Source organism: Squalius cephalus (assembly GCF_949319135.1).
Source record: "Squalius cephalus genome assembly, chromosome: 1".
NCBI lineage: Eukaryota > Metazoa > Chordata > Actinopteri > Cypriniformes > Leuciscidae > Squalius > Squalius cephalus.
Genome location: NC_137122.1, coordinates 23,529,643 through 23,673,821, shown reverse-complemented (window position 1 = coordinate 23,673,821; position 144,179 = coordinate 23,529,643). Strand labels below are relative to the sequence as shown.

Sequence of the window (144,179 nt, the reverse complement as noted above, 5' to 3'; positions counted from 1 at the left end):
CATGGTCCTGCCCCACCCAGTAAGTTTTATTTATTTAGGGAGCAATATTTTTGTTAGACTAATAAAATGAAAAGTAAAATTCTTGTGTTTCTGAATAAATAAAGCAGCAATTTGATGTTATAAAATCACAAGTCTGATTTCATTTATTGATTAGAAGCTATAGCCTACATGATGAATACAAATCACAAACATGACACTTCATGTCATAATAAATATATTAGTGGTGTAGCGATATTCAAACCTAACCGAAAATAAAAAGCGGTAATCTCATTGCATACCGAACGTGCCCCACCCATCCCTAGCCCATTGTTGAATAATCCTCCTCTGCCTTGGAAAAAAAACTTTCTTCTTTTCTCTTCAGGTGATTTCATCTAAGGCTTTGTCAGTTGTAGTTCTTGTGTTTCTGCTCGTCTCTTTTTCTGTTCTTTTCTTCAGTGATTCTGCATGTTAACAGGCTTATTAAGGATGAGATGACTCCATATTTAACACAGGTTTTGTGGCTCAGATAAGGTCCAGTTCTGGTTTATTTCATTGCTCTTGGCTGACATGTGGCATTGCTATGGCCTGCTTGTGGCCCAGATCTGGCAAACAGGAGCGGTCCAGTCAATTGCCATTATTCCACGCTGCATGTGGGCCAGATCAGTGTTCCACATGTGCCAGATGTGGGCCGGATCTGGACCGAAACAATGTTGCTATCTGCCTATAACGCTGAGTTTAATTTCATTTGTGACACGCTCCAGTTCTTCTTGCAGTCGAAGACGGAGCAACTTTTTGAGCTCAATCGGATCGATTATGGTGTTTACATGAAGGCTTTTCAGTCCGATTGAGCCATCAATCCGATTATTTGTTTGCATGTAAACGTAGCCAATGTCTTGAACGTGACCTGAGCAGCAACTGGTAACCAGTGCAAGAGATGAACAGAGGTGTGACATGGGCTCTTTTGGGCTTGTTGAAGAACAGTCATGCTGCTTGCATTCTGGATCAATTGTAGAGGTTCATTTGCACCTATGAGTTGGAAGTGCAGCAATGTTGGAATCACTGCAATATTTCAGTCTATAGAAGTTAGCTATAAAAAGAACGTACACGAACATTATAACGAAGATTTTCGAACCCGGTACCATTCTTAAATTTTGTGTGTATATTGTGTTCACGTTAATTTAGATTTTTCATTAAGTTGATGTCAAACACATTGTTCTCAGAAACTGAAAGTTTTGTGCAATAGGTCTTAACAAATGACACATGGCACAGGAACGTTCTTTTACAGATACATGTAGTAGCCTACATCCATTTTCAATGTTTGAGCTCCAGAAATCTAAACTTTACTTTCACTTTCTGAGTGATGGTTTCAGAAATAAATAGCCATGAAAATCAAGATTGTCTGTCTGTTAAGAATCCATGTATCATTCGTTTCGTCGTTTTTGGATTTAATATTGAAAGTAGAAAAATTAGATTTTTTTTTCTTCAAAAAAACAAAACAAAAAAATCAGCTCGATTTTTCGTTTTTCGTTCTGAGGTAGAAAAATGAATAAACAACATCATATAGGCCTAAGTCACTCAAATAGCAAATTATTTCACGGACCCCCTGGCACTTGAGAACTGCATGGTCTACAAAGAAGAAAGCCCTGTCTACCCAGCAGGCACAGGATATAGACTACAACGTCGGTCAGACGTTGGATTTTGGTTGAAAATGAAAGTCGGGTTGATGTCTAAATCCAATGTTTGTTTGACGTCAAGCTCCAACGTTGGGTAGTCATTGAATTTTGGTTAGAATAAACCAAACAAAAGGGTGAAATGCATGGCTGTACACAGGGCCGGCTCTGTAAATTTGGGGGCCCTAAGTAGGATAATTTTGGGGCCCTGCCTTGCAGTGAATAATGGAGTATTGCCACCCGCAAACCAGCAACTGTATACAATCTAACCCTTACACATTTCATCTGTACCTCTTTTAACATGATTGCCCACAATTATTTTACTGCTTATTAAAGTACACTCACTGAAACAGTAAAAGTAAAGATTACAGAGTTGCAAGATTTCTACATCTACTTTATTACTGTCTGAATGCTTTGTCAATTTTAAAACAGCACTAACTGTTTGTGTCCACTAGGCGGCTTAAAACTGTTAGTATTAAAAAATCTTAAATAAAGTTGTTGCATATACTACAGGTGTTGCTGCAGTCTCGATCTTTGAACTTCTTTTCCCTTTTCCACACTTTAAAAAGAGGGAGAAGTTGGACCAGTAATTTCTTTGCTTCCTTCTAAAGTGATTTAAACATATTCTTCTATATTGGTGTATCAAAGAGATTAAAAATTCTACAAAAGATTCTAGTTTGAGTTGGTATTTATTTTTTATACAGTATATTCCAACTACAAAAACACTACTTCAGCGAACAATCATTAGCCAGATGTGTATATAAAATGTTTAGTTATAAAATACATAAATCTAATAAAAACAGGTAACACTTTTTGACGTTACAGTAAAAAAAAAAAAAAAACATTTTACAGTGTCATTGTTACACGTTACATGCAGTTCATACAAAAAGAATTCTACAGTAAAAACTGCTTAAAATGTGGATTTCGTTTGAGTAGTGCCTCTACTATGATGGGATAATGTCCACTTTAACGCACCCTCTGAGGTTGCAGAGAAACAGCGCCGCGAATTGTGCATTGTGTAATGTCAAGTTAAAAAATTCATAATAAAATAATTCTACAGTAAAAACTTCTTAAAATTTGAATTTAATTAGAGAAGCAGCTCTACTATAATGGGCTTATGTCCACTTTAACTCACCCTCCGAGGCTGCCGTGAAATAGCTCCTGAACTGGGCTGAAGGCGCAATAAGCGGTTATTTTGTGCATTGTGTAATGTCAAGTTAAAATATTCATGCAAAAATAATTCTACAGTAAAAACTGCTTAAAATTTGGATTTCGTTAGAGTAGTAGCTCTACTATAATGGAATAATGTCCACTTTAACGCACAATCTGAGGCTGCCGTGAAATAGCACCGCAAATTGATGAGATGAGATGACATCAGAAAGTACAGTTTCTTTTTTCTGTTCTTGTTGTTTCTCTTTCCTTCAATAATTCTTATTAACATCAGGTGTCACCACTAATGGCTAATCATCACTTAATTAATCACTTAATTAATCACTTAATTATCTCATTAACTTCAACACTGCTTCAGTGTTAATTTTAACACCCTGTAGCTGGACCTATATGTACACCGAGGAGTGTTAATTTAACACGGGGGAGTTTGCTGTGAGTCCTTGAAGGGGTAGGTTTCATCTATTCAAAGGTGCTGGGTCATCTGAAGTCTTCATACAGTATGAGGCCGGATCCAAGCTGGAGCATAATCTCTAGTTACCTCGTGAAATTGAAATCTGTAATAATTTTTTTTATTATTATTCAATTTATTTATAAATGCATTCAAGTGATGTTATTTGCAAAAATTAAAGAAAAATGTAGGTCTCATTATATTTTTACAGTCATTTTATGTGTTATTATTATTTGTTATTTACCTTTCAAAATAGTTTATTATTCATTTCTGAAAACATAAACAATACAAACAGGGTTTCTACAAAGCGTGAACAATAATTAAAGAATACTGTGTAGCCTATATTTGCCTTTATATTTTTACAGTCCATTTTCGCTAATATATCAGTGTTATTTGCATTTTAAAAATATATATATATTCTTTTATTCTGAAAATAGACACAAAAGTAACACAATTCCTTTAAAAACGTGAAAAAGAGAAAAACCGTTGAGCGTCCTTTGCAGAAGCCAGCAAACGCGGAAGTTTGCGTCATTTAATGTGGAACGGATAGCATTTTCAATAAAGCTGCGAATAAGAAGCTGGCTTCAGCCTTGTCAATAATTAAACTATTTTTTATTGTAATAAGTGTCTATTGAGACAAAGATTTTTATTTTTTTTCTTTCCCAGAACTAGTGTAAGCAATGTTGATTCAGCATAATTTACGTCAGCTGCACCAAGTTCTAACTACCGACTTTTTTCATAGTTACTCTCTATTAATGACTAAACATCAACTTGCAAATTAAATAAGATAAAGTAATAATAACTAACAGTTAAATTAAGGACGTGTTCATTAATATTAGGCCTGAGTCGCCTGGCGTAACGTTACCACGCCTTAACTTAAATTACGTTATTAAAAATTAACTTACCTTGCACTTGTCTCTTCTCATCGTCATCCTCCTTCTTTTTACTTTCTTCTGCACCCAATGGATAGACATTGACTCGTTTCATTTCTGCGGCCAAATTTCCAAGTCCAGGGAAGCAGTGCCGTCGCCAGACCTCAGTCTTAAGGGGGGCATATGAAATGCATGGAAGGGCACAATTATTATTAGCCTACAGTAACCTACGTATATTTATAATAATCGTATACTCTTTTCGCGCAGCACGTAATCATCACGTTAAACATAACCAACAGCAATATGACCAGGTACCCTACTATATAGCCTACACCACATTACATAAAAGCAATGTTATGAATATCCATAAAACACTTGACTATACAACATATTAGATGTAACACCAGAAGCATCTCTCAAACATTCCATTTTAAAGCAGTCAACATGGGATATGCATTGCCATGAGACACACACACACACACACACACACACACACACACACACACACACACACACACACTGTTCTATTTCACTGCGCGATTCTTTTGAATATATTTCGATCTATGATTTTCTGACAATGAAATAAACTACATCGCCAAATTCCTTAGAACGAGAGCTTTCTTGTGATATACTGTATGACTTGACTGTTTTGTGAAATATATAAAAAATAAATATTTGTATAATTATTTCTTCACAATCATAAAGCGAAAATTTTTGCCTGGGGCCAATGCATATTTAAGCTAATATTTGATTTGATATGTATCATAAAAACTAAAGTGATGGTATTCTTTGTAAAGTTTAGATTCTAGATAGCTTTCAAATGATACCATGAATTGGGTGATACCATATAGCAGGGGTATTCAACAAAAATTTAAAGAGGTCAGTTAGAGAAAATTTCTTGAAGCAAAGGTCCGGAAGATCATAATGTCTAACTATTTAGTGTGATATATATTCAAGTAGCCTAGTAGTTGTATCATCATTTGCATGTAATCAACCTGACTGACAAATCAAATGAATTCAGTAAAATTCTAAAACTTTTTGACAATATTTATTGTCACATAACATAGAACTGAACATATATGAATGACTGTAGATATGTATAATGTTCTCTCATTTAACTAAGAAAATAAATAAAATGTGAAAATTGTGCATGTTCAAAAAAAAGTGCTTAACTTCAGAAAAATAAAATAAAGGGAGGAAAAATGTCCCCTTTTCTGTTTCACATCTTGACTCAACATGCAGTCTCAACCAATTTTACAGATAATAAATCTCAACACATCTTAACAATTGAACAGTTTTAGAGTATCACTTTCTTCCCATCTTATATCCCACTCCCCCACTTTTTTGCTCAGTGAGAGAATTGAGCTCTAGCTTGTCTTGCCAGGATTTTAAACCTGGGCTTGAATGGAGTCAGGGCCATTCTCATACACATGTGAAGGTGCTCATTTGTGAGCCTGGAACGATATTTAGTTTTGATAATGTTCATTGTGGAGAAAGCTGCCTCGCAGTTGTAGTGCAGCCAAACGTGGTCAAGATGTATAGGTCTACTTTCCTCAGACCTGGGAAAGCTGTCTCAGGGACCATTTGGTGCCAGAAAATGCAAGGGTCAGTTCTTACAAACTGCTCTTTCAGGGCCACATCTGCTTGGAGATCAACCAATTGCATCTGGAGAGGCCCAGCATTTACCCATTTAAAGTGCCGTGTGACTTCCTTTGAGGACCCCCTGACATCTGTGATCACAAATGGGTTCTGATTCTGAATGAACATGGTGAGCTGCTCTCCAAAGCTGAAGCTGTCAAAACGGTTGCTGAAGTTTACAATCAGCTTATCAATAAAGTTAACAAAAGAAGACAAATCTCTCTGTCCCTGAACCTGTTCCTGCACTGCTGGGAAGTGTGCACAGTCTCCTTGCAGGTCTTCCTTGAACACCTCAAGTTTCCTCTGAAAGGAGCGGACAGCTGTCATCAGTTCACAAATTGAATTGTCCTTGCCCTGTAACCTCAAATTCAGTTCATTCAGATGTGAAGTGATATCAACCAAAAAGGCCACATTATCAATCTGATGCCTGGTAAAGTCTTTCCTCAGTGGAATCGGCCATGGGGTTGTTTCCAGCAGCTGTAACAGCTCTGGGTACTAAAACTGGGTTCTCCAGAGGGGGCTATTAACAGCACTGCACATCTGCACTCCCTGATCCTTTCGATGACCTGTGGTAGCATAGGGCTGCAACAAACGATTATTTTGATAATCGATTAATCTAACGATTATTAGAACGATTAATCGACTAATCGTCGATTATTTCTCTGACTAATCAGTAAGTTTGGAACGATTATTCAGCTTTTTCAATTAGTTAAAACTCTGAGTTATACATATTCTAACTATAATATAAAACAAGAAAATCACTTCAGCTTTTGAAATGGTTGTTTTAATGAACTTTGAGCCAACTAAACAGGTCATTCTCTTTAAGTTTTCAGATTTCTGTCCAACTCAAATCACGCACAAATGCTCTCTAAGCATTGGTTAAATATTTTTCTGTTCTCTTTCAATAGAAAAAAATAACAAAAAAAATATCAGCTGCATTACAGAAAAACTTAATCTGCAAACAATTATTATAAGAATAATTTTTTTTTTAAATTGACATGACAATTGAGCTGAGCTGACAGACATTCTCATACACCTTTTAATTTACAGTATAAAAAACAACCATGGAACAAAATACAGGCAAGTGATAAGACCGTAATACCTAATAGAGTTACAATAATAAAAACAGCCCTGACTCCTAAGCTCGATCAAGCTTTATTCTATGCAAAAATAAATCATTACATTACTGTAATTATATTATTATTGTTAATATAATTGCTATTATTAGTAGTATTGCATTATCTAATAAAGAGATCTACTGATAGCTCCAGCTGGAGAACATTCACCTCTCACCGGCTCGTCTTGTGCTTTAATATGCATGTTGTGCTCCCGTGAAAAGCAAGTTCCGCCTTGCATGTATTGCACACGACAGTATTCTTGGTTTGAAGTTTTGTGAAACTTTCACACACCTTGCTAGTTCGGATCATAGGTTCGGATTCGTTTTCACTCCGTCACAGTGTTGCCAACTATTTTCAAAGGAAAGTAGCTAACGCCTCCCCTAAAAGTCGCTAAATGTCGCTAGATGACGTCATACGTTAATTAGCATATTCATGACGTCATCGCGGCGTACTTGCGTTCTGCCTGCCTAATGTTTTTTCTCATTAAAATCATGCTCACATACTGTATTTTAATATAATATAATATAATATAATAATATAATATAATATAATATAACATAATATAATATAATATAACCGAATGTCCAATAAAGCTGTTCTCATTTAGCCTACTATATATTTTTTTGTCAGACAATAGAACGAGTAGAGCTTGAATGACTATTTTTTATATGTGCTAAATTATCTGAATTGAGAGAGTTCGGCAACTGGGTGAACTAAAGCACTGTGGTAGTGAGTATATAGTGATGATAAGCACAAGTAATAAAATAAAATGGTCAAACTAAATTCTTTAAATATAAAACAAAAGATAAGTGATAAGTCCGTGGAAACAACACTGCTCATTCACGTCTGTTTCATGCTGCTGCTCCTCTCTCAGCCATTCACTGAACAGGGTAGACGCAGAGAGAGGTGTGTGACGGCAAGGAGAAAGCAAACCTCGCGCTCGCAGGACTGTGCTGGCGACATTTGGAGGTTACTGAGGTTTGTCAAAAAAGTAGCTAGATTTGTCGCTAGTCGCTTTTTTTTAGCGACAAAGGCGCTAAGTTGGCAACACTGCTCCGTCATAATTCGCGCTGTTTTCTTCTACCGCAATGCATTTGTAACGGCTGCATTACACTCTAGCGCTACAGCGCCGTAGCGGTCAAATCGCGATATTGCAGGCTCTTACATTAGGTCACGTGAGATTAAACGACTACTCGACAACACAGATATTTGTCGACAATTTTTTATTGTCGACGTTGTCGACAATGTCGACTAATCGTTTCAGCCCTACGTGACAGAAGTGAATGTGTACAGAGGGCGGCTCGGCCAGTCGCGGGTGAGCACGTTCTTTTGTAAAAAATCTCTGTTCTTTTGTAAAAAATATTTGGCAGTGAGCGTTGTCTTCTGAGGCGAAGAGGTTGACCTCCGCCCTACCGAAAACATCCTACAGCAGCCGAACCGTTTGTGGGTGAAGAGACCATTCCCCTGGGAGAACATCGTGTCTGGAATCTGGATAGCATATCCGCACCCTGGTCAGAACGCCTGGCACATGCGCCGCCCTCAGCGAGCGTAGGTTGTGCTGGGACCAGAGAAAGAGATTCTCGGCCATGCTGTGCAGGTTGTGTGACCTGAGACCACCCTGGCGGTTTATGTACTACACCACTGCCCTGTTGTCCGTCCGGACCAGGACGTGGTGGTCTTTTAAGTTTGGAAGAAAGGCTTTTAAGGCTAAGGCTACCGCCTTCATCTCTAGACAGTTTATGTGTAGGCGTTTCTCTGGGTCTGACCACAGACCAGAGACGGGCCTGTCCTCGTAAAGGGCCACCCAGCCTAAGCTTGAGGTATTTGTCGAGATTGTTTTTCTCCTCGAGATCACACCCAACCTCACGCCAGACCGATACCAGTCGATCGCTTTCCAGGGGGTCAGGGCTCTGATGCAGCCGTGACTCGCTCTGATTTGTAAGTGACCAGATCGCCACGCGTGAGCTGGGACCCGTGGTTTTAGCCAGCGCTGAAGAGGACACATTCGCAGCTGCCCTAGTTGGAGTACTGGTGAGGCCGAAGCCATGATACCCAGCATCTTCTGGAATTTCTTGAGGGGAACGCAAGCGCTCGCCCTGCGCACCGAGTCTATTTCTATACCCAGGGAGGAGATATTCCGGCTGGGGGATAGTGTGCTTTTGGAGAAATTGATCCTGAGGCCCAGGCATTCTAAGTGGTTGAGGAGCGTGAATATTGTGCCAGGATTTTATTTTTATTGTGTGAATATTGCCAACTTCACTGAACTCCTTGAGTTAAGCACTGACCGCATTTCTTTTTGAGTCCAAGTTCAAACACTATGACATGCTCCATTAACGTAAGGAGCTCTGAAACACTGCCAGCGGGTGCTCAAAACAGCTCAAAACAGGTTTTGCGTGGGAACGCAAAGTTTCTCGGGGGAACGCAAAAGCCTTTAGGGGCTCCGTAGAAATGGGAGTCTTTTCAATTTATGTAGGCGAATTCAGGTGGAAATCCCCAAAAATGGTCCAGAAGCTTAACAGGTTAAACACTTTGGTAAATACAGTCATAAAATTAATTTACTGTGTTCACTACATTAAAAACATATTCAAATTAAAATACACTTTATACTTCATTCATTCGTCAGTAATGGATTTTTGTGAGTAATGGATATATATATATATATATATATATTTTTTTTTTTTATCCTCAGGGTCACTAGAAATCTGGGAGTCTACGTTTATTTATCATTCACATTTACTTGTAATTTTGCAGGTTTCATACTTGTCAGCTGCCTGTATTGATCAGATTACACATTACTGGAAGCATTTATATACCAGTTCCACAGCCTATTGATAGTGTTAAATTGATCATTTAAATAAACCAAATGAACCACTAAACATAGGCTACATTAAACTAATTTTGAATAATACAAATATTGAACATATAGCCTAAAACAGAACCTAAAAAATATGTGTTTATCACTTTCACAAATGTGTACTTAAAGGGACACTCCACCCATTTGCATTAAGAGGTCCATTGTTAGAAAACCAGTCATACTATTGAATAGTCGTGCAACATTCTCTCATTTTTCCCTGAGACGAGAGAAATCCACTATTTATTGTTGGAGGAAGTGTAAAAAGGGTGGATTTCTGTAAAGACTACAAGCACTAGTTCCTCATCTTTCCCAGGGGGCGGGACCCGCTCACGCTACAGACCTATTATACAGATCAGTGGGTGGGACTTTACTCTCTGAAACTGAAAGCAATATCCTCCATCTTGTTTGAAGCTAAGCTAACAGGCGCTGTGGAGACAGATGTAAAGTTATGACAATAGCGGAGGAGAGTGCTCAATATGATATAGAAGAAGAGGATTTCGGAAGTCTGATGCTTGAATCAGGTGTTTGTGGCTACCTTTACAAGCCGCATTATAGCGAAGAGCAGCCGAGGCAGAAGACCTGCCTGCCGCGGACGAGGAACCCGGACTGACTCGAGTTAGGGCGGACTGGTGGCGCCGGTGATCTCACTATGCAACTCATAGACTGTAAGATGCAACTACGAACACAGAGAAAGAGTCCATCTGCGGCAAAGAATACATAATGAGGACACAGACGTTTGTGTTGAGAACTATCCTAGTTTCGCACCGCATATGTTCTGACTGAACATCCAGGTACCATGCAATAATTCACCTTTTCGAAAGAAATACAAACGAGGAGTAATGCACTAATGAGTTCGCCAAGACATTTTGTGTGAATGTGAAATGAATTTCAAGCTCTGGTGGTAGCTAGCCTTGTAGACGGAAGAGTGATTTCTCTTATAGGCAGATATGCGCTTTCTGGATTAGTGGGAGTGGCTTGCGGAGCTGTGCAATGTGGTGCATTGTGGGAGTTGTTGTCTTTCATACAAATGCGTCCTGAAGTTATTTTTTGTCTTTCCTCGGTCACGAAGGCACCAAATTCAAAATTTATTTTACATTTCGACTACATATATGACCCACTTTAAATAAAAAACAATGTTCAAATGGGTGGAATGCCCCTTTAATACACATAATTATATACTATATAGTAGCCTACATTAAAAATTCAGGTGATCTACATTTTTAATAAAATCCTTAAAATGGTCACGAATAAATTTTTTCAACTAGATGTGAAAATTGTGATGTGATTTTATTTTTTAATTAATAAATCTTAAATCTTTTAGATTTTACAAAGAGACCTTTATTGTCACCTCGGGAAGGTGGGAATCATGTTTGTTAATGATTTCACTTACAGTTTTTTTCAATTGCTAAAGCACAATTTCTGAAACCTTGCTCCTTTTTCTGAAAACATTAAACACAAAACCTCATCTTCAAGCGCTATTCACATAACCTCTGACTCCTCTTGCAAAATGAAACTTTAGCCTCAAAAGTTTTACCTGTGTTCAAAATCAAACACTGCTCTCAAATCATAAACAAAGTGATCAAAATGATATATGCTATCAATCAGTCAGTAAACAATACACCAAAAAATAGAAAACACATTGTTCAAAACATATAGTTCTCGAAAGAGATCTATAAACTGCTATTCTGTTTGTAGACTTGCCTGTGACATATTTCATATTTCATATTTTTCCGTCATTGTCTTTTGATGAACGAAAACTATCATAGTAGCTCAAAATTGATCAGAAATTACTACTCTGCTTTGCTCTTTGCAAATTTTTTTTGTTCTTCCTCCTCCTTGTACCCCTACTTGTCCTTTGTCTCTCTCTGTGAACAGACTGCACAATTAGCTAAATGAGTTCAGGCAACTGAACTTTGTTCAGCCAATGTGTTTTAGTGTTTTAGCAATTGAGAAAAACTGTAATCACATTTTTAACTGGCTAACACTAATTGTGATGAAGTCAAATTTGACTAACCTGAAGGTTCTCTGCTGAATATCATACAACAGTAATGTCTTGAATCCTTAAATCACATGAGTGATGTAAGCCATTGTAACTGCATGTGTTATTCTGCTACAGTCTATGGTAAACTGTGTAAGTCTGTCTCTTAAATACTTGTATTGAATTTATGCAAATCTACATGTCAGCCAATCAGAGGTGATCTGTAGGCTACTGATTTCCAGTACATCACATGACATTAAGGAAACTTCATGTTATGAAACTGAATGTTTTTGTCTGCGTTCCAGTCCACTTTTAGACACACACTCGACAAAGGTGGTCTTGACTACAGCCCTACACACTTGTAAACATCTCTGTGTTTATATAAGGACCAGTGGCGTGCACAGGCCTCCTCAGGGGCGGAAGGACCAAAAAGGACACTTTTTTTTTTTTTTTTTACATTTATTTATTAAATAAATCACCTGTATTTAAAGCAGTACCCGTCTGTCTCTAGTGTTTTTAAATATTTTAATGACTTCCTCACAATTATTTGGAATATCTCGCTCGATGGAGAGCAGCAGTCGGTCAGAGAGCCTCTCTTCATTACCAATGAAAAGATGTTGATACAATTAGAATGCATAACACATCAAACAAAAATAGGGAAATGATGATAATATTACTAAATATTATTTACTTTACCAAACAAAACAGAGAATCAAGTAGGTAATTATAAGGAATTCATGTTTAGTTATGTTGATGTTATAAATTTTATGTATTGTTAGCAATCATGAAATCAGTAACGCTTTACAATAAGGTTTCATTAGTTAAATTTGTTAACATGAACTAATAATGAACTGCACTTCTACAGCATTTATTAATTTCAGCATTTACTAAAACATTATTAAAATTAGTTACATTAGACAAAAACATTAGTTAATCCACTGACTGTGACATAACATGAACAATTAAAAGTATTTTAGCTAGCCTGAAGTTTAAAATCATTGGTTACCCGTAAGCCAATCACATAACGTTTGGTTATGACGTGTTTTATGCGCCGGCTCAGCCGCATTGAACTTCCACTGTAAACACCAGGGGGGCAGGGTTTGATATTTTCTTGAAGCTTCCTCGGGCACCGCCATTGATTAGCGGACCCCCACCTGCTGTTAGCATTCCATTCACTCCAATTCATTTTGGTGTCACTTTGACAGCGAATAACTTTACATCTGAGACGTTTAAAGACTCAATTTGTCCATTATTTATTTCTAAAGAAACACGAAAATGTATAAAAGGCCTTGTAGCTTACGTTATGGCCCCGTAGAAGCAATTTTTGTACAAATAGGCTAACGATTGCGTCATAACACGCGACTCTCTGTCGCACAGTAGAGAGATTACCGTATGGACAGGAGGAGAAGCTCGCGGGCAATCGGGGGGACGTGGAGGCAAAATGACAGAATAATTAATCAGAATACTTAGCAAAAGTTTCTCCTGCTCCAGCTCATGGACAGCTCCTACTCACACTCTCCGTCTCTGCAAGTTTCGGAAGGGAATGATTCAGATTTCGCTTGGCACAGCTACTAGAAGACAGACGGGTTGCTCACGTCACATCTACGTCGTCAACCTCAGTTTGAGTCTGCGCAGTACGCTCGACCCCCAGGAAGCGAGTGCTTCTAACTGACTTCACTCGTCTCCGTTGAAACATATGAGGTCGCTGTGTCCAGTTTATATACTGTCTATGGTAAACACATGTATGATGCGAAAACAAAACCATCAAGCGAAATACCGGAGTGAACATGGCTGTGAACGACTTTTGCAGATTATGTGAAATAAATCTACGCATCCACGGTACAATCAGCGCCTCTAAACTAATATTTGACAGTAGAGAGAAACAAGAAAATATTTGCAGCCACCTGTCAAAGTTAGAATTAGTTCTGTTAAACACAGCTCTTTGTTCCTCTCGAATAGTTGATAAATTAAACTTTTCCCAAAACCTGTCGGGAGTAGGGCCACAACATCACCTCCATTCAAAATGTTTAACAAACACTCTTCTTGTTCGGGCTTCAGTTTGCAAATGCCGGGAATATTCTCCACAACAGAGCGAATTGCATCCCATGTCTCCATATCCGCGGTCGTTTTCGATTTCCCTAACCTAAACTACAATCTTAAACTCGGCGCTTAGCATCTACAGTACGTCTCGGCTCCTCTGTTCGTTGATTGGCCGGCTGTTTTGAGGCCGGAGGGAGATAACTGGGAGATAGGTCGCTATCTCAGACTGAGTACAGAAGCGAACTGAAATTGAGCGGAAGTACAAGCCCCATTCTGTCCTATGTCAAAAACTTCTTCCTCGCTGTCACAGTGGTCCATTTCCTCAGCGATGGACCTAGCATAATCTTTCTTTCTTTCTTTCTTTCTTTCTTTCTTTCTTTCTTTCCAACTAATATTTCTTTCCAACTAATATATCTTTCTTTCTTTCTAACTAATCTTTCTTTCTTTCCAACTAGGGCTGTCACGATGTTAGATTTTTCACACCACGGTTATTGTGGCCAAAAGAATTCACGATATCGATATATCGCGATATCTATAGAATCTATGGGGGGGGGGGGGATACTCAATCTATGGCAAATTTTTGTGAAGGAAGACAAGCATGTGAAGTTTATCTGGTTTCAAACTGAAGCCAAACACTGTCTGAAGGTTTCCTGAAGAACTGAAAAGCTCTTAAACCTGTTGTTGCACTGGCGCCAATAAAGTCATGCAGATAGCAGATTTGAATAAAAAAATCAAGTGCAAATACAAATACAAAAATAAGATGAGTAAAGAAAACGGGGTTCTTAATTTTAATAATCACCCTTTATTAAATATATGAACACAGAATCCCCTGTTAACAGTTAATGTCACGTTTCCCATTCCATGATGACTAGTAAAATAATAGCCGCGTCTATGACAACTCGAGGTATTGCACACCAGACACGCACTTTCTCAGTTTATGGCCAGCAATATCATTATGTTTAAGGACATTATGGAATTGAGATAATGTCTGTACTATGTTATGATTATACTGTACAATGAACACTTTTTTCTGCGCTCTGTGTCGCGGCAGGATTTTGAACAAGGTCTTGAGCCGTTGCTGGGCGACGCGGACAGACGCCGAATAGAACCGCGCTGTGCTTCTCGTCCGGTGTGTGTACACTCATACAGAATGTGTTCGAATTTTAAAGACGTGTCTGAAGTAGTCAGGCTAAATGTTACCTGCTGCTCGTTTAGTTTGAAGACTCGTCGCGAACTGCTGCGTGTGAAGCGCTGCAAAGGAAACTCCGCCTACTACCACTTCACCTCTGCCAAATGCTTCCACCAAAAAAACTTTTTACATAATATTTTTTTGCATTATTATTGTTAGTGGCAATGGTGTATAAGTGTATTGTTATTTATTATAATATTTTAATAATTATTATTATTATTTACATTTATCAGAGAGGGGCACAATACATTTTGAGACAAAAGGGGCAGGGGCTTGAGCCACTTCCTGTGTTTTGTGTTTCTTCCTGTCTACTTCCTGTGTTTCCTGAGTGTTTGGATGAACACTGAAATGTATTGTTAACTTGTTTTCAGTGATGTTTAATTTTGTTTGTTGGAACATTTTATTACCTGGATGTTTTAGACAGCATGAAGAAGAGTGCGGTGAAAGCAGCATTTGAAAAAGACATTGAGAAAAAGCAGCATGATGTGATTGGCTGTCAAAAAACACCCGTTAATCTTTGTTTTTATGAATTAAGATTTTATTTATTTATTTTAATGTATTGTTTTATTTATTTTATAGCTTTTTATGGCATACCATATAAAATATACCTATAATTTTTTTCATAAACACAAACTGCCCTCCACCCAGTTCTATATCCAGAGTTACATTTTAACACACATTGTGTTTTAAAAATCTACACAACATGTGTCAAAATACCATCAACACATGCTGTGTGTTGTTTTTTTAACACTCTTTTTAGAGTGAGGAAATTAAAATATTGAGATGAAGCAAATATACTTGGTTTATTCTAATTTCAGGATTAGTTAGAAAGAAAGAAAGAAAGAAAGAGAAAGAAAGAAAGAAAGATTAGTTAGAAAGAAAGGGAAATAAAGAAAGATAGATAAGTTAGAAAGAAAGAAAGAAAGAAAGAAAGAAAGAAAGAAAGAGAGATTAGTTAGAAAGAAAAAGAAAGATTAGTTAGAAAGAAAGATAGAAAGATTAGTTAGAAAGAAAGATAGATAGATTAGTTATAAAGAAAGATTAGTTAGAAAGAAAGAAAGTTAATTAGAAAGAAAGATAGATTAGTTAGACAGAAAGATTAGTTAGAAAGAAAAAGAAAGAAAGAAAGAAAGAAAGATTATTTTGAAAGAAAGAAATGAAAGATTAGTTAGAAAGGAAGAAAGAAAGAAAGAAAGATTAGTTAGAAAGAAAGAAAGAAAGAAAGAAAGAAAGAAAAACATATTAGAAAGAAAGATTAGTTAGAAAGAAAGAAAGATTAGTTGGAAAGAAAGAAAGATTAGTTGGAAATAGGGGTGTCGCAATATACCGGTATTGACGATAATCGTGATATTCAAAGCATGAAATATCGACATCGTGTTAATTTAGAGCAATACAATATACCGGTATTGGCGATATTGGCGTTTTCTAGACGCAGCGCTCGTCCGCGCCCGCGCAGCTAGAGTGAAACACTCTGTCCACACCCGAAAAAAGTAAGCTGAGCTCGCCAGCATTAACAACAGAGTTCTTCGGCTTCAAAGAAAACAGCACCTTAGAGGTGGTCGCACACCGGACGAGAAGCGCAGCCCCAGATAGCAACATTGTTTCGGCCCGGATCCGGCCCACATCTGGCACTTCTGGAATACGGATCTGGCCCACATGCAGCGTGGAATGACGGCCCTTGTGTGGCCCACTACTGTTTGCCAGATCTGGGCCAGAAGCAGGCCATAGCAATGCCACATGTCAGCCAAAAGCAAAGAAATAAACCAGAACTGGACCTTATCTGAGCCACAAAGTCTGTGTATATTAAATATGGAGTCATCTCAGCCTTAATAAGCCTGTTAACAAGCAGAATCACTGAAGGAAAGAAGAGAACAGAAAAAGAGACGGGCAGAAACACAAGAACTACAACTGACTTCAGACACAGCCTTAGATGAAATCAACTGAAGAGAAAAGAAGACATTAAATCTGTGAAGATCTCAGCAGAGGAGGATTAAACAACTCCACAAACAGCATTACCAGCTTCACTTATTAATAACCAGACTGACTTTATTTCTGTCAGACATCTACAGAAGTTTTTTATTGAGAATTAACAGGTTGTTTAACTCTAATGTGTTTCATTTAAAGTCACCATAAGAGTGATTAGTGTTTCCATTAGTTGGGCTCTTAACTCTTAGTATAACTTATGTCTTTTTCTGGCTGCTGCAACAGTGTGTTTGTCAAACACATTTACAGCAGCAAAGAAAGCTAAAGTGAAATGAGATCAGGTGATAATGGTTATTTGTTGATGGTTTTGTAATCGTCATGAAATAACCTGATTCACTGATGTTTTTAGAATCTAACATTTGTGTTGATCCATTAATATTGTCACAACACAAACCCTGTGTTACTGCAGTATGAGATCCAGCAATATAATAACAATCAGTTAGAAGACTTTATCAAACATGAGCTCAAAAAGTCTGTTTAATATGACACACACAGACATCAACAATCAGCGTATGAATCTCAACAATGGTGACAATCAAAAGTACTTTGCTGCAATGCATGCTGGGTACCATCACAGTACAAAACTCCCAGCATGCATTGCAACATGAATAAATTATGCAGCTGAATTGTCCTATAATTTTGTTTGATTCTAAATATTTGCTTTTATTTTTTGCTGTTGTTTTTGTTGTGAATTAGTAGCTTTTCAGTGATGTTCTGAATTAATCTATTTATCTAAATATGTGTGATTGTCACCATTGTTGAGATTCATACGCTGATTATTGATATCTGTGTGTGTCAGCATAAACTAATCTTCTGATCTCATGTTTGTCAAAGCTTTAAACTGATTGTTATAATATTGCTAGAGCTCATGCTGCAGTAACACAGGTTTTGTGATGTGAAAGTATTAATGGATCAACACAATTGTTAGATTCCTAAAAGGTTATTTCATGACGAATATGAAATCATCAACAGGTAACCATCATCACCTGATCTCATTTCAGTTTAGCTTTCTTTGCTGCTGTAAATGTGTTTGAAAAACACACTGTCACAGCAGCCAAAAAGACATAAGTTATACTAAGAGTTAAGAGCCCAACTAATGGAAACACTAATCACTCTTATGGTGACTTTAAATGAAACACATTAGAGTTAAACAACCTGTTAATTCTCAATAAAAAAAACTTCTGTAGACGTCTGATAGAAATAAAGTCAGTCTGGTTAGTAATAAGTGAAGCTGGTAATGCTGTTTGTGGAGTTGTTTAATCCTCCTCTGCTGAGATCTTCACAGATTTAATGTCTTCTTTTCTCTTCAGTTGATTTCCTCTAAGACTGTGTCTGAAGTCAGTTGTAGTTCTTGTGTTTCTGCTCGTCTCTTTTTCTGTTCTCTTCTTTCCTTCAGTGATTCTGCTTGTTAACAGGCTTATTAAGGCTGAGATGACTCTATATTTAATATACACAGACTTTGTCCAGACAGCGGTCCAGTCAAGTGCCGTCATTCCACGCTGCATGTGGGCCAGATCAGCATTCCACAAGTGCCAGATGTGGGCCGGATCTGGGCCGAAACAATGTTGCTATGTTATTATGACTGGGGGCCCCTTCAGTCGTGATGGCGAGATGGGGGCGGGGCTGAAGCAAACTGGCTCAGCGTCTGGTCCAACATATAAAACTCCAGTGTGCAGCGTTGCTGGCTCATGGGATGCTCCAAAGTGCATAAACTGTTCTCTTCTTTCCTTCATTGATTCTGCTTGTTATTAAGGCTGAGGTGACTCCATATTAACACAGATTTTGTGGCTCAGATAAGGTCCAGTTCTGGTTTATTTCTTTGCTCTTGGCTGACATGTGGCATTGCTATGACCTGATTGTGGCCCAGATCTGGCAAACAGGAGCGGTCCGCCCAAGTGCCGTCATTCCACGCTGCATGTGGGCCAGATCATCTTTCCACCTGCCAGATGTGGGCCGGATCTGGGCCAACACAATGTTACTATCTAGGAATTGAACCAGTACATAAATAATACAATTAATAATAACAACAACATAAAAATTGCTTTGTAGCTGTGGATTAAAGTGTATGCATTATGAACCATGCAAATAAAATTACATTCTCTTCACCTCAGCTGAAGGGGGCAAAATTAGTGACTCGGTGGCTCTACCCCTTTTCACATTCCTGTTATTGTCTTACATCTTTACAGTTTCTCCAAAGTCATGTGACTTTCACAAAGCCATTGTCAAAAAGGCCCAGAGGAAGTTGTATTTCCTCAGCCACATCCTTAGATGAAATCAACTGAAGAGAAAAGAAGACATTAAATCTGTGAAGATCTCAGCAGAGGAGGTTTAAACAACTCCACAAACAGCATTACCAGCTTCACTTATTACTAACCAGACTGACTTTATTTCTGTCAGACGTCTACAGAAGTTTTATTGAGAATTAACAGAGGCCAGAGTTGTATAGTCCAGGGGTCAGAAAGTAGAAGTCCTGCCATATGTTTATTCCACCCATGACCTCAGTCAGCTGATTTCTATCTCCTGGCTGAAAAACTGCTAATTAGCAAATCCAGGTGACTGGAACAAAATTCTGAGCAGGACTTTTACTTTCTGAACCTGGACTTTACACCTCTGAAGAGAACAGAAAAAGAGACGAGCAGAAACACAAGAACTACAACTGACTTCGGCCACAGCCTCAGATGAAATCAACTGAAGAGAAAAGAAGACATTAAATCTGTGAAGATCTCAGCAGAGGAGGATTAAACAACTCCACAAACAGCATTACCAGCTTCACTTATTACTAACCAGACTGACTTCTGTTAGAACTCCTTATTGAGATGTTTAATTTGGAGTTACCATAACAGTGATTAGCATTTCCATTAGTTGGGCTCTTAACTCTTATTTTGTTTATTGTCTTTTTGGTTGCTGTGACAGTGTGTTTGTCAAACACATTTGCAGCAGCAAAGAAAGCTAAATTTAATCAAGGCAGGTGATGATTGTAACCTGTTGATGGTTATGTAATCATGATGCTATTGCCTGAATTACTGATGAAATTTGTATAATAACATTTTTTTTGTACAATTAATATATTAATATCATAAACCCTGTGTTACTGCTGCATGAGATTAAGCAAAATTATACCTATCAGTTGAAATATTTTGACAAACTTGTTTTTTACCTATCATGTGACACACACTTATCAACAATCAGCGTGTGTCTCAACAATGGTGACAATCAAAAATATTCAGATAAACTGATCAATTCTGAACATTACAAAAAAGCTACTAAATGTCACTAAAAAAAACAACAGCAAAAAATAAAAGCAAATATTTAGAATTAAACAAAATAATAGGACAATTCAGCTGCATAATTTATTCATGTTGCAATGCATGCTGGGAGTTTTGTACTATGCTGGTACCCAGGATGCATTGCAGCAAGGTACTTTTGATTGTCACCATTGTTGAGATTAATACGCTGATTATTGATGTTTGTCATAGTAGATTAGCGTTTAGTGCTTAAGTTTATAAAATTCTTCTCACTGATTCTTATAGTACTGCTGTATTTCATTCTTTAGTACTACAGGGTTTGTGTTTTGAAAAAAATATGGATAATATAATATTTCTGGATCTCATTCTGCAGTACCACAGGGTTTGTAATGTGAAAATATTAATGGAACATAATTGTTAGATTTGAAAAGCGGCAGTGGAGCAGCATACTTCATGATGATTATAAAACCATCTTCAGGTAACCATCATCACCTGATATCATTTTACTTTAGCTTTCTTTGCTGCTGCAAATGTGTTTAACAAACACACTGTCACAACTGCCAGAAAAGACAAAAGATATAATCAGAGTTAAGAACCCAACTAATGGAAACACTAATCACTGTTATGGTGACTTCAAATTAAACACATTAGAGTTAAACCTCTGTTAATTCTCAATAAAAACTTCTGTAGACGTCTGACAGAAATAAAGTCAGTCTGGTTATTAATAAGTGAAGCTGGTAATGCTGTTTGTGGAGTTGTTTAATCCTCCTCTGCTTAGATCTTCACAGATTTAATGTCTTCTTTTCTCTTCAGTTGATTTTATCTAAGGCTGTGGCTGAAGTCATTTGTAGTTCTTGTGTTTCTGCTCGTTCTCTTCTTTCCTTCAGTGATTCTGCTTGTTAACAGCACTGTTAGACCTTACCGGGTTTTTTTTACAGTAAAATACTGGCAACACTGTTGCCAGTAAAATACTGTTAATTGTACAGTTCTTTACTGTAGTCTAGTTTGTTTCTGTAAAAATGCACTAAATTCTAATTCAAATGAACTAATTACACTTGCAGAAACCGACTGCCTTAAATTGACCAACTGTCATTTAAATGTATTAACTAAAATGTATAATGCATTAATAATGTGAGCAAAGTAAAACTGTGAACTTCTTTCATTTAAGACCACTAAAAAACTATTGTACATAAAAAGATTTCCACTGGACCAGCAACTACACAGTCACTAAATAAAGCAACATGCAGCATATCATCAATGTTTGTAGATCTTCTCCTGGACTGAAGCACAGGCTCTACTCTTCTGCACAATGGTGACCCAAAACAAATATTTTACAGTAAACTACTGGCAACAGTATAAACCTGTTTTATAACTTACAGTTTATTACTGTTAAAATACATTTTGTGGGTGTGTCTTTTTATCTTACACTGTTAACCCTTTCAACTCCACAGGGAAATCCACACTACAAAGAGTAAAAAGTAACATTGAGACAGTGTTGCAGTGAGATAATTAAGAGAATATGTAAGTGATTGTTGAGCATTAGTGATGAACACCTGCTGTTAACAAGCAGAATCACTGAAGAAAAGAGAAACACAAGAACAGAAAATAGAGAAACACAATAACTACGACTGACTTCCAGCCATTACACATTATTACACTTATTATTAACCAGTATGACTTTATTTCTGTCATACAGAAGTTGTTATTGAAAATGTTTGTTTGAAGTTACCATTATAGAGATCAGTGCTTGCTTTAGTTGGGATGTTGATGCTAAAACATTAGTTTTTCCGTTTCTGCTTGAGCTGTGTTTTTGCAAGTCACACTTGTGCGCACACTCAGTTTATGAATGTTTGTGGTTGTAATGCTTATGGTGACAAAATCATCATATTGCCTGTTCATTCACTAAGGAATTCATTCTTATTCATTCATTATTTGTGTTACATTAGCACCACTGTGAAACTACAGCAATAAATTATATGACTCTTTTTTTTTTAACACATCATGCATAAACCAAAAAAAAAACAGAGCTACACTATGTTTTAGAAACACAGAGATATCACAATTTAGCACATTAATCTCAACAATGGTGGCAATATTTCTTTTTTTTTATTATTCATGCAGCAGTGCATGCTGGGAGTTTTATATTATCCTGGAACCCAGCATGCATTGCGACATGAAACTTTTCACCATTGTTGAGATTCATATGCTGATTGTTGATATCTGTGTGTGTCTGAGTCACGCAGGAGTTAAATAAAATTTAATGCACTATATGATTGTTATTTTTCAGAAGACCTGATAACAGAAATGTTGATTTCACTTTGTAGACACACAGATTTATGCTAAATATGACAGACCCATAATTTCAATGAATATATACAGGAATAATCCGAAAATTAGACATGTCCAGGATGATTGTGACATCATCACAAAAGATTAAAAACACCTTATAAACTACTTCTTGACTTTTTCTTGCCATAACAAATGTGTTTTATTAACTCACTGTTATAGCAGCCAGAGAGAGATGAATGATAAGAAGTCAAGGGACAAGAGACCAACTAAAGCAAATACTGATCTCCATTATGGTGACAACAAATTTTATTATTAACTAAATCTTTGTTAATTCTCAACAAGAACTTTTGTACATGTATGAAAGAAATAATCATAAACTGGTTTGTAAACTGGTTTCACACTCATTATTGCTGGAAGTCAGTTGTAGTTTTTGTGTTTCTCTTTTTTCTGTTCTTGTTTCTCTGTCCTTCAGTGATTCAGCTTATCAGGTGTTCATTAGTTTCTCAATTCACTCACTTCTTTTCATTCACTCTGTCAAGTGGACTATATTAGTGAACTAATGTAGGGAATAGTGAATGAGGGTATAGGGTGTGATTGGGAAAACAGCCTCTGAGTGTCGATTTCACACACACACACACACACACACACACACACACACACACACACACACACACACACACACACACACACACACCTCTGAAGCGATAGAAAAGTACTCAGGACCGCATCACTCGCAAGACGAAACTTGCATTGGTGTACAAGGCCGAAGTCCACCATTCTCCAGTTGAGTGGTTGCTACACACACATTGTTTAGATGTGTCTGTGATTGATGGCCGAAGTCTAGTCCTGGCAGCATCGTGAGGAAAGTTGCACTGGAACTTTTGCACCACGAAAACAAACGCGCGTCCCATCATTTCCTCTCTCATCTATCTACTACGCGATATCATAGTTTGACATGTCTGTCATTGGAAAGATCCACGTGGTGTCATGAATAATTAAGAGAAAGTGTCTCATTGGATAAAAAACTCAGTCTCATTAATAATTATGAGACACCGATGAATCATCAAAGTACTATCGTGCTCTGCCACGTCACAGCCTGTGACGTGGACACGATGAAGATTTTAAACCCGGAAGACGAAAATAGCGTATAAAAACTAAAATTTAACCATTTTCCCCCTACTATTAAATCTAACAGATGCTAACATTGTCTTCAGTGGTGTTCAACACACATACCTCTGTTAAAATCTCAGAAATTTTGGTTTAGGGTGTCATGACCCTTTAATTGTGAACATCCTGTGATTCCTGTATTCTATATGTTACCAAAGATCCACAAGAGTCTTATAGAGCCAAAAGGTCGACCCATTGTGGCTTCTAATGATTCCCTTTTGGAACCCTTGTCTAACTATGTGGATTACTATATTAAGCCGTATGTTTCTAAACTTCCATCCTACATCAAGGACTCAACTGATGTCATTAATAAAATCTCAGAAATTAATGATCTACCTGGTGATATTTTTCTGGTTACATTAGATGTAGAAAGCCTCTATACAAATATACCCCATGAACGAGGATTAGATGACTTAGGTTTTTACCTCCAAGAACGCACTGATTTCCCCTCCAGTGAATTTATTTGCGAATTGGCCTCTCTAGTCCTTAAGTTAAATTATTTTTCCTTTGTAGGGGAGTTTTATTTACAGCTAAAAGGCACATCCATGGGTTCTACCTTCGCTCCAGACTTTGCCAATTTATATATGGGTATGTTCAAGTGTAACTTTGTCTTCAATCCTGACAGGAACCCTTTTTGTCAAAAAATCCTTAAGTGGTATGTCTTGATGATATATTCTTTTTCAAGGGAAAAGTGAAGAACTCTTAGAGTTTTTGTCATTTTTGAATGGTGTCTACACTGATTTAAAATTCTCTATTGATTATGATCTACAACGTGTATCTTTCCTTGATATGTGGATTGAGTTAAAGGATGGAGGCCTCACCACATTATACAGGAAACCCACTGACTGTAACACCTTCCTTTTGGCTAGCAGCGCCTATCCTAAAGCCTTGAAAAATGGCTTACCTAAGAGTCAGTTTTATAGACTGAGGCGCACATGCCATTCTGATGAAGATTATACAGAAAAATCTTTGGAAATGAAACAAAGGTTTCTAGAAAGGGGTTATTCGGCTCCATGGCCGTGGGAAGTAGGGGTGCTGCATGTGCTGCAGCACCCCCGTTGGAAAATGCAGACATTACAGCACTCTCTGACAGATGCAAATAAATAAACAAACGTATTAAAACATTTTTTTATTTTTTCCTGTTTGTTATTAACCTAAGAAGTTTATGCACGAGGAGGTTTTGAGTACAACTAAATAATTATTGACCCTTTCGCACGTACGTACGATCACGGTGTTATTAGAGGCTGGTCCCAGACAGTGCATGACGTGATCAACTGCTAAATTCAAATGTGCTTTCGCTTGTTGGCTGGCGCTGAGCCAGAGACAGGCGCGTTCAGAGCTGTCATATATCACAACTTTTCAGTGTTTTCAACCACATAATGTTTATTTTAGGTTTCAGACATATAAGTACTAAAAAAACACAATACATTTAGAGTTTGTAAAATACACACTGATGTCAAAGGAAGAGGCAATAATAATCCTTTCCATTATAATTAGACACGTTGTTTTATTCATATCAGATACACATTGTGAAAGTAACTTTAAAGTTTACTCTATTCTTCTCCCAGTTCACCAGCCACTTAGTTTTATGTATTTCGGGAGAAGTGGATGAATTCACATGTGGTAAATCCAACAGATCCGATTCTCTGAACTGCGTCTGCGGCACAAACTAAGATGCCGTCGCCCATCGCGCATTCAGCTCAACTAACGCGATCGTTATAAAGGTGTTTAAACAACAAAACACTTCCACTTGCATATATTTGACAATCGGAATATCAGATATTTAATGCCATATCTAACAAATTTGTGAATATTTTGAATAAAAAGGAAAAATGACATAAAAGCATATCATCATTCATTCAGCTCTGTTGTTGTTGCGGTGTCACGTGACAAGCAATGACGCGTCACCATGGAAACCATAAAGTGACACATTCTAAATAATGGTTTCCTTGAAAAACTCGCCCTGGGGGGTCAGCCAGAATGCATCATTGTCAACTGACCTCACGTTGAACGTCAAGGCGAAGACATTGCAACAGTGAAGGTATAAAAATAATAATTAAAAAAACATGAAGGTATCTAGATATCAAAATGGCACAGAAAAGAATTTTGGATTTTTTTGGTACACCAGCTTCTAAAAAGAGCACGACGGAAGTCCAGAGAATACAGGAAAGCATCCCGACACCGACCAGCTCTTCGCCAGAGCCTAGTAGGCCTGCTAGTTTTGCCTCAGAGACCGCCAAGACCTGCGGTAACAACCCTCACGAGCCTGCCGCTCCTCCATGCAATGCTGCTAGCACTGGTGGTGGATTTAGCATGCTAGCTGCATTTGAGGAGCCTTTCCAGCCATCTAACTTTGTTTTTCCTAGTAGACATTTTGGAACAGAAACTTTCAATCGTGCATTCACACCAGCTTGGTTTAACAAATGGAAGTGGCTGCATTACGTGACTGAGACCAATCGAGTTTTGTGTTTTGCTTGTCTGAAAGCAATAGAAAAAAAACTTATCAATGCAGACAGTTTTAGGGTAGACAACCCATTCGTGTCAGGCGGCTTTGGAAACTGGCGTAAAGCCACTGCAAAATTCAAGGAACATGTACGATCAAAGTTACACATGGATTCAGTTCAAAGACATGCTGCTTTGGGTAATGTGCCTATCAATGCCCTCCTGTCTAATGCTCTTGCCGAACAGCAGGGGACCGCTCGACATGTTTTGGAACTACTGTTTAGATCCATCAGATTCCTGGGCAGCAAGGGGATGCCGTTCAGGGGTGACACCACACGTGATGGAATCCTTTACGAACTGATGTTGGAACGCATATGATCTCCCTAAAGAACGAGAGTGGGTGATGAGAAGAGACAACTGGATGTCCAACACCATACAAAGTGAAATTATCCAACAGTTTGCCCATGCTATTCAGAGGGATATTGTCGCCCGTTCATCGGAATCCAGATTTTATGGATTAACAGCTGATGGGACTACTGACGTGAGCACAAGAGAGCAGTTCTCGTGTAATTTGCAATTTGTTGACGGCAGCCTGGAGTCTCACTGTTTATTTTTGGGATTTTATAATGCACAGGACAGCACTGGAAAAACTCTTTTCTCCTGCATCAAGGATGTGTTTTTGAGACTGAACATTCCAATCGAACGCCTTGTAGCATACTGCTTTGATGGAGCCAGTAATATGTCCGGGTGCTTTTCAGGAGTGCAGGCTCGCCTCAAAGAATTGTGCCCTCAGTCAATGTATGTACACTGTAACAACCACGCGCTGGACTTGGTGCTCCAAGAAGTTGCTTGTGAAGTGAGCCTTGTGGCCGACACTTTGAATTTTGTACGGGGTGTTGCTACTGTAATTGGAGAATCGTCAAAGCGCAAACAGCTTTTTGAGTCGCTTTTCGGTTGCGATGAGGTTGCGGTTAACATCCTAGGCCTTTGCCCGACGAGATGGTGCGTCCGCGCCACAGCCATCAAACGCGTCTGTTTCTCTTACAGTACTCCTCTGGCTACACTCAATTTGCTGAAAGAGGACAAGAAGCTGCTCAGAGGGGACAGCAGATCAAAGATTGGGGGACTGTGGAACCAAGCCCGAAAAGGGAGAACATTTTTCGGTCTTCTCTGTTGCCAAGCACTGTTCGAACCCTGCGAGGCAGTGGCCCGGGGCCTGCAGAGCTCCAAAGCAAGTGCCCTTGGTGCACTTGAATGCGCAAATGTGCTCAAAGATCGCATAGCGGCACTTCGTGATGATGACATTGTGGAGGAGATGGTCCACAAGGTTGAAGCATGTGCCTCAGAGATGGACCTGAAAATGCCAGACACCACCGCAAGAGTGAGCAGAACCCCGGGCCGCTTTCGCCAAACCACGGAACCAGAGGCAGTGGCGCACAACGCAGCAACAGTGATTTGGCGACATCAGTTTTACCAGGCTGTTGACTTGGTGTCAGCGGAGCTGAAGAGACGGTTTGACCAAGAGAGTATGACTATAGCAGCGAGCCGAGAGAGGGCAGTAATAGTGGCAGCAGGAGGAGGAACTGTTGATTTGGAGCCCCTTCAGCTTCCCAAGGAGCTGGACATAGACCGCCTTAATCTCCAGCTCAAAATGCTTTGCGATGTCACCAGAGAATCTCAATGTAGCACAGTGAGAGATGTAGCATCATGCCTATCTAAGCTCCATCCTCAAACGAGAGCTCTGTTTACTGAGGCTGAAAAACTCATACAATTGTGTCTGTGTTTACCTATATCAGTGGCCTCATCCGAGCGATCATTCTCCAACTTGCGCCGATTAAAAACATGGTTACGGTCCACCATGACACAGAAGAGACTCACACACTTGTCCCTGATGAATGTCCACACAGACATTTTGAATGCTTTGGACATCCATTCCCTCATGAGAGACTTTATCTACTCAGCTCCTGAGCGCCAAGCCACATTTGGAGTAATTTAACAGGAGCACCCTGCTCAAGGTAAAACGTTTGGTTTATTATGAGCTGCAGTTGAGCTGTTTAACATAACATACGCATTAATTTCACACTGATAAATTTGCTGCAGAAATGTATTTGGTTATATTATTGTGTGCTGTGCAAATTGGGCTTTTGAAACGGCGAAAATGTGCCTATATTTGGATATGTTCGTTTGCGCTGTCAGCCTGTGGACCGTTTTAATTATTTGTAGTAGGCTATTTTTATGTTCTTATTAGCTGTGTTCTGTGAGTGTTTGTCTGCGCCCTGACAGAGCCATAAGTTTAAATAACGTAGGCTTATATGTGCTGTTAAAAATATTTGCTTTTGTGGATGTTCTTGTTCGCTGTGCGCGACAACCTTTTGGAGCTGTTTAACTATCTTGGCTATTTGTACGTGTCTGCTGTGTTCAACGGAGTCTGGTTACAAGATTGGTATAAATATGTTTCATTCTTATTAGTGTGTGTTTACTTTGTTAATTATTAACACTTAGACATTAGACATTATTAAGAGGTGTCCACCTGACGCGCAAAAAATGCACCTCCCACTACAGCACCCCCAACTTAAAACCTCTTCCCACGGCCCTGTTCGGCTCAGTGTATTGAGGACTCCTATCAGGCTGCCCTGTCGAAGCCAAGACAGATCTTATTGACAAAGAGTATCCAGGAAGAAAATAATTTTTCAGTAACCTGTATTACCACCTATACCCCTCAGGCTCACATGTTTAAGAGTACCATCCTTAAATATTGGCACATCTTGACCTCAGACCCAGCTCTCATCCAACATTTTAAAGATCCACCCCTTTTTGTTTACAAAAGAGGGCCAAACCTACGAAATAAATTCGTTAGAGCAAATATATTACCAAGTCCCAGACAGACAGTTTTAGCTCCCCTCAAGCATGGAAATTACCCTTGTGGTAACTGTGCACAGTGCCACAATACGGGGAAAACAAACACTTTCACACATCCTAGAACAGGGAACTTTTTTCCAGTAAGAGGGGTTATCACATGCAATACTATAAAAATGTTGTATATATGCTTAAATGCACGTGTGATATGATCTATATTGGCAAAACTACTCGCCCTCTGAAGCAAAGAATTAGCGAACATAAAAGTTCAATAAGACGAAATGATATGAATTACCCTGTTGCCCGCCACTTTAATAACCACTCGCATCCTCTATCCTCTCTCAGGTTCCAGGGAATAGAACAAGTTACTTTGCAGAGAGGGGGTGATGTTGACAGGCGACTATGTCAGAGAGAGCTGTATTGGATCTATATGTTAGAAGCTCTACAACCACTGGGTCTTAATGAGGAGTTTGATATGAGCGTTTCTTTATGAGCGTCTCTTATTTCATCACAGGCTACTCTATGCTCTATGATGGTCATTACCTGATGTTTGCATAGAATAGTGGTTTCTTTCTATCTGTGTCGATGCAATGTAATTTTGTATTGTATTTATTAATTTGAAGTTTTGATGTAATTTATGTTTCTTGTTTTCAGTAGACCCTGTGCCTAAGGCTATATACTTGATATGTTGAACTACATTTCCCATGTTCCCTATCCCTGTAGCCTTAGCCCTATTAACACAGGTGTCTGGCATTATGCAATCAGGAGAGGTGATTGACAAGAGCCCTTATGCATGGCCAAATTCACTTAGTTTGTATGCCTGAAGAAGGTCGTAAGACTGAAAGCTTGCAAATAAAATTGATCTTGCACAGTGTCTGAGTGTGCGGCTGCTGTATTTTTACCATTTTCAATGAATACTTTCATTTTTTGAAATGAAAAAGTAATCTGCTGAGTGTTAGTTTTACTCAACAGTAATCTGCTGAGTGTCTTTTGTAAGACAAGACCAAACTTAGGTCTATATTCCAAAGCATTCTTGAATTACAACCATTTAAGTTTAGATTGTCAAAAAGGGTGGTTAGGTTAACCACGGTTAAGTGGTTAAGAAAGTGTGATGTTGTCATTGCTCATTATCACACTAAAATATAAGAATGCTTGCAAAATAAATAAATGGACATGAAACATTTGAGTTAACATTTATTTTATTAGCTTGTAGAAACTGCTGTGATACATGCAGACATGATTAATCAAAATACCCAGATACTGCTACACTTGTTATTCAGAAATATCAGACCGATAGATTGCACAATTAACCAAGCATAATTAAATATTTCAGAGAGCCATGTAATAACAGTGTACAGTAAATTCAGTTTGGTCACCATTACGGTGATCGGTGTTTCCTCTAGTTGGGTGGTTTGACACATTTTTTTTAATATTAGTTGTTGTCTTTGTAACGGTGTTTACTAAAACACATAATTTGTTGCAAAAGAAACCTAAACAAAGATATGATGTATATTTAATCAAAAAAATGTTTGACAAATGTCATAACTGACCAAAAGAGCTTACTTGTTATTAACAGTTATTTACCATTAATACTTATTTTTTGCCAAAGATCAAGCAATCTGAATCTTAACTTATAAAAACATCGTGAGAAATTTAACCATAAGACACACACTAACATCAAGAATCAGCTTATGAATCACAACAATAGTGACATGCTTCATGCTGCAATGCATGCTGGGAGCCATTAGTTTTATAATATGGTGGTACCCATCATGCATTGCTGCACGAAGCATGTCACCATTGTTGAGATTCATATGCTAATTCTTAATGTCTGTGTGTGTCTTAAATAAATCGCTTCACAATGTTCAAAAAAATTAAATAAAAATATTCTTAATTCAGAATGTCTGATCTGTGGCAAGAATTATTATTTTTTTTGGTGAAAAATAATCTATTAATAACAAACAACCATTTTTGCTACTTTATGAGATTAGTGAATCATTCTACTTCATGATGGTTAAAACTACATCACCTGATCATCTTTGCTTCTGGCTTCCTTTGTAACAAAATCATGTCTTTTGGTAAACACTGTTAAAAAAGACCGCAAACTTGCATAACAAAACCAAGAGACAAACTGCCCAACTAAAGCAAACACTGATCACCATAATGGTGAATTTACAAAAACATATTATTTCCAATAAAACATCAACATCTACACTTCTATTAATTCTCAATAACTAGTTAGTAATAACTGAAGCTGTGGAGTTGTTAAATACTCCTCTGCTGAGATCTTCAGAGATTTAATTTAGTCTTTTATCTTCAGTTGATTTCATTTCCGGAAGTCAGTTGTAGTTCTTGTGTTTCTCTTTTCTTCAGCGATTCTGCTTGTTATCATCAGGTGTCTTCAATAATCGAACAATCATCACTCAATTAATCCCTTAATTATCTCATTAACTCTAACACTGCTTCAGTGTTACTTTTAACAGCCTGCTAGTATATGAACACCGAGCGGTGTTAAATTTAACACCAGGGAATTTACTGTGTGCATGTTGATGTTATGTTTATTATAGATATAGATAAAAGCTCTATGGTTTAATGTTTAATAGTTTTGCTAAATCAATAAAATGCTTTGCAATTTTTTTGTTTTATATAGTGTAAATAAACATGCACAAGTTAAGTATACTACAGATTTTGACCATTACTTAAAATCCCTGTGAAATGGCTAGGTAAGCAGTTTTACTCAATTTATTTGACATTTACAGTATTTTGATTGAAACAGGTGTTCGGAACAGGACATATCATCCATTTTTTTAAGTAGCCAGAAGCATTTGTTTTACGTCACAGCTTAACAAATTAATTAGCACACATTTGTGCTGACTTGCACATATGTCTTTGAACTGGAAAACACTCTCATGCTCTCTTGAATAGGTACTTATCCCACTGTTTTTCGCCTAAAATATAGTTTTCGGACACTGTGGTGCTTCACGTGACCATGACGTAAACACAAATTTAATTCAACCCAATGGAAAGCATATTTACTCGGAGTCTGAGTGCACTATGTCCCATCCACCATAAAGAAAATAATAAATGATTCAACAAGTGACAGATTTAGAGATTATATAATTGAGTTTGTAAATGTATTGTGGTGGAGGGGGCATGGTCGAGCAAAGTCAGCAATGAGGAGAACGCAACTCCAGGACAAGCTGTAAGGAGAGAGTCAACTGATAAATAGTTGATAAAAACAGCTGTTTTGACTTTCAGTAGGCAGAGAGAGAGAGTGCACAGCAAAATCCCCAGTGTTAAATTAACACTCCTCAGTGTACATATGTGTCCACACTACAGGGTGTTAAAAATGAACACTGAAGCAGTGTTGAAGTTAATGAGATAATTAAGTTAACACTGAAGCAGTGTTGAAGTTAATGAGATAATTAAATTAACACTGAAGCGGTGTTGAAGTTAATGAGATAATTAAGTGAGTAATTAAGTGATGATTGGCCATTAGTGGTGACACCTGATGTTAATAAGCAGAATCATTGACGGAAAGAGAAAAAACAATAACAGAAAAAAGAGAAACACAAGAACTACTGACTTCGAGTCATTACACATTGTTGCATTTATTATTACCAGTTTGACTTTATTTCTGTCATACATCGACAAAAGTTCTTGAGAGTCAACAGAAGTTTAGACGGTAATGTTTTATGGAATTTTTCTTTTCAAGTTACCATTGTGGTGGTCAGTGTTTGCTTTAGTTGGGCTCTTGACACTTTTCATTTTTTAATATTAGTTATTCTCTGGTTGCTACAACTCTGTGTTTATAAAGCACATTTGTTACTGCAAGAGAAAATTTGATCTGCTCACAATATGTTTTGATGATAAAAACATTATCATCATATAGTGACCTGATTCACTGATGTGAGAGTCTAAATTTTTGACTATATGCTTGATGTCTTGTTTTAGTATTGGTGATTATAGCTCTGAGATTCTACAGTTTGAGATCCAACAGCAATATCAAAAATTTTGAAAATACTTTGAGCAGAGAAGTTATTGTGTTTAAACACACAGACATCAAGAATCAGCATATGAATCTCAACAATGGTGACAAAAAACAAACTAGTGACGAACAGATCAACTCTGAACATCACAAAACAAGCTACTAAAGTCAGAACAAAACAATAGCAAAATAAAAGCCAACAGAAAAAACAATGAAAATTACAGGACAATTCAGCTGCATAATTTATTCATGCTGCAATGCATGATGTCAGCCATTGATGCGTTCTGATTGGTGGATCCCATCATGCACTGCAACATTAAGCATTTGTTTGATTGTCACCATTGTTGAGATTCATATGTAGATTCTTGATGTCAGTGTGTGATTTTAAATCCTTCAGATCTTTAAAACATTGCTGGAAGTAACTACTGTAGTGAAACATTAATAAAACAATTAGATAATCAGTTTATAATGCTGGGTGACATCATCGAATCAGGTCACTAGTAATTTCATCATTGAAACATAACCAGGAGTGCATTTCCAAAAGCATAGTTAAACTTAACTTGATTGCAGACCAACTGCAACATATGGTCTGTACGATCAAATTAGGTTTGCGATGTTTTCAGGAAACACAACCCAAATCATAGTTTCTCTTGCCACAACACATATGCTCTATAAGCACAGAGTTGTAGCAGCCAGAGAAATACTAATGTTAAATAGTAAAGGGTCAAGAGCCCAACTAAAGCAACCACTGACCACCATAATGGTGACATGAAACGAAACATTCCATAAAACATTACCATCTAAACGTCTGTTAAATCTAAATAAGACCGTGTGTAGATGTATGACAGAAATAAAGTCAAACTGGTAAAATAATAAGTGCAATAATGGCTCGAAGTCAGTTGTAGTTCTTGTGTTTCTCTTTTTTCTGTTCTTGTTTCTCTTTCCTTCAGTGAGTCTTCTTGTTATCATCAGGTGTCACCACTAATGGCCAATCATCACTTAATTAATCACTTAATTATCACATTAACTTCAACACTGCTTCAGTGTTAACTTAATTATCTCATTAACTTCACCACTGTTTCAGTGTTAACTTAATTAACTCATTAACTTCAACACTGCTTCAGTGTTAATTTTTAACACCCTGTAGTGTGGACACATATAAACACTGAGGAGTGTTAATTTAACACTGGGGATTTTGCTGTGTGTGATTGAGTGGAAAACTGGAATTGATTTTGAACTTAAAGTAGAGAATACTGCTGAAAAGCTGGATTTTGTGTTGAGTTTGATCAAATCAAAAAAGTTTGGATCAATCAAATCATTGATCCAAACTCTGAATCGCATCTTGTTCTGTGAGCGCTTTCCATTTAGCTGGAATCTCACCATGACCCTGGAATGTTTTCTTATAATACCCTTCCAGATTTGTCTGGAATTTGTACACAAACCATTTCCAGTAGGACAGTTCAGAGAGATCAGGAGTGATGCTCCACTTCGCATAAACTCCTCCTGCTCTTCTGTATTCTTTATATGGATACCTCACATCAGATAAAATAAAGCTTTGATCACTTGCTACTACAGTTGTGCAAAAGGTAGCACTGAGATTCTCTGTTTGATGGTAAGAGATTCCATTAATTCCATCCACTCTGTGGAAAGGTACATTGTGATCTTCGTCATGGTTTGGTACGGTGTTGGTGCAGGTGGCTGCACAGAATGGACACTGAACCCAACAGCACTGACAAAAGTGATTAATCAGAAGCTCATCTAGCCTGAACTTACCGTCCAGCTTTACTTGAAAAGTCTTTGCGTTAAATCTCCTGCTGATGTCCAATATGATAGCAGGAAGTTCTTGTCTTATCACATCTTCTATGAGTTTCACATCAACATCATCATGATTCACTCCAGTGAAGTCTTTTTCAGAAATGATCAGCACATCTGAGAGCTTCTGAGTGAAACTCTTCAACCACAAATCAACATCTCCTGTGTTCACTTGAACATGTTCAGTAGATTCTTGAGCTGCTTTCATGATCTTCTGCTGTAGGAGTTTATTGTTCTCCTTCATCTTGGGTAAAACACTGACACTGAACTTATCAGTGATATACCGACTGACTTCATCTCTGATGAAACTCTTGAAGTGATCTCTGGGGTTTTTAATGTAGTTTATGTATTTGTCAAAATCCTTCTCTTCTGCCAGTGTCTTCAGGATGTGTTTTTCCAGTTTTGATCTGTTTCCATTCAGCGATTGACAGTTTGTTGTCATTTCATCTGACAAATCTCTGACAGTCTTCTTGAAGACACTCTGCTCAATGGGCTCTTTAAGTTTCCGACAGATGATCTCACCAAAAATGGCAGCCGATGTTGATCCATGACAGTATTTCTGGAATATACTATAGTACTCTCCTCTCTTCTTCTCAACATATATTACAGGATCATTGGCCTCCCTGAACATCCTGTGTTGGTCAGTGATCATATTGTTTGCTCTCTTAAAGATGGAAAAAACCAAATCCATGAAGAATTCATTCTTGAACACGTATGTCTCTGTTCCTAACTCATGTTGTACTATGCTTGCCTTGATGTAATCTGTGAGTTGTTGAATGCAGCTGATGTTGTAGCCCTTCTTTGGAATGTTAAATGACTGAATCTCTTTGTATGTATGCTGAGCAACGTCTGTGACTAATGCTCTTATTTGAGCTTCATCGTCTTTTGATGCAAAACCAAACTTCTCTTTAGCTGATCTGATGACATTTCTGATAATTCCACTTGATTTTTTTACCATTACATAATCTAAAAAACTAGGCATAGTGAAAATATCTCTGCTCTCCTTCCAGTGGTCTACAGAAACACTTGTATAGGTGCTACTGAGAATCTCTCTCACATCTCTCATTATGTCAATGCCTTTGATTTCAGGAGTACCTTTGATGATCGTCTTCATCCACTTTCCCCAAAACAAATCAAACTCTTTCTTCAGTGTTTCTTCATCATTTGCTTTATCTTTTAGTTCTAAAGCAAGTTCTTTGCTCTTTTCAAAGAGAGTATTTTCATGATGTGTCCTCTGAGCATCAATCTTTTTCTTCAGGTCTCGCTGCTGAAGAACCTCATTTAATTTCCTCTTGGTTTCTTTCACAATGTTTTTCTGAAGCTCCATAATTTTGATTTCAAATGATGTTTTCCACTGAATCAGTATATCTTTATCTTTGTCTTTCTCAAAGAATTCAGACATTGATTTTTTCACATCTTCACTTGTCTTCTTCAGTTCTCTTTGAAGATCAGTTTCCTCAACTTCATGAATTGCTTCGTTTTCTATTTGGATGTGTAGTTTGTCCTCAGTTTCCGTCATGGAACTGCGAAGACTCCAGGTCCATTTGCAGTATTCAGTCTCCAGTTTCTTGTAGGTGGAAATCTCCAGAGAATTTCTGAAGCTGAAGACGAATTGTTCATTCAGTAAAGCCTCCCAGAGATCTTTAATACGACCTTTTAGATGTGTTAGCATAATTCCATCAGATTTTGAGGCATGAGACATTATAGTTTTCTTAAGTTCTTGAATGTTCTCGCAGTAATTTGGGTTTGGTGGTGCCATGGGTGGGCTGCCCTCCCAGAGCTGAGCAAAATACTTCACATCATTCTCTATATCAAATCTAATGACATCACTGAAACATTCTGCATCATAGACTTCATCTTTAGCAGCAAGTTTTGTCATCACATCCAGTTTCTCCTGCAGTCGTCTCTTTCCCTCCATGTTTTTCTCTCCAGCTGTGATGTCTGAAACGTTCTGATGCACAAACACACAGCTGGGATTCAGTCTGACCTTGTTCATCCTCATGAAGGCCTGGACAACAATCTGAAGAACGTCCTGCATCTCAGATGGGTTTTCTCCAAAGATGTTGATCAATGTCAGATTTCCAAGACCAACAACAAACGTGGCCAGTTCATTGTCATGATGTCTTGTTGATCTTCCAGCCAGTTCTAGAGCACGAAGACCCTCAGTATCAACAACCAGAATATAGTCAAAGTTCATCTGTGTTTTCATCTCATCTGACAATCTGAGCAGCTGCATGAAAGCTCCTCTGGTGCACCTGCCAGCACTGACGGCAAACTGGAGTCCAAACATGGCATTCAGCATGGTGGATTTCCCAGAGCTCTGAATCCCTAAAACTGACAACACAAAGACTCTCTGGTCTCCCAGTTTCTGAATGAGTCCATCTATAACAGCAGAGATCCAGACCAGAGGAACATGAGCAGCATCTCCATCCATCAGCTCCAGTGGAAATCCAGAGATCATCATCTCTGCTGCAAGACTCGGGAGAGAAGAGAAGTGAAACTGCAGATCTTTCTTGTTCTTCTTCAGAGATGAACATGACTCATAGATCTGTCCGATCTCCCTCATGATGTGCTCCAGACCAAAACCTGCAGCTTGAAGATCCTCAGATATTCTCTCAAGTTCAATTTGTTCAGCCTTGAGTTGATCAGGTTTATCATGATTCTCTTTCAGTTTTACAACTATTGACCATTTTTCATTGTACCTGTTGTGTAGAGCAGAAAGGTCAGCTGAGATATATTCATCTAGAAGGATTCCAAGATATTTAAGGAAAAATTTCTTCTCATGCTCATCATCAGAGTTCATTTCATAAATAAAGGACTTTATAAATCCGGCAAAGTCAGATTCATGCTGCTGTAGACGAATTTCCTCCATTTCTTTTTTTTTTCTACTTATTTCCATTTCTAGTTCATCTCCTTGAGGTCTACGTAGTTCTTTGTTTTTCTGACTCCACTGATGCCACAGTTTCCCTTGATGAGGCAGAAATGATTCTTTGATTTCTGTCAGAACTTTCTTCTCCAGTAAACTCATCATCTGCTGTGCTGCTTCTCTTCCTCTCCTGCAGTCATCATCATCTTCCTCATCTACTCTGATATCTGAGTGTTTGGACACATCTTCAAGTCTGAAAGTGGAAGATGATTCCTTGAGACAATCATTGATAGTTCTTCTGAGTTCTTCAGATACATCTGAATGATTTCTGTCCTTCAGACCGATTTTGAATTTCCCTTTCTTCATCTGAATTACAGTAGATCCATCCTCCGTAAAGAGACAAATTAGTGGCTTTATGTTTGTGAACAGGTTTTGGATTATTGTTGCACTTCTGTCATCCCTCTGAAGTTGTGGGAGAATAACAACATTAACTGAGGCCATTTCAGTGAGAATTTTTAGCTGTTTCTCATGATCTCCTGCATCACCGTGTAGATTACAGAACGCAACACAGTCGGCGAATTTATCCGTGTTTTTCCCAGAGGGGCAGAACCAGGCGATCTCCACCACTCCATCCATCAGGACTCTGGTTCTGCTGCTGCCTGGGCAGTTCCTGTGGAAGAATGTGTTGTGTTTCTCATTGATCAGACTGTTCATCAGCTGAGACTTGGATGAGGACACAGAGCCAAACCTGAAGAAAGACACCATTGGAGTTGCTGCCTTGTAGACCGTCTGGGTTTGACTTGAGGTTTCATTGTTGGTGTTTCTCGTCTTCCAGCTCTTGTTGATTTGTCTGAATGTCCAGAGAGGAAACTCAATCTGTTGTGTGAATGGATCAGGAACAAAAAGAGGTAGAGCATACTGACACTGGGACAGTTTAGACACCAGCATCTGCTTCAGGAAACCATCAGCACAATGAAACACGGCCATTTGAACATCCATTGGGTGAATTTGCTCATATTTACTTGTTCCTTTGTAAGACAAAGATAATGCTGTAAATATATCACCACTATCTTCGTCATTGTCTCTTTGTTGTGTATTACCCTGTTCATTGGCCTCGTTAATGTTAATGTATCTTGCTCTGTAGTCCATCATCAGTAGTTTTCGTAGGAAAGTCTGAATCAGTTCCTCTTCAGCACAGGACTCATGAGACTGTAATGAATGTTCAGTTATCTGAAGAACATCTGCAGCTCTCAATTTATTGTTCCTGTGAAGATGAAGTCTGTGAAACAGGTGCTGTATTTCTTCACTTTCAGTCTTTTCCTGCAGTAGGTCTTCATCTGAACTGAAATTTTCTCTCTGTTTAAAAGACACAATAATAATAGATTTATTTAATTTCAGTATTGATAATGAGAAAGGCCAAGTGATTGTGTCTTTTACTTTTTAAAGTTATTTTAAACTTAAAGGTGAAGTAAGATTAATAAGTAAAATACATTCTATTAAACCAAGTTTATTGTTCATTGAGTACAATTAATATGACATTCATGGGTTTATCTCTCCCATTAATTCTCCCAGGCACAATAAAACATTAAGAGATCTCCTCTCAGATCTGTCCCAAAAAAGTTATTGTGCTCCCCTTCCCCCCCTCCTCTGTTACAGAAGTGCATGTCTAAATTCATTGCAATTTGACCTTAAGTTAGGTTACATTATTTATGATCAAACACTACTTAGCCTACTCAATTTCTTACTCAACACATAGCTAAAATATGTCTAATATGGCTGACCTTTTACTGTTCACTTTTAACTGTTGAGACAATATGCTTTGTTTTTGTAGTTACCACTGGCATCAGGTTTGTTTATTTGTTTTACTTTTAACCCTCTATGGTACGCAATATGATATCAGTGAGGAAATAATTGTTTGTTTTTCCTGCTTAAAAATGGACACTATAACAATATCAATAAACATTATCATTTTTTTTATTTTTTTATTTATTAATTAAAAGTTTGTTGCCTCAAGGCAACATTGTACTACAATGGACAAATTTAAACATTTGACATTTTCATGAAGAAAAAATTTATATATTTATTGAAAACATCAATTTCTTTAACTAAACACTTGAACAAACATATTTATCAAGTTTTTAATGAATTACACATTTCATATTTAATAAAAAGTAACATTTATTATCCAGCTGTTGCCCTCAGGCAACATTGTACCATCGTGGAACGCAAGTACTACAAACCATCATATCAAGTTATCATATCAAAACATTACAATCGGTGTTGTTTCAAGGTAAAACATTAACAATCACCATAACCTTATCCTAATATGAACCTCATCCTAACTCTGCTGTCTCTCCGGTAGAGGAGCCAAGCCTCAACAACAGAAAGATCAAACATGTGGAAGACCTCCCTGGCCAACCTAATGACCCGTGGGGGGTCAGGGGGGCCTGACCCCCCCAGGGGCCTGATGGGAGCCCCCCGATTATCTGAGACCCCCAAAAGTAGCGCTGCCTTCATCCTCAGTTTGGCGCCACTCGCCCCCGTCCCATTAACCCACTATTTGTCCGATTGCCTACTATAGTGGCCAAATGTCCCGTCGACCCCCGCTGACCAATCACAAGCCACGGCCCGTCCCACTAACCCACTATAGTGTCCAAATGTCCCGACGACCCCCGCTGACCACTTACAAGCCACGCCCCCGTCCCTCGGACCCACTATTTGTCTGATTACCCACTATAGTGGCCAAATGTCCCGTCGACCCCCTCTGACCACTTACAAGCCACACCCCGTCCCATGAACCCACTATTTGTCCGATTACCCACTATAGTGGCCAAATGTCCCATTGACCCCCTGACCAGTCCCAAGCCACGCCCCCGTCCCACGAACCCACTATTTGTCCGATTGCCCACTATAGTGGTCAAATGTCCCGTTGACCCCCCTGACCGGTCCCAAGCCACGCCCCCGTCCCACAAACCCACTATTTGTCCGATTACCCACTATAGTGGCCAAATGTCCCATTGACCCCCCTGACCGGTCCCAAGCCACGCCCCGTCCCACGAACCCACTATTTGTCCGATTGCCCACTATAGTGGTCAAATGTCCCGTTGACCCCCCTGACCGGTCCCAAGCCATGGCCCTGTCCCACAAACCCACTATTTGTTCGATTGCCCACTATAGTGACCAAATGTCCCGTTGACCCCCCTGACCGGTCCCAAGCCACGCCCCCTGTCCCACGAACCCATTATTTGTCCGATTGCCCACTATAGTGGCCAAATGTCCCGTTGACCCCCCTGACCGGTCCCAAGCCATGCCCTCATCCCACGAACCCACTATTTGTCCGATTACCCACTTTAGTTTCCATTGTTATGCTGATGACACTCAAATATATATTTCATCACGGCCAGATGAAAACGCTAAATTATCCAAATTGACAGAGTGTGTTAAAGATATAAAAGATTGGATGACGCGTAATTTTCTTTTATTAAATCCAGACAAAACAGAGGTACTACTTATCGGTTCAAAAAACCGCCCACAAAACCTCTCGCAATACAACTTTAATATAGTAGGATGTCCTGTTACTTTATCCTCTACAGCAGCCTTTCTCAAACTTTTTTCAGTCAGGGCACCTTTCAAAAGTGCATAAAATCTCAAGGCACCCCGGTGTAAAATATAATTTAAAAACACTGCATAACCCAAATGTAAATGCAAATTATATATATATATATATATATATATATATATATATATTTATTTATCTAAAATGAATTTACAATTTTATTAATCCGTTCATATGTTTAACCCTTTCACACGTAAATTAAAAATATTCTGGCTGACCCCCCAGCGTGAGTTTTTCAAGGTGACCGTTATTTAGAATGTGTCACTTTATGGTTTCCATGGTGACGCGTCATTGCGTGTCACGTGACACACCGCAGCAACAACAGAGCTGAATGAATGATGATCTGCTTTTATGTCATTTTTCCTTTTTTATTCAAAATATTCACAAATTTGTTAGATATGGCATGACATATCTGATATTCCGATTGTCAAATATATGCAAGTGGAAGTGTTTTGTTTTTTGAACACCATTATAACGATCGCGTTAGTTGAGCTGTATGCGCCGCCATGTTAGTTTGTGCCGCAGACGCAGTTCAGAGAATCGGATCTGTTGGATTTACAACAAGTGAATTCATCCACTTCTCCCGAAATACATAAAAGTAAGTGGCAGGTGAACTGGGAGAAGAATAGAGTAAACTTTAAAGTTACTTACACAATGTGTATCTGATATGAATAAAACTAATTGTAATGGAAAGGATTATTATTGCCTCTTCCTTTGACATCGGTGTGTATTTTACAAACTCTAAATGTATTGTTTTTTTAGTACTTATGTCTGAAACCTAAAACAAACATTATGTGGATGAAAACACTGAAAAGTTGTGATATATGACAGCTGAGCGCGCCTGTCTCTGGCTCAGCGCCAGCCAACGAGCGAAAGCACATTTGAATTTAGCAGTTGATCACGTCATGCACTTACCGTTCTAATCACACCGGTGCTCCGGTGTGTGCGAAAGGGTTAAAAAGAAGAAGAATGTATTTATGTAAATTCAAATATATTTATATATGAAATGTCAGATTTTTTTTTTTATTATTATTTTTTTTTTTTTGCCTGCGTAATTTTTTGGCGGCACCCCTGACACAGTCAGGGGGCACCCCAGTGTGCTGCGGCACCCACTTTGAGAAAGGCTGCTCTACAGTAAAAGACCTGGGTGTTATACTCGATTGCAACCTGTCTTTCGAAAATCATATTTCATATGTTACAAAAACCGCCTTTTTCCACCTTAGAAACATTGCTAAGCTACGTAATATGCTATCAGTTTCTGATGCAGAAAAGTTAGTTCATGCATTCATGACCTCGAGACTAGATTACTGTAATGCTTTATTAGCTGGTTGTCCTGCATCCTCAATTAACAAGCTACAGTTAGTCCAGAATACCGCCGCTAGAGTTCTTACTAGATCAAGAAAATATGATCATATAACACCGATTTTATCATCACTGCATTGGTTACCTATAAAGTTCCGTATTAATTACAAGGTATTGCTACTGACTTATAAAGCCCTAAACGGCTTAGCTCCAGTCTATTTAACGGATCTTCTATCGCCCTATAATCCATTGCGCTCTTTAAGATCACTTAATTCAAGGCTTTTGGTCATACCTAGGATATCCAGAACCACCAAAGGAGGGAGAGCATTTTAACATTTAGCTCCAAAACTCTGGAATAGCCTTCCTGATAGTGTTCGTTGCTCAGACTCGCTCTCCCAGTTTAAAACTAGATTAAAGTCGCATCTCTTCAGCCAGGCATTCATATAATATTTTTAATCTTACAGTTCAAATTACAATCCGGCCTCTAGTTAATAAACGCCAGAGGAGAACTGGCCCCCGACTGAGCCTGGGTTCTCCCAAGTTTTTTTTTCTCCATTGGGTCACCTGATGGAGTTTTAGGACACCATTAGGTCACTAGATGAAGTTTTTCGTTTCCTTGCCACTGTTTCCTTGCCTTTGGTTTGCTCAGTTGGGGATATTCTGGGGATATTTAATCTGATTTTATCAATCAATAAATTCCACTAGAAACAAACCTTGTTGTATTATTTTAATTTAATACTGTGAAGCTGCTTTGATACAATCTGTATTGTGAAAAGCGCTATACAAATATACTTGACTTGACTTGACTATAGTGGCCAACTGACCAGTCGGCCCCCACTGACCACTCACAAGCCACGCCTAGTCCCATGAACCCACTATTTGTCCGATTTCCCACTATAGTGGCCAAATGTCCCGTCGAACCATGCTGAGTATTCAGTTTACAAAAATGCAAATACATTTAGATAATTCAAACTTCTTTCCTTACAAATAAAATAAACTTTCAAGTATTCAAACCTAGTATGCCTGGTATGGCCTTATGTGATTCCATTATGGTACAATGTTGCCTTAGCTAAGGCAACATGCAGTTTTATGTAATTTCTTATGAAACATTTGATGATATATAATGTAAAGTTTTTGAAAATACTTCTTTACTTACCAATGAAGGTGACTCTGATTTTGTTTGTAACTGATTATCTGGACAGAAATTAGTGAAAAATGCCCTTTTCATGGAGAAAATATGGAGCCATGTGACGTGCACGTGTGCTGAAAGAGGGACCAAAATGGACCCCTGTGGGTCATGTGGCCACTCTTTTGCATTTTCATTGGTTAGTATTTGAGTTCCCCTCCCCTTAGAGAGCATTGACCAATTAAATTTTGTTACGTTTTTATTATACAAAAGCTCAAATAGACTATGTTGCCTGGAGGCATCACCGTACCATAGAGGGTTAAAAACCCTGAAGCTTTTCTCTTTGAAAATACATATGTACAAGACTTCACAGAACATCAGTATGCGTGATGTCTACATACAGTGACACAGATAATTGAAGAAGATAATGGCAGCATTAATATAAAACAAGACTAAAACTTTATTTAAAGATTTTCTGTGAATGTTCACCTTTATTGGATCATTTGATTCAATACCGTCAGTCGACTGCTCACAGAGGCTGTTTCCTGTTACACAGTTCTCTGTGTTTTCAGGTGAATCTGAAAGAGAGAAAACAGAACTAGTTTGTACAATATTACCACTGAAGATTTTAGGGTTCAACTAAAGACAAAAACTCACCCTTGTTACAAACTTATAATATTTACTTTCATTTGTGGAACACAAAAGGCCGAATTTCGTAAAAATGAATACATAGATTTTATTGATATCTAATCAATAAAATTGAGGCAACAGATTACAAGCAATATTATTAATTCAATTTAACAAATTAGAATTGAGTAATAATTAATCCAATTAATTCCTTAGAAGTTTACCATTTAAAATGAGTAAAATTTACAAAATATCTTTTATTGCCAACATTGAAGACACCTGATGTTAACAAGCAGAATCACTGAAGGAGAAAACCATAATTAAAGTCACCATTATGGAGATCAGTGTGTGTTTTAGTTGGGCTCTTGACCCTTAAATTATTAACTTTAAAGTCCCTCTAAAGGCAATTCTAAAAAAAAAATCTAAAAACATTATAAATGTTAGAAATGCATTGCTAAAACATATTACAAAGAGTGTGAACTGTGAAGTACTGAATTGTGGAGTTAGACCGTTAAACAGTTTTTCTCCATTGCTGTGTTCCGGATTTTTTGGGCGGGGCTAAAACGGGGGCTCGATGACGCACTGGAGCCCCTGAGCTCCTGGACACGCCTCTACTTGATGACGTACTGGAGCCTCTGAGGCTGCACCCTCCCCTATCAGTTTGCCGCTCAATCGTGAGTTACTGTCAGTATTATTTACTACAGCCTACAGTTTGCTAGCTAGCTATGTCTTTGTCACGGAAATGAGTATTACCTGGATGCGATCACTTACAAAACAGATCGGTGTCCTTATTTAAATTTTCAAACAACGATCATATCAACAAGAGGTGGATTAATTTTGTGAAGAGCCACCTTGATGGAGAGCTGAGGATCACCACCAACACCCGCCTCTGTAGTGATCATTTTACACAGGATAGTTTTATAAACTTTCGTCGGAGACAACTGGAATTCACTGATAATCCGCTGTTACTGGTCTGGTGAATGGGGCCGTGCCGACTATCTCCCGCCTCGGCGTTCATCCTCCCGTCGCGCCGACAACTGGTGGCGTCATCGGCAGTGTGTGTCCGCGAGTCAACTTTCCTGCGAGTGGGCGTGGTTTCAGCGCAGCCAGCGGACACGCCCCCAGCGTTTGAGAGCAGAGACGACTGCTAATTTTTTCAAGATTTTGATCGGTTATTTTATTTACTTGGCTGCTTTTTTTTATCATTCAAAGTTGGCTGGGTGACTAATAACACATTATTCTGTGGTGTGACAAACTCAGAACACATACTTAATTTTGACTTTACAGGGACTTTAAGTTTTGTTTGGCTGCTGTATATGAGTTATAACAGCCAGATGAACAAATAGAAAAGGTGATCTGATGGTGTTGGTTATGTTTTAACATAATCATTATTTCACAATCATTTGACCTGAATCGCTGAACTCATATAAAGTCCAATTTATGAGTTACTTTTACGTTATTAATTATAGCTGCATAATATTTTTTGCCTTTTCAATGAAATCCAAATGATCGAATGAATAATAATAAAAAAATATATATACACATTATTTTTTCCTGTTTTGGCACACACAGGCATCAAGATTTAGCGTATGAATCTCAGCAATGGTGATAAACAGATCACCTCTGATCATAAGCTCATTATTTATTCATGCAGCAATGCATGATGGGAGCCATGAATGAGTTTTGATTGGTGGAACCCAGAATGCACTGCAACATGCTTTATAAATGTCATCATTGTTGGGATTCACAGGCTGATTATTGATGTCTGTGTGTCTCTTTTTTTGTATAAGAGAAACTTTTTAAAAATTATTTGGATTACATTGTAAAAGTTAAAAATATTATGCCGTACAAGGACAGTGCTGATATAATTAATAAAGTAAATCTAACTCATAAATTGGACTCTATATGAGTTCAGTGATTCAGGTCAAATGATTGTGAAATAATGATTATGTTAAAACATAACCAACATTTTCTCTTTGTTCATCTGGCTGTTATAATTCAGGTACAGCAGCCAAACAAAATCTAAAGTAAATGATTTAAGGTCAAGAGCCCAACTAAAACAAACACTGATCACCATAATGGTGACTTAAAATTATGTTTTTCTCCTTCAGTGATTCTGCTTGTTAACATCAGGTGTCTTCACTGTTGGCAATAAAAAAAATTTGTTTTAAATTTTTTTTTACTCATTTTAAATGGTTACCTTTTAAGGAATTAATTTGATTTATTATTACTCAATTCTAATTTGTTAAATTTAATTAAAAATATTGCTTGTAATCTGTTGCCACAATTTTATTGATTAGATATAGCGTATTCATTTTTACAGTGAATCAGAGTCATGAGGGTTGCACATGCTCACTGACTAAATTCTTAATCTGAGCTCATGCAAATTCTCTTTTATCATCACAAACAACAAAATGCAGAAAAGATGCAAGTAAGAGGTTTATTTTGCAGTATAGACATTTTTAGATATTATATCGGGAGATTTTGCGAAAGTGCATAACTCACATTAAACTGAAGTCATGGACTGCTTTGGTGTTCTTTAGTCAATTTCTCAATAATTTAGACTAATAGCTATTGTAGCAAAGGTATGTTGTTATGGAAAGAAGGAGGTGAGAACTGACGAATGTTCAACATACTTTAATTATCATAAAATAAATAAACACAACGAAAGTAAAGGCGGCAGCCCCTCACGGATGACTGCCGCACACTCATAAATTAATAAAACAAAAACACAACACAACGTAAAGTCCGGGGCCCATTCTTCGTACGTCGCTAACTCAATTAGCTGGATTTGATTGTTGGCGATTTGGCATGATCTTGGATTGTTTGGTTCTTCAACGCTCATCCTGGACTTGCTGTTATAGCAAAAGGTGCGCAATATTAAACCTGCTCGGAAGCAGGCTTATTTCATGTTATTTCAACATAATTGTTAGATTAAAATACCTCAGTGAATCAGTCTATTTCATGATGATTACAAATCCTTCAACAAGAAACCATCATCACCTGATCTCATTTCACTTTAGCTTTCTTTGTTGCTGCAAATGTGTTTGACAAACACACTGTCATGACAACTAAAAAACAGTAGATATAATAATAAGAGTTAGGAGCCCAACTAATGGAAATACTAATCACTGTTATGGTGACTTCAAATGAAACAGAGTTAAACCTCTGTTAAAGGGTCATGACACCCCCCTCTTTCAGCTCAAGTCTAGCTCACAATCTTTTTGAAAAATGCGACTTAATTGGGTGTGGTGGCTGTGAGAAGAAGGGAGGGGAGTGGGTGTGGTATGGCACGGCAGGGGAGAGGGGAGGGTGGAAACTAGGGCTGGGCGATTTAAATCGCGATATTGTTATGCGCATCTCGTCAGTAAAGCCGGTTCCTTGATTAGTAGTAAATCTCCATCACCTGCTTTCAGATGGAGCGGCATTTAGGGCTGAGGAGATAATTAAGTGATTCATTTAGTGATGATTAAGTGATTAATTAAGTGATGATTGAACATTATTGAAGACACCTGATGTTAACAAGCAGAATCACTGAAGAAGAAAATCACAAATTGTAAGTTACCATTAAGGTGATGGGTGTTTGCTTTAGTTGGACTCTAGACCATTATATGTTTACTTCAATATTTACTGTTGTTTGTCTGCTGTTATTGATTTATAACAGTTAAATGAACAAAGTAAAATGTTATCTTATAGTGTTGGTTATGTTATGACATAATCATGCTGTGATCTGAAAAAGGAAACTTATTGAGATCAAACTTATTCTGATCAAAAGACATTCAGATAAATTCATTTAAAACAAAGACATCAATAATCAGCCTGTGAATCTCAACAATGATGACAATAATAAAGCATGTTGCAGTGGCTGCCACCAATCACAACTCATTAATGGCTCCCATCATGCATTGCGGTATGAATAAATTATGATCTGAATTGTCTATGTAATTTACTTTTCCTAATTGAATATTCTGCTCCTCACCATTGTTGAGATGTATAGACTGAATCTTGACATCTGTGTGTGCCTAAAAGAATGATTTTTTTTTAACAACTTTTACGAAATCCTTTATGTTATATGAAAAATTCTGGGCATTTATGCAGATTCACTAACCAACAACATAAATCGAAGTCAGAAAGAAGGATTTTAATGAGTTCAGTGATCAAGTTCAAATGATAATTGTCATAATATAACCAACACCATCAGTTCACTTTTTTCTTTGTTCAACTGGTGATTATAATTCAGAAACAACAGACAAACAATATCTAAAGTTAATAATATATGGGTCAAGAGCCCAACTAAAGCAACCAATGATCGTCATAACGGTAACTTTCAATTTGTGATTTTCTCCTTCAGTGATTCTGCTTGTTAACATCAGGTGTCTTCAATAATGTTCAATCATCACTAAATTAATCACTTAATTATCTCATTAACTTAAACACTCTTGAGTGTGGACTCATACACTCCCAGGAGTGTTAATTTAACACTGGAGTTTTTGCTGTGTACAAAGAGCCGTAGTTAACTGACAAGCTGAGCCATATCGCATTAATTATCGCTGGCGATACGTCCGCGATATTAATGCGATATGGCTCAGCTTGTCAGTTAACTACGGCTCTTTGTAGTAAATGCCGCTTCATCTGAAAGCAGGTGAAGGCGATTTACTACTAATCAAGGAACCGGCTTTACTGACGAGATGCGCATAACAATATCGCGATTTAAATCGCACAGCCCTAGTGGAAACTGTCATCGCCAGTGGCCCATGTATGCATATCGACTGTCACTAAAAATCAGTGGTAAAACGTGAGGAAATGCTAGATTTTTTTATAGCTGGCAAACTTATAGTCTAATGAATAGGGGTGTCACGATTTCGATTTTAAATCGAAATCGATCGAAATTAATGTTCAGTCTCGATGATCGAATCAAAAAATGGAATCGTCGATGCTGCCACGCCCCCATATCACGTCAGCTCGGCTTGTCAAGCGAAAAAAAAAAAAAAAAACACACGTGTTGAAGTGCCGCGAGTCAACCTAACAGCTACAACAACCAGCCAAAAGATAGCATGGCAACTGCAGACGCAGGAGACCCGTCAACAGAACTTGAAACCCCTCCTCTTTCACTGAAGTCGCCGGTGTGGAAGTATTTTGGATTTCCAGTAAGTTATGTTGACAACGTTCGTGTTGTCGACAAAAAAATCACAGTTTGCAAGCTCTGCAATGTACGTGTACCACATTATTCCACCGGCAGCACGACTAACATGGCAGGGCATCTCCGCAGGCACCACAAAAACATAGATTTATCTGTTAAACAGACAACTGTAACACAAACTACTCTCCCGTCTTCATTTGGAATAAAACTTCCAAGTAACTCAACACGTGCAATGGCAATTACAAGCGCGCTAGGAGTATTTATAGCCGCGGACATGCGACCTTATTCAGTGGTGGAAAACTCCGGTTTTAGGCATTTAATTAGCGTGCTAGAACCGCGCTACGAAATCCCAAGTAGAACGCATCTCACAGCTACGGTGATACCCTCCATGTACAATAATGTAAAGGAGAAAGTTATTGAAGGTCTGAGCAGTGCACATTTAGTGGCTTTGACTACAGATTGCTGGACCTCCAGAGCAACACAGAGCTTCATGACTGTCACAGCGCATTACATTAATGATGACTGGGAAATTCAAAATCCAGTCCTTCAAACTCGCCCCATATATGAAGCTCACACAAGTGAACATTTAGCAGAAGTGCTGAGGGAAGTGGTACTGGAATGGAAGTTGAACAGACAAAATGCAACAATTCCTGTGACAACTGATAATGCAAAGAACATTGTCAATGCCTCACATGCAGCTGGATTGTCTCCACACATTGGATGTTTTGCCCACACTGTAAATCTGGCCTCCCAGAAGGGGTTGGGAGTAAACCAGGTTTCCCGTCTTTTGGGCAGAGTCAGGAGGGTGGTCACTTTTTTCCACAGAAGCACCACTGCAGCAGCCGTCTTCAAGTCAAAACAAGACATGCTTCAGCTTCCTCCTCACAAGCTGGTTCAAGATGTCATTACAAGGTGGAACTCCAGCTATGACATGATCACACGCTATTTAGAGCAACAAGCTGCTATCTATTCTGCACTTGCAGAAAAAGACATTAAAAAAAATGCTAAAGACCTCATCACCCTCTCTGATCAAGATGTGACTGTTCTGGAAGATCTATGTCAGGTCCTGAAGCCCCTGAAAACAGTTACAACCTTGATGAGTTCCGAACAGGAGCCTACTGTGTCTATGGTCATGCCCCTACAACACACCATCCTGACATCTTTGAAACACAGTGACACAGATTCAACAATTGTAAAGGATGTTAAATCTGCTATAGAGGCAAATTTTGAAGAGAGGTATTCAGACCCAAGACTTCAACAGTTCCTGAATGAGAGCACTGCCTTGGATCCTAGGTTTAAAACTTTACCCCACCTGGATGACATATCTCGGAATGAGATCTTCAATTGTCTGGAGGAGAAAATCTTGCAAGAGCACTCCACACAGGTATGTGATGCTAATAGGCTAATGTGATGAAATAACCATGTTATTCTGTAAAGTTAAAGTAGTTTTTTTTGTATTTACATAATTTCACATTCATAATATTTCATGAATAGGACTAATCACAATATCCTTTCTGTTTGTTGTTGTCACACTTAAATATAATTTATGCCTGTTTATTACCTTAAACAACAGTGTTTTGTGTGTGACTATTTCAGTGTCATGCCTCAGGAGAAGGGTCCAGCCAAAACCTTGCAGAGGATACAGACACTGTAGCAACCAGCGGAGGCAGCCCCCCAACAAAGAGAACAGCACTCAGTGAACTGTTTGGTGATTTTTTCAGCACAGCCTCCACTGCATCATCATCAGAAACCAAACCATGGCCTGATGTTGTGAAAGACGAGATTCAGCTATACAAAATGGTTAAAGTAATTTCTGTGGATTCAAATCCACTGAAATGGTGGAAAGATAATGAGCACCAGTACCCAAATTTGTCCAAGCTTGCCAAACGTTATCTTGCTGTACAAGCAACAAGTGTGGCAAGTGAAAGAGTGTTCTCAACAGCTGGGGACATTGTGACATCTCAAAGAGCAGCCCTCTCCACAGAGAATGTGGACATTCTCATTTTCTTAAAGAAGAACATGAAACTATAAAAATAAAATATCTGCCCATAGAAATGTAAATAGTTAATATTTTTGACAGTATTTTTGCAATATTTTTAAGCAGTTATTTTTTCATATTCCTCTTCAATAACTTGAAACTGCAAAATTTTTGTTTGTTTTTTTGTGAACTTGAATGTCATCATCTGTGAAGACTGCAGTTACAAAAGAGAAATTAGATGGCAGGTTATTTTGTTTAAGTTTCCAATTTTGACTGAAGTTATTGTTACACTATGTTGTTAATAAACGTTTTAAATTTGACAATGTAGTGTGTGGTACATTGCGAGCAAAGGTCAGATATTATTATATTGCATAAAAGTCTAAAAATGGCACAGGTTGTGCTTTCAATTATTATTATTTTTTTTAATCGAGAATCGAATCGAATCGTGACTTTAGAATCGAAAATGTAATCGAATCGAGGATTTGGAGAATCGTGACACCCTTACTAATGAAATACACTGACACCTTATAATTGTATTTAAAACATATAAATGCACATGTATATGTATAATTATGTCCAGAGTTGTATAGTCCAGGGGTCAGAAAGTAGAAGTCCTGCCATATGTTTATTCCACCCATGAACTCAGTCAGCTGATTTCTATCTCCTGACTAGGGATGGGCGATATATCGCACGATATTGTTATGCGCATCTCATCAGTAAAGCCGGTTTCTTGATAAGTAGTAAATCGCCTTCACCTGCTTTCAGATGGAGCGGCATTTACTACAAAGAGCCGTAGTTAACTGACAAGCTGAGCCATATCGCATTAATATCGCGGATGTATCGGCAGCAATAATTAATGCGATATGGCTCAGCTTGTCAGTTAACTACGGCTCTTTGTACACAGCAAAAACTCCAGTAAATTAACACTGCTGGGAGTGTATGAGTCCACACTCAAGAGTGTTTAAGTTAATGAGATAATTAAGTGATTAATTTAGTGATGATTGAACATTATTGAAGACACCTGATGTTAACAAGCAGAATCACTGAAGGAGAAAATCACAAATTGTAAGTTACCATTGTGGTGATGGGTGTTTGCTTTAGTTGGGCTCTAGACCATTATATGTTTACTTTAAATTTTGTTTGGCTGTTGTGTCTGAGTTGGAACTGCCAGTTGAACAAAGATAAAAGTGATCTGATGGGGTTGGTTATATTATAACATTCATCATTTGAACTTGATCACTGAACTCATTAAGATCCTTCATTCTGACTTCGATTTATGTTGTTGGTTAGTGAATCTGCATAAATGACCAGAATTTTTTATATAATATAAAGGATTTCTTAAAAGTTGTTTTTAAAAAAAAATCTTTCTTATAGGCACACACAGATGTCAAGATTCAGTCTATGCATCTCAACAATGGTGACGAGCAGAATATTCAATTAGGAAAAGTAAATTACATAGACAATTCAGATCATAATTTATTCATACCGCAATGCATGATGGGAGCCATTAATGAGTTGTGATTTGTGGCAGCCACTGCAACATGCTTTATTATTGTCACCATTGTTGAGATTCACAGGCTGATTATTGATGTCTGTGTTTTAAAAGAATTTATCTGAATGTCTTTTGATCAGAACAATGTTTATTATATATTTTGAATAATAAGTAAAGTACTGATAATCGTAGGCTGAAGAATCACTAAACTGCTGCTAACAAGTTAAACCAAACTATTTCAATAAGTTTCATTTTTCAGATCACAGCATGACTATGTTAAAACATAATCAACACTATAAGATAACATTTTACTTTGTTCATTTAACTGTTATAAATCAATAACAGCAGACAAACAACAGTAAATATTAAAGTAAACATATAATGGTCTAGAGCCCAACTAAAGCAAACACCCATCACCTTAATGGTAACTTACAATTTGTGATTTTCTCCTTCAGTGATTCTGCTTGTTAACATCAGGTGTCTTCAATAATGCTCAATAGTCACTTAATTAATCACTTAATTATCTCATTAACTTTAACACTCTTGAGTGTGGACTCATATACACTCCCAGCCCCAGGAGTGTTAATTTAACACCGCTCCATCTGAAAGCAGGTGATGGAGATTTACTACTAATCAAGGGAACCGGCTTTACTGATGAGATGCGCATAACAATATCGTGCGATATATCGCCCATCCCTACTCCTGACTGAAAAACTGTTAATTAGCAAATCCAGGTGATTGGAACAAAATTCTGAGCAGGACTTTTACTTTCTGAACCTGGACTTTACACCTCTGAAGAGAACAGAAAAAGAGACGAGCAGAAACACAAGAACTACAACTGACTTCAGCCACAGCCTCAGATGAAATCAACTGAAGAGAAAAGAAGACATTAAATCTGTGAAGATCTCAGCAGAGGAGGATTAAACAACTCCACAAACAGCATTACCAGCTTCACTTATTACTAACCAGACTGACTTCTGTTAGAACTCCTTATTGAGATGTTTAATTTGGAGTTACCATAACAGTGATTAGCGTTTCCATTAGTTGGGCTCTTAACTCTTATTTTGTTTATTGTCTTTTTGGTTGCTGTGACAGTGTGTTTGTCAAACACATTTGCAGCAGCAAAGAAAGCTAAATTTAATCAAGGCAGGTGATGATTGTAACCTGTTGATGGTTATGTAATCATGATGCTATTGCCTGAATTACTGATGAAATTTGTATAATAAAATTATTTTGTACAATTAATATATCAATATCATAAACCCTGTGTTACTGCTGCATGAGATCAAGCAGAATTATACCTATCAGTTGAAATATTTTAACAAACTTGTTTTTTACCTATCATGTGACACACACTTATCAACAATCAGCGTATGTCTCAACAATGGTGACAATCAAAAATATTCAGATAAACTGATCAATTCTGAACATTACAAAAAAGCTACTAAATGTCACTAAAAAAACAACAGCAAAAAATAAAAGCAAATATTTAGAATTAAACAAAAAAAAATTAAAGAAATTAAAAGTCCTCCTCAGTATTTTGTTCCAATCACCTGAATTTGCTAATTCAGACAGGAGAGAGAACTAATTAGTGAAATCAGCTGACTGAGTTCATGGGTGGAATAAACTATGGCAGGACTTCTACTTTCTGACCCCTGGACTATACAACTCTGATTATGTTATTATAAAATATATATTTGTTTATATACACACTATAAATGCATATATATATAAAAAAAAAATCGCTAAAAAAAAAAACCTTCCGTACATAGCCTAGATCTACGCGCCCCCTAAACCCACATAATAAAGATGGACAGTGACATATGAATTTGCACAAATTAAGCATACGTTCCATACAATTGAGGTATTATTGAAATATCTAAATTTTTTTATATATACTGTATATATATATATACTGTATATATATATATATATATATATATATACATATATTAAAATAGAGTTGTATGTCTTATTTATATTTGCATGTGATGGTGAAGAGACACTTTTCCACAAAGTGGGTAATAAAGTAAAATCAAGTCCTATTGACTTCTTTCAATCAGAGGCCTGAAGGGTTGAAATCAACGATGAAATGGCAAAAAAATAAACTCCAAAACTGTTGATTAAACAAATCCAAAAACAGTGTTGCCATCTTCACTTATTACAAACCAGTTTGACTTTACTTCTGTCAATTCTCATTATGTCTTATAGAAAATATTTAGTTTGAAGTCAACATTTTTTTCAACATTAACTTTTCTCCGGCTGCTGTAACTGTGTTAATAAGGCACATTTGGGTAACACTTTATTTTGATGGTCCACTTTAGAATAAGTACTTTTGTAACTACATGTCAACTAACTCTTTTTAGAGTATTAGCAGACTGCCTGCTTACAATCTACACTGTCTACAGAAGCATGTATTGCGGCATGAATAAATTATGCAGCTGAATGGTCTTGCTATTTTCTTTATTTGCTTTTGTTGTGATTTTTAGTAGCCTGTTTTGGGGTGTTGATCTGTTTATCTGAATATTTTATTTTGTTGTCACGATTGTTGAGATTCATATGCTGATTTTTTTTTATGTCTGAGTTATGATGTAATACTTTTTATTGGGCATCATTCAAATCATTCATAACTGTTTGCTATTATATGTATTAATAATGTAACACACATTCTATATGGAATTAAACTGTATGAGATCAGTGAGTCAGGCTTATTTCCAATCTATAATCATAATTGTTATCATTAGTATATAAAGCCAGCAACTCATGATCATATTTTCTCTTGTTTCTTCTTGCTATAACAAATGTGTGACACAGTTAAAGCAGCCAAAAAAAAAAAAAAAAAAAAAAAAAGTTTTAAAGTGAGGGGTCAAGAGCCCAACTAAAGCAAACACTGGTCACCATAATGGTAACTTCAAACGAAACAATAAAACATCAACATCTAAACTTTTGTTAATTCTCAGTAAGAGGTTTTGTAGTCTATGGGATCAAATTCCTGCCAAATATATAGCGGTCACGTATCAAAAAATAATAAGCGTGAATCAAAAATTTAAAAACACATGTAAAAATATATTGCACAAACTGAAAAAAATAATGCAAAATGATCAGAATAGCAAACAACGTGGTCACGGATCAAAATATGATAAGTGTGAATCAAGAAATAACAAGCATGAATAAACACTTTAAACGCATTAAAAGTTATTTTGCACAAAACTTAAACTCATGGTCATGCCTTCTTAAAAAGTATGTTTTCCTTGGTTATATTACTCTGTGCTTTGTGCTCTCTTGCATTTTCTGCTCATATTTTACTCTTTTGTACGCTTGTGCTGTTTTTCTCTTCACTCGTCTTTCTATGTTCTGCGCTTGCTTTTCCAAATGTTGCAGTTCCAGTTTCATGTAAATTAGGGCGGGCTTAAGTGTCACCATTGGTCCACTAGTTCTAGATTGACAGCTACTCCTCTAGCCAATCAGTCGAAGAGGGGAGTTGACGTCACACCAATGCGACTCGTGGCTACTGATGCTTATTTAATATAGTGAGTAAATGCTGTTTATGTTTGTACAATTTCTTCAATTCCATTCTAATATACTAAAATGTTACTTTTATATACTGTTCAATTTCTTATTTGTGCTTTGTTATGTGCATTTATTAAATTAATTATTTTCGCTTGGCATACCAGCGTGATTACGTCACGCACACTTCAGTGGGTGGTGCGCGCCCGTGACGCACTTCATTCTGAGTAAATAATATAACAACAAAGAAGCACTGCTGCGCTCTCTTTTATTTCATTTTTCTTTAATCCTTATACTCCTTTTCAGGAGTGCTACACTTACTTATACAGGGTAAGATGGCAGTTCAATTTAACTTTACAAAGACTTTCAAGCAGTAAAGCTATCTGAACTCTGGACATAAATAATTAAATTGATCTTTTTTGAGATACATGAGAATGTTAATGTGCACACTGGCAATCGGTGTTAAACAATATTACTTGGCTCATGATGTCCAATATGCTAAGGCTGCTGTAGGGTAGACAGGGTACAGTTGAGACACTTTTTGCGTTTTGATTTTTCACACAAAAATAGATACTGAAAAGAAGTGAATTTCCACATGACATGCCACATGACATTTCATTAGCTTATCGACTAAGATATTATCAATCAATAATACCCAGAATTAGTTTATATTTTCCACAATTAGCTCATGAAAATAAGGTGCTTTTTGTCTCAACCTTGTCTCAACTGTACCCATATGTGGTACAGTTGAGACAGTGCATGGTACAGTTGAGACACCCATTTCTAATGATGTAAATGTAACTAACCATTCATTATAAATATGAAAAATAAAGACAAATAAAGAAAATAACAATTGGGCAACTTTTACGTTTATTCAACCATTTATATTCATTCATTTTATTTAAATTAGCACTGGTTAAAATGTATAAAGCAGGAACAAGATATGAAACAATATTTATTAATAATACACAGTTTAAATATCACAAATGTCAAATTTTATTTTCATTTGCGTCCTATGTTGGCTAATTACGACGTTTAACCTGTTATCATAACACTGCACAACTAAGCAGTGTGTTTCCTAATAGAATTCTGTCGGGGGTACAGTTGATACACATGTGTCTCAACTATCCCCCGCTGGCCACCTCGCATATTTCTCTAGATTTTGCAATTACCTTGCATGACACAATACCATGAAATATGCCAGTTTTTAGGGTACAGAATAACGTTTGTGGTGATACCAGTTACGTTTAACAGTCATATAGGGATAGTAAGCTATTCATTGTGGAGAGTGCATGGTGAAGTGAACGTCCTACTTTAGAAAAAAAACTTTTCCCGATATCTTCGGATCGGAGATGCGTCCATTGTTCAAATTTCCCACGATCAAAGAGGACACTAATACGCATGTGCACAGCAAAAATCACAACTTGTGCTTGCTGCGAACGCAAGTTATTTAAGGTGTCTCAACTGTACCTATGTCTCAACTGTACCCAGTCTACCCAGTGAAACATCCTGCAATTATGAAACGCTACAATTCGTTGCAAAAACTAAGTTAAAAACGGCCATTGTCTGAAGACTTTAGGACTTTGACCTGTCACCGCTATGCATTGCCTACCTTTTTTATTAACTATGCCAAATTTGACAAAAGATTATTTAAAATGATTGTGTTACAGAGAAGATATACAGAAACAAGTTGAATTTAATACAGTGATTTATTACAAACTTATTGTGTTTACTTACATAGCTACATAATTGCATATTACCTTAGGATTAATGTTTTAAATATAGCTTCAAATTTGAATACAGCAACATCTCCATCAGCGATAGATAACGTTGTTTCTGGAGTGCCGCTGTCTTGCAGAGTTTAGCGTCAACTCCAATTAAAAACCTCACCTGTCTTAAATATCCTAAAGACGATGATTAGCTGGTTCAGGTGTGTTTGTTTAGGGTTGGAGGAGCTAAACTCTGCACCCAGGACCGACATTACCCATCCTTGTTATTGATTAAATATGAAAGCAAAACGGGCAGTAGGTGGTGGCAAGTTACTGTTTTTACGAGCGATTTATTTGTTCAAACTTCTCATTTAAATCGGCAATTCTCTGATGAAACACTGTTGTGTTGCTCGGAGAAGATCGACGCTCGCGGTGCCAGGTCCAGAGGTAAGTGCATTAGAGGTGAATGATGGATCATCAGACAGGCACAACTGTAACAGGTCGTCGTTAGGATGACGAATTTAACAATAACATATTGCCAGGTATACGTTATATACCGGCAACAGGTTGAGTTGCAGGCACACATGCATGCAGTTTAAAGGTGTCCTGCCACGGAAAGATTTTTGCCAACTGAGTCAATAGGGTCTCGTCTTCCCCTGTATAAGCATAGACAGTAAAAGAAATGGACACAGCGACCCCATTGGATTCAACGGAGACAAAGTGAAGCCAATTAGAAAATCTTACTTCCTGGGGGTCCAGCATACTGCGCAGACTCAAACTGAGCTCGACGACGTAGATGTGACGTGAGCAAACCGTCTGTCTTCTAGTAGCTGTGCCAAGATCAATCTGAATCATTACCTTCCGAAACTCGCAGAGACGGAGAGTGTGAGTAGGAGCTGTCCATGATCTTGGAGCAGGAGAAACTTTTTGTAGGTGTTCTGATTAATTACTTTGTCATTTTGCCTCGACGTCCTCCCGATTGCCCGCGAGCTTCTCCTCCTGTCCATACGGTAATTCTCTACTGTGCGACAGAGAGTCGCGTGGCTGTGACGCAATCGTTAGCCTACTTTTACAAAAACTGCTTCTACAGGGCCATAACGTAAGATACAAGGTAATGGAGCAATTTATACATTGTTGTGTTTCTTTAGAAATAAATAATGGACAAATGGAGTCTTTAAACGCCTCAGATGTGAAGTTATTCGCTGTCAAAGTGACGCCAAAATGAATGGGAGTCAATGGGATGCTAACTGCAGGTGGGGTTCCGTTAGCCAATGGCGGCGTCCGGGGGTACTTCAAAATAATACAAATCCCTGCACCCTTGTGTATAAGTAAGCATCAGCAGCCACGAGTCGCATTGCTGTGACGTCAACTCCCCTCTTCGATTGATTGGCTAGAGGAGTAGCTGTCAATCTAGAACTAGTGGACCAATGGTGACACTTAAGCCCGCCCTAATTTACATGAAACTCGAACTGCAACATTTGGGAAAGCAAGCGCAGAACATAGAAAGACGAGCGAAGAGAAAAACAGCACAAGTGTACAAAAGAGTAAAATATGAGCAGAAAATGCAAGAGAGCACAAAACACAGAGTAATAAAACCAGGGAAAACATACTTTTTAAGAAAGCATGACCGTGAGTTTAAGTTTTTGCAAAATAACTTTTAATGTGTTTAAAGTTTTTATTCATGCTTGTTATGATTCACGCTTATCATATTTTGATCCGTGACCACGTTGTTTGCTATTCTGATCATTTTGCATTATTTTTTTTCAGTTTGTGCAATATATTTTTACATGTGTTTTTAAATTTTTGATTCACGCTTATTATTTTTTTATACGCGACCGCTATATATTTGGCGGGAATTTGATCCCATAGTAGTCATCTGACAGAAATTAAATTAAACTGGTTAAAGGTAATAATTAAAGAAGGCAATGCTGTTTGTTTCTGAATCAATGATTTTGGAGTTAATGAATTTGTGGTTCAGTTCCATGTTAATTTCAGCTCTGCATATCTGCTTAAAATATGTCAAAACGACATGATTGATGGCATAGAAATAAAGTAAGATTTATTCTATATATTTTAGATCCTGTTGTACATAAAGCAATATTGATTTGTTATTGTTTCAATGTTGATTCGATGTAGGTCTGCTCTTATGGTGTACACTTAAATTATGTAAAATATTGTTTTTACCTGGCATTAAGGAATTCTGCAAAGATTCCTCTGTCTTTGGAGGTTTCTCTGTCTTCAGAGAATCTTCTGTCTTTTGTGGTTCCTCTGTCTTCGGTGGTTCATCTGTCTTCAGAGAATCTTCTGTCTTTTGTGGTTCCTCTGTCTTCGGTGGTTCATCTGTCTTCAGAGAATCTTCTGTCTTTTGTGGTTCCTCTGTCTTCGGTGGTTCATCTGTCTTCAGAGAATCTTCTGTCTTTTGTGGTTCCTCTGTCTTCGGTGGTTCATCTGTCTTCAGAGAATCTTCTGTCTTTTGTGGTTCCTCTGTCTTCGGTGGTTCATCTGTCTTCAGAGATCCCTCTGTCTGCAGAGATGATAATAAGGGTGTGAGTAACAAACTACGCCTACAAGACTGATATTCTGCTTAAAATCGCCTTTTGGTGACGGGTTTTGTCATTTTTTTTATGTCAATAGCTTCTTTGATGCTAAAAGTTGACTGGCTTGTAGATTAACGGGGTGAGCTTTTTTCTGGTAACAACAAAGCCTAACAAGAAACAACCCACATAGCAATTTTTTTCTGGCCCAGCTCCGGTCCACACAATCACTTTTCCCTCGGCCCAAATACCGCAAAGAATGACGGCCCTGAAGTGGCCCAGAACTGGATTAAAGACAAGGGTCACACATGGGCAGAGGTGGGAAATCCAGGGGCCAATGAGTAGAAGTCCTGCCATATGTTTATTCCACCCATAAACTCAGTCAGCTGATATTACTAATTAGTTCTCTCTCCTGTCTGAATTAGCAAATCCAGGTGATTGGAACAAAATACTGAGGAGGACTTTTACTTTCTGAACCTGGACTTTACACCTCTGCATAGCAATGCCACATGTCAGCCAAGAGCAAAGAAATAAACCAGAACTGGACCTTATCGTAGCCAAAAAATAGTAATTTCAGCCACAGCCTCAGATGAAATCAACTGAAGAGAAAAGAAGACATTAAATCTGTGAAGATCTCAGCAGAGGAGGATTAAACAACTCCACAAACAGCATTACCAGCTTCACTTATTACTAACCAGACTGACTTTATTTCTGTCAGACGTCTACAAAAGTTTTATTGAGAATTAACATAGGTTTAACTCTAATGTGTTTCATTTGAAGTCACCATATCAGTGAATAGTATTTCCATTAGTTGGGCTCTTAACTCTTATTAGATTATCGTTTGTCTGTTTTGGCCACTGTGATAGTGTGTTTGTCAAACACATTGCAGCAGCAAAGAAAGCTAAAGTGAAATGAGATCAGGTGATGATGGTTTCCTGTTGAAGGATTTATAATCATCATGAAATAGACTGATTCACTGAGGTATTTTAATCTAACAATTATGTTTTCACATTAATATATTTTTCATAACACAAACCCTGTGTTACTGCAGTTTGAGATCCAGCAATATTATAACAGTAAGTTAGAAGACTTTAACAAACATTAACATGAAAAAGTCGATTTAATATGACACACACAGATATCAACAATCAGCGTATGAATCTCAACAATGGTGACAATCAAAAGTACCTTGCTGCAATGCATGCTGGGTACCAGCATAGTACAAAACTCCCAGCATGCATTGCGACATGAATAAAAAAGCTGAATTGTCTTATTATTTTGTTTGATTCTAAATATTTGCTTTTATTTTTTGCTGTTGTTTTTGTTGTGAATTAGTAGCTTTTCAGTGATCTTCTGAATTAATCTGTTTATCCTAATATTTGTGTTTGTCACCATTGTTGAGATTCATACGCTGATTGTTGATATCTGTGTGTGTCAGCATAGGCTTACTTTTTATTTCATGTTTGTTAAAAGATTTAAAAAGACTGTTAAATTGCTGGATTTCATGCTACAGTAACACAGGGTTTGTGATGTAAATATATTAGTGGTAGTGATGGGAAGTCCGGTTCTTTTCCGCGAACCGGTTCTTTCGGACAGTTCGTTTCAATGAACCGGTTCAAAAAAACGGTTCACCAGTTCTTTTACGTCATCACGTAATGACGTCAATTCTATCATCCCGGCGGATAAATATACATTCAAATAAAGGCATTTGTAATCATAACTTCAGTTAAATAATAGTACTCATCGTCAGAATCATCTTGGATAGGTTTCTTACATTTACGTTTTGAAAATGAACCCTGTAGTAGGCCTAAGGCGATGCACAAACGCGGATGTTTTACATGTCTTAAAGTGAATAAACTGGTCTTCATCATTTTTATTTTATTTGTAATTAACTAAACGTACATTTCGCCAAATTCGGCCCCTCATTCAAGTCCTTGGTTCACCCGTGCTCATGTATCAGCACAGCACATAGACAGTATAAACACAGCATCAGTTGAACTTGGCCAAAAGAAAGTTCGGTTCAGAGACGGTGCGATCACGCATTCGCAGTCTCTCCAGCTCATCGGTTCTCCGTATCGAACGTGTCCGAAAGATACAGTTCTCGGTTCTGTACTGGTGATCCGAGAACTGCTGCAACAACCAGTTCTTGACTCGAGAACCGTAGCATATGCCTGTGTGAGCTGAAAACTACTGAAACCTTACTAGGCTAATTCAGTCGACAAAACTAAAAACTCGATGCATGTCTCCAGTATGTTTAATAGGCCTACGTTATGTTTTGATTAACACATTATAAACATTTAATTTGCACCCTTTAAAACCTTGGCAAGAGTTTACATCAAAAATGTATATCACCTTACTTAGAAATTAAATTATCTGTTCCTGAAAATAATGTTTTAGTATAATAATAAATGTTTAGTTTTATAATCCATTCATTGTTTCCAATCTTTAAAATAATACAGTGAAAAGGCAGTAGCCTATGTGATAAATATGTTTCTAACATGTTTTATTTTGTTACACTTATTGATGTTCAATAAAATACTTAAGAAACATGCATTTGGTCCCTCTGAAAGAATTGCACGCATGCTCAGCTCATCAGCTCCGTATCGAACGTGTCCGGAAGAAACAGTTCTCGGTTCTGTACTGGTGGTCCGAGAACCGCTGTACCTGTACGTTCGGTAGTGCGCGCATGCTCAGTATCAACTGCTCGTGCTCATCACTTCTCTCAGCACAACATGTCTCAGTTCAGTGAACTGTTGGATTTACTGGAGTAACGTAAGGGAGACCGGGGATGGTTGTAACACGGGTCAGTTGTAACAATTCCAATATGTCCAATCAGGAACTAGTTACAAATCACCTGATTCACTTCGCACATGCTCAGTTTAGTTCTTATTCCACATGTGATAAAATAGAGCCCTGTGGCAGACACAGCACATGTTAGAGTGGAAAAAACAATTTTGAGATAAGAAAGTTACTTTTTTTACTTTTTTTGTTTTTGTTATGGTAATTTCTGCTTTGTAGTTAAACTCATCAAACTTTTATTATGTTTATTGTGTGTCTGTGTAGATATTTTCCATGCAAGTTGTTAGTGCTAATGTTTTGCCTGTTAGCTGTAAGGTGAGCTAGTTCATGGCTACATGACTCTGGGTTAGTTGTAACAACAAGACTCTGGGTTAGTTGTAACAACAATGAAACATTAAATTTTATTATGGCCAATACTATAGACTGACAGTAACAACCATGCTTACACAAATAGAATGTTCAAGTGTTCAAGTTCAATTTATTATGGTCAATTACTATGACAGAGTAACACCAGAGTCACACACACACACACACACACACACACACACACACACACACATATGTGCGCACACACATGCGCGCGCGCGCACTCACACACACACACACAATGTTCAAGTGTTCAATTTTATTAATTATTATTATTTAAAATTTACAATTTTATTATTCAATTTATTATAATTATTTTATTTATTATTTATTATAATTTTATCAATTTATAATGGTCAATTACTATGACTGAGAGTGACAAACACACTGAGACAGAGTGACACACACACATCAGTTATATTGAAAAGTCAGTGTTGAATAAAAACCTTTCAAAATATTTTTTTTTGTCAAAATCCTTATTTCATTATGTTACATATCACCCCGGTGGATATCATAATGTTACATCTCACCCCAGGGTATGTTACAACTAACCCAGACTATGGGGTGAATTGTAACATTTCACTCCTCGTGTTTGAAACTAAACCATGCATTTTCTGTTTGTGTTGCAAAGATAATAGCTATGTCATTTAATAGCAGACACTTGTAACTAGTTTGGATCACATTTTGAACACACTGACTTCAAAGTACTACAAGATATAGACAGAAAGGTTAAAACTGTTACAACCATCCCCGGTCTCCCCTATGCCTACTCCGAGATTTTGGTTTATTTTGAGTCGAAGGGACTGTCAGGACTCAGGCATGTCCGAAAGTGAGTAATTTAACTTGTGGATCAGTGCTGACGCAAGACGCGAACTGTTTCGAACTTTTCAGTCCGATTTAGTGTACTGGTTCGACCAGTTCACTAAAAAGAACCGGTTCAAAAGAACGATTCGTTCACGAACCGGCCATCACTAATTAGTGGGACAACATAATTGTTAAATAAAAATACCTCAGTGCATCAGTCTGTTTCATGATGATTATAAAACCATCAACAGGTAACCATCATCACCTGATCTCATTTCACTTTAGCTTTCTTTGCTGTTGCAAATGTGTTTAATAAACACTGTCACAGTGGCCAAAATAACACAATATATATGTTAAGAGCCCAACTAATGGAAACACTAATCACTGATATGGTGACTTCAAATGAAACACATTAGAGTTAAACCTCTGTTAATTCTCAATAAACCTTTTGTAGACGTCTGACAGAAATAAAGTCAGTCTGGTTAGTAATAATTGAAGCTGGTAATGCTGTTTGTGGAGTTGTTTAATCCTCCTCTGCTGAGATCTTCACAGATTTAATGTCTTATATTCTCTTCAGTTGATTTCATCTGAGGCTGTGGCTGAAATTACTCCATATTTAATATACACAGATTATTTTGGCTACGATAAGGTCCAGTTCTGGTTTATTTCTTTGCTCTTGGCTGACATGTGGCATTGCTATGCAGAGGTGTAAAGTCCAGGTTCAGAAAGTAAAAGTCCTCCTCAGTATTTTGTTCCAATCACCTGGATTTGCTAATTCAGACAGGAGAGAGAACTAATTAGTGAAATCAGATGACTGAGTTTATGGGTGGAATAAACATATGACAGGACTTTTACTCATTGGCCCCTGGATTTCCCACCTCTACACATGGGCCATAACTGGCCCGAATCTCAGCCAGTTAGTCACCTTTAACTGGCCCTGAACTGGGCAAAAACAGGTTTTATTATTGGTACCAATTCTCAGCCATAAGTTAACCATATCGACACCACCCTTTAACCAGAAACCCCAAAACTGAGCCATAACCCAGCCTAATCTTACCCAAACCATGTGAACAAATAAGGCACAAGAAAATTCAATTCTCAAAAATAGTTTATTTAACAATAGGCACAAGCCAATAATAATAAATTATTATTATTTTAAATTTTTTTAGTACATTCAAAGCTTAACATCTTATTACCACCTCAAAGTGCATTCTGGTCTGTCTTAAACAGTAGTTTACTTATTGTAGTAATGCACAAGCCAAAAAAAAAATTGTGGTGCTTAAACTAAAGAGTATGGAACACTTAGACTATTTTGTATGTGAATTAATTTTTTTTTATTCGAAATGCATAAAAACAAATTAAAATAAATAATTAAAAAAATGTAACTCACTTGTCATGTTAGGAAAATGTTTTTTTTTTGTTCAGGTCAAATGGATTTTGGAATTTTTAAATGATTATTTAATTTTGTGAACACTGCTGAAAACTAAATGCTATATTTATTAATTATTTATAATTTTTTCTGGACATAGCTTTTTTCACTGACTCATAAGTCAATTCATATTATTATTGTTATTAATTATTGAAATCATTACATCTCTTTCGTAGTTTTGATAACTGCACCATCCATGGACAACACTTTAAACTATTTTATTTCTCCTGTGAAAAATTGTGGTGGTGGGGGGGACAATCCTTGAATATATAGTAGCAGCCTAAATTCGTCCAGTACACAAAGTATGGCCCATAATCGCTACACTGATCTGGGCCACACACCCCCTATGCACAATCGGCCCAAATGTTGTCTGCCGTCATGCAGTGCCATCATTGCCACGCATTCCCACAGTTGGCTGACATGATGCATGCCAGTGCCGGCAACACCCCAGCAGTACCATGATGAGGCCACATTTGGGCCAAGTCTGTTTGCTATGTGGGAAGTGCCTTAAAAATCAAATAAAAATAAAAATTAGGAATCAGTCTTTTTACAAATTAATTACAATGAAAATGTATGTACTGCCAGTGCTTTTACTATTGTGAGTCAGCTTTGGGCTATCACAAATGCTATTTCATCTAATTTTAAATGATGCCGCTTATAATTTAGTTAGTTATGTCATTCTATGTGTCTGTTTTGTGCTGGCTGTGCATTATAACACTAAGTGAAAACTTAAGCGTATAACCTGGGCGCTTGTATTTCTGGACATATCTGTAAATATGCACTTATATCTGATGTTGTAAAAAATTGCGCTGTAAAATAACGGTAATCTATTGGCAGCTGTGGTTGCCAGCAATGTACCGTTAATTTACAGCTGTCCTTTTTTACAGTAAGTTATAATAATAACTTAATAAATAATTATAATAAGAGTTGTAATATCTGTGCAAAACAAATAACATACTAATATAATAGGCACAGACCTGTAGTCGAACTAGCTTTACCCTGCACTGACATAATTTCCAATTCTTGTAAAAAGGGCCTATTCATAGTTTAATGTAATAAGTGAGTTAATGAGTGATATAAAAAAAAATAAAAATCTATATACACCGTGATGATACTTAAATATGTAAAGACAAGCAGATGAACCCAAAATATAAATGTAGGCTAATGCGCAGTTTCTCATTAAAGGGACAGTTCATCCAAATATGAAAATTACCCCATGATTTACTCACCCTCAAGCCAGGTATATGACATTCTTCTTTCAGATGAATACAATTGGAGTTATATGAAGAAAAAAAATGTCCTGACTCTACCACGCTTTATAATGGCAGCGAATGGGAGCCCAAATTTTGAAGCCCAAAAAAATGCATCCATCCATCATAAATGTAAGCCAAATACGGCTCCAGGGGGGGTTAATCAAGGCCTTCCGAAGCGAAGGGATACGTTTGTGTAAGAAAAATATCCATATTTATAACTTTATTAACTAAAATAACCAGCTTCCGAAAGACAGCCAGTCAGTTGGGTTTGAGTTATTGTTAATTATAGTAGGAAAAAATATATACTATGGAAGTCAATGAGACCAGAAACTGTCTGGTTACTGACATTCTTCTAAATATCTTCCTTTCTGTTCAGCAGAAGAAATAAAATCATACAGGTTTGAAACAACATGAGGGTGAGTATATGATGACAGAATTTTCATTTTAAAGTGGAGTATCCCTTTAAGGCTGAAATGACTCCATATTTAATATGATTCTGTGGCTCAGATAAGGTCCAGTTATATATTTTTTTCTTTGCTCTTGGCTGACATGTGGCATTGCTATGGCCTGCTTGTGGCTCAGATCTGGCAAACCGGAGTGGGCCACCCAAGGGCCGTCATTCCACGCCACATGTGGGCCAGATCATCATTCCACATGTGTCAGATGTGGGTCGGATCTGGGCTGTTACAATGTTGCTATGTGAGCAATTGATACAAAATGCAACAGCCAGAATACCAATGAAATTAAAAAGGAGAGAGCATATTACATTGATTTTAATGGAATTACCAAAAAAACCTTATGAGAAAAATTAAACAGAGGACCGTGACGTCACCCGGTATGGCGCAGCCTGGGCCCCACCCTGGAGCCAGGCCCGGGGTTGGGGCTCGTATGCGAGCGCCTGGTGGCCGGTCCTCCCCCCACAGGGTCCGGCCGGGCTCAGCCCGAAGGAGTGACGTGGGGCCGCCTTCCCGTGGGCTCACTACCTGCAGGAGGGACCGTAAGGGGCCGGTGCTGAGAGGATCGGGCGGCAGTCGAAGGCGGGGGCCTCGACAACCTGATCCCTGGACACGGAAGCTAGCTCTAGGGACGTGGAACGTCACCTCGCTGGCGGGGAAGGAGCCTGAGATTGTGTGTGAGGTTGAGAGGTTCCGACTAGAGATAGTCGGGATCACCTCTACGCACGGCTTGGGCTCTGTAACCACACTCCTCGAGAGAGGATGGACTCTTCACCACTCTGGAGTTGCCCATGGTGAGAGGCGGCGGGCTGGTGTGGGTTTGCTTATAGCCCCCCAGCTCAGCCGCCATGTGTTGGAGTTCACCCCAGTGAACGAGAGGGTCGCTTCCCTGCGCCTACGGGTCGGGGATAGGTCTCTCACTGTCGTGTGTGCCTACGGACCAAAGTCTCTGGAGGGGTTCTGGAAAGTGCTCCAACTGGGGACTCCGTCGTTCTACTGGGGGACTTCAATGTCCACGTGGGCAGCGACAGTGACACCTGGAGGGGCGTGATTGGGAGGAACGGCCCCCCTGATCTGAACCCGAGCGGGGTTCAGTTATTGGACTTCTGTGCTAGTTACAGTTTGTCCATAACGAACACCATGTTCAAGCATAAGGGTGTCCATCAGTGCACCAGGACACCCTAGGCCGTAGGTCGATGATCGACTTTGTGGTCGTTTCATCTGACCTGCGGCCGTATGTCTTGGACACTCGGGTAAAGAGAGGGGCGGAGCTGTCAACTGATCACCACCTGGTGGTGAGTTGGATCCGATGGCGGGGGAGGAAGCTGGATGACGCCTCGGTGTCCCCCGGAAGAGCTGGAGGAAGTGTCTAGGGAGAGGGAAGTCTGGGCATCTCTGCTTAGACTGCTGCCCCCGCGACCCAGCCCCGGATAAGCGGAAGAAGATGGATGGATGGATGGAATTACATTGGTTACCAGTTCATCAAAGGATTGTTTTTAAGGTTCTATTATTGGTCTATAAAGATCTGCATATCTGGCACCTTTATACATTTCAGACTGTCTGTCGGGATACATTCCAAATAGTAGTTTAAGATCATCTAATCTTCTGGCAAATTACAGTAAATCATAGACAATCTGATGGTACTTCTCTTAACCACTATGATCCAAATATTTGGAATTGTCTACCAAATGAAGTGAAAGAGGATAGCTTTCACATTTTTAAAAGGCGAGTTAAGACATATCTTTTTAAAGTTGCTTATCAGTATAACAATATGGTGTGAAGTTGTATGTATATCTGTTTTACGTTTTATTTTACCTTCTGATTCTCTTATAGTTTTATTTTTTTTTATATATATATATATATATTTAAATTATTTTATATTGATATGGAGGTGAAACTGTATTGCCAATTCCTTTATTTTATTTTGTGAACCTTTTATGGTTGTTTTTGAATATTTTTAATAGTGCGGTCAATCGATTAAAAAAATTAACTAGATTAATCACACTTTTTTTTTTCTGTGATTAATTGTGATTAATCGCAATTAAAAACACTTGTAATAATTTCACAGTTAATATCCAAATTAAAGTAGAAACAACAACATAAAGACAGTATATTTTAAATACTTGTTTAATGCCCTCTTTTTATGAATGAAGGTGTTTCATTATGATGATGTTTTATTAAAATGATGTTTCCCCTAATTTTAAACATTGCTGTAGCCTGACGTTGTCATACTCAGATTCTTGTCAGAATATGAGTCTGATACTGCTCCTTTGGGCTGTGATTAAGGGGCGTGTTTCAACCGAACCAGGAAAGAAAATGCCTCTGCACTCAATTGGATAGACTTACAACCATCATAAACTACAATTATACGGTAAAATTATACACCATCGCACACCTGTAAAAGCAGCAAAACAAGAGCAGCTGTATGTTACTGTTATTAATAATGCACTGAATTAAAACCTGAGATAACTCATTTTATTTGAGGAAATCGATTGGCCATTAAATATTTATACTGTGAGCTTATTTCATTCGAGTCCACTAAGAAAAAGACTTAAATGAGTTAGAAACATCAATTTAACTAAATCCTGCTAGTTAACAACTGCACACACGAATGAGTTGAAGAACTTAACAAAAATTAAGAAGTAAAATTTTGTGAATTACTTTGTGATTTTATGTGTTTTTGCACATAATGATATAGTGGAGATCTGTTAGTGTTCTGTTGGGATTTATAGAGTTTCGTTAGGATACGTAGCAAGCCGACATAAGCGTGTTTGACTCAAGGGTGCCCTCTATTTGAAGAGAGCACCTGAGAAGCTACTGGCTCAACACGTAAGCTATAAAACCTAGCAAACGTATTAGGTGCGAGGAGGGTTCAACCTCCTTGCTCCCTTAAGGAACCTGACGATCAGATTGTGCTTCCCCAGGGATTTCTCAACTGCATCGTGATGTGCGACAATAGAGGCAACATACACTTTGAGGGTGGAGGGAGACAGCCCTCGCTCCAACCCCTCTTGCAGGAAGGAAAGCACCAATCTGACCGAACAAACTCGATTTTCTCCGTGAGAAGAACACCAATCGATGAACAGGTTCCACCTCGATGCATAAGCCAGTCTCGTGGAGGGGGCTCTAGCAGAGGTGATAGTGTCTATGACAGCTTGTGGTAGACCCCTCAGAACCTCCACTTCCCATCCAGGGACCAGACCTGGAGTCTCCACAGGTCTGGATGTGGGTGCCAAATGGTGCCCTGCCCCTGAGAGAGAAGGTCCTCCCTCAGGGGGATGGGCCTGGGAGGGGCTGAAGAGGAGTATGAGTTCGGAGAACCAGGTCCGGTTGGGCCAATAAGGGGCAGCTAGCAAGATCTGCTCCTCTTTCTCTCCGACTCTGTACAGTAACTGTGGAATTAGGCTCACTGGGGGAAACGCATACTTGCGTAGACCCGTCGGCCAGTGTTGTGCCAGTGCATCCACACCGAGAGAGTCCTTGGTCAGTGAATAAAACAACTGGCAGTGGGTCATTTCTGGAGAGGCAAACAGGTCTACCTGTGCGGCCCCGAAACGATCCCAGATCAGCTGAACCGACTGGGGGTGGAGTCGCCATTCCGTAGGCTTTATTTGCTGTCGTGAGAGCCTGTCGGTGGCACGATTGAGCAGACCTGGAATATGAATGAGACAAAGAGACCTCAGATGCTTCTGACTCCACCAAAGGAGGAGACGGGCGAGTTGTGTCAGAGGACGTGAACGTGCACCACCTTGCTTGTTGATGTACGGCACGGTCGTGGTATTGTCCGATCTGACCAGTACATGCTTGCCAAGCAGTGGCGTTTTGAGGCGTCTCAAAGCAAGTAGTACCGCTAACAACTCGAGGCAATTGATATGCCAATGCAGCTGAGGACCTGTCCAGCTTCCTGTTACTGCACACCCGTCGTGTGTGGCCCCCCAACCTGTCTTGGAGGCATCTGTGAACACCACCGCATGCCTGGACGCTTGTATCATGGACAACCCGGACCGGATAAACACAGCGCCTGACCAAGGTTGGAAGGTTTTCCGGCAAGTTCGAGAAATCGCAACCGGGAACCTGTCGTCTTTCCACGCCCTCCGTGGGACCCGACCAAGAAGCCAATGCTGAAGTGGTCTCATATTTAACAACCCCAGCTGCGTGACTGCCACTGAGGAAGCCATATGCCCCAGGAGCCTCTGAAAGTATTTCAGTGGAACCACCTTCCTGCTCTTGAACGTATCCAAGCAGTTCAGCATCGACTGGGCACGATCCTCCATTAGACGTGCCGTCTGTTTGACCGAGTCCAACTCCATACCGAGGAAAGAGATGCTCTGCCCAGGGGTGAGCTTGCTCTTTTCCCAGCAAGTCTCTGTGTTCGCACAACTGTTCCCGCGACTGAGTCAGTATCAGCCAGTCGTCGAGGTAGTTGAGGATACGAACGCCCTGTTCTCTCAAGGGAGAAATGGCCGCCTCCGCGAGCTTCGTAAAGACGCTGGGGACAGAGACAGTCCAAAGGGTAGGACTTTGTACTGATACGCCCGACCCTCGAACGTGAACCTCAGGAATGGCCTGTGTCATGGCAGGATGGAGACGTGAAAGTACACGTCCTTCATGTCTACCGGTGCAAACCAATCTCCTGGACGGACACATCTGCATATGTCCTTGAGTACTATCATCTTGAATGGGAGCTTGTAAAGGGCCCGATTCAAGATGCGTAGGTCCAAGATTGGTCTTAGTCCACCTCCTTTCTTTGGCACAATGAAGTAAGGGCTGTAAAACCCTCGCTTCATGTCGGCTACAGACACCGGTTCTATTGCATCCTTCGCCAGTAGAACAGCAATTTCCGCACGCAAGATTGGGGCAGATCTGCTCTTCACAACCGTGGAGCGAACGGCAGCGAATCTGGGTGGGTGCCGGTGGAACTGAATCGTGTAGCCGCGTGCAATGGTGCTCATGAGCCAGCTGGACGGTCTGCAGAGGTCTTTCCAGGCTTGCAGAAACCGTACCAGGGGGGCTCGTGGCACCACTGACGTACCAGGAGGAGGGCAGCGAAGTGAAGGGCAGGGACCCAACCCAGAGGGCCCTAAGGCGGTCCGGAGGGGGGTCTGTGTACGTATCACACAAACCTGCCTCCATTTGGTGGCATTGAGTACGGGAGGAGGCAAACCTGGGTCCTTGAACTGTACTCGTCTGCCAACTGGCGACACAAGAGGGGATTGAGGCAGGCCAGACTGATCTGGGGTGTCTGATAATCTGAACCTCAGGGTTGAGAATTTCTGTCCTTTTGGCGATTCGGAAACCACTGTACTCCGGAGAGAAAATGGTGTAACAACAACCACCAGAGAAGCTTTCGTCCCCAACCCTGGGTGGCCTACCCTTTTGCACCCCCTGGAGTGTTTTAGCCTGAAAAAGCTGTAACAAGGCCAAGGCGTGCATAGAGGCGGCAGCTAGCCCACAGGCTCCATAAGCCGCGTCTGACAAAGCAGACAACGACTCCAGAGCCTGTGAGGGGAAACACGGTTCTCCAGAGCCGGATGTAGCGGCCGCCGGACACAGGTGTGCCAGAACAGACCGCTCTACCGGAGGGATCGCCGTATAACCACTCGTCGTGCCGCACTCAAGGGTAGTGAGGAGGGAGGAGCCATCCTGGTCACTTAAGGCAGTAAAGGGTGCCTTCCATGAACTGGTTAGCTCCCCATGCATCTCGGGAAAGAAAGGTACTGGAGCGGTGGGCAGAGCCCGACCCGCTCCAAGAAACCAATCATCCAGCCGAGACTGAGCGTGCCCGGGTGGAGGATTCCACTCGAGTCCGACAGCCTCGGCGGCCCGTTTCAGCATAGCGGACGACTGTGGATCTGACTCAGGCCATGCTGTACAACCCAGGGGGAATCACCCCCGACAGTATACAGCTCGCCCTCAAATGTAGTGGTCGGCATCCTATCCCCCTGGTGAATTTCCAATGGAACGTCTCAGACAGAATTAGTGGCTGCTGTCACTTTAAAACCAGCCTGCAAATGATGTGGATCTCACAGAGTCTTATTTTGTCGATCATTTAAGACGTTATTTAACTAATTTAAGACTGCTCTTATGCACAGTAAAATCCCCGGTGTTAAATTTAACACTCCTCGGTGTTCATATGGGAACCACCAGCAGGGTGTTAAAAGTAACACTGATGCAGTGTTAGAGTTAATGAGGTAATTAAGTGATTAATTGAGTGATGATTGAGCATTGAAGACACCTGATGATAACAAGCAGAATCAATGAAGAAAAGAGAAACACAAGAACTACAACTGACTTCAGGAGATGAAATCAACTGAAGATAAAAGACGACATTAAGTATCTGAAGATCTTAGCAGAGGAGGATTAAACAACTCCACAAAGAGCATTATCAGCTTCACTTGTTGTCAACTAGTTATAGAGAATGAACAGAGTTTTAGATGTTTATGTTCTCTTACGAGAGGTTCTCTCGTACTGCGTAAAAACTTACGCTTGGGGGAAAGTCTCTTTCCGTGAGATATTGAAGCCAAAAATTATCCTTAATTTTTATATAATGCAAAACGCGTTGCAGCAGCATACAGACATAGGCGAGGCAGCTTGCGCGCCTATTGGCTGCTCTGCGGCAACTGCAGCAGCCTATCGAGAGAGGCCCTCTTGACGCCTCGACCAATGGGGGTGCTTCGTGCCCATTTGCATAGCGTCCCGCCGAAATAGGCGTGGCCTAGGGCTATAAATATAGCGTCGAGAGGCTGGTTCACTGATTTTTCATCTCTTCAAGCGGAGCTCACGCATCGCTGGATCCTGAGAGAAGCCGCGCCGTCTGAAGAAGCCTTTCAGCGGGACGAGTCTGCATCGAAGCCGCTGGCCGCGCCGCCTTCTGCTGACATTCCTGCTGCGCTATCCGGTGCACTATATCCTTTACTGCTAGTGTGTTTTCGCCCCGCGAATCACACCCCTTTCTCTCTAAAAGAGCTGAGCGTCTTTTTCAAGATGTCTCGCACTCTAAGATCACGCAGCTCTCGTGCTCGCTGACGGCGGATGCCCTCATTACGAGCTGTTGCCTATGACGACTCTAAGGACTCGCATGGCACATTTTCAGAGGCTGCACCCCAGCCCGCTGCGCTGCCGCGCTGTAAAGCGCCGCGCTCAGCGAGGCTCTGAACCTCCTCCTACTGAGACGAGCTCGCCGGTTCGCCCGCCAGCTTTGCCGCCTGCTTCACGAGTCTATCACCCCCGGACAACGGCCGCTGTCTGACGCCGTTTCCGTCGCGGATGAGCCTGATGATGTGGCATTTACAGAGGAGGACAGCTGCTCTACCCTAGCGTCAGGCAGTGAGGATTGGTCGAGCTCTGTTGATCTCGCACCCACTGCTCGTGAGTCGTCTGGGAAACGGGCTAATATTGAGTCAGAGCTGACACGTCTGCTCTCTTAGGCCGTTGAGAGCCTCGGCCTCGAGTGCTCGGCGCCCGTAGAGCCAGCACAGTGGATGGCTGTTTCCTTAAAGGGGCCGTGTTGCTAACACCGTCTAGACCCGCGCTGTTTCTTCCTGAAGCTTCACGAAGAACTCGCAAAATCCTGGTCTGCACCATTTTAAGCCAGAGTGAAAACTTCTGTTTCTGCAGCATTCTCCGTTGTCGATGATGCTAAAAACAGAGGATACCACTCTCTTCCTGCAGTAAGAGGAAGCTGTAGCTGCTTATCTTTGCCCGCCCTCCACTGGACGGCGCGCTAAGACTGCGCTCCCCTCTAAAGCCTGCCGCACCACTTCAGTTTCTGCACGGCCGCGCTTACACCACCGCTGGACAGGCTGCAGCTGCGTTGCACACAATGGCCCTCATTTATCATTCTTGCGTAGAAACGGGCGTATATGTTGGCGTAAGATTATGCTTACACTCTTCTCACTGCCTGATTTATGAAGCTGTGCGTACCTTTGAAATCCAGGTGTTTGCAATACCTGCGCTTGATAAATGCAGCGGCTGAAAACGATCGTCATTAGAATAACACGCCCCTATATATTCAAGTCTCCGCTTCCCCCACGCCCTTATTTTACGCCATGGACACACGGAAGACGGCAAAGAAGAGAAACTTCTTTGAGAAAGAGAAAGCGAAACCAGGGAAGTGGAAAGAAACTAAATTGATTTCTAGATTTTTATTATTAATAAAGCTTATTGTTATTTAGAAGAAGAATGTCGTTATTATTATTATTTGTATTATTATTATTATTATTATTAGCAAGAGAGACCCAAGGACCAACTAGGACCAAGGAATGGACCGGAGCACTCAACGTTTTAAATAATTTATTTAATGGTACAAAACGACTAACGTTTCGACGCCCATGCGTCTTCTTCAGAGTCAAAACTCTTTTGACTCTGAAGAAGACGCATGGGCGTCGAAACGTTAGTCGTTTTGTACCATTAAATAAATTATTTAAAACGTTGAGTGCTCCGGTCCATTCCTTGGTCCTAGTTGGTCCTTGGGTCTCTCTTGCTGATTTTTGTGTCCTGTTCCGTGAGCACCAACCAGGCTGAAGCGCAAGTGACTCCTCTTTATTATTATTATTATTTAAAAGAAGAAGAATGTCATTTTTATTATTTTGTCAGTCTGAATTATTTTTTTGGTCATTGAAAGCCTTTCATTACTAAACCCAGTCCGTGCGCTCCTGCCGGCCTAACCCTGGCCTAACCATCGTTTCAAAGAATAGTACAATGGCGAGCGCGTCGAGTATAAACGCCTCGTCCGTTTGGGGAGGTGCGAGCACAGTCTGCGGAGACTCGCACTGCGGAGCCAGGCGAAAGTATAAACAAGGCTTGAAACGTCAGGTAAAGCGCATAGGCTCGCAACTTAAGGAATACATATGCCTACAATTCAAATGCTTTGGTAAAGTCACACAAATTAAACATTGAAGTCCATGTTGCACAAAAATAAACACTGAAGTTTATAATTACTATGTTGTTGTTTTTTTACAGTGGGTCATAATATATCATATCTTTTAGTTTGTCAGTGCGTTTTGTGGTGTTAGGAATTGTTTTCTGCGCAAAACGTGCGTACACCACCTCCAGAGCTGGCGTAGGATTTGAGCGTGCCGTACGCCAACGTCCATATTGATAAATCTCTAAGTCACCGTGGGTTTGGGTGTACGCCAGGTGTACGCTGGAAGTTTGGTGTACGCACTTTTGATAAATGAGGGCCAATGGCCACGCTACAGGTTTTCCAAGCCAACCTTCTCTGCAAACTCGATGAGGAAGGACTGGAAGCTGTAAGCATTTCAGATTTGAAAAGCGCTACAGACCTCGCTCTTCGCACTACTAAATCTGCTGCACAGGCCATAGGGCGGATTATGGCCTCTCTCACCGTTGCTGAGAGACACCTGTGGTTAGCATTTCCTGCCGAAGCGCGCTAGCTCCGTGACAGGTCGCTCTAAACAGCCGTCTGCTCGAAGCTCACAGCCGCAGCCGCCGCCCGCCGCCGCCTCACAGTGGCAATGGGCCTCAAAGTCGTCCTAGCCCTTCTAGGAAAACGACGGTGTTCAAGTCTCGCTGCGGCCAGACTTCCACAAAAACTACCAGCTCGCTCAGTTCCAGAAAATGTGACTGTTCCAGCTTATTTAGCAGTAAACAAGTCGGTAACACTGCCCGCTTGCCTGCTTACAAACGCCGTTTCCACGGCAACCCAGATGTATCCCTCAAAGAGTGTATTTCCTGGTATTCCGGCCACGGCCGATGGTGTTATGAGTGTAGGAAAAAATGCCCACTACCTCGTGCTCATTCCTACACACAAACACAGCTCATCACACAGAGCTTGTGCTCGTAAAATCGACTCAGGTCGATTGCGCATTAAAAGTAGTGAATGTGCCCACAACTCAGTGCTCATATACACTGCATGTCTTCCGGTTTCTGTAAAAACGAAACCAAAACACATACGGTCACAGACCAAAGGTGTGTTCAGTGCTTCTCATGTGCCCGCTGTGTCACGCTCACATGCACTCACAGTCCGGCCACGGCCGATGGTGTTACGAGTGTAGAAAAAATGCCCACTATAACGTGCTCATTCCTACACACAAACACAGCTCTTCACACAGAGCTCGCGCTCATAAAATCGACTCAGGTTGATTGCGCATTAAATGTAGTGAATGTGCCCACAGCTCAGTGCCCACATACACTGCACACTGCATGTCTCCCGGTTTCTGTAACGAAACCAAAACACACACGGTCACAGACCAGGTTGTGTTCAGTGCTTCCCATGTGCCCGCTATTGCGCGCCCACATGCACTCACAGACATGTCAAAACCCTGAAGGGTCTCGCCCGCTCGCCTTCTCTCAGCTACTCGCTGTACCAGAGTTGAGCGCGGGCAGGCTGCCTGCTGCCATCAGCGCGCCCCCCCTCCTCGTCTGCCGCAAACACGGCACCTATGTTTCAGCACATAGAAGCTCTTCAGCCGCCACACTGTCACGGCCAGAGCGCAAACTTCATTCAACCCCTAGCTATTCATGCGAATGCATGGGCAAAGCTCCCGGGGTGTCAGAATGGGTGCTGAACATTATAAAAAGAGGCTATTCGCTACAGTTTGCTCGACGCCCTCGCCGCTGCGAGGCGCGAGTCGAAACTACGGTAAAAACGGAAGTAGCTCATCTACTTCGAGCCGAAATAGCGAAACTACTGAGCAAAGGGGCCTTAGAACCCCTATCTCTAGCTCAGAGCGAAGGGGGCCTGTACAGCAGATATTTCCTGGTACCAAAGAAAGACGGGGGTCTCAGACCCATTTTAGATCTAAGACGGCTGAACAAAGCGCTTTCAAAGCGCCCGTTCAGAATGATCATGACCAGACAAATCCTCTCGCAAATTCGCCAGGGGGACTGGTTTGCGTCGATAGATCTGAAAGACGCGTATTTCCAGATACAAATAGCGTCTCGTCATGGGCGATTTTTGAGATCCGCCTTCGAGGGCCAGGCATATCAGTATACAGTCCTACCGTTCGGCCTGTCTTTAGCACCCCGTACATCCACGAAGTGCATGGACGCGGCCCTTGCTCCCCTGAAAATTCGGGGAATGCGAGTTTTGAACTACTTGGACGATTGGCTAGTTCTGGCTCAGTCTCGTACAGAGCTCATAGAACACACGACCATTTTGCTCGAGCACCTCGAGAAATTAGGTCTCACAGTCAATTGGGCGAAGAGCTCGCTGTCTCCCAGTCAGGAAATATCCTTTCTGGGCACAGACCAGAACTCGCTGTCAATGACAGCTCAGTTATCGCCACAACGCACACTGGCCGTTCAGCGCATGACGGAAAGCTTCCGCCGCGGCGCTATGGTCCCGCTCAAACAGTTTCAAAGGATGCTGGGCCTCATGGCCGCAGCATCGCCAGTACTTCAGCTGGGCCTCCTTCGGATGCGCCCACTTCAGTTCTGGCTGCAAGCGCGTGTGCCGCGCCGAGCGTGGACTTCCGGTCTTTTTCGCCTCAAGGTCGATCAGAAATGCATTTCAGCTCTGAAACATTGGACGGCGACCGACTGGTACCGGTCAGGAGTAAGCCTGGGGACTTCCTCGAGTGTGAAGGTGGTGTCCACGGACGCCTCGACCTCGGGATGGGGAGCGCTGCTCGAGGGCAGACCGTTCTTTGGCCTATGGTCAGAACGAGAAAAGCTTCTACACATCAACTGCTTGGAAATGATCAGGCGCTTCTATCCCCAGATAGTAGGACACCACGTTCTAGTCCGTTCGGACAACATGGCGGTGGTGGCCTTTATAAATCACCATGGAGGCCTCAGATCCCGAACCCTTCACAGGCTGACGGAACACCTCCTGGTTTGGGCTCAGCACGATTTGCGCTCACTGAGAGCAGCTCATGTGCCCGGCCACTTGAATTTGGGACCAGACAGACTGTCCAGGAACAACGTTCCGGCAGGAGAATGGTCCCTACACCCACAGACAGTCCAATTGCTGCGGAAGAAGTTCGGCAAAGCGGAAGTAGACCTGTTTGCGTCTCAAGAAAACGCTCACTGCCCGATATACTTCTCCAAGAGCAGGAACGCGCTGGCTCACGTATGGCCCCGCTGCCCGCTCTATGCCTTTCCCCCATTACGCTCATACCTCAGGTAATAGAGCGGATCAGGGAAAGTGGATGCTCGGTGCTACTAGTAGCTCCGTTCTGGAAAAACCAGGTCTGGTTCCCAGTTCTGATGCAACTAGTGAGCTCTGCCCCATGGCCGATACCTCTGAGGAGAGACCTCCTCACCCAGGCCAAGGGCTCGATTTGGCATCCTCGCCCGGAGCTTTGGGCCCTACACGTATGGGCCATCAATGGGTACCCGCTTACCTCCCCTCGGGAGTGCTAAACACGATCACGCAGGCTAGAGCTCCCTCTACGAGACGGCTCTATTCCTCAAAATGGTCTGTGTTTTCTAGCCGGTGCACAGCCGTGGCGTGTCGCCCAGGACTGTGGGGTGACGGACGTTCTTTCCTTCCTACAAGAGCTTCTGGAAAAGGGCAGAACCCCTTCCACGCTCAAGGTTTATGTGGCGGCTATAGCGGCGTTTGTCAAACCAACGCTAAGCCAGTCACTTGGAAAGAACGATCTGGTCATTCGCTTCCTAAGAGGAGCAAAGAGGTTAAACCCTCCCAGACCCCCTTCAGTTCCCATATGGGACCTTTCCACGGTCTTGGAGGCCATGAAAGGTGCCCCATTTGAGACAATCCAATCTGTGGATATCAAACACTTGTCCTTCAAGACAGCGTTTCCTTTGGCTCTCGCTTCAGTAAAGCGTGTAGGGGACTTACAAGCGCTTTCAGTAAGCGCGACATGTATAGAGTTTGGGCCAAATGACTCCATCGTCAGGCTCAAACCGAGACACGGGTATGTTCCTAAATCCCTCAACACACTGTTCAGGTCCCAGGTCAGTTCCCTGTCGGCCTTACCGGTCCCTGAGGAGGAGAAGGACGCCGCTTTGCTCTGCCCGGTAACAGGGCATTAAGAGCTTATGTGTCTCGCTCGTCTGCCTTCAGACAGACAGAGCAGCTATTCGTTTCGTTCTACGGACGCTCTAAGGGGCTAGCTGTGACGAAACAGACCCTATCCAGGTGGATAGTAGATGCCATAGCGCTGGCATACATCTCTAAGGGCCTGCAGTGCCCATTAGGTGTCAGAGCGCACTCCACAAGAGGCATGGCCTCTTCGTGGGCTTGGTCCAGTGGGATTTCTTTACATGATATCTGTATGGCGGCAGGCTGGGCCTCCCCGTCTACATTTATCAGGTTTTATAACCTGGAAGTTCCCGCTTTGCAAGCTAAGCTGTTGTTGGTCTAATAAGCCAGTACTATCTGCCCCGAGGTCGGCTCAGATACTGGAAACCGTTCGAGCAATGCTCACGAATCGATCATCCAGCCCTGAGGGCAACTGTAAGACCCATAATTTTCATCAGATCAGGCCAAAACTTTGCCCTGACTGCGTGGAACACTATTATTTTAATGCTCCCTGATGGGATGCTACCTATTCAGGAATGATGCTTTAGCCTCTCTTCCTGGGCTCTCTGTGAGTCCCTGATGATCATGTACCATATGGGCCCCGGGCACATGCCCTTGGGACTTTGGTATTGGATCTCAGCACGCACTGCGTTTTACATTGTGTTCCCCAAGCGTAAGTTCTTACGCAGTACGAGAGAACCTCTCGTAAGAGAACGTACTCGGTTACTAACGTAACCTCGGTTCTCTCTAGAGAGGGAACGAGTACTGCGTATACTTGCCGTGCCTGCAGTTCGCTCTGGTTCGCTCCGGCGATGAAAACCAGTGAACCAGCCTCTCGACGCTATATTTATAGCCCTAGGCCACGCCTATTTCAGCGGGACGCTATGCAAATGGCGCGAAGCACCCCCATTGGTCAAGGCGTCAAGAGGGCCTCTCTCGATAGGCTGCTGCAGTTGCCGCAGAGCAGCCAATAGGCGCGCAAGCTGCCTCGCCTATGTCTGTATGCTGCTGCAACGCGGTTTGCATTATATAAAAATTAAGGATAATTTTTGGCTTCAATATCTCACGGAAAGATACTTTCCCCCAAGCGTAAGTTCTTACGCAGTACTCGTTCCCTCTCTAGAGAGAACCGAGGTTACGTTAGTAACCGAGTACGTTTTATTGGAAATAATAGGTTTTGTAAAGTCACCATTATGGTGATCAGGGTTTCGTTTAGTTGGGCAGTTTGACTCTTGGCTTTTTAATCAAGTTTGTGGTCTTTGTAACAGTGTTTACCAAAACACATAAATTGTTACAAAGGAAGCCAGAAACAAAGATGATCATATGATGTAATTTGAACCATCATGAATTAGAATAATTTCCTAATCTAATAGCTGAGCAAAAATGCTTATTTGTTATTAATATTTTTAATGTTTTTTTTTGTGTGTGTTTTTTCACCAACGATAACTTTATACTACAGGTCAGACATACTTAATTGTGATTTTTAAAATACCTCACGGAGCAAATTATTTTAGACACATACAGACATCAAGAATTAGCATATGAATCTCAACAATGGTGACATGCTTCATACAGCAATGCATGCTGGGAACCACCATATTATAAAACTAAAGGCTCCCAACATGCATTGCAGCATGAAGCATGTCACCATTGTTGTGATTCATAAGCTGAATCTTGATGTTAGTGTGTGTCTGTCTTCGCGCTTTCTTTTCTAGCAATGTATAAAGAAATTAAAATTCAGAATGTTTTATTTTCAGCAAAAATAAAGTATTAATTAAAATATTATAGGTTAAAATCTGTTATTGAAAAAGAAAGTTCTTTTGGTCAATGATTGTCAATAATTTTTCTTTATGATGATGATGATACATATCACCTGATCATCTTTGTTTATTGTTTCCTTTGCAACAAATTATGTGTTATGGTAAACACTGTTACAAAAACAACAACTAACAAAAAATATGAAGTCAAACCACCTAACTAAAGGAAACACTGATCACCATAATGGTAACCAAACATTTTCAATAAAACATGAACATCTAAAACTCTGTTCATTCTCAAAAAGAACTTCTGTAGATGAATGACATAAATAAGGTCAAACTGGTTTGTAATAAGAGAGATTTCATGTCTTTTCAGTTGATTTCATCTAAAGCTGTGTCTTTAAGTCATTTGTAGTTCTTGTGTTTATCTTTTCTTCAATGATTCTGCTTGTTATCATCAGGTGTCTTCAATAATCAAACAATCATCACTCAATTAATAACTTAATTATCTAATTAACTCTAACACTGCTTCAGTGTTACTTTTAACACCCTGCTGGTGGTTCCCATATGAACACCGAGCGGTGTTAATTTAACACCGGGGAATTTACTGTGTGAGGGTACGCGACAAAATGGACAGTTTGGCATAAATGTGTGTGTTATTGTTCTTTCAAGCACAATAGAGAACTTAATTCTGACGCAATGTCTGTCCAGAAGATACTGGTGCACGTCTTTCACAGGTAGTGTGTTCTCTTTTGTCTTGTTTTGAATTGTTTAAAAGCATTTGCAGGAATAAGAGCAATGTAAAGCTAGCCAAAGCATGACAGAAAAAACAAATGCTGCGTTAATTACATACAATATTTGTAACGCATTAAACTGGAAAAAGTTAATTGCATGCGTTAATGCATTAACATTGACAGCACTCATTTTTATATTGACATTGTGTGATTTTGTATTCCTATTATTTGTTTTAATGCATGTGAAGCACTTTAAGTTGCTTTCCATGTATGAAAAGTGCTATACAAATAAATGTTTATTATTATTATTATTAGGGGTTCAAGCACGAAGTGCTGAAACCCTATTGTAATTGCCCTGATTTTTAGGGGTTCAAGCACGAAGTGCTGAAACCCTATTGTAATTGCCCTGATTTTTATTAGGGGTTCAAGCACGAAGTGCTGAAACCCTATTGTAATTGCCCTGATTTTTATTAGGGGTTCAAGCACGAAGTGCTGAAACCCTATTGTAATTGTGCTGATTTTTATTATTATTAGGGGTTCAAGCACGAAGTGCTGAAACCCTATTGTAATTGTGCTGATTTTTATTATTATTAGGGGTTCAAGCACGAAGTGCTGAAACCCTATTGTTATTGTAAGGATTTTTATTATTATTATTATTTTCCCCTAAAACGCATCGTGCAGACCAAACCGTAAGAGCTGGAACCTTGAAAGTTGGCCAAATGGTAGTCCTCAATTTGGGGAGAACGTATCAAAGTATGACCTCGATTGGCCCATAGGTGGCGCTATAGCGACCAAAAGCGCAAAACTGCTCAGAACTCCTAGACCGTATGTCGTAGACTCAAGTGTCTTATATCATTGGAAAGCTGGACGCCTGACGAACAAAACGTATATCTCCGATTTCATTTCCGCCATGATAGATTTTCCGCCATTTTGAATTTTGTCAAAAACCTACTTTTGCGAACTAGTCCCTGGTTTTTCGCCCGATCGGAACCAAACCAGTGCAGAAATGTTCTCTAGAGACTGAAGATCAATAATTATCGAAAAAAAGTCGAAATTTCGATTCACGGACGCTAAGGGGCGCCAAAACGTACGTTGTGGGAGGGGCCTATTTTACTAAAATGGCTATAACTCCAGAAGTAAATGAGGTATCTTCACCAAACTCGGTACACATATGTATGAGCTCAATATGAGGTAACAGTAAAAAAATCGCGGCGATTGGCCACATGGTGGCGCTATAATAGGAAAAAAACATAAAACAGGCTTTAACCACCTGACCGTTAGTCCGATTGACTTGAAAATTGGTATGCAGTGTCTTGGTCCAAGGTGTCATGTATGTCTATGAGGACATTGGCGTATCTCAAAAAACATGGCCGCCATCGGCCAATGAAGTTTGAGCACCTATTAGACAAGGTTAACGGAGGCCGATCGGAACAAAACTCGGTGGGCATGTTCTACTCATGGCCCTAGAGGTCTGTAAGAATTTTAAAAGAAATCGGCCACTAGTTGGCGCTAACGAGTTTTATGGCTCTGTAATCACGTGGTGTTACACTTATTGTCACAAAATGCATACCATTTCATAGATCTCCTCTTGTTGAACAACTTTGCCTCAAGAACCATTGCTGTCAATCAAACCGTTCATTAAATATTCGTAATTATGTTAAAAACCTACTTTTGCGAACTAGTCCTAGGTTTTTCGCCCGATCAGAACCAAACGAGTCTAGGACAATTCTATGGACTCTCTAGATCAATAATTATCAAAAAAAAGTTGAACTTTTGCATTTTTCGCATGGGTATATTGGGGTCATAAAGAAAATGGGCGTGGCAAAATGCACTCAAAAGTCTATAAATCCTAAACGAAAACTCAGAACTTCACAAAAATTGATGAGCATATGTGTCATAACCTGCTAAAGAAGCATGGAAAATTTTATGGAGATCGGACCGTAGTTGGCGCTATAACTGTTAAAACGCTTTAAAACCATATATTTCCTATGGTAAATTGCCTGTATTTGCTGTAAATGGTGTCTTCTATCATCATATAATGTTCATATCATAATGTTCAAAACCAGTGCAGCACAATTCTCTGAACTCTCTAGATCAATAATTATCAGAAAAAAAGTTTAACTTCTTTAAAAGGTGATTTTATATGAATATAATGACATATTAAGCCAATAAGTGGTATTTTACTGCCCCCTGCTGTCATTTCATCATACTACTCCCTAATATTGTTATAAAATTCATATTTAGACTTTATAAAATCATTATTTTAACATTTACAATCACATTTTGTCAAAACTCATCTATTGAGTATTACTATTGACAATTGTGTTACACTGAGATATGGAAATGGACGAAAGTAAATGAATGAAATGAAACGAAAGTATAACGGCATTTAAGCCACGCCCCCGAATACAAATTCATTCATAACTCGAAAACGGAAAGTCGTTGCGCGCTCAAATTTTGATGGTGAGGACCTCTCCGGGCTCTTGATCGAAACGTGTCGTCGCGGGCCTCGGGAGCGCGCCCCCCGCGCATCGCCAGCCCGCGGGACCCCCGATTTTGAACGGCCATTACTCCCGACCCAGACCACCCCGAACATTGTGTGAGAGCTCGTTGGAAAGGGCCCGTCCTTGGCTATCTTCGATTCAAATGTGGTGTTATTTGCCCTGGGCATTCCAGAGATAATAGCCCGAACAGATATGCCTTATAACAGTCATAACTCCCAGCCCCAATCGCCCAAAAACACCTTGATGGTCTCATTCAACAGGGCTCCTCAAGCACTATCTATGCTCTGAGTTTCAGAATTTTTCGCCTTTTGGTTCCTGAGATATAAGTAAAAAAACAAATTCCCATTCATTCATTCAAACACTTCAACTGTAAAATGTAAGCTATAATACCACTGTTGTCCACTAGAGGGAGCAGCAGGATTACGCATGATCTTTTAATTCGCTTTCAGTATTGGGAAATAAACAAATGCTTTAAGAAGCAATCTTTTTTATTATTATGTTTTTTTTTTTATTATGATATTTGTATATATTTTATTTTTTTATTATGATTATGAACGGTTTGATTGACATTAGTGATTCTTGAGGCAAAGTTGTTCAAGATGAGGAGATGAAGATATTTTCACAATATCACATCCTAAAACCATTGAAAACATATTTGTCTTTGTGTGTGTGTGTGTGTGGATGTGTGTGTGTTTGTGTATGTGTCTGTGTGTGTAAGCATGCTTAATGGAAAGAACATGGAGAAACTGCTTTGTTTTACTGGTGGATAAAAAAGTCTTTCAAATGAAAGTGAGTCAATTAGTGGTCTTCTACTGCCCTCTGCAGGACATTCTACTTAATAAAATATTTTCATCTGTGCTTTTGCATAAGTTTTTGGACTATATAAAATTACTTGCATGAAAATCACCTATTATAACACAGTCATGTTTTGTCAAAGTTTATCACTTCACTTTTACTGAGCTCTCAGTTTGAACAATTCTGCCTCTCAGTGATTAATTTGAAATCTGAAAATGGTGTTATACAGAGGAGATTTGCAATTATCATTTTGTTACCTATCTTTTATTTTAAATATCTACATCTACAACAAAATGTGTGTGCATGTGTGTGTTCAAGCATGGTTAGTGTATTAAGTATTATTGTTTAAGTATTATTGTTTTCATTTACATTTTAACCACCAGAAGAAGAACACTCATTGGTTCATTCTGCTCACTAAAATATAATTTTTCATTTTTTTTCCATTTGAAATATTGTTTAAACTTAATAAAATCATTAAAATAACATTTCAAATCATATTTTGTCTGTTTATAAATCCCACAGACTCACATTGGCTGCAATACTAATGTTTTTGTAAAACACAGACCTGATAGTCTAATCTGTGTGTATTGTGCATATATTATTGATATTATTACTATTGCAAATCATGTTATTGTAACTCATATCTTAATAGAATATTATTTGTAATTTTAATTCTTTATTTCTTAATTGTTTTTTTATGATTACTACAGATATTATCACCAAAGATATCAACTACACCTTCACTTTTAGTATTGACAACAACACAGCACACACAGCACACACAGCACAATCACACACTCACTAATGCATTCAAATAAATGTAATCTTACTGTGCTACTTTATTTGTACATGATTAGAATGAACAGAAATCTAAGACTATTTTTCTTATTTTGTTAAAGCCATTTCAGACTCCAAGTAAGCATTATATTACTAATCATCTATTTTAAAGGTTCCATACAATTGAAAACTGTATTTATCTTGGCATAGTTGAATGATAAGAGTTCTGGACATGGAACTGACATACTGTGAGCCTCAAACACCATTGTTTCCTCCTTCATGTGTAAATCTCCTGTTTGCAAAAGACCGCTGAAAAATGAGTGAATCCCACCATAACACCGACTGTGATGTTGGAGTCAGGATCATTAATATTTATACCCCCCAAAATTTGCATTTTCCAGTCCATGTTCTAGGCCAGGCAGTGTTAATGTGGACCTGCACAGCCGAATCATCAGAAGATCTGCAGGTATTGTGAAGAAGCAAGCAAGGACAATAGTGAAAATGGCAGATCATGGATATAAATGTTATGTCTGAGGCTGTGCTGCGGATTTGAGAACTTTTCATTCCCTTCCCACAAAAGAGAACTGTCAACAGGCATGGTTGATGTTTACAACAGGATACCTCACCATTTTAATTCAAAGCTGTTAGTTTGCTCTTAACGGAGGCCAATCAGAACGAAACTCTGAGCATGTTCGACTCGTGGCCCTAGAGGTCTGTAAGAATTTTGAAAAATCAGCCACTAGTTGACGCTAACAGGTTTTACGGCTATGTAATCACGTGATGCATATCATTTGATAGATCTCCTCATACTGAACAACTTTGCCTCAAGAACTAATGCTGTCAATCAATTTGTTCATTAAATACTTGCGATTATGTTAAAAACCTACTTTTGCGAACTAGTCCTAGGTTTTTCGCCCGATCGGAAATATACCAGTGCAGTACAATTCTCTGGAAGCTCTAGATTATTAATTATATAAAAAACTTTAACTTTACCCATTGGGTAGCCATAACAGGATCATTTAGAAAATGGGTATGGCAAAAAACACTCAAAAGCCTGTAAATCCTAAACAAAAACTCAGACAACTCACTAAACTGCCTTATGTGCTTAAAGACCCTAAATGCTTGAACCCCGCTAAATGCTGCTTGCAGCTTTAATTATTATTATTATTCCGCCGTAAAACGCATCGTGCAGCCCAAACCGTAAGGGCTAGAGCTTTGAAACTTTGCCATATGGTAGTACAAAAATCGAGGAGAGGTTATCAAATTATGACCCCGATTGGCCCATAGGTGGCGCTATAGCAACCAAAAGCGCGAAACTGCTCATAACTCCTATACCGTAAGTCCTAGACTCAAGTGTCTTATATCATTGGAAAGCTGGACGCCTGACGAACAAAACGTATATCTCCGATTTTATTTCCGCCATGATAGATTTTCCGCCATTTTGAATTTTGTCGAAAATCTACTTTTGCGAACTAGTCCCTGGTTTTTCGCCCGATCGGAACCAAACCAGTTCAGAATTATTCACTGGAGTCTGAAGATCAATAATTATCGAAAAAAAGTTGAAATTTCGATTCACGGTCGCTAGGGGGTGCAAAATTAACGTTGTGGGAGGAGCCTATTTTACTAAAATGGCTATAACTCCAGAAGTAAAAGAGGTATTTTAACCAAACTTGGTACACATGTGTAAGAGGTCAATCTGAGGTCACGGTAAAAAAATCGCGGCGATTGGCCACATGGTGGCGCTATAACATGAAAAAAACATAAAACAGGCTATAACCACCTGACCGTTAGTCCGATTGACTTGAAAATTGGTATGCAGTGTCTTGGTCCAAGGTGCCATGTATGTCTATGAGGACATTGGCGTATCTCAAAAAACATGGCCGCCATCGGCCAATGAAGTTTGAGCACCGATTAGACAAGGTTAACGGAGGCCGATCAGAACGAAACTCGATGGGCATGTTTGTCTCATGGCCCTAGAGGTCTGTAAGAATTTTGAAAGAAATCGGCCACTAGTTGGCGCTAACGAGTTTTATGGCTCTGTAATCACGTGGTGTTACACTCATCCACACAATATGCATATCATTTGATAGATCTTCTCATGCTGAACAACTTTGCCTCAAGAACCATTGCTGTCAATCAAACCGTTCATTAAATATTCACGAATATGTCTAAAACCTACTTTTGCGAACTAGTCCTAGGTTTTTCGCCCGATCGGAACCAGACCAGTCTAGGACAATTCTCTGTACTCTCTAGATCAATAATTATCAAAAAAAAGTTGAACTTTTAGATTTGTATGGCTGTAATATGGTAATTTATAAAATGGGTGTGGCAAAATACACTAAAAAGCCTATAAATCCTAAATGAAAACTCAGAACTTCACAAAAATTGGTCAGCCTATGTGTCATAACATCATTAATAAGCATGCAAAATTTTATGGAGATCGGACGATAGGTGGCGCTATAACTGTTAAAAAGCTTTAAAACCATATATTTCCTATGGTATGTTGCCTGTATTGGCTGTAAATGGTCTTTTCCATCTCTGATCATATAATTTTCATATCATAATGTTCAAAACTAGTGCAATACAATTCTCTGGACTCACTAGATCAATGATTGTCAGAAAAAGTTGAACTACTTCATTTGGATAGCTATAATAGGTTCACTTCAAAATGTAGCCTTTACCAAGTGTCCCCGAAAGCCTATATCTCTTTAATGAATGACTCAGACCTTCTTAAAAACAAGTCAGAACATGTGAAATATCACTCTGAACATGCATGAAAATTTTCAGACAGATCAGACAAAATTTGCCTCTATAACAGTTAAAAAGGTGAAAATGATATGATTATAATGGAATGTTAAGCCAATAAGTGGTATTTTACTGCCCCCTGCTGTTCAAAATAGTCATTTTGTCATATTGTTCTATAATTTATATTTAGACTTTATAAAATCACTATTTTAACATTTACAATTACATTTAGTCAAAATCCATCTGTTAAAGTATTAGTATTGACAGTTTGATCACATCATACATTTCAAATGTCTGCATCTACAACATAATGTGTGTGTGTAGTCTTAGGTTTCTGAATAAATTCTGAATCATCTGATTAATAGCTTGCAAAGACTTTGTGAAATGTTTATAGACCATTCAAATATATTTTCATAATGACATATCCCAATAGCATTGAAAAAACAACAACAACATTTGTCTTTGTGTGTGTGTGTGTGTGTGTGTGTGTGTGTAAACATGCATTATGGAGTTAAAATGGAAAAACTGGTTTGCTTTAGTGCAGAAAAATGGTGAAAATCAAGAAGTTTAAAGTGAAAGTGAGCCAATAAGTGGTCTTCTACTGCCCTCTGCTGGCCATTCTACTTATTAATGAAGTCTACTCACATATGCTTTTGCATTCATTAGACACTAAAAATCACTTATATAACAATAAAACACAAAAAAATCACTTATATAACAATTACAATTGTAGCACAATCATATTTTGTCAGAGTTGATCACTTCATTTTTACTGATACTTCACATAATTGCTAGCAATGTGGTAAATCATGGTAAATCACACTAAAAACATGGTAAATCATAATAAATAATACTAGAATGTGGTGTATCAAGGTAAATCATACTACAATCCTGGTACATCATTCTAGAACATGGTATATCATGGTACATCATGCTAGAACATGGTAAATCATGGTAAACTATGCTAGAACAGGGTAAATCATGGTAAGCCATGATAAATCATAATAAACTATGGTAAATCATGTTAGAATGTGGTATATCATGGTAAATCATGCTATAACATGGTAAATCATGGTAAACTATGCTAGAACAGGGTAAATCATGGTAAACTATGATGAATCATGGTAAACTATGATAAATCATGATAAACTATGGTAATCCATGCTAGAATCACAGTAAACAATGGTAAATCATACTAGAATGTAGTATATCATGGTAAATTATGCTAGAATATGGCAAATCATGCTAGAATCATAGTAAATAATACTAGAATATGCTAAATTGTTGTGGGAGGAGCCTATTTTACTAAAATGGCTATAACTCAAGAAGTAAATGAGATATCTTCACCAAACTCAGTACACATGTGTATGGGTTCAATTTGAGGTCACAGTAAACAATTCTATGGAGATCGGACCATAGGTGGCGCTATAACTGTTAAAAAGCTTTAAAACCATATATATCACATGGTAAATTGCCTGTATTGGCTGTAAATGGTCTTTTCCATCTATTATGTCAGTGGTTACATGCTTATTAAATAAATCTTAATAACTTTTGATACTTTTGTGCTTAAATGCCTTAAAGGCCTTAACTGCTTGAACCCCGATAAATGCTGCTTGCAGCTTTAATTATTATTATTATTATTATTCCGCCGTAAAACGCATCGTGCAGCCCAAACCGTAAGAGCTGGAACTTTGAAACTTTGACAGATGGTAGTACAAAAATCGAGGAAAGGTTCAGAGATTATGACCCCGATTGGCCCATAGGTGGCGCTATAACAACCAAAAGCGCGAAACTGCTCATAACTCCTAGACCGTATGTCGTAGACTCAAGTGTCTTATATCATTGGAAAGCTGGACGCCTGACGAACAAAACGTATATCTCCGATTTCATTTCCGCCATGATAGATTTTCCGCCATTTTGAATTTTGTCAAAAATCTACTTTTGCGAACTAGTCCCTGGTTTTTTGCCCGATTGGAACCAAACTAGTGCAGAAATGTTCTCTGGAGACTGAATATCAATAATTATCGAAAAAAAGTGGAAATTTCGATTCACGGTTGCTAAGGGGCGCCAAAACGTACGTTGTGGGAGGGGCCTATTTTACTAAAATGGCTATAACTCCCGATGTAAATGAGGTATCTTCACCAAACTTGGTACACATGTGTATGAGCTTACTCTGGGGTCACAGTAAAAAAATTGCGACGATTGGCCTCATGGTGGCGCTACAAAATGAAAAAAACATAAAACAGGCTATAACCACCTGACCGTTAGTCCGATTGACTTGAAAATTGGTATGCAGTGTCTTGGTCCAAGGTGCCATGTATGTCTATGAGGACATTGGCGTATCTCAAAAAACATGGCCGCCATTGGCCAACGAAGTTTGAGCACCTATTAGACAAGGTTAACGGAGGCCGATCGGAACGAAACTCAATGGGCATGTTCGGCTCATGGCCCTAAAGGTCTGTAAGAATTTTGAAAGAAATCGGCCACTAGTTGGCGCTAACGAGTTTTACGGCTCTGTAATCACGTGGTGTTACAAATATCCACACAATATGCATATCATTTGATAGATCTCCTCATCCTGAACAACTTTGCCTCAAGAACCATTGCTGTCAATCAAACTGTTCATTAATTATTCATTAATATGTTAAAAACCTACTTTTGCGAACTAGTCCTAGGTTTTTTGCCCGATCGGAACCAGACCAGTCTAGGACAATTCTCTGGACTCTCTAGATCAATAATTATCAAAAAAAAGTTGAACTTTTGCATTTGGATGGCTGTAATAGGGTAATTTATAAAATGGGCGTGTCAAAATACATTAAAAAGCCTATAAATCCTAAATAAAAACTCAGAACTTCACAAAAATTGGTCAGCATATGTGACATAACATCATTAACAAGCATGAAAAATTCTATGGAGATCGGACGATAGGTGGCGCTATAACTGTTAAAAAGCTTTAAAATCATATATTTCCTATGGTAAACTGCCTGTATTGGCTGTAAATGGTCTTTTCCATCTCTGATCATATAATTTTCATATCATAATGTTCAAAACTAGTGCAATACAATTCTCTGGACTCACTAGATCAATAATTGTCAGAAAAAGTTGAACTACTTCATTTGGATAGCTATAATAGGTTCACTTCAAAATCTGGCCTTTACCAAGTGTCCCCGAAAGCCTATATCTCTTTAATCAATGCTCAGACCTTCTTAAAAACAAGTCAGAACGTGTGAAATATCACCCTGAACAAGCATGAAAATTTTCAGACAGATCGGACAAAATTTGCCTCTATAACAGTTAAAAAGGTGAAAATGATATGAATTAATGGCATGTTAAGCCAATAAGTGGTATTTTACTGCCCCCTGCTGTTTAAAATAGTCATTTTCTCATATTGGTATTGGTATCAGCCATGGTAAATCATGATAAATGATGGTGTGTGTGTGTGTGTGTGTGTGTGTGTGTGTGTGTGTGTGTGTGTGTGTGTGTGTGTGTGTGGTACAAATATAACAAAGGTTTTATTTTCCAACATGAAAACAAACATAACAGAGTGCTAGTGCACAAACAATAACCGACAATGATAATGGATGAGAGGGGAACTTAAATACACAGATCAAGACAAGGACAACAGGTGACGGTTATGATGATGAGGAGCTTGGACTTAAACCTGAATGCACACAGACTTATGGGGACTCATGTCACCGTGGGGACCTAAATTGAGGTCCCCATGGGTACAAAAGCTTATAAATCATACAGAATTAGTTTTTTTGAAAATGTAAAAATGCAGAATGTCTCCTGTGATGGGTAGGTTTAGGGATAGGGGCAGTGTAAGGGGATAGAATATACAGTTTGTACAGTATAAAAACCATTACGTCTATGGAGAGTCCCCACAAAGATAGTGCACCAGACATGTGTGTGTGTGTGTGTGTGTGTGTGTGTGTGTGTAAGCATGCATTGAGTTAACATGGATAAACTGGTTTGCTTTAGTGCAGAAAACTGGTTTAAAGTGAAAGTGAGCCAATAAGTGGTCTTCTACTGCCCTCTGCTGGCCATTCTACTTATTAATGAAATATTTCAACATGTGCTTGCATTCATACTTGAATACACACTAAAAAAATCACTTATATAGCAATAACTATTATAACACAATCATATTTTGTCAGTGTTAACCACTTTATTTGCACTGACACTTCAAATAATTGCTAGTAATGTGATAAATCAGGCTAGAAACATGGTAAATCAAAGTAAATAATCCTAGATTGTCGTTTATCTCCTGGTAAATAATACTAGAACGTGGTATATCATGGTAAATCATGGTTAACTATGCTGTGTGTGTGTGTGTGTGTGTGTGTGTGTGTGTGTGTGTGTGTGTGTGTGTGTGTGTGTGTGTGTGTTTGTGTTTGTGTGTGTGTGTGTGTGTGTGTGTAAGCATGCATTGAGTTAACATGGAAAAACTGGTTTGCTTTAGTGCAGAAAACTGGTTTAAAGTGAAAGTGAGCCAATAAGTGGTCTTCTACTGCCCTCTGCTGGCCATTCTACTTAATAATGAAATATTTTACATGTGCTTTTGCATTCATACTTGGACACACACTAAAAATCACGTATATAACTAACTATTATAACACAATAATATTTTGTCAGTGTTCATCACCTCATTTGCACTGACACTTCACATATTTGCTAGTAATGTGGTTAATCATGCTAGAAACATTGTAAATCATAGTAAATAATACTGAAATGAGGTGTATCAAGGTAAATCATGCTAGAATCCTAATAAATCATTCTGGAACATGGTATATGATAGTAAATCATGCTAGAATCATATTAAATAATTCTAGAATGTGGCAAATCGTTGTGGGAGGAGCCTATTTTACTCAAATGGCTATAACTCAAGAAGTAAATGAGATATCTTCACCAAACTCAGTACACATGTGTATGGGTTCAATTTGAGGTCACAGTAAACAATTCTATGGAGATCGGAGCATAGGTGGCGCTATAACTGTTAAAAAGCTTTAAAACCATATATATCCCATGGCAAATTGCCTGTATTGGCTGTAAATGGTCTTTTCCATCTATTATGTCAGTGGTTACATGCTTGCTAAATAAATCTTAATAACTTTTGATGCTTTTGTGCTTAAATGCCTTAAAGGCCTTAACTGCTTGAACCCCGATAAATGCTGCTTGCAGCTTTAATTATTATTATTATTCTTCCCTAAAACGCATCGTGCAGCCAAAACCGTAAGGCCTAGAGACGTGATACTTGGTCAAATGGTAGTAGTATTGCTCGCTACTCAGATACACGGACTTAGCCAAATCGGCCCATAGGTGGCGCTACAGCGACCAAAAGCGCGAAACTGCTCAGAACTCCTAGACCGTATGTCGTAGACTCAAGTGTCTTATATCATTGGAAAGCTGGATGCCTGACGAACAAAACGTATATCTCCGATTTCATTTCCGCCATGATAGATTTTCCGCCATTTTGAATTTTGCCAAAAACCTACTTTTGCGAACTAGTCCTAGGTTTTTCGCCCGATCGGAACCAAACCAGTACAGAAATGTTCTCTGGAGTCTGAATATCAATAATTATCGAAAAAAAGTTGAAATTTCGATTCACGGACGCTAAGGGGCGCCAAAACGTACGTTGTGCGAGGGGCCTATTTTACTAAAATGGCTATAACTCCAGAAGTAAATGAGGTATCTTCACCAAACTCGGTACACATGTGTAAGAGGTCAATCTGAGGTCACAATAAAAAAATCGCGGCGATTGGCCACATGGTGGCGCTATAACATGAAAAAAACATAAAACAGGCTTTAACCACCTGACCGTTAGTCCGATTGACTTGAAAATTGGTATGCAGTGTCTTGGCCCAAGGTGTCATGTATGTCTATGAGGACATTGGTGTATCTCAAAAAACATGGCCGCCATCGGCCAATGAAGTTTGAGCACCTATTAGACAAGGTTAACGGAGGCCGATCGGAACGAAACTCGATGGGCATGTTCAACTCATAGACCTAGAGGTCTGTAAGAATTTTGAAAGAAATCGGCCACTAGTTGGCGCTAACGAGTTTTACGGCTCTGTAATCACGTGGTGTTACACTTATTGTCACAAAATGCATATCATTTGATAGATCTGCTCATGCTGAACAACATTGCCTCAAGAACCATTGCTGTCAATCAAATCGTTCATTAATTATTCGCGAATATGTTAAAAACCTACTTTTGCGAACTAGTCCCTGGTTTTTCGCCCGATCGGAACCAGACCAGTCTAGGACAATTCTCTGGACTCTCCTGATCAATAATTATCGAAAAAAAGTTGAACTTTTGAATTTTTCGTATGGCTATAATTGGGTCATAAAGAAAATGGGCGTGGCAAAATGCACTCAAAAGCTTATAAATCCTAAACGAAAACTCAGAACTTCACGAAAATTGGTGAGCATATGTGCCATAATATTCTAAACAAGCATGCCAAATTTTATGGACATCGGACCAAAGGTGGAACTATAACTGTTAAAAAGCTTTAAAACCACATATTTCCTATGGTAAATTGCCTGTATTGGCTGTAAATGGACTTTTCAATCTATTATTTCAGTGGTTAAAAGCTTTCTAAATAAATCTTAATGTCTTAAATGCTTATGTGCTTAAAGGCCTTAAAGGTGCCATAGAATGGATTATTTTATTATTTTATAATGTTTCCTGGGGTGCCCTTATAATGTTAGTATGTTTTTTAGATCAAAATTTGTTATAATTTAGAAATAAAAGGCATATTTCCTAGCCTGATTTCATCCATTGATTTGAACACTCTGTTTGAAGGGGCGTGTCTGCTGTGAGACTTCAGTGTTGTTGCCCACTGCTGTGATTGGCTGACATGCTTGCATATGAAATATCTGGCATTACATGTAGAGCTATCTGGAAAACTTTTACTATTACAGCTTTTATATGTTTTTACTATTACAGCTATCGGGATTAACGAATCATGATAAGTTTTTTTTAAAGTATTTAGATCTATTCCCATCACATAAAAGGTTTCAGTGATGAGCACTGAGCAGATGACAGCCTGTTGATCGCGTGAATGAAGATCTTATCACTGCAACGCGATATACTGATGTATAAACAGTGTTGAACGACTTTGAAAGAAAGATTATCTGTCTGAATTTGAACAATTACACATCAGAAATTCACATAACCCACTGGTTCTCCAGAGGCTCGGATGAAGGAGCAAAAAAATATTTTTGTGTTCATTTGTACAACCAAACACTGAGCAACTGCCATGCTTCGTTCGCTCGTTTGCAAGCCATGATGTCTCTCGAGGAAAAAACAATATCGCGCTGGATCTAGATAACACAATGTAAATTATCGTTAATAAAATCCCTACTTGCCGCTTGCGGGAATATAACGTTAGTTGAAATTGCCCCCTTCGTCCGTTTGAGACGCCGAGAGAAGCCTGCTGCTTGATATTGTTGTAACAGTCCGTGGTGAAATGGGCAGAGCAACTAAACAACTTCGAATTAAACTGTAGCGGTATCCGATTATAGATAGATAGATTATAGATAGATCTGCCATTTTCCCTATGATCCTCCTCCTGCTTGTTTCTTCACCTGCAGAACTTCTGATGATTCGGCTGTGCAGTTTCGCCTGGCACTGAGCATGGGCTGGCATATGCAAATTTTTAGAGGCGTACATATTAATGATCCCATCGGTTTCGTCACAGTTGGTGTTATGTGGAGATTCGCCCGTTTTTCAGGGGTGTTTTTCAAAAACGAGATTTAAATAAGAAAGAGAAAACTATGGTGTTTGAGACTCACTGTATGTCATGTCCATGTACTGAACTCTTGTTATTTAACTATGCCAAGATAAATTCAATTTCACATTCTATGGCACCTTTAAATGCTTGAACCCCGATAAATGCTGCTTGCAGCTTTAATTATTATTATTATTCTTCCCTAAAACGCATCGTGCAGCCAAAACCGTAAGGCCTAGAGACGTGATACTTGGTCAAATGGTAGTAGTATTGCTCGCTACTCAGATACACGGACTTAGCCAAATCGGCCCATAGGTGGCGCTACAGCGACCAAAAGCGCGAAACTGCTCAGAACTCCTAGACCGTATGTCGTAGACTCAAGTGTCTTATATCATTGGAAAGCTGGATGCCTGACGAACAAAACGTATATCTCCGATTTCATTTCCGCCATGATAGATTTTCCGCCATTTTGAATTTTGCCAAAAACCTACTTTTGCGAACTAGTCCTAGGTTTTTCGCCCGATCGGAACCAAACCAGTACAGAAATGTTCTCTGGAGTCTGAATATCAATAATTATCGAAAAAAAGTTGAAATTTCGATTCACGGACGCTAAGGGGCGCCAAAACGTACGTTGTGGGAGGGGCCTATTTTACTAAAATGGCTATAACTCCAGAAGTAAATGAGGTATCTTCACCAACCTCGGTACACATGTGTAAGAGGTCAATCTGAGGTCACAGTAAAAAAATCGCGGCGATTGGCCACATGGTGGCGCTATAACATGACAAAAACATAAAACAGGCTTTAACCACCTGACCGTTAGTCCGATTGACTTGAAAATTGGTATGCAGTGTCTTGGCCCAAGGTGTCATGTATGTCTATGAGGACATTGGTGTATCTCAAAAAACATGGCCGCCATCGGCCAATGAAGTTTGAGCACCTATTAGACAAGGTTAACGGAGGCCGATCGGAACGAAACTCGATGGGCATGTTCAACTCATAGCCCTAGAGGTCTGTAAGAATTTTGAAAGAAATCGGCCACTAGTTGGCGCTAACGAGTTTTACGGCTCTGTAATCACGTGGTGTTACACTTATTGTCACAAAATGCATATCATTTGATAGATCTGCTCATGCTGAACAACATTGCCTCAAGAACCATTGCTGTCAATCAAATCGTTCATTAATTATTTGCGAATATGTTAAAAACCTACTTTTGCGAACTAGTCCCTGGTTTTTCGCCCGATTGGAACCAGACCAGTCTAGGACAATTCTCTGGACTCTCCTGATCAATAATTATCGAAAAAAAGTTGAACTTTTGAATTTTTCGTATGGCTATAATTGGGTCATAAAGAAAATGGGCGTGGCAAAATGCACTCAAAAGCTTATAAATCCTAAACGAAAACTCAGAACTTCACGAAAATTGGTGAGCATATGTGCCATAATATTCTAAACAAGCATGCCAAATTTCATGTTGATCGGACCATAGGTGGCGCTATAACTGTTAAAAAGGTTTGAAAACCATATATTTCCTATGGTAAATTGCCTGTATTGGCTGTAAATGGACTTTTCCATCTATTATTTCAGTGGTTAAAAGCTTTCTAAATAAAACTTAATGTCTTAAATGCTTATGTGCTTAAAGGCCTTAAATGCTTGAACCCCGATAAATGCTGCTTGCAGCTTTAATTATTATTATTATTATTCTTCCCTAAAACGCATCGTGCAGCCAAAACCGTAAGGCCTAGAGACGTGATACTTGGTCAAATGGTAGTAGTATTGCTCGCTACTCAGATACACGGACTTAGCCAAATCGGCCCATAGGTGGCGCTACAGCGACCAAAAGCGCGAAACTGCTCAGAACTCCTAGACCGTATGTCGTAGACTCAAGTGTCTTATATCATTGGAAAGCTGGATGCCTGACGAACAAAACGTATATCTCCGATTTCATTTCCGCCATGATAGATTTTCCGCCATTTTGAATTTTGCCAAAAACCTACTTTTGCGAACTAGTCCTAGGTTTTTCGCCCGATCGGAACCAAACCAGTACAGAAATGTTCTCTGGAGTCTGAATATCAATAATTATCGAAAAAAAGTTGAAATTTCGATTCACGGACGCTAAGGGGCGCCAAAACGTACGTTGTGGGAGGGGCCTATTTGACTAAAATGGCTATAACTCCAGAAGTAAATGAGGTATCTTCACCAACCTCGGTACACATGTGTAAGAGGTCAATCTGAGGTCACAGTAAAAAAATCGCGGCGATTGGCCACATGGTGGCGCTATAACATGACAAAAACATAAAACAGGCTTTAACCACCTGACCGTTAGTCCGATTGACTTGAAAATTGGTATGCAGTGTCTTGGCCCAAGGTGTCATGTATGTCTATGAGGACATTGGTGTATCTCAAAAAACATGGCCGCCATCGGCCAATGAAGTTTGAGCACCTATTAGACAAGGTTAACGGAGGCCGATCGGAACGAAACTCGATGGGCATGTTCAACTCATAGCCCTAGAGGTCTGTACGAATTTTGAAAGAAATCGGCCACTAGTTGGCGCTAACGAGTTTTACGGCTCTGTAATCACGTGGTGTTACACTTATTGTCACAAAATGCATATCATTTGATAGATCTGCTCATGCTGAACAACATTGCCTCAAGAACCATTGCTGTCAATCAAATCGTTCATTAATTATTTGCGAATATGTTAAAAACCTACTTTTGCGAACTAGTCCCTGGTTTTTTGCCCGATTGGAACCAGACCAGTCTAGGACAATTCTCTGGACTCTCCTGATCAATAATTATCGAAAAAAAGTTGAACTTTTGAATTTTTCGTATGGCTATAATTGGGTCATAAAGAAAATGGGCGTGGCAAAATGCACTCAAAAGCTTATAAATCCTAAACGAAAACTCAGAACTTCACGAAAATTGGTGAGCATATGTGCCATAATATTCTAAACAAGCATGCCAAATTTCATGTTGATCGGACCATAGGTGGCGCTATAACTGTTAAAAAGGTTTGAAAACCATATATTTCCTATGGTAAATTGCCTGTATTGGCTGTAAATGGACTTTTCCATCTATTATTTCAGTGGTTAAAAGCTTTCTAAATAAAACTTAATGTCTTAAATGCTTATGTGCTTAAAGGCCTTAAATGCTTGAACCCCGATAAATGCTGCTTGCAGCTTTAATTATTATTATTATTGCATCAGAGATGTCACATTGTTTACAGCTGATTGGTCAATATTTTGGTTTGAGATCTCCTACCCAGCATCCCAATGTGCATACTATCCATCCTAAATAGGTGAGATTAGAATAAGTGTCCTAAAGCATAATATGTTGAAAAGAGTATGACGAAAGTTCCCGGATGGTCTACTATTTCTGGTAGTGTGGATCCGTGCACATTCTAACAGCTAATATTTACCACAACCCATTGCGCTTTGGAGGAGGATTCAGTTCAGAGCTACAAACAAATAAAAAGTGTTTTAAAAAAAACTACAAACATGGTGGATGTGCACTGTCGGTTAAGTAGAGAGGTTTAGATAAAGGGGTTTGACTGACTAATAATCAACATTTAATCAACATTTCACCTGATTACAAATTTATTTAATATTATTCATGTAATATTTCATCTGCAACAATATGAACTATAAAGATTTTATATAAAAGTCTCATTTACGCCATAAGCTTTAAAAGTTACTTCTAAATTTGGTTGTTGTGGTGTTGAATTTTTGGGCAGGAGTTTGGAGCATCCTGTTCTTTAAAAAAAAAAAAATTGTTTAGTTTTTTTATTTTTATTTTTACAAATATTTTTCTTCTGTACTTGCTCCCAAATCCTAGACTGGGATTAATGTACCAGTTATGAAACATAACTCGCATTGAAAGCACAGACATAAATTGCACAGGCTGCCACACCAATCTGCACTCTTACCTTCACAGCTGATTGTGTCTGTGATTTTCCATTCTGTTGTGATCCATTAATTCCTGCTCCTGCCGCAAATCCCAGTAATCCTCCGAATCCTCCTGCTGTTACTGCTGCTGCTACTGCTAATCCTGATGCTGCTGCTCCAGATGCTGCTACTCCTGCTACTCCTGCTGCTCCAGATGCTGCTACTCCTGTTGCTGCTACTCCTGCTGCTTCAGATGCTGCTACTCCTGATGCTGCTACTCCTGCTGCTTCAGATACTGCTACTCCTGATGCTGCTACTCCTGCTGCTTCAGATGCTGCTACTCCTGATGCTGCTACTCCTGCTGCTTCAGATGCTGCTACTCCTGATGCTGCTACTCCTGATCCTGATGCTAGTGATCCTGCTGCTCTTGCCAGTGATACTATTTTAAATATGGTTGTTGCTGCTATTCCTAATCCTCCAATTAATTTTGCTGCACGTAATGCTGCTTGTATTAGGTCTACCGCCCATTGTAAGTTATCTATCACCCACTGTATTGTATTTATTGCCCACTGTGTTCTTCCTACTGCAACCATTGCAGCTCCTGCTAGCGCTCCAGTTACTGCTGATCCTGTTAGTGATTGTGTTCCTAACAATGAGAGCAATAATGCTGCTGTTGTTCCTGCTAGGCCTCCTGCTACTGCTGCTATTGCTACTGCTACTGTTCCTGTTCTTGCTTCTGCTTCCCATAGTGATTGTAAAATGCTTACTCCAGCTGCTGCTCCTGCTGCAGCCCCTACTACTGTTTCAGCTATTGTTGATGTTACTGCATTACCTATTACTACTGCAACTGTGGCAACTGTCAGTGCTATTGTTATTTTTAGTGGTGATTTTAGAGTTGCCCTTTGATCTCCTGCTGCTTCTCCTGTCACTGCAATATTAAAGAATTGTCTTCATGAAATGTCATCATCACAGAAATACAAACACCTTAAAATATGCTCACTAATGTGTATAGGATATGGATGTCATCCAGTAATAATTTACATTTCTTACCCATGTTGCTTGATTTTAATTAGCCAGGATGACACAGATCTTCCCAATAAGCACCCTTGTCGGGTTTACAGCTCCTTTCCCCCTCTTTATTCCCAAGCAATTTGTCCTCCTTTAAAGAAACAAATGTTTGTTTTTGTTTTATGACATGACATGCAGCAGATAAAGAGTTTCTGAAAGTTGTGTGCTTGTCTTGTAAGCAGGTATACAGTGCAGTGCTGATGAGGGACAGCCCAGCTAACAGATTTTTGTTGAATTTTTGTTGACTGAAATAAAGTAAAACTGGTTAGTAAAAAGTGAAGCTGGTAATGCTGCTTTTGAAGTTGTTTAATCCTCCACTGCTGAGATCTTCAGAGTTTTAACATCTTTTATCTTCAGTTGATTTCATCTAAGGCTGTGGCTAAATCAATTTTGTGTTATTTCTCTTGTGCTTGTTCACAGCAGGTGTTTGAATGATTGAAAAAAATGTTTCCGGAACACACTAACTTTTAAATAACCTTCTATTAACATTAAGGAAACTAGGCATTTGTATGTTCCTAGAATGTTAAATTGTTAATCAAAATTAAGTTGAAAGAACGTTTGAGTAACATTATACTTTTTAAAACACGGTCCTCTAACATCAAGAAAACTGGACATTTTTCTTAAATTGGATAATTTTGATAAGATTTGGTTTCCCCTTCTCCATTACCTTGATAGCGTAGTTTAAGTAAGTGTGTAACATTGACTGTCCCATTAGAGTGACACGACATAAGTCCCTAGGGTGGGGTTGGTAGTATGGCCAACTTTGGGAACTTTTTTGTATTTCTTGTTCATTGTGTTTTGATTTTGTTTTTTGTTTTTCTATTTTTTGGTTTGTTTGTTTCTTCCTTATGTTTATAACAAGGAATCATAAAAGCTATGTAACGTCTCGGTTACATATGGTAAGGAGGAGACGCTGAAGGAGGGAACGGAGACGCCACGTCGAGACCGACGAATAGGAATATCGCTAGAGAAGCCAAACTACTTCGAGTGAAACTAAACGAGCCGATGCACATTGGCGTGCAATCATTTGCAACAGCTTCTCTGCCACGCAGCGCGGGTATATAACGAGCAACAGGTGCGATTTCACTTCAGTTTTATAATGAGGAGCCAAGCCGATGAGCTGGCTGCCCCGGCGGGCCGCAGCAGATGTGGCGACGGGACGTGGGGTCTCCGTTCGCTCCTTCAGGGAACGAGGGTTACCATATGTAACCGAGACGTTCCGTTTCGGTCGGTCAGTCGACGCCACGTCGAGACCACTGAATAGGAATCCCTACCAAAGGGCCACAGCTGCTGACCCCATCCAGCGCCCAGTGCAAGCCGCTTGCCCCTTCTTGCCTGGAAGGATGACAGGAGAGGGCTTACACAGAGAGTATCTGTCACTGTTGTTCCGTGATAACCCATACAGTGAGATTATTGGATAACACTGGGAAAGTGTGCCCTTTCTGTTAGGAAGGGGAACACTGCGGAACCCACATTCTTCCCTGAAGGAGTTATACATATGGACTAACCCGAAGGTTGTACTGCATATGAAATACTGGGTGACTTAGCCCAAGGGAAAGACACAGGCTTCCGTTTAGGAGCAGCCGTGGAAGAATACACTTATGGGATCCCCGCAGGGTCACACATATGGGACCCAGCCAAGATTCAACGGATCAAGGCCTGGCGCTGGACGCTCTGCCATGTCCGGCCTGAGGGTATTTGAGGACTCACAGGTTTTTCACTCTGGAGCAATAGGGGGCACACTGTAGGGCACAGCAAACCAACAGAGGCGGGCCTCTCAGTGCTTCTACCCATTTAGGGTGAGAACACTGGAGGAGACTGGCTTTACACGTTTATAATATCTAGCGAACGTGTTAGGTTTCGCCCAGCCTGCAGCTCTACAGATTTCTGTTAGCAAAGCGCCACGTTCCAGTGCCCAGGAGGATGCAACGCCTCTCGTGGAGTGAACATGCAACCTGAGTGGGCAGGGCACGCCTTGTGCTTGGTATACAAGGTGATGGCATCCACTATCTAGTGGGCCAGCCTCTGCTTGGAGACAGCCTTTATCTTCTGCTGGCCTCCGTAACAGACAAAGAGCTGGCCTGAGGTCCTGATGCTTTGGTTTCTGTCCACATACAGTCACAGAGTGCGGACGGGACAGAGCAAAGCCAGGGCTGGGTCTGCCTTCTCCAGGGGCAGCGCTTGCAGGTTCACCACCTGGTCCCTGAAGGGAGTGGTAGAAACTTTGGGTACATAGCCAGGCCGGGGTCTCAGTACAACATAGTTGTCACCCGGCCCAAACTCTAGGCATGATTAGTTGACCAAAAATGCCTGCAGGTCCCCTACCCTCTTGATGGAGGCCAGTGCAACCAGTAGCAAAGTCTTCATGGATAGAAGCTTTAAGTCTGCTGACTGCAAAGGCTCAAAGGGAGCATCCTGGAGTGCTCAAAGCACCAGGGAAAGGTCCCAAGAGGGTATGGAAGGGGGTCAAGGAGGATTTAAGCATCTCGCCCCCCTAAGGACATGGAGATTCCTGAGGTCCAGATGCGGGTGCCATAGGGTGCCCGTCTCTGAGTCAAAAGGTCCTTCCTCAGAGGAATGGGCCAGGGAGGGACTGTCACGAGGAGCATGAGTTCTGACAACATTTCTATTGCAAATGCAAACCCCTCCATCAACGCAACATCATTGCTGTATTGTCAAAGAGCTGCGTGGACACACAAATTGGATCTGAACAGTTGCGATATACAGTATGGACATAATTTTAGATCATATTCCAATCGGATACAAATATAATTGGATTTGGACTGACAGTGTGAATGTAGCCATAGTGAACTACTTTACGTCAACATTTTAGCCATAGTCAACGCTTCATTTACACATGTGGCTAATGCTGTGCCTCTCTCAACCACAAATGACATCTTTCATCAGTTTTTTGCACTCTTCTCTTTAACTTTCGGCATTCTATAGAACTCGAAATGTTTTTTCTCGGTGCGACCGATTAGTACAGACCAAAACACAACCTTTTTCAAGCAGCAATAATCAGCCAAATTTGCGAGTCTGTTCAGTTCAGTGGTATTGTTTATGTTCAGTGTCTCCAAAATGGCCGACTTCCAGATTGAGGACATGTAGTGAAAACCCTCTATATAGAGCCCGGGAAGTCACCTGTGAAAATTTTTTAAATAAAATCTGTAGTGACGGTTTAGCAATCCGTCCCCTCAGTTTATAAACCGTAGCCTACTCACGAATTCTTAAAACTGTTCCCTCGGTTTAACAAATCGTTCACACAGATTAATAAACCGTACCCACAAGTTCCTAATCCGCGCTCTCAGATTTGTAAACCGTGCTTTCAGTTTTTGCAATCTGTACCCACAAATTCATAAACCGTCCCCACGCTTTCGCAATCCGTTCCCACGGGTTTGTAAACTGTACGGATTTGTGGCCCCTCCCCCAGTCTGTGCCGGCTGATTCAACCAGGCCACCTGTTTAGGTGCGGGATGCATTGCATTGTGTTTTAACCTAATTTTTTTAAATGGATAATTTCTTGAATTTTCTAAAAAACTACATTTACTTGTATCTTTAAAGTTCATTTTTTGGGAAAAAACTCAGTAATAGAATAAGCAAAAAAGACTTCACATATAAAAAAAACTGTAAAAGGTAAGGTTATATAAAAATAAAACATATTACTGCCTTAAGTTGATTAATTTATAGTTATAAACGCAATTAATAATAATAATAATTATCATATTAGCTATTATTACATTTAGGCTACATATTTTGAAGACGGTTTTATCCAAAAAAAGGATAAATACGTCAAATGTCAGTCATAATACAGGTTAGACATTAATAATACAGGGCTAAGATCATCACAAATAAATACAAGATTTTGACGCATATCAAAGGGTTTGTGCGGAGTGTGGAGCGAGTAATGCATGGCACGTACGGAGGCCAATCAACCAATCAACAGTGCGCATTCCAATCAACAGTGGAAACAACTTAAAATAGCCTACTCTATCATTTCTGGTCATACAGAAAATAATAATACATCATTCGCAACAATAACAAGAAAACGTTGTGCTTTTGTAAAATAAAATAAAACAATCAGGCGCGCTTTCATGATCTCCGTGAAGTGGAGCGCGTCTCAAAATGAACAAAAAAATATATATATAGCCTACCTATATAAAGCTTGAAATTTTCAGTTTTAAACGAACAAATTTGAATCAAAAGTAAATACTGTCTGATTATGTAATCCATATGAAAGGTGCATGCATTTCTCTCAAAGGCGCATATAATTGCATATAATTCTCTGGCTGCTATAATTGTGTGTTTATAAAGAACATTTGTTGTGGCAAAAGAGCCTAGAGAAAATGAGATCAGAGGCCTGTACCATGAAGGTAGCTGAACAAACTCGGGTTTACAGGATTGGTTTTGAGTTGACAAATCCAAACCGATGCAATCAGGCTTTATTGGTACCATGATGCAGCTCATCAACTTTCTCTGTCAACTCAGGCTTTGATCTTTAAGCTATGATTACTCCACGCGCGCGTGCACATAAAAGAGTGACGTCGACACTGAACAGCCAATCGCGGGTAGTAGAGTGAGAGCGTTATATTTTTCCGCGGAGGAGCAAGAGATAATTATTCAGAATTACGATGAATTTAAATATGTATTTCAAGCTCAAAACAATACGGTCTCTGCTGCCAAAGCAAGAGAAGACTGTTGGAGAAAGATTGCTGATTGTTAATGTGTAAGTTAAACAAATACGTTCTATATTTATGTAAAATTATGTATATGTATGTGTAGCCTATATGTTTACTTTACCCTATAGCCTATTTGTATAATATATAAAAAATGTACATGTATGTACTAAGAAAGATTAATATTCCTTGATTTTTAGATGCAACCCCAACTCCAAATGTTCTTGGCAGCAGATAAAGACAAAATATAAAAATAATAATAAAAAAGGGGTGAGTATTTACCACAACCTTTTATTACTTTTGTGAACATTTGATCACAAACACTTGTTTGCAGCAAACAGAAATAAAGAGTTAAATTCAGAAAACCAGAATACACTGTGGCGGAGGAGTTGGCTCTTAGTAGGCAAGGGACGGCCGATTATGGATGGGATTAGAGGTGCTGTACAATCTGACCCTGGTGCTGGCTCCTTTAAGTAAGTAACACTGGGTACGTGTGCAATACATTACTACTTTTAAGTTGTAAATATGGCTGACTGTATGTTCTGCAGTAGAGAGAAATACAGTGTCCCTGTTGAAGCCAGCACACATACACACAGTCTCCCACACAGAGGTCAGTATGCAGCAGACAGAACACCAGAAACATAACCTGCTTTACAACAGTTATGCTTTACATTGGCCTATTTTTATTTATTAGGGTGGAGGAAATTTAGACACTCTGTCTGTGTGTTCTCAGACAGTTGCTGATGTGAATGCACTGGGCTTTTTACTATGGCAAACATTTGAATGTGTGGCATAAAAAAGGGACGGGCACTTACACATCTCATTTATTGTAGTATTTTTCACAACCTGCCCCAGAAACTGAGGCCTCTATCTCAATGGCCTTCAGAAGAAATTTTAATGTGACATAAATTAGTCAGTCCTGTGTTTGTAGGAAGTCAAGGAACTTTTTGTGATTTGATGAGCCTCCAGAAAACTTGTAATGATCATGTTTGTGGTGGAATTATGTTTCAGGTGGAAACAGACTCAGTCGGGGCCCTGTACAAAATGAGATTTGAACTAGACTGCACACTAAATGAGTCTTGAACTAGACTGCACACTAAAGGAGTGTTGAACTAGACTGCACACTCACTAAAGGAGACTTGAACTAGACTGCACACTAAAGGAGACTTGAACTAGACTGTTCACTAGGAGCTGACTGTGAGCTGAGAAAAAAAAAATGGAGATCAAACAGCTGAATAAAACTGATCTCAGTATGTGAACTTATTTAACCAAGTAACACTTTAGTATTAATATTTATTAATGAAACTTTCTCTTGCTCTCTTTCTCCCTCTCATCCCACAAAACCAATAAAACAGTTTGAGACTTATCTGCAGTTTCAATGTGCTTTTATTAAGTGTAATATTGTATGGTGATTGCATCTACATCTGCACCAGCTGAGTGGTCAAGTGTGATCGGGTCAGTTTCATCGGGGAGAAGCTGGTTTTGTGGTGGTTCTCGCTCTGTTCTACTGGTGGCTATAATGTGCAGAATGGCACATGCATGCAGCCACTATCTCTGATGCCCGCTCTGGTGACTCTTAAGGGCTGAACACAGTTGAAACGTGCCTTTAGGATGCCAAAGGTCATCTCGATCTTCACTCTGGTTTTACTGAGGGCCACACTGAAGCGGTGCTGTGGCCCTGTCTGAGGTCAGGGGGTTATTGTGTAGGTTTTTCTATCTCAGTTCAAATTAACTGTTTTGTACTGTACCAAATTTAACTTGCTTTCCTCAAAGCGCTGACACAACACAGACTCATGGAAAATTTGTGAGTCAAGCACTGGAGCCAGGCCATTTAGCATCCAAACTTGTGATCATACGTTCATGACCACAAGTCATCAGCAGATGAAATGTTTAGTAGATCATTTTTATATCTGTTAATGTTACTAATTTAAAGATTCATCTAACAGAAAATAATCATCTCACAAATTCACATCTCTACCTGAAGTGATAGGATTTCCTATTAACATCTGCCTCATGTTCTCTTGACTGGAGCAATAGACTATAGGGAATCCTATCATAAGATTAACAGAATAATAATAAAGATTTAAAATAATTCTTAACATGTATTATATTGTATAGCCTAGTACATTTGTGAAATGTGCTAAAAAAAAAAAAAAAAAAAAAGTGTTCATGTGATGTCACCCTATCAATATATCTTACCGGCAATTTTATAAAAGCCCTCTTTTATGGACATGGTCGATAAATGTCCAGGGAACACTATTAATTAAACTTTTCATGTACTCCTGCAGAGCAAGGACCACCTTGCGAATGGTTCGACAAACCGTGTTTTCCCCCAGCTTCTGTGCATCATCCACCGTGCAAGTATGTACCACTTGCAAAAAAACACAAACGCAATACCATTTGCGGTACAGTAAGTGCATGAATTCGACGTGTTAAATTATTTATGTGCAGCTCAAGAAGTTCGCAAAATAAGACATTACTTCCACGGAAAAGCTGTATCTTTCATACAAGTAACTATCAGGAAAGGCAAGGGGATTTTGTCAGGCTAAAAACTCTTTCTTTACAAAGTGCTCGTCTAACAATTTGCGCTGAGATGTCCACCGGATTTGGAAGAAAAGGTGAAGTCATTGCAACAAACACTTGGAATAAGTTACGTCACCTATATGTTTCTTTGCTCTCAGCTGATTGGTCAAACTTCAGTCTGAGATCTCGAATCCAGAACATAACTTGCCCTGGAGCAGGTTAGCCGTGCAGTGTAAGATACCATGGCAACGAACACCGATTAAAGCCGAGTTACTTTCATAGTACCTAAAACCCAGGGTTGGCGGAAACTAAACTGAAACATAGCCGGCTAGCCACCTAATCCGGCTTCATGGTACAGGCCCCAGGGGCCTGTTCTTCGTACGTTGCTTAAAACATCCGAGATCAAATGAGACATCCAAGATGATATCATTGTGCTAATCATGATCTGGCTAACTCGGTTCTTCGAACACACTTGCCGGATATGATTAGTATAGCTGGTTTGAGTCATCTGAGATAATTGCGCGTTCATGCGCTGGTTAAAAGGGGATATGTATCGATAGTAGAAACATTGATCAGCAACGCTGCTATTGGCTGCTCAGCGTGGGCGTGGCCAAAGAGTGCGCTCAGTTTTTCTCCTTAGCAGAGCAAGAACTAATAGTCAAAGTTTATTCGGAATTTTAATGTTTAATTAAAACGCCAGGGAACACCTCAAAGTCTGCAAAAGCCAGGAGAGAGGGCTGGCAAAAAGTAGCAGACAATTTAAATCTGTTAGAAGTGGCCATGTTAGATGTTTTTATCACTTATTAGCCTATATTTTTGTATTTTAATAATTGCATAATTACTTTGTGCATTGTAATGTCAGAGTCACCACACTAGAACATGGGAACAAATAAAAGTGAAGTACAAAAATATTCTACATAATGGTATTTTTTGTTATATAGTCTCTTTTATAAAAGGCACTGTTAAATAAATGGTTGTCAGATTATAAAAGCAACCAAGAAAAAGGCTGAGAAAAGAAAAGATCTTAGTAGCCTACACTGTAAAATAATTTTTGCTGCATTAAATTAAGGCCGTATAGTCATTTCAACTGTTAAATCTTGAATGATGAATTGCTTTGACTTGTGAAAGTGAAAACTGATAAACTTATGTTATGTTAATGTAAAAATATTAACACTTGTATCTGTTCCCAAGAAAGTGGTGGCTGAAATATGTGCAGTAAGTGGACATTTTCTAACTTTCCAAAATAAATAAAGTATAAGACTTTATAATGTCCATTTGTTTCCATTGCACTAGACAGTGAATAAACCCTCTCAGATAACTGTCATATGGAGGAACTAGCCTACCTGCAAGCGCATAAATAACTTTACTTAATATATACTTGTATGCTTTATGGCTGCAATATAAGTTGCAGGATTCCACATCTACAGAAAGGCCTACAGAAGAGTCTGCACAGACAGAGGAGACATAGGCCTACAGGTGGGCAGTGTATAGCCAACTTTTCCTTTTTATTTGTTGCATGAGGCATGTGTCTAATATCACTTGTTACAGGCACTTGACCACTGGCTTTTCTTTACAAAGAACAACTGAAATAAAACTCAAGGAACTAAGCATATTTGTATTTTATTAAACATGTAATGAAAAGTGTGTTTTTTTGGCAATGTTGTGTAATATGGCACATGCAACATGTCACAGGCCCTGTCAGGTGTGCAACCCTCAGACTTTTCAGACACTGACATCTTCCCTTTAGTTAGCCAAAGTTCATTTCATTGTGTGCCCTTGTCCTGGCAAGAGCTGCATTGTAACTGGTTTGGGTCAATGGGGTCATAAAACACCTGTCTGCAGGCAGGAACATGTCATAATCACCTATGAAAAAATGCAGTTCTGTTAGGATCAGCATAAGTGTATGTAATACAGTGAGCTTGATATTTAATTGTGTAACTTTTCTTACCACTTTCAAATAATGTGCATAAATGTGAATCTCTGAAAATGCTTAAGTCATGCACAGACCCTGGCCATTTTGCTTTCACATTTGTGATATGGAAGATTTTAGTCAACTGCCTTCTTTCTTTTTTTTTTATATAATATTACTAATCTGGAATATTAAGAATCACAATAGTAACTGGGCTGCACATTTACATTGTGAACCCTCTTTCTGTTCACATAATCCCCTTATTGAGGCCTTGATGGCAGTCTATAGCCTATAGTCTACCAATCACGTTAGTGAAGCCTGAGTGACATACTGTAATCGGCAAAAAAAAAAAATTATGATAGCCTAAAAAAAAAAAAATGCTTTAAAAAAAATGCTTTACAACATTGGGTCTTAAGTGGCTTGGAAATTCCACAAAAAAAAAACCTAAAACTGTTTCTTAAACCTAAAAGCGCCAGGTAAACTCTGAATGACACGACAGACAGCACTTTCCATCAAGTTCTCCGCATCTCCAATAGTGTAAAGGAAAGCCACTCGCAAATAATCTTAGGGCAATGCAAACAGTTTGTGCTGTAGCCTAGTTAAAGCCCGACTCCGACAAGTCGAAAATAAATGTGCGTTTCCAACAAATTAATAATGTAAACGACAATCTCACGAGTCCCGAGAAAAAATATATATCTCGGAGAGTGCACTATCGCGCTGCGCTGGACTTCCCGTATCAGCTCCGCTTATGAAGCCGCAGTCTAATCCTGTTAACATGAAATAAGCCTGCTCCCGAGCAGGTTTAAGATTGCGCACCTGTTGCTATGACAGCAAGTCCAGGATGAGCGTCGAAGAACCAAACAATCCAAGATCATGCCAAATCCCCAACAATCAAATCCAGCTAACTGAGTTAGCGACGTACGAAGAACGGGCCCCAGGTGATGTTGGCTGTTTATTGATGACGAAATCATCATCATGTAATTGCTAGAGTCACTGATCTTATTCAGTGTCTAATGTTTTGATTATATAGGACTTGTTTTTAATGTTGTTTTATAATTGAAGACATTTAATTTTACAGCATGAGAGCAATGTTGTTTTTCAAATAATATAAAGGATTTTAAAAACATTTAGTGCATTAAACTTTTCCTCTACATTATTACTTAGCCATCACAATCAAAGAAATGCTTCATGCTGCAGTGCATGCTGGGTACCACCAATCAAAACTCACCCATATCTCCCAGCATGCATTGCGGCATTAAATTATGCAGCTGGATTTTTTGTAGCTTGTTTTATGCTCAGAGTTGATCTGATTATCTGGATATTTTGTTTGATTGTCACCATTGTTAAGATTCATATGCTGTTTCTTGATGTCTGTGTGTAAGTAATACCAGAGATGAAAGGCTTGTGCACTAAATAGTTTTTAAAAACCAAGTATATTATTTGATAATCAACACTGCTAGATATGCTGTAGAATCAAATGACTTCCATTATGAATAAAACAATATTAAAACTGTTATGATGATGAGGAAGGAGAACCCAGGCGCAGACAAAGTACACTAAACACGATTTATTATAGGCAAAAAGGGGAAAATAAAGCCCACAATGGGGTAAAACAAGACAAGACTGAGGATACTAACTAGACTATAAACTTGACAGAAGACTAGACACTAACTAACAGCAAATACACAAACAGGATCTTCACAGGACTCGTAACGAAGACAGGATACTCACAGGAACTATTTTGCAATGACTCACATGAAATAATAGCACAGGCCAGCTTCACAGAGTAACACCACAGCAGTATTCACAATGAACCGACACAGGACAGAAAACATGAGGGGATTAAAAAGGGAGAAACTAATCAGGAACAGGTGACACAGGTAAAGCAATAATTTAACCAGGGACACAGGTGAAACAATAATGACTAAACAAGGGTAACAAGGGGGCGGGGTTACATGACGAGACACCGCAAGCACATGGCCAAACAAATGGCCATGTGCTGCACATGAAACATGGGCCTGTCATGATCCTGCCTCAAGACCAGGGAAAATCAGAGACAAGGCAGAATCATGACAGAACCCCTCCCTTAAGGAGCGGCTTCCAGACGCTCCCTAAGGGAACACTAAATACGTGACATGACAGACTGAGACAAGGACACAAACCAACAAAACATGACGAACAACAACAACGGCAAACATGAAAAAACTATAACAGGGTTGGGATGAAAAATCAAAAACAACAAACAAGGCAGAGGAGGTGGAGACAAAGAGTTCATGGGGGATAGTCCAGGGTGGGTGGGTGGGACTGTGGTCTTGGGTGGACAGGACGATGGCTGAGGGCGAGGGGTCCGGGCAGACTTTGATGGGGACACATGAGGAACAGTCTTGGGGGAAACAGTCCGGGGTGAAGTGGTGACAGGGGTGACCGGGGAAACAAACAGAGGTCGGGTGACAGAGGGAACCGCTACAGCCGGCGGCGGAGCGAAGACAATGGGTGTGGCAGGTGGTAAGGGAGCGGAGAAAGACGCAGACTGTGAAGCTGGGACAGGGCTGGACACAATAGCTGGGACAGGGCTGGACACAATAACTGGGACAGGGCTGGACACAATAGCTGGGACAGCACTTGCAGTGGCGGGCTCTGGAACAGTGCTTGCAGTAGCTGGCTTCAGATCAACACTGGCTGCAGCTGACTCAGGAACCGGATCTCTTGCAGCTGTGGATTCAGGACTAGAGGACTTGACAGGACTGACAGGGACCTCAAGGATCTTGACAAGACGTGACAGATAATTAGATAAGGTCTTTGCCGCGACAACAACAGGTAAGTCTTGATGGGCTGATACGGCTTGAAGAACTGCTTCAGCAGCTGAATCGGCCGCAGCTTTCTCCTCAGCACTCGCTTGCAGTGGCGGGCTCTGGGACAGCGCTCGCAGTGGCGGGCTCTGGGACAGCCAGAGACGAAGGACGTGAGGCTCCCTTCCTCCTCTTCTTCCTCCTGGGTCGCGGAGCGGAGACGGAAGCCAGACTGGTGACAGGAGAGGGAGGTGAAGCAGGAACCGTTACAGGAACTGAGGAGCTCAGCGCAGGCGAGGAGGACTCCGGGCAGGAAGACTCCGATGCTGACTCCCACGACGGGTGTCTTCCACACTTACCATGAAGATTGATGGACGTGGACGGTGTTTCAGGAGTAGCGGCGGGTCTGGGTTGGTCCCCATGTGTAGCGACGGCTAGCAGACGACCCTCAGGGATCACAGGAAGCTTGACAGAGGGTGGAGACCTCGAGGAAGAAGACTGCGGCTCCTCCCGAGAGAAACGATCCCAGAGTTGGGCATAATTCTTCAGGATCCACTCACCCTGGGACGAGAATGGAAGGTTGACCTTTCTGTCGGTGGGAGTTGACAACCAGCATTGTTCACGGAATTCCGATTGTCGCTGGAGCTGGGAGAACATAGCGTCTGCTGGGTTCTTTATTGTTCGGTTCATTCTGTTATGATGATGAGGAAGGAGAACCCAGGCGCAGACAAAGTACACTAAACACGATTTATTATAGGCAAAAAGGGGAAAATAAAGCCCACAATGGGGTAAAACAAGACAAGACTGAGGATACTAACTAGACTATAAACTTGACAGAAGACTAGACACTAACTAACAGCAAATACACGAACAGGATCTTCACAGGACTCGTAACGAAGACAGAATACTCACAGGAACTATTTTGCAATGACTCACATGAAATAATAGCACAGGCCAGCTTCACAGAGTAACATCACAGCAGTATTCACAATGAACCAACACAGGACAGAAAACATGAGGGGATTAAAAAGGGAGAAACTAATCAGGAACAGGTGACACAGGTAAAGCAATAATCTAACCAGGGACACAGGTGAAACAATAATGACTAAACAAGGGTAACAAGGGGGCGGGGTTACATGACGAGACAACGCAAGCACATGGCCAAACAAATGGCCATGTGCTGCACATGAAACATGGGCCTGTCATGATCCTGCCTCAAGACCAGGGAAAATCAGAGACAAGAAGGCAGAATCATGACAAAAACCACAAGTATTATATAATCAAAGTGTAATGAGACATGGTTGGGGCACTACAAGTCCCATCAGCACTAGCGCTATATAAGGAAGTAGCGAGGTTTGTTTGCTCTCTCGCTTCCTGTCTTTGACTGACTTGTGGATGAATGGATGTCACGGCACATCTGAAACTTCAACTGATGGTAGGTAGAGAGATTAGTTTGTTTTCTCGCTTCCTCTTTGTTGCATTGATTGTGAGTCGTGTGAATAATGTCGCAGCAGATTTATCAACTCAGAGGAAGAGTAGCGGACGAGCAGTTGTGTTAAACGCTGGTGCAGCGTTATTAAGAGCCGAATATATGATACACACCGTTAAGGAGGTAGTAGTCTTATAATTTTATGAAATTGTTTTTAGGATTATGTTTTAATGATTTTATTTTCTTTTGCTTTTAGTGTTTTGGCCGGATTATTGCCTGACTGATTGTTGCCTGAGTGTCCGTCAAAATAACGGATGTTAGAGGTATTGTTTAATTCGAAGGGAACTTTTGAATGTTTTCTATTATGTGCAGCAATTATCTTGAATGTTTTATTTTATTGATGTTTTTATGTTGTAAATAGTTCTTTGTAATTAACTGTGTTTCCCCTTACAGAGATGCACGGTTACCGTTTACTTTAGATTTAATTTTCTTTGGTTTATTTATTGTTTTTGTTGAATGTTGGACCATAATTGTATAAGGAAAATCTCGGCCATAAAATGATGGTTTTATGGTACTGACTGGTTTGTTCTACTTGCATTACCCACTGTTAATTAATTTGGTTTTCTTTCTTTTTGTAGATTCCTTTTCAAACCAACAATGGCTTCTGGGTTACCCTCACTGTGTGGATGGCGGTGGTGAGGTGGCTGGGATCGTGTGGTGGTTTGGTCACTTTATTTGTGTTTCTTTCTCTTTTGTAGGTTCGCAGTGTGATTGCTGTGAGCGTTGTTGTGGTGAGAGCATTTTTGAATGCCACTTTGTCCCCACGATTAGGTAACCCGTGGCTATCTGTTGGTTGATTTCGTTTTTGTTTCGTTTCTTTTTATTTATTATTATTTCCTTTGTGGGTATTTGCATTGACGATCTGTTACACCTTTTTTTAATATATTGAATCATCTGAATAAAAATGTGCCTGTTGATTAAAGCTGTACTACCGCCTTGCGCCTGATTATTTACCCCATGTGGGTCATTATGTTACAATTGGCGTAGTCGGCAGGGTATTATTTTTCGGCGAGGGTGGTTGTGATTTTTATTATTATTATTTATTTATTTTTTGTGGCATATTTATCTATTTATTTATTGATAGTAATTGTTCAAGTAAACGGTAATCGTGTGTGAAGAGGAGCATCACAGTCTTCGTGGGACCTTTTCACCTTTTGTTTTGAACTGTCTCCTAACATAATTTGTCGGCAGATATTAGACTGCGCTTCGTGGGACTTGGATTTCACCATTCTGACTGAACTGCGTTTTGTGGGACTTGGATTTCACCATTCTGACTGAACTGTCTTATAAAATAATTTGTTAACAGATATGGAACAAGAAATAATAGACTTGCGGGAGCAAATACGGAACCTGCAGGCACAAAACGAACAGCTGACGAGAGAACGTCCCCCACCTAGTAGTAATGTTTCTAACCAACCGCACTCTTCTGTGTCTAATGCCAATGCTTCATCTCCAGTGTCTTTTAGCAGGGTACTTTATGTCCCTCGGGAGAGGAAATGCCCACGTTTTTACGGGAACATGGACACTACTTTGAGTATTGAAGACTGGACTGAGGAGGCTGAGGTGTGTATTGAGGGCAGGGGTTGGTCTGATAAAGAAAAGGTGGTGTTTCTGCTTGACCACCTGGGGGGGGAAGCCAGAATGGAGATAAAACTCCGCTCACCAGCTACTAGAGAAACTCCAGAGTCTGTTTTTGATATTTTAAGAGACTTGTATGGGGGGAGACAGACATTTGTGCAGTTACAACAGAGGTTTTATGAACGAAAACAAAAAGAAGGTGAATCATTTACTGAATTTTCCCATGCTTTGATGTCCTTGATGGACTTGATTCTTAATAGTAACCCAGGCAGTGTTCCAAATTCTGACAGAGTGCTTCGTGATCAGTTTGTCGAACATGTTCGAGATGTGATGTTGAAGCGTGAATTAAAGCGATTGGTAAGGGAGAAGCCAACTTCTACTCTACTAGAGGTTCGAAGTGAAGCCCTTAGGTGGGTGGAAGAGGGAAATAGGGAAGCAGTTGCTTCATATGTTCAGCCATGGTGTAACGTTACTCAAGGCAGGGTAGTTGAGTTTGAACCTAAGGTCAGATTTCAGGAGTCTACAGAGTTAAGAGAAGTTAAAGAGATGTTGAGACGGCAACAAACACAAATAACTGAACTTACCCAGCGTTTTGATAGCTTTTTGTCTCAAAAGAATGAACCCTTAAACACAACTAGGCAAAATAACTCAAGACGGTGCCTTCGCTGTAATAGAGTTGGGCATATAGCCAGATATTGTCGACAACCATGGCCCATTGAGTCAAACTCTAGATCCCCTCAGGTGAACGTAAATGAGACTTCTGCTGGGGAGCCTGACAGTGTAGCATCTGCAGTTTTGAGTCAGGTTGTAGAAGGAGCTAGTGAAGCCTCACCATCACCCGTTTGCCCTACTATCTTACAGCGTCTTGTGGGCAAATGTCCTGTTGTAATTCTGCAGATGGGGGGGGTGGAGATTTCATGTTTACTAGATACAGGGTCAATGGTGACTACTATAACTGAGTCATTTTTTGAGAAGCATTTCCGACAAATGGGAGTAGATGCACTTAAAAAATGTAGTTGGCTTCAATTAAAAGCAGCTAATGGTCTTGAGATTCCATATGTGGGATATTTTGAAACCGATGTGACTGTGCTGGGGCAAACTCTTTTAGGGCAAGGTATTTTGGTTGTAAAAGATCCTGTTGATACTTTGTTCCATCAGAGGAAAGAACTGACCCCTGGCCTTCTAGGTATGAATGTGATTGGACAGTGTTATAATGATCTGTTTGAAAAACACGGCTCAGCACTATTTTCAGCTCCACAGGTCAGGCAGGCAGAGTTAGGTTGGAGAGATGTCCTGTCACAGTGCCACCGAGCAGATGGTGCCCCTTGTCCTGGATTCATTGGTTATGTGAAGGTGCAGTCTTGCCATCCTGTCCAGATTCCAGCTGGCACCATGAGGTTAGTACCTGCGCTGTGCCCTAAAAACATAAAAAGTTGTACAGTGGTTTTTTTAGAACCCCAGGATTTCAATGATGGAGGGCTGCCTGCTGGAGTGTTAATATCACCTGCCCTGTTGCAGTGTATACAAGGGGTAGTGCATGTACCGGTAGTTAATGTTGGCACAGAACCCTTATATTTGCCACCAAGAATTAGATTAGGTAGTTTGGTTGGTGCTGAGGTAGTCATGAAATCAGATCAAGACATTGTGTTTAAGGGAGATTTACCATGTGATCCTAATACTGTGACTGTTCAGTGTCAAACTATTACATCAGTGTTAAGCATCGATGTTCAAGGGTTAGAATTGCCGGGGCTTACAGAGACTGAGGAGGCGGACGTTAGGAGTTTGCTAACAAGATATTCTGATGTCTTCGCCAAGCATGATAGTGATTTGGGGTGTACAAACTTAATAGATCATCAGATTCCTTTAATAGATGATACACCGGTACGCCAGCGATATCGTAGAATTCCTCCTAGTCAGTTTGAGGCTGTAAAGGCACACATAAGACAATTGTTGGACAGTCAAGTCATTAGGGAGAGTTGCAGCCCATATGCCTCGCCAATTGTATTGGTGCAAAAGAAGGATGGCTCTCTGAGAATGTGTGTCGATTATCGCCAGCTCAATGTCAGAACTCGTAAGGATGCCTATCCCTTACCAAGGATAGAGGAGTCACTGGATGCCTTGACTGGAGCAAAGTGGTTTTCGACTTTAGACCTGGCTAGTGGATATAACCAGGTGCCAGTAGCTGAAGAAGATCGTCCTAAGACTGCTTTTTGCACTCCATTTGGGCTCTTTGCATTTAATAGGATGCCTTTTGGATTATGCAATGCCCCAAGTACTTTTCAAAGGTTAATGGAGCGAATTTTTGGGGATCAGAGTTTTCAGTCTTTATTGCTCTATTTGGATGATGTGATTGTCTTTTCAGCAACCATTGAGCAACATCTTCAGCGACTTGAGCTGGTGTTGGATCGGCTGAGACAACAGAACTTGAAGATAAAACTCAGTAAATGCTGCTTCTTTCGGTCAGATGTACGTTATTTGGGGCATGTGGTCTCTTCTACAGGGGTCCGTACAGACCCAGAGAAGATATCTGCTGTAGCTAAGTGGAATCGTCCACAAAATCTTCAAGAACTTCGATCCTTTCTGGGTTTCGCCAGTTACTATCGGCGGTTTGTTAAAAACTTTTCATGTATTGCTGGACCCTTGAATACATTGGTGGCAGAACTGATCAGGGGACAGAAAAGTAAACGACCAAAGATCAATCTGGGGACCAAATGGACTGACTCATGTGAAAATGCTTTTCAGACTCTTAAAACCGCTTTAACTAATGCTCCTGTCCTTGCTTATGCTGATTTTAGTAAGCCCTTTATCTTGGATGTTGATGCAAGCCATCAAGGTTTGGGTGCAGTCTTATCTCAAGAACATGGAGGCAAATGTCGACCAGTCGCATTTGCAAGTCGAGGTCTGCGACCATCTGAACGCAACATGCAGAATTATAGTTCAATGAAGTTGGAGTTTTTGGCTCTTAAATGGGCTGTTTCAGAAAAGTTTAGGGAGTATTTGCTGGGTCAGAAATGCCTGGTGTATACAGACAATAATCCACTCAGTCATTTGCGGACCGCGAAATTGGGAGCGTTGGAACAGCGATGGGCTAACCAGCTTGCGGATTTTGATTTGGAAATTAGGTATAAACCTGGACGTTCTAATGTTAATGCTGATGCTCTGTCTAGAAAAAATGCTACATCTGTAGCTGAATTGGCTATGACTACTGTTTTACCAAAGGAACTGTATCAGTATGCTCATGATAGTCAACATGTAGTCATAAGCGAAACAATTTCTGCTCTTCCTGTACAGCCTAGAGAAAATCTTAGTGTTCTGCAAGAAACTGACCCCATTATTGGGCAATTCCTTGTTTATTGGGATCGTCAAAGGCCACCAGATACACAGGAGAAAGCATCAGAATCATCAGAGGTGCTTGAATTGGTAAGGCAGTGGGAGAAGCTGGTGAGGATCGAGGGCATACTGTATCGGAGGTTCTGTCCCCAGGAGGAACATCGTGAAATTCGTCAGGTTGTGTTACCAGCTGTTCTCAGAGAAAGAGTTCTTACGGGTCTGCATGATGACCATGGCCACCAAGGAATTGAGCGGACGGCAAGTTTAGTGAGAACTCGATGTTACTGGCCTGGTATGTTCAAGTTCATTGAGGAATGGTGTAAGAAATGCCAGCGCTGCACCCTGGCCAAAGTGGTACGACCAAAAGTACGAAGTTTTATGGGGCACCTGATGGCAGAGAGGCCGTTTTCTGGCCATTGATTTCAAATTGCTTGAACCTGCATCAAATGGACTTGAAAATGTACTGGTTATGACGGATGTATTTTCAAAATTTACACAAGCCATCCCAACTAAAGACCAAACGGCATCAACAGTGGCACGTGTTTTAGTGGAACATTGGTTCTACTTGTTTGGAGTTCCACGACAAATTCATTCAGATCAGGGCCGGTGTTTTGAAAGTAGGCTGATCCAAGAATTATGTAGGCTGTATGGAATTTCAAAAACTCGCACCACGCCCTACCGACCGCAAGGGAATGGTCAATGCGAACGTTTTAATAGAACAATGCATGACTTGCTGCGTACTTTGCCTCCAGAGGAAAAACGTCATTGGCCAGACCATCTTGCGCAGGTAGTATATGCTTACAATACCACAGATCACCAGTCTACTGGGTTTTCTCCTTATGTCCTTATGTTTGGACAAGAGCCCCATTTACCTGTTGATTTTCTTTTGGGATTGGATAATCATGTCCAGAGTGAAGTAGACTGGGTGGTGGACCATAAAAACAATTTGGAACGAATATTTAGTAAGGCCCGAGCCCGCCTTCAATGTGCTACAGAACATCGTGCCCGATCAAATGACCTAAAGGTACGCCATGAACAACTAAGCGAAGGCCAGGTTGTGTATCAGAGAGCCCATAACATAAAAGGCAGGAATAAGATCCAGGATGCCTGGGATCCAACTCCCTATAAAGTGGTCCGGTGCCCAGATGGACATGGAGCTGTGTATGCTATTGCCCCTGCAGATGGAGGTGGTAATATTAGACATATTCACCGTTGTGAGTTGCGACCAGCTTATACTTCCCCGAATGATCCTGGACTTCTAGATCTATTTGACCAGCAGGAAACTTCAAGAGACCAAGATGAAGACATGGTAGCGGTGTCCCTAACGCCTGAGTATGTATCTGCCCAAGACCAAGTTATTAGGCCTCAACTTCCACAGGAAGATAATACCAACTTCTGTACTTCAGTAGTGGATTATGCAAAGGACCATCAGCCTCAACAACAGGAAGCTGTAGTAAGGCGTACAAGGAGAGCAACAGCTGGATGTCATTCAAATCCATATCGTCTCCCTCGGTCAGCCCCTACTACTGAAGTCCAGCTAAATCATCAGCTCGCTCTCCCTATGACAAGGCTGTCTAGTAGTGGTTTGAATGTAATGTTCCGCCCCTGGTTGTAGTGTTGATGTAATCGACGGGACGTCGATTTAATCTAGGGGGGTAGATTGTAATGAGACATGGTTGGGGCACTACAAGTCCCATCAGCACTAGCGCTATATAAGGAAGTAGCGAGGTTTGTTTGCTCTCTCGCTTCCTGTCTTTGACTGACTTGTGGATGAATGGATGTCACGGCACATCTGAAACTTCAACTGATGGTAGGTAGAGAGATTAGTTTGTTTTCTCGCTTCCTCTTTGTTGCATTGATTGTGAGTCGTGTGAATAATGTCGCAGCAGATTTATCAACTCAGAGGAAGAGTAGCGGACGAGCAGTTGTGTTAAACGCTGGTGCAGCGTTATTAAGAGCCGAATATATGATACACACCGTTAAGGAGGTAGTAGTCTTATAATTTTATGAAATTGTTTTTAGGATTATGTTTTAATGATTTTATTTTCTTTTGCTTTTAGTGTTTTGGCCGGATTATTGCCTGACTGATTGTTGCCTGAGTGTCCGTCAAAATAACGGATGTTAGAGGTATTGTTTAATTCGAAGGGAACTTTTGAATGTTTTCTATTATGTGCAGCAATTATCTTGAATGTTTTATTTTATTGATGTTTTTATGTTGTAAATAATTCTTTGTAATTAACTGTGTTTCCCCTTACAGAGATGCACGGTTACCGTTTACTTTAGATTTAATTTTCTTTGGTTTATTTATTGTTTTTGTTGAATGTTGGACCATAATTGTATAAGGAAAATCTCGGCCATAAAATGATGGTTTTATGGTACTGACTGGTTTGTTCTACTTGCATTACCCACTGTTAATTAATTTGGTTTTCTTTCTTTTTGTAGATTCCTTTTCAAACCAACAATGGCTTCTGGGTTACCCTCACTGTGTGGATGGCGGTGGTGAGGTGGCTGGGATCGTGTGGTGGTTTGGTCACTTTATTTGTGTTTCTTTCTCTTTTGTAGGTTTGCAGTGTGATTGCTGTGAGCGTTGTTGTGGTGAGAGCATTTTTGAATGCCACTTTGTCCCCACGATTAGGTAACCCGTGGCTATCTGTTGGTTGATTTCGTTTTTGTTTCGTTTCTTTTTATTTATTATTATTTCCTTTGTGGGTATTTGCATTGACGATCTGTTACACCTTTTTTTAATATATTGAATCATCTGAATAAAAATGTGCCTGTTGATTAAAGCTGTACTACCGCCTTGCGCCTGATTATTTACCCCATGTGGGTCATTATGTTACAAAAGCATTAGACACTGAATAAGATCAGGGATTCAGGCAATAACATGCTGATAACGTCGTCATCAATAAACAACATCATCTGATCTCATGGCTTTTTTAGCTATAACAAGTATGCTTTATAAACACACAATTATAGCAGTCAGAGAAAATTGTGTATTAAAGAGTCAAGGGTCAAGATCACAACTAAAGCAAACGCTAATTTTAATAATAAACGCTAATTAATAATGATGGTCATGGTGACTTTAAAATACAAAATATGATTTCATTAAACCGGAAATTAAATAAAGCAAATCTGGTAGTTTTAAGTGAAGCTGGTAATAAGTGTACGGCCATGCATTTCACCTTTATGTTTGGTTTATTCTAACCGAAATTCAACGACTGCCCAACGTTGGAGCATGACGTCAAACAAACATTGGATTTAGACGTCAACCCGACTTTCATTTTCAACCAAAATCCAACGTCTGATCGACGTTGCAGTCTATATCCTGTGCCTGCTGGTTCAACTTTGCGTTTAAAAAAAATTTTTCGTTTTTCAATAAGGGGTTAAAAAAGGAAAAATGAATGGACGCAAAAGTACACGGACCTTAGAACGAAAAACGAAAAATCAAGCTGAATTTTTTTTTTTTTTTGGAAAGATTGCAACAAAATGATCAAAATCATAAAGCGCCTATTTCTTTAGTTTCTTTATTATAGTACAGACAACATATATAATATTTATCACATTCAGCAGTGTTTTATATCATTTCAAAGGGTTTTCTGTAAAATTACAGCTCAGACAACATATACTTAAATGTTTATCACTTTTAGCACTGTTTTATGAAACTGCAAAGGGTTTCCTGTAAAATGACACCAAAATTGTCTATTTTGAAAAAATATATATATTTGGAAATGGGAGTCTTTTCAATTTGTGTAGGCAAATCCAGCTGGAAATGGTCCAGAAGCTTAACAGGTTAAACACTTGGTAAATACAGTCATAAAATTAATTTACTAATGTGTTCATATTCAAATACACTATACTTCATTCATCAATAATGGATTTATTTATTTATTTTTTATTCTCAGGGTCACTAGAAATCTGGGAATCTACATGTTTATTTATCATTCACATTTACTTGTAATTTTGCAGGTTTCATACTTGTCAGCTGCCTGTATTGATCAGATTACACATTACTGGAAACATTTATATACCAGTTCCACAGCCTATTGATAGTGTTAAATTGATCATTTAAATAAACCAAATGAACCACTAAACATACATTAAACTAATATTGAATAATACAAATATTGAACATATACAATATAAAAGAGAACCTAAAAAAAGATGTGTTTATCACTTTCACAAATGTGTACTTAATACACATATAATTATATACTATATATTACATAAAAAATTCAGGGGACCTACATTTTCATTAAAATCCTTAAAATGGTCACAAATAATTTTTTTCAACTAGATGTGAAAATTGTGATGTGATTTTATTTTTAAATAAATCTTAAATCTTTTAGATTTTACAAAAAGACCTTTATTGTCACCTCAGGATGGTGGGAATCATGTTTGTTAATGATTTCACTCATTTATCACATTTTTAACTGGCTAACACTAATTGTGATGAAGTCAAATGAGACTAACCTGAAGCGAATCTGGATTCCGAATAGCAAACGAAGGTTCTCTGCTGAATATCATACAACAGTAATGTCTTGAATCCTTAAATCACATTAGTGATGTAAGCCATTGTAACTGCATGTGTTATTCTGCTACAGTCTATGGTAAACTGTGTAAGTCTGTCTCTTAAATACTTGTATTTAATTTATGCGAATCTACATGTCAGCCAATCAGAGGTGATCTGTAGGCTACTGTTTTCCAGTAAATCACATGACATTAAGGAAACTTCATGTTATGAAACTGAATGTTTTAGTCTGCATTCCAGTCCACTTTTAGACACACACTTGTAAACATTTCTGTGTTTATATAAGGACCAGTGGCGTGCACAGGCCTCCTCAGGGGCAGGGGCGGAAGGACCAATAGGGCACTTTTTTAAAAACATTTATTTATTAAATAAATCACCTGTATTTAAAGCAGTACCCGTCTGTCTGTTGTGTTTTTAAATATCTTAATGACTTTCTCACAATTAACTGGAATATCTCGCTCGATGGAGAGCAGCAGTAGGTCAGAGAGCCTCTCTTCATTACCAATGAAAAGACGTTGATACAATTAGAATGCATAACACATCAAACAAAAACACGGAAATTGTGATAATATTACTAAATATTATTTACTTTACCAAACAAAACAGAGAATCAAGTAGGTAATTATGAGGAATTCATGTTTAGTTATGTTGATGTTATACATTTTATGTATGTATTCATGAATGTGTTAGCTATCATGAAAACAGTAACACTTTACAATAGGGTTTCATTAGTTAAATTTGTTAACATGAACTAATAATGAACTGCACTTCTACAGCATTTATTAATCTTAGTAAATATTAATTTCAGCATTTACTACAACATTATTAAAATCAAAAGTTGTATTTGTTAACATTAGTTAATCCACTGACTGTGACATAACATGAACAAACAATTAAAAGTTGTATTATTAACTAAGATTAACAAATAGGCCTACAGTAGCCCAACAAATGTTTTGCTCATGATTAGTTAATGTTAGTTAATATGAATAATAAACAAATTAACCTTACTGTAAAGTGTACTATGAAATCAAAGATATAAATTCCTTACAATTTAGAGTTGGACATGGACTTAAAATGTCCTTTCACTAGATGTATTTCCCCAAGCTAATAACACTTGCTATGGCCTTGGATAAAAACGACACTCGGTTACTAACGTAAACTCGGTTCTCTCTAGAGAGGGAACGAGTGTTGCGTAAGTTTAGCTTACGCTACGGGAAAACTCCTTTTCTCGAGAATAGTGAAGCAGAAAATTATCCTTAATTTTTAACATGTAAAACGCATTTGCTGCAGCAGGCAGACATAGGCGAGACAGCTCGCGCGCCCATTGGCTGCTCTGCGGCAACTGCTGCAACCTATCTGTGCGTCTTGGCATGACTCCAGCGCCAATGGGAAGCCTTCCCACACCACGTCATGACCCGCCAAAATGGGTGTGGCCTAAGCCTATTAGTACCCATCGCCAATGGTTGCACAATGATTTCAGTCGACTAGAAGCAAAACCATAATGCAGCACAAGCACGGCAGCGTACGCAACACTCGTTCCCTCTCTAGAGAGAACCGAGTGTCGTTCTCTTACGAGAGTACTCTCGTGTTGTGTAAGTTTAGCTTACGCTACAGGAACCCCATGTAAAATGCCGTGCGTGTGCGAAATTCCAACACTAATGTCCCACAGGCAGTATACCCGGGGCTCAATAAGTATGATACACATGAAGCGGCAGAACGGGGAGGGACGACTCGGTAATGTGAGATAGGTGCATGCACATATGTATACAGTTAAGGCAGTACACCAACCTTGAAACTGCATAAGGCCACAGGACGTTGCATCATATCAACAGTCTAATCAAACTGAGTTGGGTAGACAATGTTAATATGGTAATCAGACTGAGAACAGCCTGGCCTGTAAGGCGGGCACTTCTAGGTTATAAAACCTTACAAATGTAGACAGCGAGACCCAGCCTGCTGCCATACAAATGTCATGAAGTGAAATCCCACTTGTCCATGCCCACGACGAGGCCATGCCTCTAGTCGAGTGGGCTCTTACCCCCAAGGGACAGTTGAGGCCCTTGGACGCATTAGCTGACGCGATAGCATCTACTATCCATCTGGACAGGGTCTGTTTCGAGATGGCGAGCCCTTTGATGCGGCCACCGAATGAAACGAAAAGCTGCTCCGTCTGCCTGAAGGCAGCGGAGCGTTCCACATAAATCCTCAAAGCCCTGACTGGGCAGAGGAGGTTAACCCCAGCCTCACTGTCAGATGCAGGGAGGGCCGAAAGGGAAATGACTTGCACTCTAAAAGGAGTTGCAAGCACCTTCGGGACGTAACCATGCCTTGGTTTGAGGATGACTTTAGAGTCATTAGGCCCAAATTCCAGGCACGTAGCGCTCACTGAAAGCGCATGCAAGTCACCCACCCGTTTTACTGAGGCTAGTGGTTTTGAAGGACAGATATTTCAGCTCCACCGAATGTAATGGTTCGAATGGTCCACCTTTCATGGCCTCCAGGACCGTGGAAAGGTCCCAAGCTGGAACCGAGGGTGGCCGAGGAGGGTTTAGTCTCCTAGCTCGCCAGCTCCCCTGAGGAAACGGATTATGAGGTCATTCTTTCCCAGCGACTGGCCATTCTCAGGCTTTGTGAAAGCCGCTATAGCCGCCACGTACACTTTGAGCGTGGATGGTGTTCTCCCGCTGTCCAACATCTCTTGTAGGAAAGAAAGCACCACCGTTACCTCACAATCTAGCGGGTTTAAGTCGCGAGCTGAACACCATTCAGCGAACACAGACCATTTAGACGCATAGAGCCGTCTAGTAGACGGAGCTCTTGCCTGTGTGATCGTGTTTAGCACTCCCTCTGGGAGGTGAAATGGTGATAGTTGATTGCCCACACATGTAGGGCCCACAGCTCTGGGTACGGGTGCCAAATAGCGCCCTGGGCCTGGGACAACAGGTCCTTCCTCAGCAGAATCGGCCATGGAGCTGTGTTCCCCAGTTCTACCACTTCTGGGAACCACACTTGATTCTCCCATAGCGGGGCTACAAGGAGTATCGAGCATCTGCTCTCTCTGATTCGCTTAATTACCTGCAGTAACAAGGCGACCGTGGGAAACGCATAGATAGGGCGCCTGGGCCAGTTTAGGGCCAGCGTGTCCCTTTTTTTCGAAAAGAACATCTGGCAGTGAGCATTGGTTTGTGACGCGAACAGGTATATCGTCGACCTTTCCTCGAGTCGTTTCACGTAGTATAACTGCGCAACGCTTCTGTGTTATATGTCACACGCTGGTCACACGTAAGCTCACTATTGGCCGACGCTGGTCATGTGTATGATGCATGTGACGTACAACACAGAAGCGCTACGCAGTTATACTACGTGAAAAGACTCGAGGCCAAGGGAGAAGGAAATGAATAGTGGAATAAATTCGTTAATTTTTGTTTGTTTTTGCTCAGTATTCTCGTCACTTTATAAACTAAAGATTGAGCCACTTTAGTCACTTGGACTATATTAACAATGTCTTTAATACATTTTCTAGGCCAGCAAGTTATAATGTCTATAGAAGCCTATGGAGGAGTGAGACAGCTCTCAGATTTAATAAAAAATATCTTAATTTGTGTTCCGAAGGTGAACGAAGGTCTTACGGGGTTGGAACAACATGAGGGTGAGTAATTACTGACAGAATTTTCATTTTTGGGTGAACTAACCCTTTAACACATGAACGGCGTGAGCCGGTTTGACTGATATAGACCCTGTGGTGGTGTGAGACACTGCGTGGGTAGTGCTTGTGTGTAGGGGTGAACACTGGGCAGTGGGCACTTTCCCTACACTTCGCGGTCGAGCGGCATGAGCCAGCTTTATTGTTTTCGACCTTGGCTGAGTGAAACACAAAGAGAGGGTAGTGTTTGTGTGCAGGGGTGGGCACTGGGCAGTGGGCACCTTTCCTACATATAAAACACCTTCGGCCTGAGCCGGAATAAGACCAGACATAATGCTCTTTTTGAGATTTATGTGGGTCGCCGTAAAAACAGCGTTTGTGTGCAGGGGAGCGAGTTGAAGAACTGGCTCGTAGACTGCAGAATACGCTTTTCGAGTCACCTCTGCTAAGGGGACTGATAGAGTGGTTCACGCTGACTTTGATGGTGGTCCGGCCGCAGCGGGACTTAACCATCGGCGCTTTCCTAGGGGTGCTAGGAAGACTTAGGAGGCCCGAAACTGGGCGAGAGCCTGGGCCTGGGTCCATGGGCAGGCGGCGGTCTGCGGCAGCTCGTGGAACGCGAGCGCTGGCACGCATCCCAGTCCTGGCGCTGTTGCGGGGCGGGCGGAGGAGGCGGTGGGGGCGCTGTTCGTCGAGCGGGCGGCTTCTTGGAACGGCCCGCTGCAGAACTAGAGCGCCGCTGCAAAAAGTGTCTCATCGCCTGAGACGTTTTCTGCACCTCCGAGAAACGCTCCGTGAAGCCCTTCACCGAGGGACCACAGAGGCCGGCTGGAGAGACGGGAGCGTCCAGAAAGGTGGCGTGGTCAGACTCTGACATGTCAGACAACGTTAGCCACAAGTGACGCTCTGTGACGGTGAGGGAAGCCATGTTACATTCGATGGCTTGAGCGGCGGCTTTAGTAGCTCTGAGCACCAAGTCCGTCGCGCTCCTTCGATCCGTCACACACTCCTTTGTTGGTCCAGCCTCGTCCAGTGAATGGAGGAGGTTGGCCTGGTGAATCTGCAGAACAGCCATGGCGTGTAGTGCAGATGCGGCCTGACTTGCGGCAACGTAGGCACGACCGATCAGGGTTGAAGTGGTCCGGCAGGCTTTGGTGGGTAGCACTGACTTGGCCCGCCATCCAGCAGAGGGCGGACACAAGTGTGAAGCTACAGCTTCCTCCACCGGAGGAACAGAGAGATATCCCTTGTCTTTCGCGCCATCGACCATGGAGAGCGTCGAAGAGACAGAGGATCTCAGCCTGGCAGAGTACGGGGCTCCCCATGACCTGGAGAGCTCGTCGTGTAGCTCGGGGAGGAAGGGAGTGGGCCTAGAAACAGGCGCAGAGCGGCGTCCTGGCAGGAAGCAGCCATCCAGCCTGTTGGGCGTGGGCTCCTGGGGCGTGGTCCAGTCGAGGCCGAGGTCTTCTATGGCCTTAGAAAGAAGACGGAGAAGCTCAGCGTCGACGGAAGCCCGGCGCTGGACTCCTGAGTCGACGGGGTGGGGTCAGGGATAGAGCCTGACCACTCCTCAATCCCGGACGCAAGGAGGGAACAGCTGTCATCCTCTCCGGCATCCCGCTCCATCGCCTCGGCTGCCGCGGGGCGCTGGGCATCGAGGAAGGAGACAAGGGACTCCGGGAAGGAGGCTCGTGGGGACGCCACCGACGAGTTCTCCTTCACGGAAGGTTCTGGTGGCCTTTGTGTGCGGCGCTTCTTACTGCGCGGCCCAACAGAAGGCCCAGGAGAAGCGGACTTGATGGCGAATACAGCCTGTTGAGCCCGCAGGGTCGAGAGAGGCAGTGATTCACAGTCCTGGCAGCCGCCGTTGGCGAGCGCGAAGTCCGTGTGGTCCTTCCCCAGGCAGGAAACGCACAGAGCATGGCTGTCCCCGTCGCTGAGGCCGGCTCCACACGAGCTGCAGAAGGAAGGAGGCATTGAGAAATGCCGGCTCTTTTAGAGAGAAACGTGTATGTCGCGGCGGCGAAAACACACGGAGCAGTAAAAGGATATAAGCACCGGATAGCGCAGCAGGTAGGGCGAGTGAAGGCGGCGAAAATCCAGCCGGCGTCCTCAATCTCGAGCTCGTCCCGCTGAAGTCACTCGCTGAAAGGAGACGAAATCATTGTGCAACCGTTGGCGATGGGTATTTATAGGCTTAGGCCACACCCATTTTGGCGGGTCATGACGTGGTGCGGGAAGGCTTCCCATTGGCGCTGGAGTCATGCCAAGACGCACTGATAGGTTGCAGCAGTTGCCGCAGAGCAGCCAATAGGCGTGCGAGCTGTCTCGCCTATGTCTGCCTGCTGCAGCAATTGCGTTTTACATGTTAAAAATGAAGGATAATTTTCACCTTCAGTATTCTCGAGAAAAGGAGTTTTCCCGTAACTTACGCAACACAAGAGTACTCTCGTAAGAGAACGAATGACATTGATTGTCAGACTCAGAATGCGGCTGACATCGAGTTATACTTTTATTATTTTTAAGCATAACTCACATGCTGCCGCAACTTTTACAGTAGCATGGTAGGTTAAATGTAACTTTTCAGTATTAGCTTAATGTTACCTGCTGCTCGTTTAGTTTGAAGACTTGCGACGAACTGCTGCGTATGAGGCGCTGCACAGGAAACTGCGCCTACCGCTTCCGCCAAAAAAACTTTCTAAATAATATTTTTTTTGTATTATTATTGTTAGTGGCAATGGTGTATAAGTGTATTGTTATTTATTATAATATTTATAATAATAATTATTATTATTTACATTTATCAGAGAGGGGCACGATACATTTTGAGACAAAAGGGGCAGGGGCTTGAGCCACTTCCTGTGATTTGTGTTTCTTCCTCTCTACTTCCTGTGTTTCCTGAGTGTTTGGATGAACACTGAAATGTATTGTTAATTTGTTTTTATGGAGTCCAGTGATGTTTAATAAAGAGTTTGTTGCAACATTTTATTACCTGGATGCAGTAGCTTACCGTGGGGTTTCAGTCAGGGCCTTCAGTAACGATCAACACTACCCCCCCCCCCCCCCCCCCCCCCAACACACACACAGATTTATACAAAATACAGTCATGGATGTAGGCTACCTAATACACATAAATAAAACATTTCTGGTTAACTAACAGGACATTAATTTCGTTTGTTGAATAAGAGGCATTCTAGTGCTGAAATGTGTGTTGTTGTTTTTTTATTAAGCTGAGTGCTCGTTGCCGCTGCTATCAGTGGCGCGGATACAGTGTTCTCTTGTGGCTTGCGCACAGTCTTCACTCAGATGCGTGCTTCAATCTATCACCGTTGCGGAGACTTTCTATTCGTTGAAATCTTACAAAACAAAATGCACACAAACGCCCTGCTTTATATACAACCACTGATGAATATACCCTGGTGCGGGGGAAGTTGTGCCTTTGGGGGAATACATTGGGGGTAAATTGTGCCAGTGATTTCTGAAGTAAAACAGAACATTTTAATGTTATGAACCATACTGCTACATGAAAGCAAGATAAATTCAATACAAAATTGAATGAGACCATTTTTTTTCCAAGAGCTATATTTCTGAAACAATATATTTCAGATCCAAAGTCATTGTTCTCAGGGATGCACCACATCCTGAAATATATGTACATCCTTAAGTTGAAGGCATTACTGCCATGGCCTCACTTTAAAGTCACTTTGAGTAAAAACTGGCACAACTCACCCCACTCTCCCCTAAGTATCAATGCATTTAGTCACGTAGAAATTCTCAAATGTTCCCAAAATAATCCAATGTACTACTGAAATTGATTTCTGGACATTGTAATGTTATTTTTCCAGAAAAGTGTTATTGTACACATGCATTCTATCTGATTTAACATTTAAAATCCACACAATATTTTTAATTCACTGCAGTAAGGCCATATAACACATACTGATCAATTGTTCACAAGACTTTTGAGAACTGAATCTTGTAGCCTAGAGTTTATTCTTCAAAACGATGTGAAAATCACCCTGCCCACTCATTCACATAAAACAAATAATTAAAGCAGTCAAATTGATCTGCTTTATTAATAGAGAAATGTTTTCTGAAAAACAACTGCAATGGCTGAAAAAGAATTAACATAGCTAAAGTCAAGGGTCAAGAGCCCAACTAAAGTAAACGCTGATAACCATAATGGTGACATCAAATGAAACAATCATTCATCAACATCTAAACCTCTATTAGTTCTCAATAAGAACTTCTATAGACGTCTGACAGAAATAAAGTCAGTCTGGTTAGTAATAAGTGAAGCTGGTAATGCTGTTTGTGGAGTTGTTTAATCCTCCTCTGCTGAGATCTTCACAGATTTAATGTCTTCTTTTATCTTAAGTTGATTTAATCTAACTGTGGCTGACGAAAGTTGCAGTTTGTGTTCTTATTTCTCTTTCTTTCAGTGCTTGTTCACAGATTTAAAGAATGATTCAGGAATATCATATTAACATTTAAATAACATTCTATTAACATTCAGGAAACTTGGACATTTTATGTTCCTAGAATGTTGAATTGTTATTCAAAATTAAATTGAAAGAATGTTTGAGGAATATCATACCTTTTAAAACACGTTCATCTAACGTCAAGAAAACTGGACATTTTTTACGTTCCCAGAACCAACACTGAATATTTGGAGAACGTACTTATAACAAAAATCTGTTAGCTGGGAAAGCGTTAACACAGGTGATTTTGCTGTGAACTTCTGTGGCTTTGTGAAAGTCACATGACTTTGGGGAAACTGTAGAGTGATATAAGATAAGAACAGGGATGTGCAAAGGGGGTAGAGCCACTGAGTCACAAATTTTGCCCTCTTCAGCTGAGGTGAAGAGAATGTAATTTTATTTGCATGGTTCATTATGCATACACTTTAATCCACAGCTACAAAGCAATTTTTCTTGTTATTATTAATTTTAAATTTTCTAAATTGCTAAAACACATTTCTTGAAACCATCACTCACTTCCTCAAAACCTTAAACACAAAACCAAATTTTCAAACCACATTCAGAGAACCTCTGACTCTTCTGGCAAAATCAAACAATTGCCTCAAAACCATTTTATCTGTGCTTAAAATCAAACAATGCTTTCAGATCATACGCACAGTGAGTCAATATTATAAACACTACAGATAATTCCTTAGACACTACATAAAAAAATGGAGAACAATGAATCCAAAGCATGCAGTTAGAAAAAAAAGTGCTAACAAAGTAAACAAATTTTGCAATTACGTAAAAACGTATATAATAATCATTACTATATACGTTTTTACGTAATTGCAATTTTTTTTAACTTTGTTAGCACTTTTTTTTTTCAAATTTGGTTTTGTGTTTAAGGTTTTGAGTAAGTGAGTGATGGTTTCAAGAAATGTGTTTTAGCAATTTAGAAAAAAAAAACCTGTAAAATTAATAATAACAACAAAAATTGCTTTGTAGCTGTGGATTAAAGTGTATGCATAATGAACCATGCAAATAAAATGACATTCTCTTCACCTCAGCTGAAGAGGGCAAAATGTGTGACTCAGTGGCCCTTTGCACATCCCTGTTCTTATCTTATATCACTCTACAGTTTCCCCAAAGTCATGTGACTTTCACAAAGCCACAGAAGTTCACAGCAAAATCACCCGTGTTAACGCTTTCCCAGCTAACAGATTTTTGTTATAAGTACGTTCTCCAAATATTCAGTGTTGGTTCTGGGAACGTAAAAAATGTTCCAGTTTTCTTGACGTTAGATGAACGTGTTTTAAAAGGTATGATATTCCTCAAACGTTCTTTCAATTTAATTTTGATTAACAATTCAACATTCTAGGAACATAAAATGTCCAGTTTCCTGAATCGAATGTTATTTAAATGTTAATATGATATTCCTGAATCATTCTTTCAATCATTAAAAACACCTGCTGTGAACAAGCACTGAAAGAAAGAGAAATAAGAACACAAACTGCAACTTTCGTCAGCCACAGTTAGATTAAATCAACTTAAGATAAAAGAAGACATTAAATCTGTGAAGGTCTCAGCAGAGGAGGACTAAACAACTCCACAAACAGCATTACCAGCTTCACTTATTACTAACCAGACTGACTTTATTTCTGTCAGACGTCTATAGAAGTTCTTATTGAGATCTAACAGAGGTTTAGATGTTGATGAATGATTGTTTCATTTGATGTCACCATTATGGTTATCAGCGTTTACTTTAGTTGGGCTCTTGACCCTTGACTTTAGCTATGTTAATTCTTTTTCAGCCATTGCAGTTGTTTTCAGAAAACATTTCTGTATTAATAAAGCAGATCAATTTGATTGCTTTAATTGTTGTATGTGAATGAGTGGGCAGGGTGATTTTCACATCGTTTTGAAGAATAAACTCTAGGCTACAAGATTCAGTTCTTACCCACATAGCAACATTGTGTCGGCCCAGATCCGGCCCACATCTGGCACACGTGGAATGGATTTGTTTGTTTCTTCTGTAAAATGTTATCACACCATCACAACCTCATCCTCAATCTTCCTTATCGAATTACAGACACAGAGTATGACGCTGATATAGAAGTGTAGTTCACTCAAAGTCAAATCTTTATTGAGAGCCTTCAGCTTCACTATGTGTGTGCGTGTAAGAAAAGGCGTGAACCACAACGTTGAGACTTGAGATATAGATGAGGATGTGGTGGTGTGCAAATCAATAAGCAACAGCATTAGTGAACAAAAACATATAATAAATATTTTTAAATGAAAAACAATCAAAAAAAAATAATAATAATAAAAAAAACATGAATATGTGTTAAAAATCAGCAAATCATTTCTTCACTGCTTTCTACATGCTGAACTAGGACAAACTAGTACAAACTAGAGCAAACCCTTTATGTCATCATTGCCTTAATATAACCTTAATATAACCAGTTGAATATAATGTTGAATAACAAATAAAATAGGCAATATTTTTAAATGAACAATATTTTTTTTCTTCAGGTATCTTTCTCTGTCCTTCTTGATGGACTCTGCTTATTTAAGTGGATCTGATTTTATTCTTTCTCTATATGATCTTGACCTCTGTGCTGTGGTATTGCTTGCCATCTTAAAGAACGAGCCAAGACATCATGTCAAACTTACTTATCTATTGTTCTCTTATTTACCAACAATATTGTAACAATAATAAATAATAAAATATTTCCTTACTACCTTAACTTAACCTTTTCATGCATGAATTATGATAACCTCAGTCAGGATTTTTTTCCTAATGTAGCGGGTCAGGTGGTTGAGTTGGGAAGTAGGCTATACCTTTAAGGCCGGCTGATTATTTGGATCAGGTGGCGTAAGCGACGCATCCCTTTAAAGGTGTTGAGAGGAACAGAAAAAGGGTGCGGCGTGAGTGAAGAGTGAGTCTCTTGGTATATCGGCTGTGCGAAGGGGAGAACCTCGGTTGGGCGTCTGCGTTCATGGTGTCCAGTAAATGGTACCAGCAGTGACGAGCTTACAGAAACTTGCTTTCATAATAGCGAGTAGTTATCTTACATAGGTCTTGCAGCAACCTCGGTCTGGTGTCTGCGCTTTTGGTGTCCAGTAAATGGTACCAGCAGTGACAAGCTTACAAAAACTTGCTTTTATAATAAAACAACACTGAGAGTGCGCACAGTTGTTAGTCATCCACACCATTTAATTGTATTGCTGCGGGGCATACGGCGTTGATTCAAAGAAAAACGAGGATTGTCTACGTCGGTCACTAGCCACTGTTTTTCCTGAGCTTAATCATTCTTATTATTTTGTATCTCTTTGTGTGTGTGTGCGTGCGTGCGTGTGCGTGCCTGTGTGTGCGCCTTGGGAGCGGCTACCCTCTGGATGACCCGGACCTAGTTGGGCTTAAGATGGAGCCCTGCTCGTGGTAGCCTGTTCATTTAAATGTTGTGTTTGCTTTATTTTCTTGTTTATTTTCTGGTTGGCAGTTATAACTTCCAACATTCGGTCTATGGGCATCGAGCAATATCTCCTTTAGGAACAGCGTCTATTTTGTGATGAAATGTTCACTAGTGAAGTGTGAAATGCTGTGTTAGTGTATGTTTGCACGGCCGAATTGGTTTGAAGTGTTTCTGCAGTGTTTTGTGAACAGTACCTATTTATTCGACTTTATGCACTGTAGTTTTTATATTGTTAGACTTTATACCCTGTAGCCTAACTCATTTACTATGAGGCTTTTATTCACTGTGACCTATTTATTGTAGAGTTGTTTACTGTTAGGGAATATTTGTTTGCTCTGATTGCCAATCCTTATATTTTTGAGTGTTTAATAAATTTATAATTGAGTACATCAGTCCCATTTCTGTTCCTTCATTGGACACAACCTTCCTAATTATCAAAAAGGGGAGTGTGGGTTTTTGGGGTTTCTATTCTAAATATCCAAATTGTGCGTTGGAGCGCCCCCTAGGGGTCACACTAATATGTGTTTTTATTGCTCTTAGGGCATGAAAAACAAGATTTTAATTTTTTTTAGGGCCCGAGCACCGATGGTGAGAGGACCCTATTGTTTTTGCTCTGTTTATTATTAGGGCCCGAGCACCGATGGTGAGAGGACCCTATTTTTTTTTTGCTCTGTTTATTATTAGGGCCCGAGCACCGATGGTGAGAGGACCCTATTGTTTTTGCTCCGTTTATTAGGGCCCAAGCCCTGAAAGGGCAAAGGCCCTATTGTTTTCGGTAGGATTATTAGGGCCCAAGCCCAAAGGGCGAAGGCCCTATTGTTTTCGTTAGGATTATTATTAGGGCCCAAGCCCTGAAAGGGCGAAGGCCCTATTGTTTTCGTTAGGATTATTATTAGGGCCCAAGCCCTGAAAGGGCGAAGGCCCTATTGTTTTCGGTAGGATTATTATTAGGGCCCAAGCCCAAAGGGCGAAGGCCCTATTGTTTTCGTTAGGATTATTATTATTAGGGCCCAAGCCCTGAAAGGGCGAAGGCCCTATTGTTTTCGTTAGGATTATTATTATTATTAAGTTGGCTTGAGAGAGCCAACTTACTGAAATCCTATTTAAACTTATTAAGTTGGCTTGAGAGAGCCAACTTACTGATATTGTACTTAAACTTATTATTATTAAGTTGGCTTGAGAGAGCCAACTTACTGATATTGTACTTAAACTTATTATTATTAAGTTGGCTTGAGAGAGCCAACTTACTGATATTGTACTTAAACTTATTATTATTAAGTTGGCTTGAGAGAGCCAACATATTGAAATCCTATTTAAACTTATTATTATTATTAAGTTGGCTTGAGAGAGCCAACATATTGAAATCCTATTTAAACTTATTATTATTATTAGTGGTGCTTGCTGAAAGCAAGGCATCACTATTGTTATTGCTCATACTTATTCTTATTAATGGTGCTTGCCAAAGGCAAGGCATCATTAGTGTTCTCTTGCATACTTATTATTATTAATGGTGCTTGCTGAAAGCAAGGCATCATTAGTGTTCTCTTGCATACTTATTAATGGTGCTTGCTGAAAGCAAGGCATCATTAGTGTTCTCTTGCATACTTATTATTATTAATGGTGCTTGCTGAAAGCAAGGCATCATTAGTGTTCTCTTGCATACTTATTATTCTTCTTATTATTATTCTGGACAAAGTTTGGCGCGAAACTCGCCCCGCACCATTTGTCTCAGACCCCTGAGTGAGGTGTCAAATCGACCGGCTCATTGAGGAGAGGTGTGCTATGACTTTTCTAAGCGATCGGGTGTACGATATTCGCACAGCGGACGAAAGAGCGGCCAAAAAAGTCCCATTGACTTTACATTGGGAGTTCTAAAAATATTTGAATCCCAACTGCCGTTTTCACACACACAGACTCCAAAGGGCCTGACAGCCCTGCATCTCTCCCTCTCTCTCTCCCTCAGAGGATTTATATTATCAAGCAGCCAATAAGTAATGGCCTAAAAGCTTCATAGCCACACCCTAGCAACCAGTTTCAGCACCCTAGCAACCACTAAGAGCTCCCTAGCAACCACCCTAAACCAAAAAAAAATGTTTTTAAATTTTTTTTGTATTTTTTAACGCAATATTACACTCGTGGCCTTGCGATATTGCTCCATGCTTGTGCCTATTCGGCCATAGGCACGAGGCCGCAGGCCGAGTGCCGTACTGAAGGCACTCGTTATTAAAGATTTTAATAACTCTATAAAAACTCCATAGTAACCATCTTTGACAACTACCAACCACATAGTAACACCATAGCAACAAAAAATACCTTAGCAACCATCCTGAACACCCTAGCAACGTCTAGAAACGCTCTAGTAACCACCAAAAATATCGTAGCAACCACCCAGAACACCCTAGCAACCCCCCAGACCACCTAGCAACTGACTAGCAACCACCCAGAACACCCTAGCAACTGCTTAGCAACGCCCTAGCATCCACCCAAAATACCATAGCAACTGCCTAGCAACACCATAGCAACCACAAAGAACACCCTAGCAACGACCAAGAATACCCTAGCAACGCCCTAGCAACCACCCAGAATACCCTAGCAACCGCCTAGCAACACCATAGGAACCACCCAGAATACCCTAGCAACCACCTAGCAACACCATAGCAACGACCCAGAATACCATAGCAACTGCCTAGCAACGCCCTAGCAACCACCCAGAATACCCTAGCAACCGCCTAGCAATACCCTAGCAACCACCCAGAATACCCTAGCAACCACCTAGCAACACCATAGCAACGACCCAGAATACCCTAGCAACGCCCTAGCAACCACCCAGAATACCCTAGCAACCGCCTAGCAATACCCTAGCAACCACCCAGAATACCCTAGCAACCACCTAACAACACCATAGCAACCACCCAGAATACCCTAGCAACCGCCTAGCAACACCATAGCAACCACCAAGAATACCCTAGCAACCGCCTAGCAACCACATAGAATACCCTAGCAACCGCCTAGCAACACCATAGCAACCACCCAGAAAACCCTAGCAACGCCCTAGCAACCACCCAGAATACCCTAGCAACCGCCTAGCAACACCATAGCAACCACCCAGAACACCCTAGCAACCACCTAGCAACGCCCTAGCAACCACCAATAATACCCTAGCAACCGCCTAGCAACCACCCAGAATACACTAGCAACCGCCTAGCAACACCATAGCAACCACCAAGAATACCCTAGCAACCGCCTAGCAACACCATAGCAACCACCCAGAACACCCTAGCAACTGCCTAGCAACACCATAGCAACCACCCAGAATACCCTAGCAACCGCCTAGCAACACCATAGCAACCACCCAGAACAGCCTAGCAACCACCTAGCAACACCATAGCAACCACCCAGAACAGCCTAGCAACCACCAAGAATACCCTAGCAACCGCCTAGCAACCACCCAGAATACCCTAGCAACCGCCTAGCAACGCCCTAGCAACCGTTTAGAGCCACATATAAACCATATTGCAACATATAGAAGCTATATTTCAGCTCCACAACATCGTACAGACATGGTTGTTGGCTCGTATGCAATCATGTACAACACCCTAGCAACTGAGTGGAGAGTTTTGCCACTGCAAGCACCATTTCACATTTTCTTCAGGAAATGTACATTCTAGTTATTATTATTATTCCGAGACTAAAATTTCTATATGAAACTCCTCCTAGAGCTTTAACTCTACATACTCCAAACTCGGCTCAGACACTCAAACTGATCTGACTCGCGTTGCTATATCTTTTCAGACTGATCGGACTTACGGTTTTCCTAAAAATGACGATCAAAACTCGGAAAAACTCCCATTGACTTACATTGGGGAGTTCTAAAAATATTTGAATCCAAACTGCCGTTTTCACACACACAGACTCCAAAGGGCCTGACACCCCTGCGTCTCTCCCTCTCTCTCTCCCTCAGAGGATTTATATTATCAAGCAACCAATAAGTAATGGCCTAAAATCTTCATAGCCACACCCTAGCAACCAGTTACAGCACCCTAGCAACCACTAAGAGCTCCCTAGCAACCACCCTAAACCCCCCAAAAAAACTTTTTTTATTTTTTTTTATTTTTTAAAGCAATATTACATTCGTGGCCTTGCGATATTGCTCCATGCTTGTGCCTATTCGGCCATAGGCACGAGGCCGCAGGCCGAGTGCCGTACTGAAGGCACTCGTTATTAACTCCATATAAACCATCTTTGACAACTACCAACCACCTAGTAACACCATAGCAACTACCAAAAATACCTTAGCAACCATCTTGAACACCCTAGCAACATCTAGAAACACTCTAGTAACCACCAAATATACCCTAGCAACCACCCAGAACACCCAAGCAACTGCCTAGCAACCCCCCAGAACACCTAGCAACTGCCTAGCAACCACCCAGAACACCTAGCAAACAGCCAGAACACCCTAGCAACTGCCTAGCAACCACCCAGAACACCCTAACAACTGCCTAGCAACACCATAGCAACCACCCAGAACACCCTAGCAACCGCCTAGCAACCACCCCGAACACCCTAGCAACACCATAGCAACCACCCAGAACACCCTAGCAACCGCCTAGCAACCACCCAGAATACCTTAGCAACCACCTAGCAACACCATAGCAACCACCCAGAATACCCTAGCAACCACCTAGCAACCACCCAAAACACCCTAGCAACCGCCTAGCAACACCATAGCAACCACCCAGAATACCCTAGCAACCGCCTAGCAACCACCCAGAATACCTTAGCAACCGCCTAGCAACACCATAGCAACCACTCAGAAAACCCTAGCAACTGCCTAATAACCACCCAGAACACCCTAGCAACCACCCAAAAAACCTTAGAACACCCTAGCAACACCATAGCAACCACTCAGAACACCCTAACAACCACCCAAAATACCTTAGAACCCCATAGCAACCACCCAGAACACCCTAGCAACCACCCAAAATACCCTAGCAACCGCCTAGCAACCACCCAAAAGACCCTAGCAACCACCCAAAATATCCTAGCAACCGCCTAGCAACCACCCAGAACACCCTAGTAACCACCCAGAACACCCTAGCAACCGCCTAGCAACCACCCAGAATACCCTAGCAACCGCCTAGCAACAGCATAGCAACCACCAAGAACACCCTAGCAACCGCCTAGCAACACCATAGTAACCACCCAAAACACCCTAGCAACCGCCTAGCAACCACCCAGAATACCCTAGCAACCGCCTAGCAACCACCCAGAATACCTTAGCAACACCATAGCAACCACCCAGAACACCCTAGCAACCGCCTAGCAACACCATAGCAACCACCCAGAACACCCTAGCAACCACCTAGCAACCACCCAGAACACCCTAGCAACCGCCTAGCAACCACCCAGAACACCCTATCAACCGCCTAGCAACACCATAGCAACCACCCAGAACACCCTAGCAACTGCCTAGCAACCACCCAGAATACCCTAGCAACCGCCTAGCAACCACCTAGCAACCACCCAGAATACCTTAGCAACCGCCTAGCAACACCATAGCAACTACCCAGAACACCCTAGCAACCGCCTAGCAAAAAACGTTCTGGTCCAAACTTTCTCAAGCCAACTTAAAGTTTGTCTCGACGAACTTTTGCATCTAGTTATTATTATTATTCCGAGACTAAAATTTCTATATGAAACTCCTCCTAGAGCTTTAACTCCACATACTCCAAACTCGGCTCAGACACTCAAACTGATCTGACCAAGTGTGCTATATCTTTTCAGACTGATCGGACTTACGGTTTTCCTAAAAATGACGATCAAAACTCGGAAAAACTCCCATTGACTTGCATTGGGGAGTTCTAAAAAATTCAAATCCAGATTCAAACTGACCAACCGACGAAAATTCAAATCAAAATACCTTGAAGAGTAAACCAAACTGCCGTTCTATATACTATATTAGCCATTGAGACTCATTTAAACTAATGAACTCTAAACTCATACACTTATTAACTAATTAACTTATAAACTCATGAATTCATAGACTTATGAACTCTTAAACTCATAAATTAATAAACTCTGAACTCTTAAACTCATTTAAACTTATAAACTCTAAACTCATTTAAAACTTATAAACTCTAAACTCAAAAACTCTAACACTTATAAACTCATCAATTTATACACTTATAAACTCTAAACTCATAAACTCTGAGTGTGTGTGTGTGTGTGTGTGTGTGTGTGTGTGTGTGTGTGAACACACACACACACACACACACACACACACACACTAAACTCATTTAAACTTAAACTCTAAACTCATTTAAACTTATAAACTCAAAACTCGTAAACTACTTTAAACTTCAAACCACTTTAAACTTCTTAAGTTTAAAGCTTCCAGCTCCCAAGCAACTCCATAGCAACCAAACTTGAGTACCCTAGCAACCGTTTTGCAAGACCTATATCTCTGTATCAGAACATCGTATAGAGATGAGGTTTGGCTCTTTTGACTCATGCTAGCAAACAGCACTTCCAACATGCTACACATGCTAGCAGTGAATAGCTCATGCTAATAGCGATTAGTTGAGTGCTAAATCATGCCAAGATCATGCTAAGAACTATAAAAACTCCATAGTAACCATCTGTGACAACTACCAATCACCTAGTAACACCATAGCAACCGCCCAGAACACCCTAGCAACCGCCTAGCAACACCCTAGCAACCACCCAGAATACCCTAGCAACAGCATAGCAACCACCAAAATACCCTAGCAACCACCTAGCAACATCATAGCAACCACCCAGAACACCCTAGCAACCGCCTAGCAACACCATAGCAACCACCCAGAACAACCTAGCAACCGCCTAGCAACACCCTAGCAACCACCTAGAATACCCTAGCAACCGCCTAGCAACACCCTAGCAACCACCCAGAATACCCTAGCAACCGCCTAGCAACATCATAGCAACCACCCAGAACACCCTAGCAACCGCCTAGCAACACCATAGCGACCACCAAAACACCCTAGCAACCGCCTAGCAACATCATAGCAACCACCCAGAACACCCTAGCAACCGTTTAGCAACACCATAG

General features: G+C 40.1%; 1 protein-coding gene and 1 pseudogene across 2 annotated transcripts in view; both read right to left on the bottom strand.

The window, feature by feature from the left end:
- LOC307171357 (interferon-induced very large GTPase 1-like) overlaps window positions 1-11,870 on the bottom strand; it is a 20,775-nt pseudogene extending 8,905 nt beyond the window's left edge. Inside the window, exons 1-2 of the transcript XR_013824119.1 lie at window positions 11,764-11,870; window positions 4,173-4,308 (exon numbers count right to left, since the gene is read on the bottom strand). The product of XR_013824119.1 is annotated as an interferon-induced very large GTPase 1-like (transcript). The remainder of the gene's footprint in view (window positions 1-4,172; window positions 4,309-11,763) is intronic.
- A 22,264-nt stretch (window positions 11,871-34,134) lies between these two features.
- Window positions 34,135-125,582, bottom strand: LOC307171349 (interferon-induced very large GTPase 1-like). The gene is made up of 6 exons (XM_079892919.1): window positions 125,447-125,582; window positions 102,668-102,776; window positions 101,659-102,545; window positions 60,286-60,625; window positions 44,138-44,226; window positions 34,135-38,960 (listed from the first exon to the last, which is right to left on the bottom strand). Exons 2-6 carry the CDS (start codon window positions 102,669-102,671, stop codon window positions 34,242-34,244), a joined length of 6,039 nt encoding a protein of 2,012 aa, XP_079749045.1. The 5' UTR covers window positions 102,672-102,776; window positions 125,447-125,582; the 3' UTR covers window positions 34,135-34,241.
- Window positions 125,583-144,179: the final 18,597 nt, after the last annotated feature.

Coding starts and splice junctions, on each gene's coding strand:
- LOC307171349 (XM_079892919.1), bottom strand. Junction 44,227..60,285: donor GCAGAATTCCTTAATGCCAG/GTAAAAACAATA, acceptor TCTCTCTTTCAG/ATTCACCTGAAAACACAGAG. Junction 38,961..44,137: donor AATCAAATGATCCAATAAAG/GTGAACATTCAC, acceptor TCTTTTAAACAG/AGAGAAAATTTCAGTTCAGA.